This window comes from Oncorhynchus keta, chromosome 23, assembly GCF_023373465.1.
Source record: "Oncorhynchus keta strain PuntledgeMale-10-30-2019 chromosome 23, Oket_V2, whole genome shotgun sequence".
Classification (NCBI taxonomy): domain Eukaryota; kingdom Metazoa; phylum Chordata; class Actinopteri; order Salmoniformes; family Salmonidae; genus Oncorhynchus; species Oncorhynchus keta.
In genome coordinates, this window is record NC_068443.1 from 7,057,258 (window position 1) to 7,201,436 (window position 144,179).

The 144,179-nt window shown below is 43.9% G+C and overlaps 4 protein-coding genes and 2 long non-coding RNA genes across 8 annotated transcripts; 2 read left to right on the forward strand and 4 right to left on the reverse strand.

Moving 5' to 3' along the window:
• Positions 1–17,371: 17,371 nt before the first annotated feature.
• LOC118378370 (Krueppel-like factor 2) lies at positions 17,372–19,887 on the forward strand. Of its 2 annotated transcripts, none has more exons than XM_035765344.2 (3): positions 17,372–17,742; positions 17,873–18,866; positions 19,041–19,887. In XM_035765344.2, exons 1-3 carry the CDS (start codon positions 17,674–17,676, stop codon positions 19,214–19,216), a joined length of 1,239 nt encoding a protein of 412 aa, XP_035621237.1. In that variant the 5' UTR covers positions 17,372–17,673; the 3' UTR covers positions 19,217–19,887. The 2 variants fall into 2 exon arrangements, with proteins under 2 accessions (XP_035621237.1, XP_035621238.1); XM_035765345.2 differs by having other exon boundaries at positions 17,372–17,599.
• A 1,176-nt stretch (positions 19,888–21,063) lies between these two features.
• LOC118371510 (epidermal growth factor receptor substrate 15-like 1) lies at positions 21,064–94,743 on the reverse strand. Of its 2 annotated transcripts, XM_052476072.1 has the most exons (23): positions 94,570–94,743; positions 93,791–93,832; positions 89,450–89,539; positions 89,230–89,277; positions 89,044–89,139; positions 88,353–88,424; positions 85,962–86,087; positions 85,184–85,243; positions 84,664–85,017; positions 78,189–78,352; positions 76,483–76,642; positions 71,114–71,199; positions 70,168–70,240; positions 69,091–69,252; positions 68,361–68,558; positions 63,854–64,033; positions 63,152–63,275; positions 61,082–61,215; positions 60,522–60,594; positions 52,742–52,827; positions 52,425–52,485; positions 24,898–24,914; positions 21,064–23,941 (listed from the first exon to the last, which is right to left on the reverse strand). In XM_052476072.1, exons 1-23 carry the CDS (start codon positions 94,594–94,596, stop codon positions 23,777–23,779), a joined length of 2,598 nt encoding a protein of 865 aa, XP_052332032.1. In that variant the 5' UTR covers positions 94,597–94,743; the 3' UTR covers positions 21,064–23,776. The 2 variants fall into 2 exon arrangements, with proteins under 2 accessions (XP_052332032.1, XP_052332033.1); XM_052476073.1 differs by lacking the exon at positions 24,898–24,914 and having other exon boundaries at positions 23,792–23,941.
• On the forward strand, positions 50,701–52,416 carry LOC127910922 (uncharacterized). The gene is made up of 4 exons (XR_008076792.1): positions 50,701–50,918; positions 51,530–51,571; positions 51,824–51,886; positions 51,992–52,416. It is a non-coding gene; the product is annotated as an uncharacterized LOC127910922 (long non-coding RNA).
• Positions 66,334–66,869, reverse strand: LOC127910923 (uncharacterized). Its single transcript, XR_008076793.1, has 2 exons — positions 66,720–66,869; positions 66,334–66,680 (listed from the first exon to the last, which is right to left on the reverse strand). It is a non-coding gene; the product is annotated as an uncharacterized LOC127910923 (long non-coding RNA).
• Positions 94,744–112,749: 18,006 nt separating the features above from the next.
• LOC118371507 (calreticulin-like) lies at positions 112,750–119,943 on the reverse strand. The gene is made up of 9 exons (XM_035756978.2): positions 119,759–119,943; positions 119,079–119,180; positions 118,537–118,740; positions 117,849–117,943; positions 117,544–117,753; positions 116,765–116,878; positions 114,726–114,869; positions 114,062–114,154; positions 112,750–113,815 (listed from the first exon to the last, which is right to left on the reverse strand). Exons 1-9 carry the CDS (start codon positions 119,844–119,846, stop codon positions 113,648–113,650), a joined length of 1,218 nt encoding a protein of 405 aa, XP_035612871.1. The 5' UTR covers positions 119,847–119,943; the 3' UTR covers positions 112,750–113,647.
• Positions 119,944–127,689: 7,746 nt separating this feature from the next.
• On the reverse strand, positions 127,690–143,199 carry LOC118371503 (retinal homeobox protein Rx1-like). Its single transcript, XM_035756972.2, has 4 exons — positions 143,066–143,199; positions 141,433–141,867; positions 135,938–136,194; positions 127,690–134,431 (listed from the first exon to the last, which is right to left on the reverse strand). Exons 2-4 carry the CDS (start codon positions 141,704–141,706, stop codon positions 133,937–133,939), a joined length of 1,026 nt encoding a protein of 341 aa, XP_035612865.2. The 5' UTR covers positions 141,707–141,867; positions 143,066–143,199; the 3' UTR covers positions 127,690–133,936.
• Between the last annotated feature and the right edge of the window lie 980 nt (positions 143,200–144,179).

Genomic DNA, 144,179 nt, shown 5'->3' on the forward strand with positions numbered 1-144,179 from the left:
GATGTCTTTTGAGTAGTGTACCTTGGTGAAAAAACATACCGTCATAAAGAGCACATTTTACTTACTAGAAAACATGTTTTCCCATCTGAAGAGGTTAAAAAATTTTAAAAGGACTATAGCTAGTGCCTGTTAAGTGCCAAATAAAGCAACAGGGTTGACGACATCATGAATCAGCCACGAGTCCTCTTGTGACGGGGGGAATGGAAGCCTTGTTGTGTGCTAGGAAATGCAAGCGTAAAAAAAGACAAATAATTGTTTGAACATTTCTAGCCTGTCTATCTCAGCTTTCCACCACAAAACACTCGAACAGGGCCCAAAACACTAGAACAGGGCCCAAAACACTAGAACAGGGCCCAAAACACTAGAACAGGGCCCAAAACACTAGAACATGGCCCAAAATAGTAGAACCAGCTCACCTGCTTTACACTATAATTTAACTATGAGATGTTCAGTGTTTCTTTTGAAGAAAAAAAAGGTTTTAAAGGAATAGTTTCACCGTATAAAATGAGAGTTCAGCTCACGTAACAGGGTTCACCTTAAAATGAAGGACAGACGGAAATGAATCACTAATCACATGAAATAAATAATAATTTTCAGAAATGACTTTTGTCAAGTTAACAAAATGACTAGGGCTTTACAAAGATGGTCAAAATGTTGGGATTATAGCGCCTTCACAAAATATTCATACCCCTTGACTTAATTCCACATTTTATTGTGTTACAGTCAATGTGTTTTTTCTCATCCATCTACACACAATACCCCATAATGACATCACAATACCCCATAATGACATCACAATACCCCATAATGACATCACAATACCCCATAAGGACATCACAATACCCCATAATGACAAACTGAAAATACATTTTTTAGAAATGTTTGCTAATTTATTGCAAATGAAACACAGAAACATCTCATTTATATATATAAGTATTCACACCCCTCAGTGAATACTTTGTTGAAGGACCTTTAGCAACGATTACAGCTGTAAGTCTCTAAGAGCTTTCCATACCTGGATTGCACAATATTTGTCCATTACTCTTAAAAACATGATTCAAGCTCTGTCAAGTTGATTATTGATCATTGCTAGACAGCCATTTGAAGTCTTGCAAGTCTTACTTTAGTGCCTTTTACAGGATGCATATTTTGCAATATTTTTATTCTGTACAGGCTTCCTTCTTTTCACTCTGTCAATTAGGTTGGTATTGTGGAGTAACTACAATGTTGTTGATCCATCCTCAGGTTTCTCCGATCACAGCCACTCAACTCAGTTTTAAAGGCACCATTGGTCGCATGAAGAAATCCCTGAGCAGTTTCATTCCTGTCCGTCAACTGAGTTAGGAAGGACGCCTGTTATCTTTGTAGTGACTGGGTGTATTGATACACCATCCAAACTTCACCATGCTCAAAGGGATATGCATTCTGTACCATGAAAAAGTACAATGACAAAGTATTTGCTCCCTTTCTGATTTTCTTTATTTTTTCATATTTTTTTATAATGAATTTTATCAGATCTTCAACCAAAACCTAATATTAGATAATTAGGGAACCTGAGTTTACAAATAACATAAAAACGACATGACAGGGCCCCATTATGCCTGGAAAAACTAAACACTGCATTCCACAGTGAAAACCTCATACCAACCGTCAAGCATGGTGGTGGTAGTATGATGGTTTGTGGGATGCTTTGCTGCCTCAGGACCTGAACGACTTGCCTTAGTTGAAGGAACCATGAATTCTGCAGGAGAATGTCAGGCCATCCGTCTGTGAGCTGAAGTGTAGCTGAGTTATGCAGCAAGACAATGATCCAAAACACACAATCAAGTCTACATGAAAATGACTAAAAATAAACATATTTGAAGTTTTGGACTGGCCTAGTCAAAGTCCAGATCTAATCCCAATTGAGATGTTGTGGCAGGACTTGAAACGAGCAGTTCATGCTTGAGAACCCATAAATGTTGTTCAGTTAAAGCAGTTCTGCATGGAAGAGTGGGCTACAATTCCTCCACAGCGATGTGAGAGACTGATCAACAACTACAGGAAGTGGTTGGTTGTAGTCAGTGCAGCTACAGTAAATTCCTCCGCAGTGATGTGAGAGACTGATCAACAACTACAGGAAGTGGTTGGTTGTAGTCAGTGCAGCTACAGTAAATTCCTCCACAGTGATGTGAGAGACTGATCAACAACTACAGGAAGTGGTTGGTTGTAGTCAGTGCAGCTACAGTAAATTCCTTCACAGTGATGTGAGAGACTGATCAACAACTACAGGAAGTGGTTGGTTGTAGTCAGTGCAGCTACAGTAAATTCCTCCACAGCCATGTGAGAGACTGATCAACAACTACAGGAAGTGGTTGGTTGTAGTCAGTGCAGCTACAGTAAATTCCTTCACAGTGATGTGAGAGACTGATCAACAACTACAGGAAGTGGTTGGTTGTAGTCAGTGCAGCTACAGTAAATTCCTTCACAGTGATGTGAGAGACTGATCAACAACTACAGGAAGTGGTTGGTTGTAGTCAGTGCAGCTACAGTAAATTCCTCCACAGCCATGTGAGAGACTGATCAACAACTACAGGAAGTGGTTGGTTGTAGTCAGTGCAGCTACAGTAAATTCCTTCACAGTGATGTGAGAGACTGATCAACAACTACAGGAAGTGGTTGGTTGTAGTCAGTGCAGCTACAGTAAATTCCTCCACAGCGATGTGAGAGACTGATCAACAACTACAGGAAGTGGTTGGTTGTAGTCAGTGCAGCTACAGTAAATTCCTTCACAGTGATGTGAGAGACTGATCAACAACTACAGGAAGTGGTTGGTTGTAGTCAGTGCAGCTACAGTAAATTCCTTCACAGTGATGTGAGAGACTGATCAACAACTACAGGAAGTGGTTGGTTGTAGTCAGTGCAGCTACAGTAAATTCCTCCACAGCGATGTGAGAGACTGATCAACAACTACAGGAAGTGGTTGGTTGTAGTCAGTGCAGCTACAGTAAATTCCTTCACAGTGATGTGAGAGACTGATCAACAACTACAGGAAGTGGTTGGTTGTAGTCAGTGCAGCTACAGTAAATTCCTCCACAGCGATGTGAGAGACTGATCAACAACTACAGGAAGTGGTTGGTTGTAGTCAGTGCAGCTACAGTAAATTCCTTCACAGTGATGTGAGAGACTGATCAACAACTACAGGAAGTGGTTGGTTGTAGTCAGTGCAGCTACAGTAAATTCCTCCACAGCGATGTGAGAGACTGATCAACAACTACAGGAAGTGGTTGGTTGTAGTCAGTGCAGCTACAGTAAATTCCTTCACAGTGATGTGAGAGACTGATCAACAACTACAGGAAGTGGTTGGTTGTAGTCAGTGCAGCTACAGTAAATTCCTTCACAGTGATGTGAGAGACTGATCAACAACTACAGGAAGTGGTTTGTTGTAGTCAGTGCAGATAAAGTTATTGAGTATAAAGGGAGCAATTCCTTTTTCACACAAGGGCATTGGGTGTTCCATAACTTTGTTAATGGGAGTACATGAAATAGGTGTGTAATGGTTGTATTACTTGTTCACTCAGGTTCCCTTTATCTAATATTAAGTTTTGATTAAAGATCTGATAACATTCAGTATTGCATTCATATAAACAAAATAATGATTTATAAAATATTCCATGATGTCTATATTATAGGGCACTTTGTTCAAATATAAGTTTATGTGTGCAACAACATCTACTTAAAATATCAAATGGCGTTTTCCACACACCGTGTCAATCATCGGCCTGAAGATTTAACCCTCTTCAATACGATAAAAATGACAGACATGCTATCAATTTACTACACAGATAAGGAATGAGTTACAATGACTTTGACATTAAGGGTTGCCCTATTTCCCGGGGCAAGAGACCTGACAAGTCATGCTAGTTGAGCATGCTCTGTGGTTGCTCCAATGGGCAGGTGATTATTATTCTTTTTTACGAATAACAACCAAATGTAAAGAATTACAGTAGTCTGGTCTGTCAGGTTCCTCCCCTGTGTGTAGAGGTGAAAATAACTAATTTAAAAGTGTAGGGTGTGAACTAGTATGTCAGACCTATGTATTTCATCATTCTAGTACATAGTTGTGAAATTGTTTTTTTTTTCTTGCATTGCGCAATAGTCACACTATTGTGTAAATCTTTAATTCAAGAAAAACCAGCTTTTTGGGCGTTGCTCATTCTGTGGAATTCTTACTCATCAACAATGTCACTGTCATTCAAAACATCATGTCCAATTTGGTTCATTTTCTGCAGACGTGTGCTCAGAGTAGGTTTTAAAGCTCAATAACGTCTGCAGAGTCAAGCCAATCAAACTCGATTCACTCTAGTGGCCTTTTAATTGTCTATGTGAATCCCCACCTCATCCGCATCCGCATCCGCATCCGCATCCTCAACTCATTTGATCTAGTAGCATGCTTCATGTAGTCATCCTTTTATTAATGATTTATACCTCATCCCTTTATGAATGAATTATACCTCATCCCTTTATTGATGAATTATACCTCATCCCTTTATTAATGAATTATACCTCATCCCTTTATGAATGATTTATACCTCATCCCTTTATTGATGAATTATACCTCATCCCTTTATTAATGAATTATACCTCATCCCTTTATTAATGATTTATACCTCATCCCTTTATTGATGAATTATACCTCATCCCTTTATTAATGAATTATACCTCATCCCTTTATTAATGAATTATACCTCATCCCTTTATTAATGAATTATACCTCACCCCTTTACTATTGAATTATACCTCATCCCTTTATTAATGAATTATACCTCATCCCTTTACTAATGAATTATATCTCATCCCTTTATTTATTAATCATACCTCATCCCTTTATTAATTAATTATACCTCATCCCTTTTTTAATGAATAATATCTCATCCCTTTATTAATGAATTATACCTCATCCCTTTATTAATGAATTATACCTCATCCCTTTATTAATGAATTATACCTCATCCCTTTATTAATGAATTATACCTCATCCCTTTATTAATGAATTATACCTCATCCCTTTATTAATTAATTATACCTCATCCCTTTATTAATTAATTATACCTCATCCATGTATTAATGATGTATACCTCATCCCTTTATTAATGAATTATACCTCATCCCTTTATTAATGAATTATACCTCATCCCTTTACTATTGAATTATACCTCATCCCTTTATTTATTAATCATACCTCATCCCTTTATTAATGAATTATACCTCATCCCTTTATTAATTAATTATACCTCAAAGATGCAACAAAAAAAATGAAGAAAACTGTCTAAAACAAGCTTCAGTGGAGAGGCACTGTCGAGGAATCCTTTACCTCCTTTTAGCATTTAGCATTTAATTCAAGTATCACTCTGTATGAACAAAGTTGAGTTCCTCACACTCTTGTTAGCTACAAGTAAACCGTTCAGAGTGTCACTTAGCTCAGAGAGCCGTTTGTCTCCCGCTCAGAGAGCCGTTTGTCTCCTGTTCAGAGAGCCTTTTGTCTCCAGTTCAGAGAGTCGTTTGTCTCCAGTTCAGAGAGCCTTTTGTCTCCTGTTCAGAGAGCCTTTTGTCTCCCGTTCAGAGAGTCGTTTGTCTCCAGTTCAGAGAACCTTTTGTCTCCTGTTCAGAGAGCCTTTTGTCTCCAGTTCAGAGAGCCTTTTGTCTCCAGTTCAGAGAGTCGTTTGTCTCCAGTTCAGAGAGCCTTTTGTCTCCAGTTCAGAGAGTCGTTTGTCTCCAGTTCAGAGAGCCTTTTGTCTCCCGCACAGAGAGTCGTTTGTCTCCAGTTCCGAGAGCCATTTGTCTCCCGTTCAGAGAGCCGTTTGTCTCCCGCTCAGAGAGCCGTTTGTCTCCCGCTCAGAGAGGCCTTTGTCTCCCATCCCAAATGGTACCCTACTCCCTATTCCATTACTGTTGAAAAGAGCCCATACCGCTCTGGTCACAAGTAGTGCACTACGTAGGGAGTAGGGTGGAATTTCGAACTGAGAGATGTCTGATTTCTCACTCTGAGAGAAGGTGGTCCGACAGCAGAACACTCTCATTGGTGGTTGGTCGGGAAGAAGTGGTGGTGTGAGAGTTAGGGTCACGGGTCAGGTGGTCACATACATGCTCACACTTCCCCTTCCTTTCCAGGACTACAGGAAGTCTGGTGGATGACACACGTTCCACAGAACAGAACACAGACTCAAGCAAAAGAAAAGTTCACTTTGACCTCCTTGGCGAGCAGGGAGCTGTTCAGGGAGATTGTATAATACCTGAGCAGCTTTTTCTACATTATAATGCTTGAATTAATTTTATAATGTAAATGTTATCAATGGATTTTTTGGGGGGTAGAATGAGTTCAATCCCAGATGGCAAGCCTATCAGCTTAGGGAACTGGTTACATCAAAGCTTTATATTATGTTGCTCTTATGCCTGTGTAGTAACATTGTATTAACGATATTATTGCAAAGTGTATTATTATTAGTACAAATTAATTAGAGATTGCAATGACAGTTAGCCCAAACATGCACAATCAATGCTTAGTCTATGTTCCCGTTGGGCCTAACTGACTTTTTCTGAGATAATATTATGATTATGTAATCATGTCCTTCACGAGGCAATAACATGAGCTAGATACTCATTTAGATTCTGCATTTTATTTTCTACAATAACATGGAGTGTGTGTGTCACAATAGCAAGCCATCTGAGGTAAGAATGACTGATAAGTATGGCCGTTGCAATAGGACGACTCATTGGACGAGTCTATTGCTCTTAAAAGCAGAATAGGCAAATATTTGTTTATTATTGGTGTTGGACTTCTGGTTACAAAACACAGGGAAACAAAACAACTGACCTTGTAATGTAAGGTAAGGTAAGGTAAGGTAAGGTAAGGTAAGGTAAGGTAAGGTAAGGTAAGGTAAGGTAGGGTAAGGTAAGGTAAGGTAGGGTAGGGTAAGGTAAGGTAAGGTAAGGTAAGGTAAGGTAAGGTAAGGTAGGTCCCCCTTCTGATGACCAGGTGGCGAATCGCATCTCTGCATGTCTGGCAGACATATCAGTGTGGATGACGGATCACCACCTCAAGCTGAACCTCGGCAAGACGGAGCTGCTCTTCCTCCCGGGGAAGGACTGCCCGTTCCATGATCTCGCCATCACGGTTGACAACTCCATTGTGTCCTCCTCCCAGAGCGCTAAGAACCTTGGCGTGATCCTGGACAACACCCTGTCGTTCTCAACTAACATCAAGGCGGTGGCCCGTTCCTGTAGGTTCATGCTCTACAACATCCGCAGAGTACGACCCTGCCTCACACAGGAAGCGGCGCAGGTCCTAATCCAGGCACTTGTCATCTCCCGTCTGGATTACTGCAACTCGCTGTTGGCTGGGCTCCTGCCTGTGCCATTAAACCCCTACAACTCATCCAGAACGCTGCAGCCCGTCTGGTGTTCAACCTTCCCAAGTTCTCTCACGTCACCCTGCTCCTCCGCTCTCTCCACTGGCTTCCAGTTGAAGCTCGCATCCGCTACAAGACCATGGTGCTTGCCTACGGAGCTGTGAGGGGAACGGCACCTCAGTACCTCCAGGCTCTGATCAGGCCCTACACCCAAACAAGGGCACTGCGTTCATCCACCTCTGGCCTGCTCGCCTCCCTACCACTGAGGAAGTACAGTTCCCGCTCAGCCCAGTCAAAACTGTTCGCTGCTCTGGCTCCCCAATGGTGGAACAAACTCCCTCACGACGCCAGGACAGCGGAGTCAATCACCACCTTCCGGAGACACCTGAAACCCCACCTCTTTAAGGAATACCTAGGATAGGATAAAGTAATCCTTCTCACCCCCCTTAAAAGATTTAGATGCACTATTGTAAAGTGGCTGTTCCACTGGTCGCTCTGGATAAGAGCGTCTGCTAAATGACTTAAATGTAAATGTAAATGTAAGGTGAATGCACCAATTTGTAAGTCGCTCTGGATAAGAGCGTCTGCTAAATGACTTAAATGTAAATTTAAATGTAAATGTAGGGTAAGGTAAGGTAAGGTAAGGTAAGGTAAGGTAAGGTAAGGTAAGGTAAGGTAAGGTAAGGTAAGTTAAGGTAAGGTAAGGTAGGGTAAGGTAGGGTAAGGTAGGGTAAGGTAAGGTAGGGTAAGGTAAGGTAAGGTAAGGTAAGGTAAGGTAAGGTAAGGTAGGGTAAGGTAAGGTAAGGTAAGGTAGGGTAAGGTAGGGTAAGGTAGGGTAAGGTAAGGTAGGGTAAGGTAAGGTAAGGTAAGGTAGGGTAAGGTAAGGTAAGGTAAGGTAAGGTAAGGTAAGGTAGGGTAGGGTAGGGTAAGGTAGGGTAAGGTAAGGTAGGGTAAGGTAAGGTAAGGTAAGGTAAGGTAAGGTAAAAGGTAAGGTGAGGTGAGGTAGGAGTAAGGTAAGGTAGGGTAAGGTAAAGGTAAGGTAGGGTAAGGTAAGGTAAGGTAGGGTAGGGTAAGGTAAGGTAAGGTAAGGTAAGGTAAGGTAAGGTAAGGTAAGGTAGGGTAGGGTAGGGTAAGGTAAGGTAAAGGTAAGGTAAGGTAAAAGGTAAAGGTAGGTAAATAAGGGTAAGGTAAGGTAAGGTAAAAGGTAAGGTAAGGTAGGTAAGGTAGGGTAGGGTAAGGTAAGGTAAAAGGTAAGGTAAAGGTAGGGTAAGGTAAGGTAAGGTAGGGTAAGGTAATGTAAGGTAAAGGTAGGGTAAGGTAAAGGTAGGGTAGGGTAGGTAAGGTAAGGTAAGGTAAAGGTAAGGTAAGGTAAAGGTAAGGTAGGGTAAGGTAAGGTAAATTAAGGTAAGGTAAGGTAGGCAAAAAGGTAAGGTAAGGTAGGGTAGGGTAAGGTAAGGTAGGGTAAAGGTAAGGTAAGGTAAGGTAAGGTAGGGTAGGGTAAGGTAAGGTAAATTAAGGTAAGGTAAGGTAGGGCAAGGTAAGGTAAGGTAAGGTAGGGTAGGGTAAGGTAAGGTAAGGTAAGGTAAGGTAAGGTAAGGTAAGGTAGGGTAAGGTAAGGTAAGGTAAGGTAAGGTAAGGTAAGGTAAGGTAGGGTAGGGTAAGGTATGGTAGGGTAAGGTAAGGTAGGGTAAGGTAAGGTAGGGTAAGGTAGGGTAAGGTAAGGTAAGGTAAGTTAAGGTAAGGTAAGGTAAGGTAGGGTAGGGTAAGGTAAGGTAGGGTAAGGTAACGTAAGGTAAGGTAGGGTAAGGTAAGGTAAGGTAAGGTAAGGTAAGGTAAGGTAGGGTAGGGTAGGTCAGGGTAATGTAAGGTAAGGTAGGGTAAGTTAAGGTAAGGTAGGGTAGGTTAGGGTAAGGTAGGGTAAGGTAAGGTAGGGTAAGGTAAGGTAGGGTAGGGTAGGTAAGGTAAGGTAAGGTAAGGTAGGGTAAGGTAAGGTAAGGTAGGGTAAGGTAAGGTAGGGTAAGGTAAGGTAGGGTAGGGTAGGGTAGGGTAGGTAAGGTAAGGTAAGGTAAGGTAAGGTAAAAGGTAAGGTAAGGTAGGGTAGGGTAGGGTAGGGTAAGGTAAGGTAAGGTAAGGTAGGGTAGGGTAAGGTAAGGTAGGGTAGGGTAAGGTAAGGTAAGGTAAGGTAAGGTAAGGTAAGGTAAGGTAGGGTAAGGTAAGGTAAGGTAAGGTAAGGTAAGGTAGGGTAGGGTAGGGTAAGGTAAGGTAGGGTAAGGTAAGGTAGGGTAAGGTAAGGTAGGGTAAAGGTAGGGTAAGGTAAGGTAAGGTAAGGTAAGGTAAGGTAAGGTAAGGTAGGTTAAGGTAAGGTAAGGTAAGGTAGGGTAGGGTAAGGTAAGGTAGGGTAAGGTAACGTAAGGTAAGGTAGGGTAAGGTAAGGTAAGGTAAGGTAAGGTAAGGTAAGGTAAGGTAAGGTAAGGTAAGGTAAGGTAGGGTAAGGTAAGGTAAGGTAAGGTAGGGTAGGGTAGGTCAGGGTAATGTAAGGTAAGGTAGGGTAAGTTAAGGTAAGGTAGGGTAGGGTAGGGTAAGGTAGGGTAAGGTAAGGTAGGTAGGGTAAGGTAAGGTAAAAGGTAAGGTAAGGTAAGGTAAGGTAAGGTAAGGTAGGGTAAGGTAAGGTAGGGTAAGGTAAGGTAAGTAGGTAAGGTAGGGTAGGGTAGGGTAGGTAAGGTAAGGTAAAGTAAGGTAAGGTAAGGTAGGGTAGGAGGGTAGGGTAGGGTAGGGTAGGGTAGGGTAAGGTAAGGTAAGGTAAGGTAGGGTAGGGTAGGGTAAGGTAAAGGTAAGGTAAGGTAAGGTAAGGTAAGGTAGGGTAAGGTAAGGTAAGGTAAGGTAGGGTAGGGTAGGGTAAGGTAAGATAAGGTAAGGTAAGGTAGGGTAAGGTAAGGTAGGGTAAGGTAAGGTAAGGTAAGGTAAGGTAAGGTAAGGTAGGGTAGGGTAAGGTAAGGTAAGGTAAGGTAAGGTAAGGTAGGGTAAGATAAGGTAAGGTAAGGTAAGGTAAGGTAAGGTAAGGTAGGGTATGGTAGGGTAGGGTAGGGTAAGGTAGGGTAAGGTAAGGCAGGGTAGGGTAAGGTAAGGTATGGTAGGGTAGGGTAGGGTAAGGTAGGGTAGGGGTAGGGTAGGGTAAGGTAGGGTAGGGTAAGGTAAAGGTAGGGTAAGGTAGAGTAAGGTAGGGTAAGGTAGGGTAGGGTAGGGGAAGGTAGGGTAAGGTAGAGTAAGGTAGGGTGAGGTAGGGTAGGGTAGGGTAAGGTAGGGTAGGGTAGGGTAAGGTAGGGTGGGTAAGGTAAGGTAAGGTGGGGTAGGGTAAGGTAAAGGTAGGGTAAGGTAAGGTAAGGCAGGGTAAGGTAGGGTAGGGTAGGGTAAGGTAGGGTAGGGTAGGGTAGGGTAAGGTAGGGTAAGGTAGAGTAAGGTAGGGTAAGGTAGGGTAGGGTAGGGTAAGGTATGGTAGGGTAGGGTAGGGTAAGGTAGGTAGGGTGGGTAAGGTAAGGTAGGGTAAGGTAAGGTAAGGCAGGGTAAGGTAGGGTAGGGTAAGGTAGGGTAAGGTAGGGTAAGGTAAGGTAGGGTAGGGTAAGGTAAGGTAGGGTAGGGTAAGGTAAGGTAAGGTAAGGTAAGGTAAAGTAGGGTAGGGTAGGGAAAGTAAGGTAAGGTAAGGTAGGGTAAGGTAAGGTAAGGTAAGGTAAGGTAAGGTAGGGTAGGGTAAGGTAGGGTACGGTAAGGTAGGGTAAGGTAAGGCAGGGTAGGGTAAGGCATGGTAAGGTGGGGGTAGGGTAAGGTAGGGTAGGGTAGGGTAAGGTAAGGTAAAGGTAGGGTAGGGTAGGGTAGGGTAGGGTAAGGTAAGGTAGGGTAGGGTAGGGTAGAGTAAGGTAGGGTAAGGTAGGGTAGGGTATGGTAAGGTAGGGTAAGGTAGGGTAAGGTAGAGTAAGGTAGGGTAAGGTAGGGTAGGGTAGGGTAAGGTAGGGTAAGGTAAGGCAGGGTAGGGTAAGGTATGGTATGGTAGGGTAGGGTAGAGGGTAAGGTAGGGTAGGGTTAGGTAAGGTAGGGTGGGGGTAAGGTAAAGGTAAGGTAGGGTAGGTAGGTTAAGGTAGAGTAAGGTAGGGTAAGGTAGGGTAGGGTATGGTAAGGTAGGGTAAGGTAGGGTAAGGTAGAATAAGGTAGGGTAAGGTAGGGTAGGGTAGGGTAAGGTAGGGTAAGGTAAAGCAGGGTAAGGTAGAGTAAGGTAGGGTAAGGTAAGGTAGGGTAGGATAGGGTAGGGTAGGGTAGGGTAGGGTAAGGTAAGGTAGGGTAAGGTAGGGTAGGGTAGGGTAGGGTAGGGTAGGGTAGGGTAGGGTAAGGTAGGGTAGGGTAGGGTAAGGTAGGGTAGGGTAGGGTAGGGTAGGGTAGGGTAGGGTAGGGTAGGGTAGGGTAGGGTAGGGTAAGGCAGGGTAGGGTATGGTAGGGTAGGGTAAGATAGGGTCGGGTTGGGTAGGGTAGGGTAGGGTAAGGTAAGGTAAGGCAGGGTAAGGTAGGGTAGGGTAAGGTAGGGTAAGGTAGGGTAAGGTAAGGTAGGGTAGGGTAGGGTAAGGTGAGGTAGGGTAGGGTTAGGTAAGGTAAGGTAAGGTAAGGTAAGGTAAGGTAAGGTAAGGTAGGGTAAGGTAAAGTAAGGTAAGGTAAGGTAAGGTAAGGTAGGGTAGGGTAGGGTAAGGTAAAGTAAGGTAAGGTAAAGGTAAAGGTAAGGTAGGGTAAAGGTAAGGTAAGGTAAGGTAAGGTAGGGTAGGGTAGGGTAAGGTAGGGTAAGGTAAGGCAGGGTAGGGTAAGGCATGGTAAGGTAGGGTAGGGTAGGGTAAGGTAGGGTAGGGTAGGGTAAGGTAAGGTAAGGTAAGGTAAGGTAAGGTAAGGTAAGGTAGGGTAGGGTAAGGTAAGGTAGGGTAGGGTAGAGTAAGGTAGGGTAAGGTAGGGTAGGGTATGGTAAGGTAGGGTAAGGTAGGGTAAGGTAGAGTAAGGTAGGGTAAGGTAGGGTAGGGTAGGGTAAGGTAGGGTAAGGTAAGGCAGGGTAGGGTAGGGTAGGGTAGGTAAGGTAGGGTGGGGTAAGGTAAGGTGGGGTAGGGTAAGGTAAGGCAGGGTAAGGTAGGGCAAGGTTGGGTAAGGTAAGGTAGGGTAATGTCGGGTAGGGTATGGTAAGGTAGGGTAGGGTAAGATAAGGTAAGGTAAGGTAAGGTAAGGTAAGGTAAGGTAAGGTAGGGTATGGTAGGGTAGGGTAAGGTAGGGTAAGGTAAGGCAGGGTAGGGTAAGGTAAGGTATGGTAGGGTAGGGTAGGGTAAGGTAGGGTAGGGTAGGGTAGGGTAGGGTAGGGTAAGGTAGGGTAAGGTAGGGTAGGGTAGGGTAAGGTAAGGTAGGGTAAGGTAGAGTAAGGTAGGGTAAGGTAGGGTAGGGTAGGGTAAGGTAGGGTAAGGTAGAGTAAGGTAGGGTGAGGTAGGGTAGGGTAGGGTAAGGTATGGTAGGGTAGGGTAAGGTAGGGTGGGTAAGGTAAGGTAAGGTGGGGTAGGGGTAAGGTAAGGTAGGGTAAGGTAAGGTAAGGCAGGGTAAGGTAGGGTAGGGTAAGGTAAGGTAGGGTAGGGTAGGGTAGGGTAAGGTAGGGTAAGGTAGAGTAAGGTAGGGTAAGGTAGGGTAGGGTAGGGTAAGGTATGGTAGGGTAGGGTAGGGTAGGGTAAGGTAGGTAGGGTGGGTAAGGTAAGGTAGGGTAAGGTAAGGTAAGGCAGGGTAAGGTAGGGTAGGGTAAGGTAGGGTAAGGTAGGGTAGGGTAAGGTAAGGTAGGGTAGGGTAAGGTAAGGTAAGGTAAGGTAAGGTAAGGTAGGGTAGGGTAGGGAAAGTAAGGTAAGGTAAGGTAAGGTAAGGTAAGGTAAGGTAAGGTAAGGTAGGGTAGGGTAGGGTAGGGTAGGGTAGGGTAAGGTAGGGTAAGGTAAGGCAGGGTAGGGTAAGGCATGGTAAGGTGGGGTAGGGTAGGGTAGGGTAGGGTAAGGTAAGGTAAGGTAGGGTAGGGTAAGGTAAGGTAAGGTAGGGTAGGGTAGGGTAGAGTAAGGTAGGGTAAGGTAGGGTAGGGTATGGTAAGGTAGGGTAAGGTAGGGTAAGGTAGAGTAAGGTAGGGTAAGGTAGGGTAGGGTAGGGTAAGGTAGGGTAAGGTAAGGCAGGGTAGGGTAAGGTATGGTAGGGTAGGGTAGGGTAAGGTAGGGTAGGGTAAGGTAAGGTAGGGTGGGGTAAGGTAAGGTAAGGTAGGGTAGGGTAGAGTAAGGTAGGGTAAGGTAGGGTAGGGTATGGTAAGGTAGGGTAAGGTAGGGTAAGGTAGAATAAGGTAGGGTAAGGTAGGGTAGGGTAAGGTAGGGTAAGGTAAGGCAGGGTAAGGTAGAGTAAGGTAGGGTAAGGTAAGGTAGGGTAGGGTAGGGTAGGGTAGGGTAAGGTAGGGTAAAGTAGAGTAAGGTAGGGTAAGGTAAGGCAGGGTAGGGTAAGGTATGGTAGGGTAGGGTAAGGTAGGGTAGGGTAGGGTAGGGTAGGGTAAGGTAGGGTACGGTAAGGCAGGGTAGGGTATGGTAGGGTAGGGTAAGATAGGGTCGGGTTGGGTAGGGTAGGGTAAGGTAAGGTAAGGCAGGGTAAGGTAGGGTAGGGTAAGGTAGGGTAAGGTAGGGTAAGGTAAGGTAAGGTAGGGTAGGGTAGGGTAAGGTAAGGTAGGGTAGGGTAAGGTAAGGTAAGGTACGGTAAGGTAAGGTAGAGTAAGGTAGGGTAAGGTAAGGTAGGGTAGGGTAGGGTAGGGTAGGGTAGGGTAGGGTAGGTTAAGGTAAGGTAGGGTAAAGTAGAGTAAGGTAGGGTAAGGTAAGGCAGGGTAGGGTATGGTAGGGTAGGGTAAGATAGGGTCGGGTTGGGTAGGGTAGGGTAAGGTAAGGTAAGGCAGGGTAAGGTAGGGTAGGGTAAGGTAGGGTAAGGTAAGGTAGGGTAGGGTAGGGTAAGGTAGGGTAGGGTAGGGTAGGGTAAGGTAAGGTAAGGTAAGGTACGGTAAGGTAAGGTAAGGTAAGGTAGGGTAGGGTAGGGTAAGGTAAGGTAAGGTAAGGTAAGGTAAGGTAAGGTAAGGTAAGGTAGGGTAAGGTAAGGTAAGGTAGGGTAGGGTAGGGTAAGGTAGGGTAAGGTAAGGCAGGGTAGGGTAAGGCATGGTAAGGTAGGGTAGGGTAGGGTAGGGTAAGGTAGGGTAGGGTAGGGTAGGGTAGGGTAGGGTAAGGTAAGGTAGGGTAGGGTAAGGTAAGGTAGGGTAGGGTAGGGTAAGGTAGGGTAAGGTAGGGTAGGGTAGGGTAAGGTAGGGTAAGGTAGGGTAGGGTAGGGTAAGGTAGGGTAAGGTAAGGCAGGGTAGGGTAGGGTAGGGTAGGGTAGGGTAAGGTAAGGTAGGGTGGGGTAAGGTAAGGTGGGGTAGGGTAAGGTAAGGCAGGGTAAGGTAGGGTAAGGTTGGGTAAGGTAAGGTAGGGTAATGTCGGGTAGGGTATGGTAAGGCAGGGTAGGGTAGGGTAAGGTAGGGTAAGGTAGAGTAAGGTAGGGTAAGGTAGGGTAGGCTAGGGTAGGGTAGGGTGTGGTAGGGTAGGGTAAGGCAGGGTAAGGTAAGGTAAGGCAGGGTAAGGTAGGGTAGGGTAAGGTAGGGTAAGGTAGGGTAAGGTAGGGTAGGGTAAGGTTGGTTAAGGTAAGGTAGGGTAAAGTAAGGTAAGGTAGGGTAGGGAAGGGTAAGGTAGGGTAAGGTAGGGTAGGGTAAGGTAAGGTAGGGTAAAGTAGGGTAAGGTCGGGTAAGGTAAGGCAGGGTAGGGTAAGGTATGGTAGGGTAGGGTAAGGTAGGGTAGGGTAGGGTAGGGTAAGGTAGGGCACGGTAAGGCAGGGTAGGGTATGGTAGGGTAGGGTAAGATAGGGTCGGGTTGGGTAGGGTAGGGTAAGGTAAGGTAAGGCAGGGTAAGGTAGGGTAGGGTAAGGTAGGGTAAGGTAGGGTAAGGTAGGGTAGGGTAGGGTAGGGTAAGGTAAGGTAAGGTAAGGTACGGTAAGGTAAGGTAAGGTAAGGTAGGGTAGGGTAGGGTAAGGTAAAGTAAGGTAAGGTAAGGTAAGGTAAGGTAAGGTAAGGTAAGGTAAGGTAGGGTAGGGTAAGGTAGGGTAAGGTAAGGCAGGGTAAGGCATGGTAAGGTAGGGTAGGGTAGGGTAAGGTAGGGTAGGGTAGGGTAGGGTAGGGTAGGGTAGGGTAGGGTAAGGTAGGGTAGGGTAAGGTAAGGTAGGGTAGGGTAGAGTAAGGTAGGGTAAGGTAGGGTAGGGTATGGTAAGGTAGGGTAAGGTAGGGTAAGGTAGAGTAAGGTAGGGTAAGGTAGGGTAGGGTAGGGTAAGGTAGGGTAAGGTAAGGCAGGGTAGGGTAGGGTAGGGTAGGGTAGGTAAGGTAGGGTGGGGTAAGGTAAGGTGGGGTAGGGTAAGGTAAGGCAGGGTAAGGTAGGGTAAGGTTGGGTAAGGTAAGGTAGGGTAATGTCGGGTAGGGTATGGTAAGGTAGGGTAGGGTAGGGTAAGGTAGGGTAAGGTAGAGTAAGGTAGGGTAAGGTAGGGTAGGCTAGGGTAGGGTAGGGTGTGGTAGGGTAGGGTAAGGCAGGGTAAGGTAAGGTAAGGCAGGGTAAGGTAGGGTAGGTTAAGGTAGGGTAAGGTAGGGTAAGGTAGGGTAGGGTAAGGTTGGTTAAGGTAAGGTAGGGTAAAGTAAGGTAAGGTGGGGTAGGGAAGGGTAAGGTAGGGTAAGGTAAGGCAGGGTAGGGTAAGGTAAGGTAGTGTAGGGTAAAGTAGGGTTTGGTAGGGTTTGGTAAAGTAGGGTAGGGTAGGGTAGTGTAAAGTATGGTAAAGTAGGGTAGGGTAGTGTAAAGTATGGTAAAGTAGGGTTGGGTAGGGTAGGGAAAGCGTCATCAACCCCATCAACATTCCGACCACTGATTCAAACCGCTGTTCATTTAAACCTGAATAGGATCGCTCATAGTGAAGTCAGATCATGTTAACATCACGTGTCTAAAAGCAGTTCCAATCTGTGAAAAGATCTGTGAAAAGATCTGCGAAAAGATCTGTGAAAAGATCTGTGAAAACATCTCTGAAAACACCTGTGAAAACATCTGTGAAAACATCTGTGAAAACAACTGTGAAAACATCTGTGAAAACAACTGTGAAAACACCTGCGAAAACAACTGTGAAAACATCTGTGAAAACATCTGTGAAAAACATTGTGAAAACAACTGTGAAAACAGTTTCCAAGCGCCTGCTCTAGTTGCATTTAGACATGCATGCTGAGAGGGGACATTAGTCTTCTCGAACTAACCGTAAGGGTTTAAATTAAATTAGCTCACATTGACTGAGCATAGGCCTACAATAAATAAATAATGTAAACATTTTTAACATGTAATAAGATATCTCATTTAGCATCGTTACATTAATGTTCTGAATGTTTTTCTCTTGGCTATCCCAAACCCTATTTGACATATTTCTTTAATAGTAATTCAAAGTTCAGTGTAAATTGTGAGTTGAATTTATGGTCCTTCTGTAGCTCAGTTGGTAGAGCTTGGCGCTTCTAACGCCAGGGTAGTGGGTTCGATTCCCGGGACCACGTAGAATGTATGCACACATGACTGTAAGTCGCTTTGGATAAAAGCGTCCGCTAAATGGCATATATTATATATTATTACTGACAAAGTACAACTAAACTGTAAGAAATGAAATGGGCTAAGTCAATGAAACATTTGTCCTGTTTTATCTTTCTCAGATGTAACTTCATTCCTTTGGCCACATTATGTATGTGTAATGATGACATATTATATTGTATGTTTTTGACAAGTACGTGCCACGCTCGCACTCCCTCCGCCTCCAGGTGGGTTGGTCTATGAATCGTCCGCGTGGAGGGAGGTTCCCCAGTGCTTTATAGGCTCGGCTGAACAGCGGAGTGGAGAGAGACAGAGAGAGACAGAGCGGAGCTCACCGGAGGACAGCTTTATATAACGGAGCTAAATTTACCATCATCCTGAACGTATTTCCTCGCTGGCGCACAATTGGTCCAGCTACTCGGCTACCATATTTATAAGCTTGGACGACCTACTGCTTGGTGTCTTTCAAGCGCAACTTTGGAACAGTTAGATAGAACGCGCTTTTTCTGGTGGAAGGTGAGCTGAAAAAGGCACTCACTCAGTGAATCAACATTGACAAGAAACAAATAAGCATTTATTGTATCTTTTAAATGGCTTTATCCGGTGTGATTTTGCCACCCATCTCGACATTCGCAAACCAAACCAAAAGTTTAGAAAATGTAAGTAAAAAAATCCCTCAAACTTGTATGATCATGTGTGTGTGTTTCGGTGTCGCCTTCTGCTTGGAGATTCACCTCTGTGTGCATTGTGTCATATATCTAATGTATTTTTTCCTATTGGTTGTTGCAGAGGTGGAAAAGCGACATGGACAAACCGATGTCTTCCAACTGCTCCATGCTTGATATGGTACAGAACATGGACTGTCGGAGCATCGAAAGGAAAGACGACGAAGATCTGAGTAGCTACTTAGATTTGGATTTCATTCTGGCAAACACCACTGGATCAGACAGCATGCCTACCGCTGCGCTGGGAGCAGGTGTAGCGTTGTATAACATGCCCTCAGTGGATTATCCAGGCAACCTGTTCACCACCGGGAGCCCTATGCCATCCTACCCGTCCAGTGAGCACAGCTCCCCGCCTCCACCCTACAGCACCAGCCTGATGGCGGAGCTTCTCAGGTCCGAGGGAGAGAACGACTATGGGGGCGATATTACGCGTAATACCTATAGCGTCCAAGGACGGTTTTATGTCAACTCTGCACTTTTTCCCATTAGACAGGACATTATTGATAACATCAAAGTGGAGCCGTCCATGGACGGTTATGGACCCGTTATGAGCATGGGCCCCCAGAGTTGTCCAAAAATCAAGCAAGAGGGAAACGTATCGTGTATGATGTCCTTTGAGCAGCCGAGAGTAGCCGTCTCTCCGCGGGCAGCCAGCAACATGACGCCACCGCTCAGCCCCAACGCCCAGGGGAGCTCCGAGTGCCGCCAGCAGGTACCGATGGGCCACTCCATGAGCTTCCCACAGAACTACCACTCCTCGGCGACGTACACACACCAACGCCCCGGAGCGCCTCCAGCCGCACAGATGCAGCTCGGAACATACCAAGGCGCTCACCAGTTCGGCATGTACGAGGAGGGACTGAGCATGCATCCAAACACACAAAGGGTACTGCTGACGCCCCCGTCCTCTCCGCTGGAACTGCTGGAGACCAAGCCCAAGAGAGGTCGCCGCACCTGGCCGCGGAAGCGCACGGCTACGCACACCTGCACATTCGCTGGGTGCGGAAAGACTTACACCAAGAGTTCACATCTGAAGGCACATCACAGAACGCACACTGGTAAGGAATATATATCGTATAGTTTTTTTGACGAATTACGCAACATTACGTCTAACATTAGGCATATATGCTATTACACAGCCGTATTCTTGGTGAATACATATAGTTGCTTGACTGTTGACGTTATCCCAACGGGAGCTTATGCTGACGTTCCTCTCTTCTTTCTCTCTGCAGGTGAAAAGCCATACCATTGCAGTTGGGACGGTTGCGGCTGGAAATTCGCTCGCTCCGACGAACTGACACGGCATTTCCGCAAACACACCGGTCACCGGCCTTTCCAGTGCCACCTGTGCGAGCGCGCATTCTCCCGGTCCGACCACCTTGCGCTTCACATGAAGCGACACATGTGAATGTGACGTACAGGACTTGGACTGATGGTGGGTTATTATTAAGGTGTGACCTTCGGGCCTATTTGGTTTATCTGTCTTTTTCTATATTTAAGATGTTTTACATGCCAACGTTTTTTTGTTGTTGTTTAAAAAAAAATGTATATTGATAAATGTTTAGTGTGATTATTTTCTAGTAATGTAGCTGGTACTACCTTGGTTATTGTTATTTTAAAGCTTTAGAAACGCTTGGTAGGGTGTTTGGTTGTATGTGAGGCTGGCCCTGTACTTCTCCTTCTCTTTCCTTGGAAAAACTGGAGTGCTGTGTTCAACACAAAAGTGCCTTTCAATTATTCTACCTGTAAAAGTGTTCACTGCAGAACTAGAAGGGCACCAAAATAAGACATGTTTACAATAGTCTGCAATTAGTTAAAAATACGTTTTGTTATTGAAAACTGCCTCAATGATTTGAATGGCCCAAATACTGTAGCTTACCTTACCCTCAACTGTTTTGTGTTTTCATGGAAATCTTTTGGATGAAATTGTATGGTTTGGGTGCAAAAATCTGGGTCCAGACTCATTGTACACTACCAGGGCTAGATGTCTTGTGTATCCTTATTTTTGACTGAAGTCTGTATTCATTTTATACTGTAAATGGTGTATTTATTGTAAATATTAAAATACATTGAAATATATTATTGATTTGTATTTCATTCTTGATTGATATCACGATGTGTGCAATGATGCAACTAAGTCCAATAGTCAGCAGACATTTTCCTTGTTTTGAGAAAGTTGTCCAGACATTGTACTAGTTTAGTAAAACCACATCCAGCACTGAATACGAGTGGTATATTTACACTGTAGATGGATGTAGTAGGACAGACCTAAGATCACGCATACAATCTATCACACAGTTCATTAGCCTATAAGCGGATACACACTGCTACTCTATTACAGCTCTTCTCAATCTCAAAGACTTTTGCTTAAATTGAAACAATCTTTTCCAGCTGTTACTCTGACAAGGACACTATTTTTTTGTGTGTGGTTTCAGCCTATAAATACAAACATATGTCCATAATTAGAGGCTGACTGGGCTGGGGAGATGTCTGGAAGGGACAGGGGACACAGCACGACACAGCAGTCCCAAATAGCACCCATCTTCATTCTTTAATTTAGTGGACTACTTTTATTTTATTTTATGGAATAGGGTGCCCTTTGGAACACATATCCGATGGATAAATTACACATGGACGTCAGAGGTCCTTACATTCACCCGCAATGATACACACTCCTTCAAAAACACATTACCTGAGCTGCTAACTGGTCACGCCTCCCATTAGAAGTGACACTACGCTGTCGCTGAAGGAGACTGGCAGGACAGGTAGGAGCAGGCAGCTGCACTTGGTACCTCTCACTCAATACCTGCATTTAGCCACATTGCATTGACTATTGGTCCATTTGAGAGGATTTGACCATTTGCAGAGGAACAAGGTTAATCACAGATTTCAGTTCAATCTGCCAACAACAAGTAGAAGCCTGCCTAAAAATAACTAATTGAGTAGTGAAACGCAAATCTAACATTCTCCTTTCACTTTTCTGTTCTTGTGAAAGTAAGTTTTAGAGTGAGGAGAGGGGAAAGAGAGTGAGAAAGAGGAGAGGGAAAGAGAGTGAGAAAGAGGAGAGGGAAAGAGGGGAGAAGAGAGGGAGAGAGAAAGACAGAAAGGAGAGGGAAATAAAGGAGGGAGAGAAAGACAGGGAAAGAGGAGAGGAAGAGAGAGGAGAGGGAGAGAGAGGAGAAAGAGGAGAGGAGAAAGAGGAGAAAAGGAGGTAGAGAGAGTGTTTCTCTTTGAAACAAGACACCAACCACTTCCTGGAATGTTACATGAGGTTTTATTTATATTCAAAGATATACACAAGATTTCAATTATTTCAACCTTGATGGAATATTTATAATCATATATACTGTTACACATGAAATGAGCCATTGTGGTTGTGGATAAGTAAGACAGACATCATTGCGGACATGACTCATTAATGCATCCCAGTGTGACCAATACAATACTCCTTCAGGTCAACACTGGAGAATGAGCTGCAGCACAGAGTTCCCAGAATATACATACACACACACTGTGTCTGTAGCCCAAATGACACCCTATTCCCTATATAATGCACTACTTTTAACCAGGGGCCCCTTATAGGGAATAGGGGTGCAATTTGAGACAACCATAGGTCATAAACACACATTGTATGTGCCAAACAACCCCTATCATCAGTGAATTACAAGGCATTAGGATAGCGCGTCCTTGCGCCAGGTAGTGGCCAGGATCAAACTGAGTGATTATTGAGTGTGGTGCTTATTGAGTATAACAATACATTTTCTCCTGAAAATGAATTAAATATAAAATAAACGTCGTAATTCTAATGCCCTAGTTGAATAAATCAATAACAGATGAAACACGTCAAAATAAACCCACTGAATGCATTATAGAGTTTAGCATTAAGAGATTACAACAAAAATACAATCTAAATGTTGACAGTGAGAGGTGAAAGGTCAACCCCCCCATATCCTTTAAGGCAGGAGAGTTTTTGAATCTGTCATTCTTCTGTTGGGGTGGAAGGCAATAAAAGTTCAGAACCCCCGAGACAAGAAAATAACAAAGAATATCTGTATTTCCATAATCTAAACATTTCCTTACGAAAAAGGAGATTTTCAACAAGAAATCATGAACACAAGCACACTTACTGACAGCAAAAGAGTACGCTATAACAGACTTTTTGCATGAATGTTTTTAAGGGTATATTAAACAGTTATAATAGTACATATACAGATACTTCATAAACCACAAGTGCATGATTTTCCCCCTATATAAATAATAAAAATTAAATAAAAATGTTAAAATCTTGGCTATTTCCTCACAACAAATGATGAAGCAAAAACAAAGATAAGCACCCAGAGTCTCCCCATAGAAGATCTACGGGGTCTACTAGAGTCCTAACGACCCCTGACCTTAGCCAAGTCAGAGTTAAGTCACTCTTGATTTAGGCTGTCAGTCAGTCAAGTCGGACTAAAATCAGGGATAAAAAATAAAAGAAAAAGGAGCTGAGCTGTAGCTGATTTTAGTTGTGATGCAGCTGACTGGAATTAACCACTGAGGCTGACGATGACAAAGAGGTTAAAAGAGAGGCTTTGGTAGGTTAGTGTTGATAAAGTCTGGCTTCAGCGGAGCTGAAATCGGTAGAGGGGCTGCCATCCCATCCTCAAGTCCTAGGCCCAATCCAAAAATCGACCCCTGAACCCTACACCATATGCACTGGTAGAGATCGGAGAGGATTTGATCGGTATAAGCAATATAGTGGAACTTCCACCTAGCCTATCAGAGAGCACGCTGGAGCTATTGCCAGATTACTTACCCCTGTCAAATCCTCTGAGATTAGCATAGGGCGTAGGGTTTAGGGGCCGATTTGGGCGCAGGGTTTAGGGGCCGATTTGGGCGCAGGGTTCAGGGGCAAATTTGGGCGCAGGGTTCAGGGGATGATTGGGACACAGTCTAGAGGGGCTGTTGTCAGAACGTCACGGAGCTGCAGCGGGAGGCTGTTGTCAGGGTGAAGTTGTAGTTGTTGTCGGGGTGAAGTTGTAGTTGTTGTCGGGGTGAAGTTGTAGTTGTTGTCAGGGTGAAGTTGTAGTTGTTGTCAGGGTGAAGTTGTAGTTGTTGTCAGGGTGAAGTTGTAGTTGTTGTCAGGGTGAAGTTGTAGTTGTTGTCAGGGTGAAGTTGTAGTTGTTGTCAGGGTGAAGTTGTAGTTGTTGTCAGGGTGACGTTGTAGTTGTTGTCAAGGTGACGTTGTAGTTGTCGGGGTGACGTTATAGTTGTCGGGGTGACGTTATAGTTGTCGGGGTGAAGTTGTAGTTGTCGGGGTGAAGTTGTAGTTGTCGGGGTGAAGTTGTAGTTGTTGTTAGGGTGAAGTTGTAGTTGTTGTCAGGGTGAAGTTGTAGTTGTTGTCAGGGTGAAGTTGTAGTTGTTGTCAGGGTGAAGTTGTAGTTGTTGTCAGGGTGAAGTTGTAGTTGTTGTCAGGGTGAAGTTGTAGTTGTTGTCAGGGTGAAGTTGTAGTTGTTGTCAGGGTGAAGTTGTAGTTGTTGTCAGGGTGAAGTTGTAGTTGTTGTCAGGGTGAAGTTGTAGTTGTTGTCAGGGTGAAGTTGTAGTTGTTGTCAGGGTGAAGTTGTAGTTGTTGTTAGGGTGTACTCTGGTTTATATTGGGGGTGTACAAGTGTTGTAGTCTAGTCTGAAGACACACTGTCCTCAGGCTCTAATCAGACGGTAGTATTTGGGCTGTTGAGAAACTGTTGGTCGTGGTGAAGCTGTTTGTTGTGCTGTACTGTATGATATCAGTCAGTTGCATGGTTTTATTCAGCTTGTATCAGGACTGTGGTCAGGAGGTGTGTGTCGTTGTGAGTGTCTAACCAGACTGTGGTCAGGAGGTGTGTGTCGTTGTGAGTGTCTAACAGGACTGTGGTCAGGAGGTGTGTGTCGTTGTGAGTGTCTAACAGGACTGTGGTTATTGTTGTGAGTCTAATAGGGTTCTTAGATTTTATCCGTGCTGAGGGCGATGGCCAGGTCCGGGTCCTTCTGTTCCTGTGGGCGGAGTCTCCTCAGTCTCTCCTGTTCCTGTGGGCGGAGTCTCCTCAGTCTCTCCTGTTCCTGTGGGCGGAGTCTCCGTCTTCGCCCACGCCAGCTGCTCTGACTCACTTCCTGACTACAGGAAGGTAGGGGGACAAGTTACACACTGGATACAAGGGGAGAGATACCCACAAGACACCTGAAGCCCGTGTGTCAAAAGATCTCATACTCAACTTTTACATTTGGAGACAATAGTGAGCGATAAAAAACATTTGAGATCAAATGATGGTGAGTTCCAACTGTGGTAAAACCAGCTCATGGTGATTTATTTAATTAATGCTGATCGATAAAATATTGAATTCCTCAAATCAGAGAGGAAAAAATAAATGATACATTTAGAGGATTTCTGGTGCTACCAACTGTAACGTACCTCCATTTTCTATTCAGTGTGTAAAGCAACCTTTATTGAAGATGTCAATAGTGATCACCAATCAGAGTGCTCATCCATGCAGGATGTCAATAGTGATCACCAATCAGAGTGCTCATCCATGCAGGTGGCCAATAGTGATCACCAATCAGAGTGCTCATCCATTCAGGATGTCAATAGTGACCACCAATCAGAGTGCTCATCCATGCAGGATGTCAATAGTGATCACCAATCAGAGTGCTCATCCATGCAGGATGTCAATAGTGATCACCAATCAGAGTGCTCATCCATTCAGGATGTCAATAGTGATCACCAATCAGAGTGCTCATCCATTCAGGATGTCAATAGTGATCACCAATCAGAGTGCTCATCCATTCAGGATGTCAATAGTGACCACCAATCAGAGTGCTCATCCATGCAGGATGTCAATAGTGATCACCAATCAGAGTGCTCATCCATTCAGGATGTCAATAGTGACCACCAATCAGAGTGCTCATCCATGCAGGATGTCAATAGTGATCACCAATCAGAGTGCTCATCCATTCAGGATGTCAATAGTGACCACCAATCAGAGTGCTCATCCATGTAGAGAGTGGAATTTAGAAAGGTTCTTTGTATGCAAAATATTCCATTTGGTCATCACACCCTTCTCTTAGTAACCTTACCTTGACACTTTCCAGTCCTGGGAGAAAAACACATTACAATACAATACTAAACATACAAATTATTTAAAAAAAATAACAGGCACCTACACAAATAATGCAGGGCAGATCACACACACACACACACACACACACACACACACACACACACACACACACACACACACACACACACACACACACACACACACACACACACACACACACACAAGGACCTAGGTAAACAATATCAACAAGAAAAGGTGGTAGGATACAACAACAAGAAACGCAAGAGAAAATGCAAAGCATCTGATGTACCAGCCGGCGTGGAGACTAAAGACAGAGACTGACACTTACTGTACATCTGATGTACCAGCCGGCGTGGAGACTAAAGAGAGAGACTGACACTTACTGTACATCTGATGTACCAGCCGGCGTGGAGACTAAAGACAGAGAGAGACTGACACTTACTGTACATCTGATGTACCAGCCGGCGTGGAGACTAAAGACAGAGACTCTGACACGTACATCTTCTAAAACGACAGAGACTCTGACACTGCAGCCGGCGTACATCTTCTAAAACTAAAGACAGAGACATCTGTACCACGTAAAGACATCTTCTAAAACAGACAGAGACTCTGACACTGTACATCTTCTAAAACGACAGAGACTCTGACACGTACATCTGATGTTCTAAAACGACAGAGACTCTGACCACGTAAAGACATCTTCTAAAACGACAGAGACTCTGACACGTACATCTTCTAAAACGACAGAGACTCTGTACATCACGGCGTGGAGACATCTTCTAAAACGACAGAGACTCTGACATCTTCTAAAACGACAGAGAGTCACACGGTACGACGTATGAGCAGAACACCGACTGAGGGAGCGGAAGCCACCGCAGAACTATTACAGAATAGATAATTGTTCATTGTTCAACGCAACACAAATGAACAATCAACCGTGTTAAAGACAAGGTTTTTTACATTTTATTTTTAAGTTTGATTAGCCAGATGTCAGAGACGTCGCAGGAACAGCTATCAACCAGCCTCCTATTGCACGACGGCGCAATAGGGGAGAGACTAGCAGGGGTCGGGGGTCAATTCCAATTCAATTCCGGTCGATTCAGAAAGTAAAACAACTTCCAAATCCTAAACTTTCCTCATTGAAAAGTATTGGAATTTCAAGTGTCCTTGAGTGAATTATCAGGAATTTGATCCTAACCCTGGAGACTGGCAACTAGAGGACAAACAGGAACTGGTCATTCAAACAAGACGAAAGATGGTAATCTGAGGTTTGTTCGTCAACACCAGGGTGATCAGGTGATCCCATTGTTACATTCATATCATCATATCATATGACAGGTTGCAATGCAACAGCTACTCCAGCTCGAGGTGCTGAATGATTAGCAGAAAACAACTATTTATATGCTGCTCTAGATGCTCTGAGATGACCGCTACAAACAGGAAGCAGAAAGCAGCAGTGGCAGAGACTGGACAGTAGGAAGAACCAGCTCAAACTTACAGAACAAACCCCTCTAGAAGAGTAGCTTTGCCGGCGAGGAAGGAAAAGTAAAACAATCTTTTCTGCTGCCAAGTGAATCTCCAAAGGTGTTTTGAATTTGCAAAGGGTCCCTTGGTTTTACCAAAACAGTAGCACCGTCACCACCCAACCCAAGTCATGTGAGAGAACTCTTGACAGGTTTGGAGAAGGCAAAGCAATACAGGAATGTTGTTGTACGGAGTACAGATCCTACATAAAGGAATGTTGTTGTACAGATCCTACATACAGGAATGTTGTTGTACAGATCCTACATACAGGAATGTTGTTGTACAGATCCTACATACAGGAATGTTGTTGTACAGATCCTACATACAGGAATGTTGTTGTACAGATCCTACATACAGGAATGTTGTTGTACAGATCCTACATACAGGAATGTTGTTGTACAGATCCTACATACAGGAATGTTGTTGTACAGATCCTACATACAGGAATGTTGTTGTACAGATCCTACATACAGGAATGTTGCTGTACAGATCCTACATACAGGAATGTTGCTGTACAGATCCTACATACAGGAATGTTGTTGTACAGATCCTACATACAGGAATGTTGTTGTACAGATCCTACATACAGGAATGTTGTTGTACAGATCCTACATACAGGAATGTTGTTGTACAGATCCTACATACAGGAATGTTGTTGTACAGATCCTACATACAGGAATGTTGTTGTACAGATCCTACATACAGGAATGTTGTTGTACAGATCCTACATACAGGAATGTTGTGGACAGATCCTACATACAGGAATGTTGCTGTACAGATCCTACATACAGGAATGTTGCTGTACAGATCCTACATACAGGAATGTTGTTGTACAGATCCTACATACAGGAATGTTGTTGTACAGATCCTACATACAGGAATGTTGTTGTACAGATCCTACATACAGGAATGTTGTTGTACAGATCCTACATACAGGAATGTTGTTGTACAGATCCTACATACAGGAATGTTGCTGTACAGATCCTACATACAGGAATGTTGCTGTACAGATCCTACATACAGGAATGTTGCTGTACAGATCCTACATACAGGAATGTTGCTGTACCTAATATTAGATATCTAATATTAAACCTAATATTAGATAAAGGGAATTTGAGTATACAAAAAAAAAATATATATATATATAATTATTGTATTTATTTAAATTAACAAAAGTTATACAACACCCAGTTCTGCATTGAAGAATTGGCCAAAATTGGTGAGTGACTGATCAACAGGAAGAGTTTGGTTTGAATTTGTTGCAGCTGAAGGTGGCACAACGGAGTGTAAGGGGACAATTCCTTTTTCACACAGGGGCATTGGGTGTTGCATAACTCTGTTTATGAAATAAGTCTGTAATTGTTGTGTTATTTGTTCACTCAGGTTCCCTTTATCTAACATTAGGTTTTGCTTGAAGATCTGATTAACATTCAAGTATAAAACATTATTATTTTTTTTTTCACAGCACTTGTGCTTCTAGAATATGGTTTAAAGAGTACAGTATTTGAATGACATAAACATTTTCACATTAGTTTCAGGCTACCGTTAAACATTTTGTGCCAATAATGTATTCGTTACAAGCACTACACAAATCATATTTGGTGGAACTTAAATTGATTGATGATTGACTGACGTAAACAAAATGAAATTGTGTCTCGTTATATACAGAAACCCCGGGATCAAAAAGTGTGTCGATTAAAATGTCACAACTACATTGAGACACATTAGGAGAAGTATGTGTTGCAGTGTGTTATGAAAGTAGAAGGAAGCTGCCTGAGTGAGAGCCTGGCGCTGAGACACTGGTTCTGTGAGTGACTGAGACACTGGTTGTGTGTGTGTGTGTGTGTGTGTGTGTGTGTGTGTGTGTGTGTGTGTGTGTGTGTGTGTGTGTGTGTGTGTGTGTGTGTGTGTGTGTGTGTGTGTGTGTGACTGAGACACTGGTACTATGTGTGTGTGACAGAGACTGGTACTATGTGTGTGTGACACTGGTACTGTGTGTGTGTGTGACTGAGACTGGTACTATGTGTGTGTGATACTGGTACTGTGTGTGTGTGTGTGACTGAGACTGGTACTATGTGTGTGTGATACTGGTACTATGTGTGTGTGTGATACTGGTACTATGTGTGTGTGTGATACTGGTACTGGTACTATGTGTGTGTGTGACTGAGACACTGGTACTATGTGTGTGTGTGACTGAGACACTGGTACTATGTGTGTGTGTGTGACTGAGACACTGGTACTATGTGTGTGTGTGTGACTGAGACACTGGTACTATGTGTGTGTGTGTGACTGAGACACTGGTACTATGTGTGTGTGTGTGACTGAGACACTGGTACTATGTGTGTGTGTGTGACTGAGACACTGGTACTATGTGTGTGTGTGTGACTGAGACACTGGTACTATGTGTGTGTGACTGAGACACTGGTACTATGTGTGTGTGACTGAGACACTGGTACTATGTGTGTGTGACTGAGACACTGGTACTATGTGTGTGTGACTGAGACACTGGTACTGTGTGTGTGTGACTGAGACACTGGTACTATGTGTGTGTGTGACTGAGACACTGGTACTATGTGTGTGTGTGACTGAGACACTGGTACTATGTGTGTGTGTGACTGAGACACTGGTACTATGTGTGTGTGTGACTGAGACACTGGTACTATGTTATTTCTTACATTAGTACCCCAGGTCATCTTAGGTTTCATTACATACAGTCGGGAAGAACTACTGAATATAAGAGCAGCGTCAACTCACCATCAGTACGACCAAGAATATGACTTTCCCGGAGCGGATCCTGTGTTCTGCCTTTCACCCAGGACAACGGAATGGATCCCAGCCGGCGACCCAAAACAACGACTTCGTAAAAGAGGGAAACGAGGCGGTCTTCTGGTCAGACTCCAGAGACGGGCACATCACGCACCACTCCCTAGCATACTATTCGCCAATGTCCAGTCTCTTGACAACAAGGTTGATAAAATCCGAGCAAGGGTTGCCTTCCAGAGAGACATCAGTGACTGTAACGTTCTTTGCTTCACGGAAACATGGCTCACTCGAGAGACGCTATCGGAGTCGGTGCAGCCAGCTGGTTTCTCCACGCATCGCGCAGAAACAAACATCTTTCTAGTAAGAAGAGGGGCTGGGGCGTATGCTTTATGGTTAACGAGACGTGGTGTGGTCACAACAACATACAGGAATTCAAGTCCTTCTGTTCACCTGATTTAGAATTCCTCACAATCAAATGTCGACCGCAGAATCTACCAAGGGAATTCTCTTAATATATGCCATTTAGCGGACGCTTTTATCCAAAGCGACTTACAGTCATGTGTGCATACATTCTACGTATGGGTGGTCCCGGGAATCGAACCCACTACCCTGGCGTTACAAGCGCCATGCTCTACCAACTGAGCTACAGGACTACTACAGGACTACTATAATCACAGCCGTATATATTCCCCTCCAAACAGACACATCGATGGCTCTGAACAAACTTTATTTGACTCTTTGCAAACTGGAATCCACATATCCTGAGGCTGCATTCATTGTAGCTGGGGATTTTAACAAGGCTAATCTGAAAACAAGACTCCCTAAATTGTATCAGCATATCGATTGCGCAACCAGGGCTGGTAAAACCTTGGATCATTGTTATTCTAACTTCCGCAATGCATATAAGGCCCTGCTCCGCTCTCCTTTCGGAAAAGCTGACCACGACTCCATTTTGTTATTCCCTACCTACAGACAGAAACTAAAACAAGAAGCTCCCGCGCTGAGGTCTGTTCAACGCTGGTCCGACCAATCTGATTCCACGCTCCAAGACTGCTTCCATCACGTGGACTGGGATATGTTTTGTATTGCGTCAAACAACAACATTGACGAATACGCTGATTCGGTGAGCGAGTTCATTAGAACGTGTGTTGAAGATGTCGTTCCCATAGCAACGATTCAAACATTCCCAAACCAGAAACCGTGGATTGATGGCAGCATTCGCGTAAAACTGAAAGCGCGAACCACTGCTTTTAATCAGGGCAAGGTGACCGGAAACATGACCGAATACAAACAGTGTAACTATTCCCTCCGCAAGGCAATCAAACAAGCTAAGCGTCAGTATAGAGACAAAGTAGAATCGCAATTCAACGGCTCAGACACAAGAGGTATGTGGTAGGGTCTACAGTTAATCACATATTACAAAAAGAAAACCAGCCCCGTCACGGACCAGGATGTCTTGCTCCCAGGCACACTAAATAACTTTTTTGCCCGCTTTGAGGACAATACAGTGCCACTGACACGGCCCGCAACCAAAACATGCGGACTCTCCTTCACTGCAGCCGAGGTGAGTAAAACATTTATACGTGTTAACCCTCGCAAGGCTGCAGGCCCAGACGGCATCCCCAGCCGCGCCCTCAGAGCATGCGCAGACCAGCTGGCTGGTGTGTTTACGGACATATTCAATCCATCCTTATCCCAGTCTGCTGTTCCCACATGCTTCAAGAGGGCCACCATTGTTCCTGTTCCCAAGAAAGCTAAGGTAACTGAGCTAAACGACTACCGGGGCGGTAGCACTCACTTCCGTCATCATGAAGCTCTTTGAGAGACTAGTCAAGGATCATATCACCTCCACCCTACCTGACACCCTAGACCCACTCCAATTTGCTTACCGCCCAAATAGGTCCACAGACGATGCAATCTCAACCACACTGCACACTGCCCTAACCCATCTGGACAAGAGGAATACCTATGTGAAAATGCTGTTCATCGACTACAGCTCAGCATTTAACACCATAGTACCCTCCAAACTCATCATCAAGCTCGAGACCCTGGGTCTCGACCCCGCCCTGTGCAACTGGGTACTGGACTTCCTGACGGGCCGCCCCCAGGTGGTGAGGGTTGGTAACAACATCTCCACCTCGCTGATCCTCGACACTGGGGCCCCACAAGGGTGCGTTCTGAGCCCTCTCCTGTACTCCCTGTTCACCCACGACTGTGTGGCCACGCACGCCTCCAACTCAATCATCAAGTTTGATTTCAAGGTTTTACTGCTAACCTACAAAGCATTACATGGGCTTGCTCCTACCTATCTCTCTGATTTGGTCCTGCCGTACATACCTACACGTACGCTACGGTCACAAGACGCAGGCCTCCTAATTGTCCCTAGAATTTCTAAGTAAACAGCTGGAGGCAGGGCTTTCTCCTATAGAGCTCCATTTTTATGGAATGGTCTGCCTACCCATGTAAGAGACGCAAACTCGGTCTCAACCTTTAAGTCTTTACTGAAGACTCATCTCTTCAGTGGGTCATATGATTGAGTGTAGTCTGGCCCAGGAGTGGGAAGGTGAACGGAAAGGCTCTGGTGCAACGAACCGCCCTTGCCGTCTCTGCCTGGCCAGTTCCCATCTTTCCACTGGGATTCTCTGCCTCTAACCCTATTAGGGGCTGAGTCACTGGCTTACTGGGGCTCTTTCATACCGTCCCTGGGAGGGGTGCGTCACTTGAGTGGGTTGAGTCACTGATGTGATCTTCCTGTCTGAGTTGGCGCCCCCCACCCCCCCTTGGGTTGTGCCGTGGCGGAGATCTTTGTGGGCTATACTCAGCCTTGTCTCAGGATGGTAAGTTGGTGGTTGAAGAAATCCCTCTAGTGGTGTGGGGGCTGTGCTTTTGCAAAGTGGGTGGGGTTATATCCTCCCTGTTTGGCCCTGTCCGGGGGTGTCCTCGGATGGGGCCACAGTGTCTCCTGACCCTTCCTGTCTTCCTCAAGTATTTATGCTGCAGTAGTTTATGTGTCGGGGGGCTAGGGTCAGTTTGTTATATCTGGAGTACTTCTCCTGTCCTATTCGGTGTCCTGTGTGAATTTAAGTGTGCTCTCTCTAATTCTCTCTTTCTTTCTCTCTCTCGGAGGACCTGAGCCCTAGGACCATGCCTCAGGACTACCTGACATGACGACTCCTTGCTGTCCCCAGTCCACCTGGCCGTGCTGCTGCTCCAGTTTCAATTATTGGACCATGCTGGTCATTTATGAACATTTGAACATCTTGGCCATGTTCTGTTATAATCTCCACCCGGCACAGCCAGAAGAGGACTGGCCACCCCACATAGCCTGGTTCCTCACTAGGTTTCTTCCTAGGTTTTGGCCTTTCTAGGGAGTTTTTCCTAGCCACCGTGATTCTACACCTGCATTGCTTGCTGTTTGGGGTTTTAGGCTGGATTTCTGTACAGCACTGAGATATCAGCTGATGTATGAAGGGGTATATAAATCAATTTGATTTGATTTTGATTTGAAGTTTGCGGAGAACACAACAGTGGTAGGCTTGACTACCAACAACGAAGAGACGGCCTACAGGGAGGAGGTGAGGGCCCTCGGAGTGTGTTGTCAGGAAAATAACCTCACACTCAACGTCAACAAAACTAAGGAGATGATTGTGGACTTCAGGAAACAGAGAGGGTAGTAAGTTTTAAGTTCCTCGGCGTACACATCACAGACAAACTGAATTGGTCCACCCACACAGACAGCATCGTGAAGAAGGCACAGCAGCGCCTCTTCAACCTCAGGAGGCTGAAGAAATTCGGCTTGTCACCAAAAGCACTCACAAACTTCTACAGATGCACAATCAAGAGCATCCAGTCGGGCTGCCTGGTACAGCAACTGCTCCGCCCACAACCGTAAGGCTCTCCTTAGTTTTGGAATTGTTAGTTAGATTACTCGTTGGTTATTACTGCATTGTCGGAACTAGAAGCACAAGCATTTCGCTACACTCGCATTAACATCTGCTAACCATGTGTATGTGACAAATACATTTGATTTGATTTTTACTCCACCCCCCTCCACTCAGAGATAAGAGGCTGAATAGTTGACTCACAACCACCGGTCTGTCGTCCTCACTCGCTTCAAGATGGCCACCGTTGTTCCTGTACCCAGGACAAGCTAAGGTAACTGAACTGTCTATCTGACCAGTAGCACACGAATACTCACTTCTGTTATCATCAAGTGCTTTGAAAGGCTTGTCAAGGATCACATCAGCTCCACCATACCCGACACCCTAGACCCATAACAAATTTGTATACCGCCATAAAAGATCCACGGGCGATGCAATCGCCGTTGCACTGCACAACGACCTATCTCACCTGGACAACAGGACTACCTATGTGAGAATGCTGTTCATCGACTATAGCTCAGCTTTTAACTCCATAGTTCGTCACTGAACTCCAAGTTCGTCACTGAACTCCTCTCTTTGCAATAGGGTCATGGACTTCCTGACAGGCCGACCCCAAGCAGTGAAGGTAGGCAACACCTCCGCCACGCTGATCCTAAACACTGGGGCCCCACAGGGGTGCATGCTCAGCCCCCTCCTGTACTTCCTGTTCACCAATGATGGCGTGGTCACGCATGACTCCAACTCAATCATCAAGTTTGCAGACGATACAACAGCAGTAGGCCTGATTACCAACCATGACGAGACGGCCTACAGGGAGGAGGGGAGGGTCCTGGTGGAGTGTTGCCAGGAAAATAACCTCTCCCTCCACATCAACAATATTAAGGAACTGATCGTGGAATTCAGGAGACCGAAGAGGGGGGCACAACCCCATGCTCATCGAAGGGGCACCAGTGGATAGGGTCAAAAGCTTCAAGTTCCTCGGCGCACACATAAGCGAGGACCTGACATTAAACAGCGCCTCAGAAATATGGCCCCTAAGACCCTCACAAACTTCTACACATGCACCGCCGAGAGCATTCTGTCGGGTATGCATCACCGCCCGGTACGCCAACTGCACTGCCCTCAACCACAAGGCACACCAGAGGCTGATGCGGTCAGACCAACACATCATCAGGGGCACGCTGCCTGCCCTCCAGGACAAGAAGATCATTAAGGACCTCAGTCACCCGAGACAAGGAGTGTTTACTCGGCTACTTAATCTGTGTTATTTGGGGTTTTAATTGGACTCTGTACTTTTTTAAACATTTTAATTATTTGTGTACTTGTTTGACATTTTACTGAGCGAGAGGTGTGAGATAGCGAGAGGCATGAGAGACAGAGAGAGAGGTGAGATAGACAGAACAAGAGGCTAGAGGAGAGAGAGTTGAGAAAGAGAACGAGATGTGCGAGAGAGCGAGAGGCTAGAGGAGAGAGAGAGGCGAAATAGACAGAGACAGAGGGAGAGAGAGGCAAGAGAGACAGAGCAAGAGGCGAGAGAGACAGAGCAAGAGGCGAGAGAGAGAGAGAGAGAGGCGAGAGAGACAGAGAGAGAGGCGAAATAGACAGAGACAGAGGGAGAGACACAGAGCGAGAGGCGAGAGAGACAGAGCGAGAGGCGAGAGAGACAGAGCAAGAGGCGAGAGAGACAGAGCAAGAGGCGAGAGAGACAGAGCAAGAGGCGAGAGAGACAGAGCAAGAGGCGAGAGAGACAGAGCAAGAGGCGAGAGAGACAGAGCAAGAGGCGAGAGAGACAGAGCAAGAGGCGAGAGAGACAGAGCAAGAGGCGAGAGAGACAGAGCAAGAGGCGAGAGAGACAGAGCAAGAGGCGAGAGAGACAGAGAGAGAGGCGAGAGAGACAGAGAGAGAGGCGAGAGAGACCGAGAGAGAGAGAGAGAAGCGAGAAAGAGAGGGAGAGGCAAGAGAGAGAGGGAGAGGCAAGAGAGAGAGAGAAGCGAGAGAGAGAGGGAGAGGCAAGAGAGAGAGGGAGAGGCAAGAGAGAGAGGGAGAGGCAAGAGAGAGAGGGAGAGGCAAGAGACAGAGAGCAGCGAGAGAGACAGAGAGAGAGGCGAAAGAGAGGTGAGAGCGAGGTGAGACGAGAAGTGAGAGAGAGATAATGTAGCGAGGGTGAATAGTTGACACTACCACCACATCTGAACTGTGGCTGCTGCTATGAGAGTCACACAGGAAGAGAAACACAGGGCACACACACCGTGGGAGATGTGGGCAGAACACACACACACACACGGAGATGTGGGCAGTAGAGGTTGACACGGGTCTTGCAGGAATCTGGCAGAAATGGGAGTCAAGTTCTAGAGTCAAGTTATGGACAAGATCAACAGTCTACAGTACTGGGTCTACAGTACTGGATCAACAGTCTAAGGAACTGGCAGTACAGGCCAACAGTCTACAGGAACTGGCAGTACAGGCCAACAGTCTACAGGAACGGGCAGTACAGGCCAACAGTCTACAGGAACGGGCAGTACAGGCCAACAGTCTACAGGAACGGGCAGTACAGGCCAACAGTCTACAGGAACAGGCAGTACAGGCCAACAGTCTACAGGAACAGGCAGTACAGGCCAACAGTCTACAGGAACAGGCAGTACAGGCCAGCAGTCTACAGGAACGGGCAGTACAGGCCAACAGTCTACAGGAACGGGCAGTACAGGCCAGCAGTCTACAGGAACAGGCAGTACAGGCCAACAGTCTACAGGAACGGGCAGTACAGGCAAACAGTCTACAGGAACAGGCAGTAGAGGCCAACAGTCTACAGGAACAGGCCAACAGTCTACAGGAACGGGCAGTACAGGCCAACAGTCTACAGGAACAGGCAGTACAGGCCAACAGTCTACAGGAACAGGCAGTACAGGCCAACAGTCTACAGGAACAGGCAGTACAGGCCAACAGTCTACAGGAACGGGCAGTACAGGATCAACAGTCTACAGGACAGGATCAATAGTCTACAGGCCAGGCCAACAGTCTACAGGAACGGGCAGTACAGGACAGGATCAACAGTCTACAGGAACAGGCAGTACAGGACCAACAGTCTACAGGACAGGAATAATAGTCTACAGGCCAGGCCAACAGTCTACAGGAACAGGCAGTACAGGACAGGATCAACAGTCTACAGGAACAGGCAGTACAGTACAGGATCAACAGTCTACAGGAACAGGCAGTACAGGACAGGATCAACATTCTACAGGAACAGGCAGTACAGGACAGGATCAACAGTCTACAGGAACAGGCAGTACAGTATAGGATCAACAGTCTACAGGATCAACAGTCTACAGGACAGGATCAACAGTCTACAGGATCAACAGTCTACAGGACAGGATCAACAGTCTACAGGAACAGGCAGTACAGTACAGGATCAACAGTCTACAGGAACAGGCAGTACAGTACAGGATCAACAGTCTACAGGAACATGCAGTACAGTACAGGATCAACAGTCTACAGGACAGGATCAACAGTCGACAGGAACATGCAGTACAGTACAGGATAACAGTCTACAGGAACAGGCAGTACAGGATCAACAGTCTACAGGAACAGGCAGTACAGTACAGGATCAACAGTCTACAGGAACAGTCTACAGGACAGGATCAACAGTCTACAGGACAGGATCAACAGTCTACAGGAACAGGCAGTACAGTACAGGATCAACAGTCTACAGGACAGGATCAACAGTCTACAGGAACAGGCAGTACAGGATCAACAGTCTACAGGACAGGATCAACAGTCTACAGGACAGGATCAACAGGCAGTACAGGACAGGATCAACAGTCTACAGGACAGGATCAACAGTCTACAGGACAGGATCAACAGTCTACAGGACAGGATCAACAGGCAGTACAGGACAGGATCAACAGGCAGTACAGGACAGGATCAACAGTCTACAGTACAGGATCAACAGTCTACAGGACAGGATCAATAGTCTACAGGCCAGGCCAACAGTCTACAGGAACAGGCAGTACAGTACAGGATCAACAGTCTACAGGAACAGGCAGTACAGGACAGGATCAACATTCTACAGGAACAGGCCAACAGTCTACAGGAATGGGCAGTACAGGCCAACAGTCTACAGGAACAGGCAGTACAGGCCAACAGTCTACAGGAACAGGCAGTACAGGCCAACAGTCTACAGGAACAGGCAGTACAGGCCAACAGTCTACAGGAACGGGCAGTACAGGATCAACAGTCTACAGGACAGGATCAATAGTCTACAGGCCAGGCCAACAGTCTACAGGAACGGGCAGTACAGGACAGGATCAACAGTCTACAGGAACAGGCAGTACAGGACCAACAGTCTACAGGACAGGAATAATAGTCTACAGGCCAGGCCAACAGTCTACAGGAACAGGCAGTACAGGACAGGATCAACAGTCTACAGGAACAGGCAGTACAGTACAGGATCAACAGTCTACAGGAACAGGCAGTACAGGACAGGATCAACATTCTACAGGAACAGGCAGTACAGGACAGGATCAACAGTCTACAGGAACAGGCAGTACAGTATAGGATCAACAGTCTACAGGATCAACAGTCTACAGGACAGGATTAACAGTCTACAGGATCAACAGTCTACAGGACAGGATCAACAGTCTACAGGAACAGGCAGTACAGTACAGGATCAACAGTCTACAGGAACAGGCAGTACAGTACAGGATCAACAGTCTACAGGAACATGCAGTACAGTACAGGATCAACAGTCTACAGGACAGGATCAACAGTCGACAGGAACATGCAGTACAGTACAGGATAACAGTCTACAGGAACAGGCAGTACAGGATCAACAGTCTACAGGAACAGGCAGTACAGTACAGGATCAACAGTCTACAGGAACAGTCTACAGGACAGGATCAACAGTCTACAGGACAGGATCAACAGTCTACAGGAACAGGCAGTACAGTACAGGATCAACAGTCTACAGGACAGGATCAACAGTCTACAGGAACAGGCAGTACAGGACAGGATCAACAGTCTACAGGACAGGATCAACAGGCAGTACAGGACAGGATCAACAGTCTACAGGACAGGATCAACAGTCTACAGGACAGGATCAACAGGCAGTACAGGACAGGATCAACAGGCAGTACAGGACAGGATCAACAGTCTACAGTACAGGATCAACAGTCTACAGGACAGGATCAATAGTCTACAGGCCAGGCCAACAGTCTACAGGAACAGGCAGTACAGGACAGGATCAACAGTCTACAGGAACAGGCAGTACAGGACAGGATCAACAGTCTACAGGAACAGGCAGTACAGGACAGGATCAACATTCTACAGGAACAGGCAGTACAGGACAGGATCAACAGTCTACAGGAACAGGCAGTACAGTATAGGATCAACAGTCTACAGGATCAACAGTCTACAGGACAGGATCAACAGTCTACAGGATCAACAGTCTACAGGACAGGATCAACAGTCTACAGGAACAGGCAGTACAGTACAGGATCAACAGTCTACAGGAACAGGCAGTACAGTACAGGATCAACAGTCTACAGGAACATGCAGTACAGTACAGGATCAACAGTCTACAGGACAGGATCAACAGTCGACAGGAACATGCAGTACAGTACAGGATAACAGTCTACAGGAACAGGCAGTACAGGATCAACAGTCTACAGGAACAGGCAGTACAGTACAGGATCAACAGTCTACAGGAACAGTCTACAGGACAGGATCAACAGTCTACAGGACAGGATCAACAGTCTACAGCAGGGGTGTCAAAGTCAAATGGACGGAGGGCCAAATAAAAATTTAGCTACAAGCCGAGGGCCGGACTGTTCGAATGTTCATTGAAAAAAATTTAAATGACGCATATAGTCTAGTGAACCTAATTGAACCTACTGAAAACCTAACAAATATATTCCAATATGATCAGATAAATAAAGCAATATTTTCTTATGGCTCTGTCAGTAATCTTTAATTTTCAACAGACACAAAAGACAAATTTCCTTTATATAAAAATCCCCATAACATGAACATTAAATGAAAGAAACCGGTATTCAAGGCACCATCAGTAGCCTATATTTTCTATTTTAGCAAAAGTGGGCTAAATTTACTTCAAAGAAAAAAACAATAATAGCAATTTTCTATCATCCACTCAACTGAAATATTTTAAAAATATAATTGGATTGAAATACAATAAAATAAAGTGCAAAAATCTATTAATCAAAAACAACACTTTGTTTAAGGAGAAGTAACATGCAGTGAAAACAAATATTAAACTTTAACTTTTAAACTTGAACTGAGTAAAAACTCTAAATATGTGATTGCACAGTAATGTTCACTTGTTTGAGGTTGAGGGTGATACTTGGTGGTGTCCCATCTTTCCACAAGTTCATCAATGTTCGGGGTAAGGCTCTGAGCTGAGGAAATCCTCAGAATTGAGTGGAGGTGTTCAGCAGTAAGTCGACTTCTGTGTGATGTTTTGTTCAAGTTCATCAAAGAAAACAGTTGTTCACACAGGTATGTGCTGCCAAACATAGACAACGTTTGAGCAGCCTGGATGCGCAGCTGGGGCATTGTGTCGGGGGAGGAAACGGGCGAACTCCGCAGCACCCACTGCCGCATATTTTGCCCTCAGTGCATCATTGCATTGGAGGTCAATCAACTCCATTTGGAGGTTTGGTGGTGAGCTTTCCACGTCAACAGCAAATGGGTTACCGAGCAGTTCCAACCTGCTTTTTGTGCTTCAAAGTCAGCAAATCGGCGTCGAAAGTCAGCGGCAAGCATACCTATTTTATCAGCCAACTGTGCGCTCGGGAACGCACTGGTAGAGAGCTTCTCTTTCATGGTCTGGCAGCTGGGAAAGTGGCTCAAATTTTCTTTCCGCATCTGCGTCTCCCACAGAGTCAGTTTGGTTTTAAATGCCTTCACTGTACTGTACATATCAGAGATGACACGATCCCGACCCTGCAGCTGCAAGTTCATTGCATTCAGATGACTCGTAATGTCACACAGAAAAGCCATTTCACACAGAAACATTTCGTCTCGGAGTTGTGTTGTGTCTTTCCCTTTGCTGTCCAAGAACAGACAAATCTCCTCACGAAGCTCGAAACATCTTTGAAGCACCTTTCCCTGGCTTAGCCATCGCACCTCTGTGTGATAAGGCAAATCACCATGCTCCGTTTCTAACTCCGTCAGAAATGCCTTGAACTGGCGGTGATTCAAACCTTTGGCTCTGATAAAGTTAACTGTGCGCGTGATGATGCTCATTACATGCTCCATTTTCAAGGCTTTACCGCACAACGCTTCCTGGTGTATGATACAATGATAAGCTGTCAGCTCACCTGTCGCGTTTTCCTCTTGCATCTTTTCCCGTATCTTCGCCACCAGTCCGCTCCTGTGTCCACACATCGCAGGTGCTCCGTCGGTTGTCAAACCCACGAGTTTTTCCCAAGGCAGCTCCATCTCATTTACACATCTTGACACCTCTTCATACAAATCATGCCCCGTAGTTGTGCCATGCATAGGACGTAAAGCCAAAAACTCCTCTGTCACGCTTAGGCTGGAGTCCACTCCGCGGATGAAAATTGACAACTGGGCAATGTCAGAAATGTCGGTGCTCTCATCCACAGCCAAGGAATATGCAATGAAATCTTTTCCCTTTTCACAAGCTGCTCTTTTAGATTGATGGACAACTGGTCTACTCTCTCGGCAATGGTGTTTCTGCTCAGACTCACATTTAAAAAGAGTTGCCTTTTTTCTGGGCAAACTTCGTCACAAACTTTAATCATGCAGTTTTTGATGAAATCCCCTCCGTAAATGGCCGGGCTGATTTAGCGATCTCTTCTGCCAAAATAAAACTGGCCTTGACAGCAGCCTGGCCTTGTGATTTGGCTTTTTGAACAGAGCCTGTCGAGATTTGAGGCCTCGTTTTAATTCCTCTGCCTTTTGTAGCCTTTGTTCCATGTCCATATTCTTGTTTTTGTCCGCGTGTTTCGTTTCATAATGTCGTCTCAGATTATACTCTTTCAGTACCGCCACACTTTCTCCACACAGAAGACACACAGGTTTTCCAGCTACCTCCGTGAACAAATACTCCGACTCCCACCTTGTTTGAAACCCCGGTTCTCAGTGTCCACCTTCCGTTTTGCCATTTTTGATGGGTATCTGAAAGTTAATTTTACTGTGATGCTGACAACTGCTGTGCCAATAAATATTGAAATGAAGCAGCCTACTGCTCGGTGCGTCACCGTTGCATTGTGGGAAATGTAGTATTGGTGCGTGTAAAGATCTGCGGGCTGCCGGCTTGCTGCGGTCTGCGGGCCGGTTCTAATAATAAATCAAGATCATCCCAGGGGCCGTAAAAAACCTTCTCGCGGGCCGGATGTGGCCCGCGGGCCTTGACTCTGACATATGTGGTCTACAGGAACAGGCAGTACAGTACAGGATCAACAGTCTACAGGACAGGATCAACAGTCTACAGGAACAGGCAGTACAGGACAGGATCAACAGTCTACAGGACAGGATCAACAGTCTACAGGACAGGATCAACAGTCTACAGGACAGGATCAACAGTCTACAGGACAGGATCAACAGGCAGTACAGGACAGGATCAACAGGCAGTACAGGACAGGATCAACAGTCTACAGGACAGGATCAACAGGCAGTACAGGACAGGATCAACAGTCTACAGGAACAGGCAGTACAGGACCAACAGTCTACAGGACAGGAATAATAGTCTACAGGCCAGGCCAACAGTCTACAGGAACAGGCAGTACAGGACAGGATCAACAGTCTACAGGAACAGGCAGTACAGTACAGGATCAACAGTCTACAGGAACAGGCAGTACAGGACAGGATCAACATTCTACAGGAACAGGCAGTACAGGACAGGATCAACAGTCTACAGGAACAGGCAGTACAGTATAGGATCAACAGTCTACAGGATCAACAGTCTACAGGACAGGATCAACAGTCTACAGGATCAACAGTCTACAAGACAGGATCAACAGTCTACAGGAACAGGCAGTACAGTACAGGATCAACAGTCTACAGGAACAGGCAGTGCAGTACAGGATCAACAGTCTACAGGAACATCAGTACAGTACAGGATCAACAGTCTACAGGACAGGATCAACAGTCGACAGGAACATGCAGTACAGTACAGGATCAACAGTCTACAGGAACAGGCAGTACAGGACAGGATCAACAGTCTACAGGAACAGGCAGTACAGGATCAACAGTCTACAGGACAGGATCAACAGTCTACAGGACAGGATCAACAGGCAGTACAGGACAGGATCAACAGTCTACAGGACAGGATCAACAGTCTACAGGACAGGATCAACAGTCTACAGGAACAGGCAGTACAGGATCAACAGTCTACAGGACAGGATCAACAGTCTACAGGACAGGATCAACAGGCAGTACAGGACAGGATCAACAGTCTACAGGACAGGATCAACAGTCTACAGGACAGGATCAACAGTCTACAGGACAGGATCAACAGGCAGTACAGGACAGGATCAACAGGCAGTACAGGACAGGATCAACAGTCTACAGGACAGGATCAACAGGCAGTACAGGATCAACAGTCTACAGGACAGGATCAACAGGCAGTACAGGACAGGATCAACAGTCTACAGGAACATGCAGTACAGTACAGGACAGGATCAACAGTCTACAGTACAGGATCAACAGTCTACAGTACAGGATCAACAGTCTACAGGACAGGATCAACAGTCTACAGGACAGGATCAACAGTCTACAGGACAGGATCAACAGTCTACAGGACAGGATCAACAGTCTACAGGACAGGATCAACAGTCTACAGGACAGGATCAACAGTCTACAGGACAGGATCAACAGTCTACAGGACAGGATCAACAGTCTACAGGACAGGATCAACAGTACTACAGGAACAGGATCAACAGTCTACAGGACAGGATCAACAGTCTACAGGACAGGATCAACAGTCTACAGGACAGGATCAACAGTACTACAGGAACAGGATCAACAGTCTACAGGACAGGATCAACAGTCTACAGGACAGGATCAACAGTACTACAGGAACAGGATCAACAGTCTACAGGACAGGATCAACAGTCTACAGGACAGGATCAACAGTACTACAGGAACAGGATCAACAGTCTACAGGACAGGATCAACAGTCTACAGGACAGGATCAACAGTACTACAGGAACAGGATCAACAGTCTACAGGACAGGATCAACAGTCTACAGGACAGGATCAACAGTCTACAGGAACAGGATCAACAGTGTACAGGACAGGATCAACAGTCTACAGGACAGGATCAACAGTACTACAGGAACAGGATCAACAGTCTACAGGACAGGATCAACAGTCTACAGGACAGGATCAACAGTACTACAGGAACAGGATCAACAGTCTACAGGACAGGATCAACAGTCTACAGGAACAGGATCAACAGTCTACAGGACAGGATCAATAGTCTACAGGACAGGATCAACAGTCTACAGTACAGGATCAACAGTCTACAGGACAGGATCAACAGTCTACAGGACAGGATCAACAGTCTACAGTACAGGATCAACAGTCTACAGGACAGGATCAACAGTCTACAGTACAGGATCAACAGTCTACAGGACAGGATCAACAGTCTACAGGACAGGATCAACAGTCTACAGGACAGGATCAACAGTCTACAGTACAGGATCAACAGTCTACAGGACAGGATCAACAGTCTACAGTACAGGATCAACAGTACTACAGGAATAGTTGTAAAGTGAGTTTTTGGGGGTGGAAATACGTCATGTGTGGAGCATTTCATGAAAACAACTGTGGCCTCTAATACAGTTTAAATAAATTAGTAATAAAATGGTGACTTCCCCCTCCCTCTTCCGTCAGCTCACTGGCACCTCGCTTCAGTTGTTGCCAGTCATTAGGCTACCTCAGAGTCAGATGCCAACCTACGTCAGTGTACAAGGAAGGAACCGAGTACACAGCCTGTAAAGAAACATTATAGTCTAACCAATCAGAGAGCGGGACAAGTGGCCTGAAGCGGCACAGCTCCTCCACTCCTAGCAATCTGACCGCACAATTGTTTGTTTATTTAACTAAACATTTGCTAACTTTTTTCCTTTCATCTTTATTTAACCAGGTAGGCCAGAACAAATTCTCATTTATAACTGTGACCTTGCCAAGATAAAGCAAAGCAGTGCGACAATGAGGTAGGTAGATTGGATGGGCTATTTACAGATGGACTATGTACAGCTGCAGCAATTGGTAAGCTGCTCTGACAGCTGACGTTTAAAGTTAGTGAGGGAGATATAAGTCTCCAACTTCAGCAATTTTTGCAATTCGTTCCAGTCATTAGCAGCAGAGAACTGGAAGGAAAGGCGGCCAAATGAGGTGTTGTCTTTGGGGATGACCAGTGAGATATACCTGCTGGAGCGCGTGCTACGGGTGGGTGTTGCTATGGTGACCAGTGAGCTGAGATAAGGCGGAGCTTTACCTATCAAAGACTTATAGATGACCTGGAAGGTGAAATTAAAAAAGGTTGACAGACAATGCAGTAGTGCTGCTCAGTGTCTTTTAAATACGTAGTGAATGTTCCTAAGTGCTCAGCTGTAGACTACAGTTAAATGTGCTCAGTGCTTCAGCTGTAGACTACAGTTTAATGTGCTCAGTGCTTCAGCTGTAGACTACAGTTTAATGTGCTCAATGCTTCCGCTGTAGGCTACAGTTTAATGTGCTCAGTGCTTCAGCTGTAGACTACAGTTAAATGTGCTCAATGCTTCCGCTGTAGGCTACAGTTTAATGTGCTCAGTGCTTCAGCTGTAGACTACAGTTTAATGTGCTCAGTGCTTCAGCTGTAGGCTACAGATTCATTTGCTTCAGCCGTAGGCTACAGATTAATGTGCTTCAGCTGTAGGCTACAGTTTAATGTGCTCGGTGTTTCAGCTGTAGACTACAGTTTAATGTACTTCAGCTGTAGATTACAGTTTAATGTGCTGTGCTTCAGCTGTAGGCTACAGTTTAATGTGCTCAGTGCTTCAGCTGTAGGCTACAGTTTAATGTGCTCAGCCATAGGCTACAGTTTAATGTGCTCAGTGCTTCAGCTTCCCGGGACCACCCATACGTAGAATGTATGCACACATGACTGTAAGTCGCTTTGGATAAAAGCGTCAGCTAAATGGCATATATTTTTTTTTTTTTTTTTACTGTAGGCTACAGTTTAATGTGCTCAGTGCTCAGCCGTAGGCTACAGTTTAATGTGCTCAGTGCTCAGCTGTAGGCTACAGTTTAATGTGCTCAGTGCTCAGCTGTAGGCTACAGTTTAATGTGCTCAGTGCTCAGCCGTAGGCTACAGTTTAATGTGCTCAGTGCTCAGCTGTAGGCTACAGTTTAATGTGCTCAGTGCTCAGCCGTAGGCTACAGTTTAATGTGCTGTGCTTCAGCTGTAGGCTACAGTTTAATGTGCTCAGTGCTTCAGCTGTAGATTACAGTTTAATGTGCTCAGTGCTTCAGCTGTAGACTACAGTTGAATGTGCTCAGTGCTCAGCCGTAGGCTACAGTTGAATGTGCTCAGTGCTTCAGCTGTAGGCTACAGTTTAATGTGCTCAGCTGTAGACTACAGTTTAATGTGCTCAGTGCTCAGCCGTAGGCTACAGTTGAATGTGCTCAGTGCTTCAGCTGTAGGATACAGTTTAATGTGCTCAGCTGTAGACTACAGTTTAATGTGCTCAGTGCTCAGCCGTAGGCTACAGTTGAATGTGCTCAGTGCTTCAGCTGTAGGATACAGTTTAATGTGCTCAGCTGTAGACTACAGTTTAATGTGCTCAGTGCTTCAGCTGTAGGATACAGTTTAATGTGCTCAGCTGTAGACTACAGTTGAATGTGCTCAGTGCTTCAGCTGTAGGCTACAGTTTAATGTGCTCAGCTGTAGACTACAGTTTAATGTGCTCAGTGCTTCAGCTGTAGGCTACAGTTTAATGTGCTCAGCTGTAGACTACAGTTTAATGTGCTCAGTGCTTCAGCTGTAGACTACAGTTGAATGTGCTCAGTGCTCAGCCGTAGGCTACAGTTGAATGTGCTCAGTGCTTCAGCTGTAGGCTACAGTTTAATGTGCTCAGCTGTAGACTACAGTTTAATGTGCTCAGTGCTTCAGCTGTAGACTACAGTTTAATGTGCTCAGTGCTTCAGCTGTAGACTACAGTTTAATGTGCTCAGTGCTCAGCTGTAGGCTACAGTTTAATGCCAGTGCTGTGCTGAGCAGACCATCCTGCTGTGGTCTCTGTCCTCATCCTTAATGATCTACATCCAGGTTATTTAGAATACACTCATCCAGAGATACACGGCCCACATTCAGTACATTTGAACTAAAATAGGTAAGACAACCACATACCACAGTCGTATATTGCATTACTGAAATGATTTTCAATATGTCCAAAACAAAGACAATAGCCTACATATTTGCGTGTGCAAAAATGAGGACGGGATGGGAGTGATTTTTCTCAGGAAGGGACAGGAAAGTTCCGGGGTTATAGAAAGGACTTTTTTCACTCCCGCGTCAACCTCTAGTAGGCAGACCACACACTGAGGTAGATCTGGGCAGACCACACACTGAGGTAGATCTGGGCAGACCACACACTGAGGTAGATCTGGGCAGACCACACACTGAGGTAGATCTGGGCAGACCACACACTGAGGTAGATGTGGGCAGACCACACACTGAGGTAGATCTGGGCAGACCACACACTGAGGTAGATCTGGGCAGACCACACACTGAGGTAGATGTGGGCAGACCACACACTGAGGTAGATGTGGGCAGACCACACACTGAGGTAGACCTGGGCAGACCACACACTGAGGTAGATCTGGGCAGACCACACACTGAGGTAGACCTGGGCAGACCACACACTGAGGTAGATCTGGGCAGACCACACACTGAGGTAGATCTGGGCAGACCACACACTGAGGTAGATCTGGGCAGACCACACACTGAGGTAGACCTGGGCAGACCACACACTGAGGTAGACCTGGGCAGACCACACACTGAGGTAGATGTGGGCAGACCACACACTGAGGTAGATGTGGGCAGACCACACACTGAGGTAGACGTGGGCAGACCACACACTGAGGTAGATGTGGGCAGACCACACACTGAGGTAGATGTGGGCAGACCACACACTGAGGTAGACGTGGGCAGACCACACACTGAGGTAGACGTGGGCAGACCACACACTGAGGTAGACGTGGGCAGACCACACACTGAGGTAGACGTGGGCAGACCACACACTGAGGTAGACGTGGGCAGACCACACACTGAGGTAGACGTGGGCAGACCACACACTGAGGTAGACGTGGGCAGACCACACACTGAGGTAGACGTGGGCAGACCACACACTGAGTGAGGTAGATGTGGGCAGACCACACACTGAGTGAGGTAGATGTGGGCAGACCACACACTGAGTGAGGTAGATGTGGGCAGACCACACACTGAGTGAGGTAGATGTGGGCAGACCACACACTGAGTGAGGTAGATGTGGGCAGACCCACACTGAGTGAGGTAGATGTGGGCAGACCACACACTGAGTGAGGTAGATGTGGGCAGACCACACACTGAGGTAGATGTGGGCAGACCACACACTGAGGTAGACGTGGGCAGACCACACACTGAGGTAGATGTGGGCAGACCACACACTGAGGTAGATGTGGGCAGACCACACACTGAGGTAGATGTGGGCAGACCACACACTGAGGTAGATGTGGGCAGACCACACACTGAGGTAGATGTGGGCAGACCACACACTGAGGTAGATGTGGGCAGACCACACACTGAGGTAGATGTGGGCAGACCACACACTGAGGTAGATGTGGGCAGACCACACACTGAGGTAGATGTGGGCAGACCACACACTGAGGTAGATGTGGGCAGACCACACACTGAGGTAGATGTGGGCAGACCACACACTGAGGTAGATGTGGGCAGACCACACACTGAGGTAGACGTGGGCAGACCACACACTGAGGTAGACGTGGGCAGACCACACACTGAGGTAGATGTGGGCAGACCACACACTGAGGTAGATGTGGGCAGACCACACACTGAGGTAGATGTGGGCAGACCACACACTGAGGTAGATGTGGGCAGACCACACACTGAGATAGATGTGGGCAGACCACACACTGAGGTAGATGTGGGCAGACCACACACTGAGGTAGATGTGGGCAGACCACACACTGAGGTAGATGTGGGCAGACCACACACCTTCAGATTTTTCAACTTGCTGACTTGGACCTGCTGGTTATTTCCTATGTTAATCTGGACACTGGGTTTGGATGGTAAACTATACAATCAGTATTAGTAATCAGTCAGTGCTCAAGCCAAAACAGACCTTATCTGTTCCAACAGCTTTCCTGTTTACCAGCTCCTTCGAAAGGAGAAGAAACTGAGGGCTCCGCACCCTCACAAGACGACCACAAAAGGGAAGGACTAACATGACACACACACACGCTCACACACAAGTTTAATAAGACAGTGTTAGCGAACAAATGAGTCGTTCTGAATAAATATATGCTACATACTATTACTTACCTCAACTTCTAATCCTTCTAACTAACTACTCCTACTAACTAACCAACCAACCAACCAACCAACCAACCAACCAACCAACCAACCAACCAACCAACTAACTCCTCACTGACTAACTAACTCCTCCTCCTAACTAACTAACTCCCCCTAACTAACTCCTCCTCCTAACTAACTCCTCCTTCTTACTAACTCCTCCTTCTTACTAACTCCTCCTTCTTACTAACTCCTCCTCCTTCTAAACTAACTCCTAATTAACTAACTAATTAACTCCTACCTCCTCCCCCTCCTAACTAACCCCCCCCCCCTTCTAACTAACTCCTCCTCCTAACTAACTCCTCCTCCTAACTAACTCCTCCTCCTAACTAACTAACTCCTCCTCCTCACTAACTAACTCCTCCTCCTTCTAAACTAACTCCTAATTAACTAACTAATTAACTCCTACCTCATCCCCCTCCTAACTAACTCCCCCCCCCCCCTTCTAACTAACTCACTCCTCCTCCTCACTAACTCCTCCTCCTCACTAACTCCTCCTCCTCACTAACTCCTCCTCCTAACTAACTCCTCCTCCTCCTTCCAACTAACCCCCCCTCCTTCTAACTAACTCCTCCTAACTAACTAACTAACTCCTCCTAACTAACTAACTAACTCCTCCTAACTAACTAACTAACTCCTCCTAACTAACTAACTAATTCCTCCTTCCAACTAATTCCTCCTTCCAACTAACTCCTCATCCGTCTAACAAACTCATCCGGACAAACTCATCCGGACAAACTCATCCGGACAAACTCATCCGGACAAACTCATCCCTCCAAACTCATCCCTCCTAACTCATCCCTCCTAACTCATCCCTCCTAACAAACTAACTCCTCCTAACAAACTAACTCCTCCTAACAAACTAACTCCTCCTAACAAACTAACTCCTCCTAACAAACTAACTCCTCCTAACAAACTAACTCCTCCTAACAAACAAACTCCTCCTAACAAACAAACTCCTCCTAACAAACTAACTAACTAACTAACTAACTAACTAACTAACTAACTCCTCCTAACTAACTAACTAACTCCTCCTAACTAACTAACTAACTCCTCCTACTAACTAACTCCTCCTCCTCCTAACTAACTCCTCCTCCTAACTAACTAACTAACTCCTCCTCCTAACTAACTCCTCCTCCTAACTAACTCCTCCTCCTAACTAACTCCTCCTCCTAACTAACTCCTACTCCTAACTAACTCCTCCTCCTAAATAACTCCTCCTCCTAAATAACTCCTCCTCCTCCTCCTCCTCACTAACTCCTCCTAAGTAAATAACTCATCCTAACTAACTCCCCCTCCTAACTAACTCCCCCTCCTAACTAACCAACTAACTCCTCCTCCTTACTAACTCATCCTAAGTAACTCCTCCTCCTGCTAACTAACTAATTAATCCTAACTAACTAATTCATCCTAACTAACTCAATAACTCATCCTAACTAACTAACTAACTAATCCTAACTAACTAACTAACTAATCCTAACCAACTAACTAACTCCTCCTCCTTCTAACTAACTGTGTGCACTGTGTGAGGAAGAGGTGGCACTGTGTAGAGAATAGGTGACACTGTGTAGAGAATAGGTGGCACTGTGTAAGGAATAGGTGGCACTGTGTAGGGAATAGGTGGCACTGTGTAAGGAATAGGTGGCACTGTGTAGAGAATAGGTGACACTGTGTAGGGAATAGGTGACACTGTGTAGGGAATAGGTGACACTGTGTAAGGAATAGGTGACACTGTGTAGGGAATAGGTGGCACTGTGTAGAGAATAGGTGGCACTGTGTAGAGAATAGGTGGCACTGTGTAGGGAATAGGTGGCACTGTGTAAGGAATAGGTGATACTGTGTAGGGAATAGGTGACACTGTGTAAGGAATAGGTGGCACTGTGTAAGGAATAGGTGGCACTGTGTAGGGAATAGGTGGCACTGTGTAAGGAATAGGTGGCACTGTGTAGGGAATAGGTGGCACTGTGTAGGGAATAGGTGGCACTGTGTAGGGAATAGGTGGCACTGTGTAGGGAATAGGTGGCACTGTGTAGGGAATAGGTGGCACTGTGTAGGGAATAGGTGGCACTGTGTAGGGAATAGGTGGCACTGTGTAGGGAATAGGTGGCACTGTGTAGGGAATAGGTGGCACCGTGTAGGGAATAGGTGGCACTGTGTAGGGAATAGGTGGCACTGTGTAGGGAATAGGTGGCACTGTGTAGGGAATAGGTGGCACTGTGTAGGGAATAGGTGGCACTGTGTAGGGAATAGGTGGCACTGTGTAGGGAATAGGTGGCACTGTGTAGGGAATAGGTGGCACTGTGTAGGGAATAGGTGGCACTGTGTAGGGAATAGGTGGCACTGTGTAGGGAATAGGTGGCACTGTGTAAGGAATAGGTGGCACTGAATAGGGGAATAGGTGGCACTGTGTAGGGAATAGGTGGCACCTGTGTAGGGAATAGGTGGCACTGTGTAGGGTGTGGCAGGGAATAGGTGGCACTGTGTAGGGAATAGGTGGCACTGTGTGAGGAATAGGTGCACTGTGTAGGAATAGGTGGCACTGTGTAGGGAATAGGTGGCACTGTGTAGGGAATAGGTGGCACTGTGTAGGGAATAGGTGGCACTGTGTGGCACTGTGGGAATAGGTGGCACTGTGTATAGGTGACATAGGGGTGACACTGTGTAGGGAATAGGTGACACTGTGTAGGGAATAGGTGACACTGTGTAGGGAATAGGTGACACTGTGTAGGGAATAGGTGGCACTGTGTAAGGAATAGGTGACACTGTGTAGGGAATAGGTGACACTGTGTAGGGAATAGGTGGCACTGTGTAGGGAATAGGTGACACTGTGTAAGGAATAGGTGACACTGTGTAGGGAATAGGTGGCACTGTGTAGGGAATAGGTGGCACTGTGTAAGGAATAGGTGGCACTGTGTAGGGAATAGGTGGCACTGTGTAGGGAATAGGTGACACTGTGTAGGGAATAGGTGGCACTGTGTAAGGAATAGGTGACACTGTGTAGGGAATAGGTGGCACTGTGTAGGGAATAGGTGACACTGTGTAGGGAATAGGTGACACTGTGTAGGGAATAGGTGACACTGTGTAGGGAATAGGTGACACTGTGTAGGGAATAGGTGGCACTGTGTAGGGAATAGGTGGCACTGTGTAGGGAATAGGTGGCACTGTGTAGGGAATAGGTGGCACTGTGTAGGGAATAGGTGGCACTGTGTAAGGAATAGGTGGCACTGTGTAGGGAATAGGTGACACTGTGTAGGGAATAGGTGGCACTGTGTAGGGAATAGGTGGCACTGTGTAGGGAATAGGTGGCACTGTGTAGGGAATAGGGGGCACTGTGTAAGGAATAGGTGGCACTGTGTAGGGAATAGGGTGTCATTGAAGACAGCCACAATAAACAAGAGACTAACTACAGAACTTAGTTTTTTAAAGAAAATGAATTCGATGAACCGATTTGATAATAGAAGCGTCTTATTTAGTCTTGTGGTATTATCCTAGAAAGGTGTTTAAACCTTCGCTTTTAGAGTTTCTATTCTTTTGATTCCACTTAAGAGTATCACTTGTTGTTGTTTTTTGCTAACTAAAGGAAGAACTGTGTATTATAAGTACCATCACATTGACTCCCTTCTCACACACACACACACACACACACACACACACACACACACACACACACACACACACACACACACACACACACACACACACACACACACACACACACACACACACACACACACACACACACACACACACACCTACCATAAGGAGGCGCAGGCCTGTTAGGTGTGTTCTTAGGTGGTAGCACAGGGTTGATTGGTTTCTGCTCACAACGCCAGAAAAGAGACAACAAAAAAAACATCCAAAATTGACATTTTTTACAACAGAGGTACTATATTTTTCACAAGCTTTTAGTTAAGAGCCTACATCTCGTTGCCTTGACGGTCAAGACAGCCTCCCTGTATCCAGGTGGAGAATAATATCATATCGATGTCAGTCATTCTATTTATTTGTGAATATATTGCTATAAAGCAGTACTTATATATGATTTACATCCACAATGCTCCCCGGTAACCTACCTTTTTAGACATTTGACTGAAGTCTGCGAATCCACTCTTTCCTCCAAAAGCGTTGCCACCGAAAGGGTCCACTGTTCCGAAGCCATCTACAAACAGAACGACAGCACAACAACCATAAAAACACTTCACATGGAAACATCATAGGGAACAAACGAGCTACTGAAGCTGCCTGGGAAACCACACAGAGAGAATCCAGAGAAACGGGGCAGTCTTTACTAGGACTTTCCAAACCTAAATAGTAGAAGACTGACGTCCGCATCTGATTAACTGATTACAGAACTGAGCAGCGTTACTGTGAGCAGCACTCTGGTGGGTTACTGTGAGCAGCACTGAGCTGGGTTACTGTGAGCAGCACTGAGCTGGGTTACTGTGAGCAGCACTGTGGTGGGTTACTGTGAGCAGCACTGTGGTGGGTTACTGTGAGCAGCACTGTGGTGGGTTACTGTGAGCAGCACTGTGGTGGGTTACTGTGAGCAGCACTGTGGTGGGTTACTGTGAGCAGCACTGAGCTGGGTTACTGTGAGCAGCACTGAGCTGGGTTACTGTGAGCAGCACTGTGGTGGGTTACTGTGAGCAGCACTGTGGTGGGTTACTGTGAGCAGCACTGTGGTGGGTTACTGTGAGCAGCACTGTGGTGGGTTACTGTGAGCAGCACTGTGGTGGGTTACTGTGAGCAGCACTGTGGTGGGTTACTGTGAGCAGCACTGTGGTGGGTTACTGTGAGCAGCACTGTGGTGGGTTACTGTGAGCAGCACTGAGCTGGGTTACTGTGAGCAGCACTGTGGTGGGTTACTGTGAGCAGCACTGAGCTGGGTTACTGTGAGCAGCACTGAGCTGGGTTACTGTGAGTAGCACTGTGGTGGGTTACTGTGAGCAGCACTGTGGTGGGTTACTGTGAGCAGCACTGTGGTGGGTTGCTGTGAGCAGCACTGAGCTGGGTTACTGTGAGCAGCACTGTGATGGGTTACTGTGAGCAGCACTGTGATGGGTTACTGTGAGCAGCACTGTGGTGGGTTGCTGTGAGCAGCACTGAGCTGGGTTACTGTGAGCAGCACTGTGATGGGTTACTGTGAGCAGCACTGTGATGGGTTACTGTGAGCAGCACTGAGCTGGGTTACTGTGAGCAGCACTGTGATGGGTTACTGTGAGCAGCACTGAGCTGGGTTACTGTGAGCAGCACTGAGCTGGGTTACCGTGAGAAGCACTGTGATGGTTTTCAAACACTGTGGTATGCCTTTTTGACTTAACAAATACATTTCCAACTGTAGGTTTCAAAAAAAGAAATAAACCATTGTAACAAAATATTTGTTTGTTGGGTCGTTCCACCTCAAATTGCACAAGAAAAAGGACTGACCCCCACCATCTCAAATTGTTCTGAAATCGTTTCTGTAGTTAGTACAACACCAGTCTCAAAGTCAACAGTGAAGAGGCGACTCCGGGATGCTGGTCTTCACAGAAAAAGTCATATCTCAGACTGGCCAATAAAAATAAAAGATTAAGATGGGCAAAAGAACACAGACACTGTGCATATCTTATCTTCTGTGGATGAGTAGCAGGCAGTTGAATTTGGGAATGCAGTTCATCCAGATGTGAAAATACTGCCCCGTCACCAAGAAGTTAATGTTGTAAATGACTATTGTAGCTGGAAACAGCAGATTTTTAAAAATGAAATATCAACATAGGCATATTATTAGTAGATTTGGATAGAAAACACTCTGAAGTTTCTAAAACTATTTGAATCATGTCTGTGAGTATAACAGAACCCCGAGGACAAACCATTTAGATTTTTTGTTTTTGAGGTAACTCTCTTTTCAATGGGTTTTCATTGGGAATCCAGATGTCTAAGGGACCGTCTTGCAGTTCCTATCGCTTCCACTGGATGTCAACAGTCTTTAGAAATTGGTTGAGGTAATTTTTTATTTTACCTTTATTTTACTAGGCAAGTCAGTTAAGAACAAATTCTTATTTTCAATGACGGCCTAGGAACAGCCTATTCAGGGGCAGAACGACAGATTTGTACCTTGACAGCTCGGGGATTTGAACTTGCAACCTTTCGGTTATTAGTCCAACGCTCTAACCACGAGGCTACCTGGTTACCCTACCCTGCCCTTATTCCTTTGTGTAATGAAGAAGTACGGCCATCTTGAATGAGGGTCACTTGAAGTGTCCTGTTAGATAAGAGGCGCATGACCAGAAAGCTACAGTTTGTTTTCCTCCTGTATTGAACACAGATCATCCCGTCTTCAATTTTAGTGATTATTTACGTTAAAAAATACCTAAAGTTGTATTACAAAAGTAGTTTGAAATGTAACTTGAGAGATATTTTGTAGTCACGTTGCGCAAGTTGGAACCGGTGTTTTTCTGGATCAAATGCGACATTTTGGATATATATCGACGGAATTAATTGAACAAAAGGACCAGTTGTGAGGTTTATGGGACATATTGGAGTGCCAACAAAAGAAGCTTGTCAAAGGTAAGGCATGAATACTTCTGCGTTTTGTGTCGCGCCTGCAGGGTTGAAATATGGTTTCTCTCTTTTGTTTACGGAGGTGCTATCCTCAGATAATAGCATCGTTTGCTTTTGCCGAAAAGCCTTTTTGAAATCTGACATGTTGGCTGGATTCACAACACGTGTAGCTTTAATTTGGTATCTGGCATGTGTGATTTAATGAAAGGCAGATTTTTATAGTAATTCATTTGAATTTGGCGCTCTGCATTCTCTCTGGCTTTTGGCCAGGTGGGACGTTAGCGTCCCACATATCCCAGAGAGGTTAACAATGTCTACACTGTATTTCTGATCAAATTGATGTTATTTTAAAACAGACAAAAAAAATGCAAAAACAAGGACATTTCTAAGTGGCCCCAAACTTTTGAACAGTAGTGTTTATATATATATATATATATACACACACACACAAAATATATATATATATATATATATATATATAAACACACCAACAAATATATATATATATATATATATACACACACAAAAAAATATATATATGAAGATTGGAAGTGATGCAGACAATTTCATTGATGGAAGCTACAATCTATCTGCAATATTAAAGCTGATCTACCACCTACAATATGTTTAAATAATAAACTCCAAGCGAGCTGTCATGTGCCTTTTACTGAGGAGTGGTCATCTCCCTGACCAAGACTGAGGCCCTTCTCCTCTGATTGCTCAGTTTGGCCGGGCGGCAAGCTCTAAGATTGATGAAAGCCAATGTGTTCTTGGGGACCTTCAATGCAGCAGAAATTTGTTGGTACCCTTCCCCATATCTGTGCCTCGACAGAATCCTGTCTCGGAGCTCTACGGAAAATTCCTTCGACCTCATGGCTTGGTTTTTGTTCTGACATGCACTGTCAATTGTGGGACTTTATATAGACAGGTGTGTGCCTTTCCAAATCATGTCTAATTAATTGAATTTACCATAGGAGGACTCCAATCAAGTTGTAGGAACATCAAAGACGATCAATGGAAACAGGATGCACCTGAGATCAATTTCGGTTCTCATAGCAAAGGATCTGAACACTTATGTAAATAAGGTATTTCTGTTTAATTTTTTTTAATACATTTGCACACATTTATACAATTCTGTAATTTGATCTCTGAGAAATTAATTTAATTAACTGCACCCAAATTGGCAATTTTAAATTTACAGGATTCAGATAATATTCGAACAATATAGTACCCAACATCCGAGATGGACCAAACTTTGTCCTACCAATGAGGAAGACGTGAGGAATCCCATTTTTTTGGTCAAAAGGAACCCACGGACCAACCACATCCTATGCAAATCCCAACCCAACAACCAGTATACAGTATCAGTTCTCTATGAAGCTGTGGCTTGGAGTATTGCTTCTCTATACTATGTAATGTATTCCATGTGAACCTGGTGACAACCCTAATAAAATAATAAATTGCATGACAGTCTTGTGTTTTTCAATAAGATTCTCAGGAAAAGCCTCTATGTATTAAGATGAGTGACATTTATAATTAAACCCAACCCAACCCAATACCATAACAATTGAAAAACACTAAACAGCGTGTTTGAGACTTTTACCATTGAAGACCACAACAGTAGCAAATCCAGACCTTTCTGGAAGGGAATAAAACACACACAAAGGCGGTCGTTTCCACTGATTAAGCGTAAAATAAGGTCAAACTGAATTGCTTCATGAAGGAGTGGCTTGAATTGTGAGGATGACCACACAATCTATTTTCATCATGAGCCAAATCTATTCGTTTTCTACCCAAAATTGCTTAGGAAACGTTGTGATCTATTTAATAAACACAAGAGACCAGCAAAATTGATAAGAGTGTGGCGGTATATCAGGAACAGTGGCATTTAGCGGCCAAAACCTGGTACTTTCACACTACTTTATGGTAAATAACGCAAGCAACATAAATGACTAATTTCTCTGAACAGTGGGAAAAAAACACATATTATGAAGAAGCAATACTCCAAGCATCAGCTTCATACTACTTGTCAAACATAGAGAACTGATACTGTATACTGGTTGATGGGGTGGGATTGGCGAGGGGTGTGGGGGGTTCGGTGGGTGGTTTTTGACCATCTCTTGGAGATTTCTAATGTCTGATTCATTGGTGGGAAGAAGTTTGGTCCAAATCAGATTTTGGGTTCTATATTTATTGAATATTATCCGAATCCTATAAATGTTAATAGCCAATTTAGGTGCAATAAATTTGCTTAATGTCAGAAATCAAATTAAATTACAACAAAATAATGTTTTAGGAATGCCAATCGTACCTGATTCTGACTACAGAAACAATTTCTGAATATTCTGAGATGGTGGGTGTCATGGCGTCTGAAATGGCATGAAACGACTCTGTTGTGACTTGAGAATGTGTGTGACGATAAAGGGGCAGTATGACGTGTGTTACACAGTGTTTTCCTTCTCGTGGCATAGTTTCCCCCACAGTGTGTCCCTTATTCCTGTGGAGGGGTGTCGTTTCACTGGTGCGTAGGAGTGTCAGCCCAAACTTAAAACAACTTCCTCCTCTCTCAGTGACTGAGGCATAGAGGCTCGCAGTTCAATAGCGGAGGATGAATGGAATGAACAGGGGAGGAGGAGAGGGGGGGAGGAGAAGATGAGAGGAGGGGAGGAGGAGAGGAGGGGAGGAGGAGAGGATGAGAGGGGGGAGGAGGAGGAGGAGGAGGAGGAGAGGAGGGGAGGAGGAGAGGGGGAGGGGGAAGAGGAGGGGAGGAGGAGAGAGGGGGGGGGGAGGAGGAGAGGGGGAGGAGGAGAGGGGGGAGGAGGAGGGGCGAGGGAGTGGAGGAGGAGGAGGAGGGGAGGAGAGGGGAGAGGGGGATGAGGGGGGAGGGGGAGGAGGAGGAGGAGGGGAGGAGAAGAGGGGAGGAGGAGAGGGGGGAGGGGAGGAGGGGAGGAGGAGGAGGGGAGGAGGGAGGGGAGGAGGAGAGGAGGAGGAGGAGGGGGGAGGAGGAGAGGGGGGGGTGGGGTATTGAAGAGCTGAACTGGTTAAAGCAGGGGTGTGAGTGTTCTGGTGTTCGTTTTCAGACAAAAACACACACAGACACACATTTTCTGTTATGTTTGGCCTACACTGCAACTCCTGTTTTTCCAAGGTTATTTTTAGTTGGCCAGCAGTTAAATGCGTAGGTAGCCTACTAAATATAGACCTCCGCCACAGGAAAATATGAAGTTACAGTGAGTTTTAAGTTGTATTCCACAAACTAATGCCCAGAAATAAAGTCTAAATGTGCAGGAACACGTCACCTGGGCAGCAGTGAATGAGGGCTTTTATTCAGAAGTCTATCACAACTTTCCTTTTCTCTTAACGACATACAGATAGATGTATCTCGGCGATGTACATACAGATAGATGTATCTCGGCGATGTACATACAGATAGATGTATCTCGGCGATGTACATACAGATAGATGTATCTCGGCGATGTACATACAGATAGATGTATCTCGGCGATGTACATACAGATAGATGTATCTCGGCGATGTACATACAGATAGATGTATCTCGGCGATGTACATACAGATAGATGTATCTCGGCGATGTACATACAGATAGATGTATCTCGGCGATGTACATACAGATAGATGTATCTCGGCGATGTACATACAGATAGATGTATCTCGGCGATGTACATACAGATAGATGTATCTCGGCGATGTACATACAGATAGATGTATCTCGGCGATGTACATACAGATAGATGTATCTCGGCGATGTACATACAGATAGATGTATCTCGGCGATATACATACAGATAGATGTATCCCGGCGATATACATACAGATAGATGTATCTCGGTGATATACAGATAGATGTATCTCGGCGATGTACATACAGATAGATGTATCTCGGCGATGTACATACAGATAGATGTATCTCGGCGATGTACATACAGATAGATGTATCTCGGCGATATACATACAGATAGATGTATCCCGGCGATATACATACAGATAGATGTATCTCGGTGATATACAGATAGATGTATCTCAGTGATATACAGATAGATGTATCTCAGTGATATACAGATAGATGTATCTCAGTGATATACAGATAGATGTATCTCAGTGATATACAGATAGATGTATCTCAGTGATATACAGATAGATGTATCTCAGTGATATACAGATAGATGTATCTTAACGATATACAGATAGATGTATCTTAACGATATACAGATAGATGTATCTCAGCGATATACAGATAGATGTATCTCAGTGATATACAGATAGATGTATCTCAGTGATATACAAATAGATGTATCTCAGTGATATACAGATAGATGTATCTCAGCGATATACAGATAGATGTATCTCAGCGATATACAGATAGATGTATCTCAGTGATATACAGATAGATGTATCTCAGTGATATACAAATAGATGTATCCCGGTGATATACATACAGATAGATGTATCCCAGTGATATACATACAGATAGATGTATCCCAGTGATATACATACAGATAGATGTATCTCAGCGATATACATACAGATAGATGTATCTCAGCGATATACAGATAGATGTATCTCAGCGATATACAGATAGATGTATCTCAGTGATATACAGATAGATGTATCTCAGCGATATACAGATAGATGTATCTCAGCGATATACAGATAGATGTATCTCAGTGATATACAGATAGATGTATCTCAGTGATATACAGATAGATGTATCTCAGTGATATACAGATAGATGTATCTCAGTGATATACAGATAGATGTATCTCAGTGATATACAGATAGATGTATCTCAGTGATATACAGATAGATGTATCTTAACGATATACAGATAGATGTATCTTAACGATATACAGATAGATGTATCTTAACGATATACAGATAGATGTATCTCAGTGATATACAGATAGGAGATTGATTATCCTTTTCTGCTTCTAAATCTTGTGAAATTCAGGGTACTTAATGACCTGGTTGTAAATGTTCTCTGACATAGCAGAAAACAAATATTTTGATAGCCGCTGCTTTTTGAAAGACACAGAACATTATCTTCATAACTGATAGGATGCTGAGAAGTCAGAAAACGTTTTCTCTCGTCTTTGTTGTTGTTTTTTACTCTAAATGTCACTTGCAGCGGAAGTATCTGGAGTGTAACTACACTGACTAAAAACAGTCATTCAAATGTAGATACAAAAGTGAGTGAGTGAGTGAGTGAGTGAGTGAGTGAGTGAGAGTGAGAGTGAGAGTGTGAGTGAGAGTGAGAGTGTGTAAAAGAGGTTGTGTATTGCAGAGGTGAGGTACCTGTAGGCTTGGGGCTGGGCCGGGGGCTGTGGGAGGTTAAGAGATTCCTGCTACCCGACAGACTGCCACCAGGCTGAGACAGAGACAGGAAGAGAAACACCACTAAGATCAACTCCATCCAGATACTTTCATTCAACTAAATACAGGATGTAATTTCAATACCAATATATTCAATAAATATGAACAAAATTACACACAATATAATGTAAGCAATAAAGCCAATATACCACAGCTAAGGGCTGATCTTAGTCACGACGCAACGCGGAGTGCCTGGATACAGGCCTTAGCCGTGGTATAGTGTTCATATACCACAAACCCCCGAGGTGCCTTATTGCTATTATAAACTGTTTACCAACATAATTAGAACAGTAAAAATACCCGTGATATACGTTTTATCATACCCGTGGTATACGGTCTGATATACCACGTTTGTCAGCCAATCAGCATTCAGGGCTCGACCCACCCAGCTTATAATTCAATATAAATGTATTCAAATATGACATACTGTAAATAAATTACCATAGAAAATAATATATTAAATAATAACATGTATTAATTACCTTGATGGGGGGAGTAGGTTTTCTACTGAAGGGATCTGCTGAGGCAAACACATCGGTCGTTTTCTTGAAGAAGTCTGAGGAAGCACCCTTGAATGGATCACTCTCTTTGAAGGGATCCTCGGCTTCAAATGGATCTGAGCGGATTGAGACAAAATGTGACGAAGATCCTTGTGGATGGAAACATTTGTCATTAACGGTGTTAATATGGAGCATATACCACATGGAGGCCTTTCTGTTCTGTTCAGGTGTACTTCATTAGCCAAGCACGTGGAGGCCTTTCTGTTCTGTTCAGGTATACTTCATTAGCCAAGCACGTGGAGGCCTTTCTGTTCTGTTCAGGTGTACTTCATTAGCCAAGCACGTGGAGGCCTTTCTGTTCTGTTCAGGTATACTTCATTAGCCAAGCACGTGGAGGCCTTTCTGTTCTGTTCAGGTGTACTTCATTAGCCAAGCACGTGGAGGCCTTTCTGTTCTGTTCAGGTATACTTCATTAGCCAAGCACGTGGAGGCCTTTCTGTTCTGTTCAGGTGTACTTCATTAGCCAAGCACGTGGAGGCCTTTCTGTTCTGTTCAGGTATACTTCATTAGCCAAGCACGTGGAGGCCTTTCTGTTCTGTTCAGGTGTACTTCATTAGCCAAGCACGTGGAGGCCTTTCTGTTCTGTTCAGGTATACTTCATGATACCTACACGTACGCTACGGTCACAAAACGCAGGCCTCCTAATTGTCCCTTGAATTTCTAAGCAAACAGCTGGAGGCAGGGCTTTCTCCTATAGAGCTCAATTTTTATGGAACGGTCTGCCTACCCATGTCAGAGACGCAAACTCGGTCTCAACCTTTAAGTCTTTACTGAAGACTCATCTCTTCAGTGGGTCATATGATTGAGTGTAGTCTGGCCCAGGAGTGGGAAGGTGAACGGAAAGGCTCTGGAGCAACGAACCGCCCTTGCTGTCTCTGCCTGGCCGGTTCCCCTCTTTCCACTGGGATTCTCTGCCTCTAACCCTATTACAGGGGCTGAGTCACTGGCTTACTGGGTCTCTCTCATACCGTCCCTGGGAGGGGTGCGTCACCTGAGTGGGTTGAGTCACTGATGTGGTCATCCTGTCTGGGTTGGCGCCCCCCCCTTAGGTTGTGCCGTGGCAGAGATCTTTGTGGGCTATACACAGCCTTGTCTCAGGATGGTAAGTTGGTGGTTGAAGATATCCCTCTAGTGGTGTGGGGGCTGTGCTTTGTCAAAGTGGGTGGGCTTATATCCTTCCTGTTTGGCCCTGTCCGGGGCTGTCCTCGGATGGGGCCACAGTGTCTCCTGACCCCTCCTGTCTCAGCCTCCAGTATTTATGCTGCAGTAGTTTATGTGTCGGGGGGCTAGGGTCAGTTTGTTATATCTGGAGTACTTCTCCTGTCCTATTCGGTGTCCTGTGTGAATTTAAGTGTGCTCTCTCTAATTCTCTCTTTCTTTCTCTCTCTCGGAGGACCTGGGACCATGCCTCAGGACTACCTGACATGATGACTCCTTGCTGTCCCCAGTCCACCTGGCCGTGCTGCTGCTCCAGTTTCAACTGTTCTGCCTTGTTATTATTGGACCATGCTGGTCATTTATGAACATTTGAACATCTTGGCCATGTTCTGTTATAATCTCCACCCGGCACAGCCAGAAGAGGACTGGCCACCCCACATAGCCTGGTTCCTCTCTAGGTTTCTTCCTAGGTTTCGGCCTTTCTAGGGAGTTTTTCCTAGCCACCGTGCTTCTACACCTGCATTGCTTGCTGTTTGGGGTTTTAGGATGGGTTTCTGTACAGCACTTTGAGATATCAGCTGATGTACGAAGGGCTATATAAATAAATTTGATTTGATTTGATAAGCCAAGCACATGGAGGCCTTTCTGTTCTGTTCAGGTATACTTCATTAGCCAAGCACATGTGCTTATGACCACACACTTTTCTCTAAAGGAATAGAACCTCATAGCCTCTGGAACATACAGTCCTGGGCCATGGAATTACAATCATTCCAGAATTGTTCCAACAATATTTTGCATAAACATTCATTTGGTATAATATATTTATAAAGTTACCTTTGAAGGGGTCTGATTTGAAGGGGTCCTCTGTCTGGAAGGGGTCTGCTGCAGGAAGGGGTTCTGGTGTTGATTTGTTGCTGCTGAACATGGCTATCCTCGATTTGAAAGAGTCCTCCTGATTCTGGGGGACAAAATATTCAGATTGCTCAACCTCAAAATCTTTTCCACTTCCATTCAAATCAACTGGATTGCCCAACGTTGGGACAACAACACTTTACCAAGCGGAACTGAACGCAGACGCTTCTTCTTGTAATCTCTAACATAATGAACATTGAATAAAAAGTTATCAAGTCTGTCAGGTGTGAGCCACAGGAAGTGAGGTCACACCAAACACAGTGAGAGCTCCACATGAATAGCTGGGTATATAAAATACACTGAGCGTAGAAAACATTAAGAACACCTTCCCAATATTGAGTTGCTTAAAAATCCTTCTTTAACCCGTCTCCTCCCCTGATTGAAGTGTCATGGAAAAAGCCAGATAGATTATTAATGTTTTGTACTCTCAGTGTATATTAAAGTATAGGCAAGCTCTTTCCAGTCTTTGGTCGTCTTTATTAAGCCACTACTTAGCTAAATGTTTTGCAACGGAAAACAAAAATAAGCATTTCTTATTCAGGTAGTCACTCCCCATTTCAAATCAGTTTTATTCCATTTGATGCCTAATGAACCCGACCCTGGTATCATGACAACACTACTCACCCTGGCGCCAAATTCTCCGTTCTCCCTCTCTGAGAATCCTACTTCGCTCATGTCTGCCAGGTTGGTCATGCTGCCAGCATGAGTCTGGCTGTGGGTACCGTTCAGAGCGTTGTTGTATTGCTCTATAGTCTTAGTCACCTCCTGTTGACTGTCCTGGATCTGAGAAAGCTTACTACGAGCCTAAAGGGATAAAGGGATGTCAGTGAGTCTCCAGTAACACCGGTAGTTCTAGTAAAAGAGATTAAGTATGTAGGGCTGTTGCGGTGAACGTATTACCGCCACACCGCCAGTCACGAGTCATGACCGCAGTTCAACTCCATGTGACCGTTTAGTCACAGTAACAAGGCTTGATGCTGCTGATAGTTATTAGAAACCCACCAAAATTGCTAACTGCCTGGTACTCAGCACTCTATTGTCCCTGTCATCACTGACATCAATACAAATGTAACGGAACATCTAAATCAAGCACTTCATGAGAGCCCATGAGCTCATGTTGCACAACATTTATATTGGCTACGCAATTATGGGAGAAAACCGAGTGATGGCCTCTAATAAAAAGAGGAGGATCCCATCATTTTTCTATAGGCTAGGCCTACTATATTTATCTATCATCTCTGCTAATATTAATCACATTGCTTCACTTTACAACAGAAGTATAGCCTACCTAGCTGGCATGAATATAAACCACTGGAAAGGCGTCTTACATTCGCTATTTAAGTACATAGATGACATGTATAATCCCCCTGTTATGAGACAAGTGCATGATAATGGTCCATTCTAAATCAAAATGAATTTCACACATATATTATTTAAACAAGATTAAATTAAGAATAGTCTAATAGGCTAATACTGTCACCTATCACTTGTGAATGGTGTATTATCATTTGTGAATAGCGGATGCCTTTGTAATTTTTTTTGCAACTATTTAAAATCATAGTGGCATACCTCATGTAAGCTAGCCCATAGGCCTATATGTTTTGATAAGGTTTGTATCACAGCTAAATTGTCCAAATAACTTCTTAAAATGAAGCCCATTATTAATCCGCTTTACAACCGGTGTAGACTGGTATACATTACCAGCGTGTGAGTTTCAAGATTAGAGGAGTATCATTTACACCATAAAATAGCACCTTTATAATAAAGCATAAATTGCATTTTGCGGTCACTCGAGGAAGGTGTTTTCACACTAATTGATTGCAGTTTGGAACATTTTAGTCATTTAGCAGATGCTCGTTTCCAGAGCGAATTACAGGAGCAATTAGGGTCAAGTGCTTTGCTCAAGAGCACATCGGCACATTTCCACCTAAGTTGTCTCGGGGATTCGAACCAGCGACCTTTCAGTTACTGGCCCAAACGCTCTTAACCACTAGACCACCTGACGCCCCTTAAATAAACAACGTGAATAAATAGCCTGATAGCTGAACGTTCTGATCGGTTGAGTCAGCCTCATTGCGTAGAAATGTGTTTTGTTGACGCTAGTGGTTGTATTAATTTGAGATCTATCGCATCCCACAAATGTCCCAGACTATGTTTGAATTATTTATTTCTCACACAGAAGGACGAGTTGACCAATAGAAAATGTCAACTTTTGTACTATGGGGGATAGTAGATGAACATAGGCTGCTGCTTTTGCTGGTCGTTAGGCCTACTCATCTTGTTGGCTGACAAAAGGTAAATGTAGACAGTTCAACATGTGCCTCGGAATACGATAAGAAGAACGCGCGCAGTTGCGTCCCTGATGTGTGTCTTTCTTAACTTGTAGCCTACTTCAGAGCGGAGATGCCTGTGAGAAGGACCGGATCACGTGGCGGACATTGGCTAATAAGAATTGAGATGTCTGAGAGAGCCATGCGAGTGAGAGGTGGTTCGGAGCACCTGAGATCCTCAAAAAGTTTGACAGCTGCACCATTGAGAGCATCCTGACTGGTTGAATCACTGCCTGGTACGGCAACTGCTCGGCCTCCGACCACAAGGCATTACAGAGGGAAGTGCGTACGGCCCAGTGCATCACTGGGGCTAAGCTGCCTGCCATCCAGGACCTCTACACCAGGCGGTGTCAGAGGAAGGCCCAAATAATTGTCAAAGACCCCAGCCACCCCAGTCATAGACTGTTCTCTCTACTACCACATGTCAAGCGGTACCGGAGTGCCAAGTCTAGGACAAAAAGGCTTCTCAACAGTTTTTACTCCCAAGCCATAAGACTCCTAAACAGGTAATCAAATGGCTACCTGGACTATCTGCATTGTGTCCCACCACCCTCCACCCCCTCTTTTATGCTACTGCTACTCTCTGTTCATCATATATGCATAGTCACTTTAACCATATCTACATACTACCTCAATCAGCCTGACTAACCGGTGTATGCATGTAGCCTCGCTACTTATATAGCCTCGCCACTGTGTATAGCCTCACTACTCTTATAGCCTCACTACTTTTATAGCCTCGCTACTTTTATAGCCTCGTTACTTATATAGCCTCGCTACTTATATAGCCTCACTACTTTTATAGCCTCACTACTTTTATAGCCTCACTACTTTTATAGCCTCACTACTTTTATAGCCTCACTACTTTTATAGCCTCGCCACTGTATATAGCCTGTCTGTTTACTGTTGTTTTTATTTCTTTACTTACCTATTGTTCACCTAATACCTTTTTTGCACTATTGGTTAGAGCCTGTAAGTAAGCATTTCACTGTAAGGTCTACCTACACCTGTTGTATTCAGCATTTCACTGTAAGGTCTACCTACACCTGTTGTATTCAGCATTTCACTGTAAGGTCTACCTACACCTGTTGTATTCAGCATTTCACTGTAAGGTCTATCTATGCCTGTTGTATTCAGCATTTCACTGTAAGGTCTATCTACACCTGTTGCATTCAGCATTTCACTGTAAGGTCTATCTATGCCTGTTGCATTCAGCATTTCACTGTAAGGTCTATCTATGCCTGTTGTATTCAGCATTTCACTGTAAGGTCTACCTACACCTGTTGTATATTCAGCATTTCACTGTAAGGTCTACCTACACCTGTTGTATATTCAGCATTTCACTGTAAGGTCTACTACACCTGTTGTATTCAGCATTTCACTGTAAGGTCTACCTACACCTGTTGTATTCAGCATTTCACTGTAAGGTCTACCTACACCTGTTGTATTCAGCGCACGTGACAAATAAACTTTGATTGGATTTGAGAAGGGAATAATAATTATTCATATTCAGCCCAAGAGCACAACAACCACTGGCCACAAAAGGCATGGGTTTTTTCAGGGGGCCTTACGGCAACACAAGCGGGATGCCAACGGGAAATTGGAGCCATTATCAAGTGCTTGTCAAATTGTGAATGAGAGACTGATGAAGTGTGTACAGCCTGCGCAAAAACAAAACAAAGCAGAGATCATGCCTTTCGTGAAACTTTTTTCAAGTCATCATTTAAGTCGCATTACGCAGCATTAGAATGTAATAAACATCAAGACATATAGCCCAACGTTTGTATCACAACTAACATGGCATAAACAGCTCAACTAAGCATATAGGAGTTCCTGTTTCTTTGTTAACTGCTCAACACGTGTTCACTCCCTCGGAAATCATTTGAATTCTATTTTATTCAGCTTTGTTCAATTGTATTCTTCATTCTATAAAATAATGCCATGGAATTCTAAGCAACTATTGTCTGTTAAAAGCACCTGGTGTAGCCCACGGCCATATGGCACAGCCAGATAAGGGACAACTCAGAGCATGTTCTTCTGAAATAGACTACATTTTCTTCATATCATGTTTCTTTGGATATGTCTAAAATAAATCATGGATTTCTCAACTTTTTTATTTATTTATTTTTTAATATACATGTTTGAAAGGTCTGCATCAGTGGCTTGTAGGCTATGTGTGGAAGACAGGAGATACTTAACGTGTTAATGTTAATTAATGGTCAATTACCGTGAGACCGACAGTTATTTGCTTAACAATTACCGGCTGCCAAAATGTAATGGCCGACACAACCCTACATTTAAAACGTTATTAATAAAATCCTGCGGGGACAATGGGTTGTCAGTCTACAAAAATAACACTGTCTGTTTTTGTGAGAGTCCCATCCAGAAACAACCCCTAGCCCGTGCCCTCTAAGTCCAGGGTTTCTTAAACCACGGGCGGGGACCCAAAGTGGGCCCTGGGCATGTGAGAGGTGGGTAGTCAGTTATGAGAATACATCTAGAAATCACACACAATTTCTTCTAAATTGGGGTCGTTTGTAGGACGATTTGGGTCAAGGGAGGACGGTCAAGTTCTCATTTGGTTCTTGAGCTACAAAAGTTTAAGAACCACACGCTAGATCTGAAAGCATCGGAGAGGTAGAAGCAAAATGGGGAACATTTCCATTTAGTTATTAAACAGGGAACATTTCTATTTTCCGGATGGCCATTCAAAAGTTACATTCTACTCCAAACGTGACACCATGTTCATTTATATACGACATTTGTCTATGATAATGAGCTATAGCATCTCTCTATCCACGTACCTGGTTAATCTCATCCTGGGTGGCCTTGAGTGACTTGATGATGGAGTCTAACTGCATGCGTCCGGTCAGTAGGTTCTGCTCTAGCTGCTTCTCCTCCAACTGCAGTTTGTTCAGGTCAGACTTGGTACGACTCAGCTCAGTCTCCTGACTCTGCAGGTCAGACTCCTGACTGTGGATCTGGGTCTGTAAGGATGAGATCTGGACGGAGGGAGAAGAGGAATCCTATGTAAATAAGATGTGATAAGCGCTAGTGACGGCCTGTAAATGGGGACAATTGTTTCGGACATTCAGATAAGCCTCTATAAACTGGGGTTAGGGGTGGCACATATACCATATAACCGGGGTAACCAATGAAGATCCCCATTGAACAAACAGCTGACTGAAGATGGGACAGTTGAGTCTGTTTCTGCTGTAACATGGACGCTACAACGTCCTTAACTTTGTTACTCCTTGCTGAAACAAGCACGGTGTTGTAGCAAATGAGTCTTTGGATGCCTAGGCAACACCCCGCTCCCTGCAGAAGCAGCACATGCAGTCAGGAGTGGAGGAGAGGAGAATAAATAACTGGTACAACAAATGAATAATTGGCTAGTCGAAACGGTTATAACGGTGATCGCGATCATTTGGTTGACCAATAACCAGCATCCAAAATTCTATGGCCGTCACAGCCCTAACTGGGGACAGAGTTTTTCCTGTCTAGACCATAATCTTATGTGTGTTGCTGACTGACCAGGGTGGACTGATCCTGACACTTCAGGTGAACGTCTTTTAGCATGCCCTCCAGCTTGTTCCTCTGCTGGTCCATCTCCTCCAGCTGCTGCTGAGCATCCTGCTTCTGGGCCTCCAGGTCCTGCAGACCACCGCTCTCCTGGTCCAGGTCCTCCAGCATCTCCTGTTAAAATACATACAGTAATCAGACCAGACCACCGCTCCCCTGGTCCCCCTGCATCTCCTGTTAAAATACATGGAGTAATCAGACCAGACCACCGCTCCCCTGGTCCCCCTGCATCTCCTGTTAAAATACATGGAGTAATCAGACCAGACCACCGCTCCCCTGGTCCCCCTGCATCTCCTGTTAAAATACATACAGTAATCAGACCAGACCACCGCTCCCCTGGTCCCCCTGCATCTCCTGTTAAAATACATACAGTAATCAGACCAGACCACCGCTCCCCTGGCCCCCCTGCATCTCCTGTTAAAATACATACAGTAATCAGACCAGACCACCGCTCCCCAGGTCCCCCTGCATCTCCTGTTAAAATACATACAGTAATCAGACCAGACCACCGCTCCCCAGGCCCCCCTGCATCTCCTGTTAAAATACATACAGTAATCAGACCAGACCACCGCTCCCCTGGTCCCCCTGCATCTCCTGTTAAAATACATACAGTAATCAGACCAGACCACCGCTCCCCTGGTCCCCCTGCATCTCCTGTTAAAATACATACAGTAATCAGACCAGACCACCGCTCCCCAGGTCCCCCTGCATCTCCTGAGGAAATGGTGGAAGGGAAGGAGACCAGCGCAGACCTCAGCAATAGAGATATAGGCGCTTTCTCCATTTGTCTTTCCTTGATTCCTTGCATCCTCTCTCTCTCTCCTCACCTCCATCCCAAAAATAATTGGAAGTTTAGGTTTGAGGGGGGGTGGAGTCATATATTTTCATCCAATCTGTTTTGAGTAGTTGTGATTGAACAAGATGTGGAGTCCATGAGACACTTCAGGATGAGAGTTCCCTTCCCGTGGATTAGACCCATTAAGAACGATTCATCCATAAAATGGGTCCCTGACTCCCTGTGGGTCTCACCTGAATTTCCTTGTTCTTCTGTCTGATGGCTTCCTCTTTGTCCCTGATGTCCTGCTCCAGAGTATACTTCTCTCTGCAACACACACACACACACACACACACACACACACACACACACACACACACACACACACACAGGTAGGTGAGAAGGAGACCATGTCAAATTGTACGTTATTACCTCCCCCAAGTGCTAGTTGACTGTGCAGTGTCTGGGGGATCTGCGAGGTATGGATCGAGAAACACTGCCCTAGCCAATGCTAGACACAGAAACAAGGCCTTTGTGTCACCAGGTTACCTGAGTGTAAAAAGGTAAGAGTGCTGTAAAAGATAAGAGTGCTGAAGAGGCAGTATGAAGAGGACACGGTTTACAGAACACACATCAGGGAAACCCACAAGGCACGAGGATCAGTAGGGAAAACATAGCTTCCTATCCTCATCTCCTTGGCTGTGCTTCAGTCATTGGGCAAGGATTCTGTACACAACACATTTCTGTGAACAACAGACAATCAAAGTAGATTTAATCCAACGAAGAAGATCTCCCCCTGGCTGTTAAAAGAAATTTCAAACAAGATGTCCTCCAGTCGAGCAATAGAGGTTAGGGTTAGTGATCTAGGGTTAGAGTTCTAGGCTTAGAGTTCTAGGCTTAGAGTTCTAGGCTTAGAGTTCTAGGCTTAGAGTTCTAGGCTTAGAGTTCTAGGCTTAAAGTTCTAGGCTTAAAGTTCTAGGGTTAGAGTTCTAAGCGTAGAGTTCTAGGCTTAGAGTTCTAGGCTTAGAGTTCTAGGCTTAGAGTTCTAGGCTTAGAGTTCTAGGCTTAAAGTTCTAGGGTTAGTGTTCTGGGCTCAGTGTTCTAGGCTTAAAGTCCTAGGCTTAAAGTTCTAGGCTTAAAGTTCTAGGCTTAGTGTTCTGAGCTCAGTGTTCTGGGCTCAGTGTTCTAGGAGGGGCTCACCTCTGCAGCTGGGCGATTTCCTGACTGATGTCATCCAGCTCTTTGATGCCTGTCAGGTCAGCTGACTCTGTAGAACTGCTGCTGTCCTGGGGGGGGGCAGAGGATGAGGAAGAGAGGGGAGGGATGAACAGGGTGACAGAAGAGCGATAAGAGAAGGAAAGGTAAAAATGGGGTAGAGAGTGGGGTGTGGAGAAACAGAGGAGAGAAGAAGAAGAAGAGTAGGTCAGAGAGTTTCTGCTCTGAGGGAGAGAGAGGATCTCACTACTGCTGCATCACCACAACGTTAACACAGGAAGGAGCTCTGTCGCATGCTGGGTATGTAATACATAGGCAACGGTAGGCTTCGAGGGGACTCCTACGGTAGGTACACCTATAGCATCTCTTGGCAGTAGTACTGTAGACTACTTTATCCCTGACCTCAACCCAGGGTCTCTCGTTCACAGTCAGCCCACTGACAACCCTATCAGATCACAGCAAAATCACAATCTACTTGAACGGAGCAATAATCAACCACGAAGCATCGAAGCCGAACAAGCTGCATGCTATTAAGGAATGATAAGGATAGACGGAGGGTATTGTAGAAACCTACCAAACCTGGCCAACAACAAAATCTACTCCCTTCTAGACAACTTCCTGGACAAAATGTTTTCCTGCAATAGCGAAGGTGTAAACTTAGCAGTAGGAAGCCTGAACAATATATTTTACCTATCAGCTAACATATCATATTTAAATTCAGGCAGAAAACCTAAGACAACTAACATCAATGAGAAATGGTTTGATGTTGAATGTAAAAACCTAAGAAAAAGTGATCATTTAGTAAACTTAGAATCAGCTACTAAAGAACAGAACCCACTGGATTCTCTAATTACATTGGATGAAGTAAAGGATCAAACCCTACAACCTAAAACGGCCTGTGGTGTTGATGGTATCCTCAATGAAATTATCAAATATACAGACCACAAATTCAAATGGGCTATTCTTAAACTCCTCAACAACATTGACTGATTTGATCACCCCAATCCACAAAAGTGGAGACAATTTTGACCGCAATAATTACAGTGGAATAGGCGTCAGTCGTAACCTCAGAAAAATGCAACATTTACTCAGTAAAAACAACTTCCTGAGCAAATGACAAATTGGCTTCTAAAGCACGTATTCATCCTACACACCCCAACAAGTCTTATCGCGCTTTGTTGATTTCAAAATTTGGCATGAGGGTCTGCTATAAAAATTGATGGAAAGCGGTGTTGGGAGGGAAAGCATATAACATTATTAAATCAATGTACACAAATAACAAATGTGCAGTTAAAATGGGCAATTAAACATAGATCTATTTTCTCAGGGCCATGGGGTGAGACAGGGATGCAGCTTGAGCCCCACACTCTTCAACATATGATGAATGATGAATGAATTGGCGAGGGCACTACAACAGTCTGCAGCACCCGGCCTCACCCTACTAGAATCTAATGTCAAATATCTACTGTTTGCAGATGATCTGGTGCTTCTGTCCCCAACCAAGGAGGGCCTACAGCAGCACCTAGATCTTCTGCACATATTCTGTCAGACCTGGGCCCTGACAGTAAATCTCAGTAAGACCAACACAATGGTATTCCAAAATAGGTCCAGTAGCCAAGACAACAAATACAAATTATATCTAGACACTGTTGCCCTAGAGCACACAAAGAATTATTCCTACCTAGGCCTAAACATCAACACCAAAGGTAACTTCCACAAAGCTGTGAACGATCTAAGAGACAAGGCAAGAAGGGCCTTCTACGCCATCAAAATGAACATAAAACATCACAATTAGGATCTGGCTAAAATAATTCAATCAGTTATCGAACCTATGGTTGTGAGGTCTGGGGTCCACTCACCAACCAAGAAGTCACAAAATGGGGCAAACACCCAATTGAGGTTCTGCATGCAGAATTCCGCAAAAATATACTTTGTGTACAATGCAAAATCCTGAACAATCCAGGCATAGCAGAATGAGGACTATAGCCACTAGTTATCAACATCCAGAAAATAACTGCTAAATTCTACAACCACCTAAAAAGGAAGCGATGCCCACACATTCCACCACAAAGCCATCACCTACAGAGAGCTCAACCTATAGAAGAGTCCCCTCAGCCTGCTGGTTCTGGGGCTCTGTTCACAAACACAAACAGACCCCACAGAGCCCGAGGACAGAAACACAATTAGATCCAACCAAATTATGAGAAAGCGAAAAGATAATTGCTTGACACACTGGAAAGAAATCAACCAAAAAACAGAGCAAAACTAGAATGCTATTTGGCCCTAAACAGAGAGTATACAGTGGCAGAATACCTGACCACTGTGACTGACCCAAAATTAAGAAAAATCTTGACCATGCACAGACTCCGTGAGCATAGTATTGCTATTGAGAAAGGCCACCATAGGCAGACCTGGCTCTCAAGAGAAGACAGGCAATGTGCAGACTGCCCACAAAATGAGGTGGAAACTGAGCTACACTTCCTAACCACCTGCCAAATGTATGACCACATTAGAGAGACATATTTTTCACAGATCACACAGATCCACAAAGAATACGAAAACAAATCAAACATTGATAAATTCCCATATCTGTTAGGCTACATACCGCAGTGTGAAATCACAGTTGTGTGATTTGTGGGCCGTTGCCATGAGAAAAGGGTCAAAAAGTGGAGCACAAACATTGCAAATAAAACCTATATTTATCCGATTATTTATTTCCAACTACTTGCACATTGTTACAACACTGTACATAGCCAATAATATAACATTTGAAACATCTATAAACTTTTGTGAGTGTAATGTTCACTAATGTTTCCCTTGTTTGTCTATTCCATTTGCTTTGGCAATGTAAACATGTTTCCCATGCCAATAAAGCCCTTTGAACTGAGAGAGAGAAAGAGAAAGATTCCACAGTGAACTGGATCAGACAGTGGTGTTATCACTCTAGACCACCAGAAGGTGGCAGTGTTTGCCTTGAAAACAGTAACATTCTGAGGTGAGGCTGGAAATACTAGAATGCATTCATCCCTTCCTTGGCATTGGTAATACATAAACAATAGGTCATGACACACCACAGGAAATACATCTGTACAAATATTGTGCTTTACACTGTGACACAAAGGACAGTAAAACACCACGACAGTAACACAACACCAGACAGTAACACAACACCAGACAGTAACACAACACAACACCAGACAGTAACACAACACCAGACAGTAACACAACACAACACCAGACAGTAACACAACACAGTAACAAGACACAACACCAGACAGTAACACAACACAGTAACAAGACACAACACCAGACAGTAACGCAACACAACACCAGACAGTAACGCAACACAACACCAGACAGTAACACAACACCAGACAGTAACACAACACAGTAACAAGACACAACACCAGACAGTAACACAACACAGTAACACAACACCAGACAGTAACACAACACCAGACAGTAACACAACACAGTAACACAACACAGTAACACGACACCACACCAGACAGTAACACGACACCACACCAGACAGTAACACGACACAATACCAGACAGTAACACGACACCACACCAGACAGTAACACGACACAATACCAGACAGTAACACGACACCACACCAGACAGTAACACGACACCACACCAGACAGTAACACGACACCACACCAGACAGTAACACGACACAATACCAGACAGTAACACGACACCACACCAGACAGTAACACGACACAACACCAGACAGTAACATGACACCACACCAGACAGTAACACGACACCACACCACAGTAACACGACACAATACCACACAGTAACATGACACAACACCAGACAGTAACACGACACAACACCAGACAGTAACATGACACCACACCAGACAGTAACACGACACAACACCAGACAGTAACATGACACCACACCAGACAGTAACACGACACAACACCAGACAGTAACACGACACAACACCAGACAGTAACACACACCAGACAGTAACACAACACCAGACAGTAACACGACACAACACCAGACAGTACACACCGACACAACACCAGACAGTAACACGACACCACACCAGACAGTAACAGTACACAACACCAGACAGTTTGACAACACCAGACAGTAACACACACCAGACAGTAAAGACACCAGGCAGACAGTAACACGACACAATGGACAGTAACATGACACCACACCAGACAGTAAGACGACATGAAACCAGACAGTAACAGGACCAGACAGTAACAGACACCACACCAGACAGTGAGACACAATACCAGACAGTATCACACAACACCAGACAGTGGCAGACACCACACAGGGGGACACCACACCAGACAGAGGGACACAACACCAGACAGTAAGGTGAGGAACCAGACAGTGACACAACACAGTGACTTACAAGAACAGACAACACCAGACAGTATCACGACACGGGGGAGAGGGTCTGGGGAGGGGGAGACAGTAACACGACACAACACCAGACAGTGAGGAGTGACTTACAAGACAGAGAGTTTGAAATGCAGTACAGTAAAGCTAAAGATAGGAGGCGCTGGGGAGATGGGAGAGGGTGCAGAGAGAGGGATGAAGACATGAAAGTGGAGAGGAGAGGAACTAGGGGTTGGTGAGGAAGGGTAGAAGTATCAACAGGAGGGCAGTGGCAGTCCTCTCAGAGGGGGGGTATCATTTCGGGGAGAGGGTACAAGGAGGGGGAGAAGGTGAGGAACTAGGGGTGAGGGAGTGACTTACAAGAACAGAGGTGGTGGTCCTCTCAGAGGGGGGTATCATTTCGGGGGAGAGGGTCTGGGGAGGGGGAGAGGTGAGGAACTAGGGATGAGGGAGTGACTTACAAGAACAGAGGTGGTGGTCCTCTCAGAGGGGGGTATCATTTCGGGGGAGAGGGTCTGGGGAGGGGGAGAAGGTGAGGAACTAGGGGTGAGGGAGTGACTTACAAGAACAGAGGTGGTGGTCCTCTCAGAGGGGGGTATCATTTCGGGGGAGAGGGTCTGGGGAGGGGAGAATGGTGAGGAACTAGGGGTGAGGGAGTGACTTACAAGAACAGAGGTGGTGGTCCTCTCAGAGGGGGGTATCATTTCGGGGGAGAGGGTCTGGGGAGGGGGAGATGGTGAGGAACTAGGGGTGAGGGAGTGACTTACAAGAACAGAGGTGGTGGTCCTCTCAGAGGGGGGTATCATTTCGGGGGAGAGGGTCTGGGGAGGGGGAGAAGGTGAGGAACTAGGGGTGAGGGAGTGACTTACAAGAACAGAGGTGGTGGTCCTCTCAGAGGGGGGTATCATTTCGGGGGAGAGGGTCTGGGGAGGGGGAGAAGGTGAGGAACTAGGGGTGAGGGAGTGACTTACAAGAACAGAGGTGGTGGTCCTCTCAGAGGGGGGTATCATTTCGGGGGAGAGGGTCTGGGGAGGGTCCAATCCGGTGATGACTTTCTGGTGGATCAGCCACATGGCCAAAGAGAACTGCTCTCTGGACAGCTTTCCTGTCTGCTTGGTGTCAGCCAGACCCCTAGGAACAAAATACATTACATTTAGGGTTTGCTAAATTACTGTCACTTGTTTAAATTTTGCTGCTTTTCCCCTAAATTCTGGTTGCAGAAATGCAGGTTTTGTGCTTATTCCTTCTTGATTACAGCAATGTCCCAACCGGGATTTCCAAAAAAAACAGGGAATTTGGGGAAAGTTAAAAGATAATTTTGCTACTCTCATTACATTGTAGTCAAGTTAACAGGTACTGTGTATTCTAATCCAGAGTAATTTAACATAATTGCATTCACATTCAGCAGGAAAGAAAATGACATATCACGATCACTGCAAGTAACATGTTGTTACCGTGTACTGTACTGGTCCAACAAGACAATGCCCAATATGTCACTGTATGATCGGCCAATGAAAATAGTTTCTCGTTTTTGCCAAAACATTTTATGATGAGATACATCTGTTATTACACACCGAGTGTACAAAACATCTAGAACACCTTCTTAACATTGAGTTGCGCCCCCCTTGCCCTCAGAACAGGCTCATTTGTCTGGGCATGGACTCTACAAGGTGTCAAAAGCATTACACAGGGATGCTGACCCATGTTGACTCCAATGCTTCCCACAGTTGTGTCAAGTTGGCTGGATGTCCTTTAGGTGGTGGAACATTCTTGATACACACAGGAAACTGTTGACCATTAAAGAAAAACAGCAGCGTTGCAGTTCTTGACACAAACCAGTGCGCCTGGTACCTACTACCATACTACTACCATACTACTACCATACTACTACCATACTACTACCATACTACTACCATACCCCATTCAAAGGCACTTAAATATGTTGTCTTGTCCATTCACCCTCTAAAATGGCCCACCTACACAATCCATGTCTCAATTGTCTCAAGGCTTAATAAATCCTCCCCTTAATCTCCACTGATTGAAGTTGATTTAATAACATACAGTGGAGAGAACAAGTATTTGATACACTGCTGATTTTGCAGGTTTTCCTACTTACAAAGCATGTAGAGGTCTGTAATTTTTTATCATAGGTACTGTGGTGGTAGACAGATACGAACAATACAGATTAAAACTCTCTAGGTAGATAGAGTATCTCATGATAAGCTGTAGACCACACTACCTCAGGCAAGCAAAACCTCAAGACTTCCTTAGTTATTGTGCCCCAGCTGTTGTTTATACAGTGGGGAGAACAAGTATTTGTAAACCTGCAAAATCGGCAGTGTTTCCTGCAAATTAATTACTTAAAAATCATACAATGTCATTTTCTGGATTTTTGTTTTAGATTCTGTCTCTCACAGTTGAAGTGTACCTATGATAGAAATTACAGACCTCTACATGCTTTGTAAGTAGGAAAACCTGCAAAATCAGCAGTGTATCAAATACTTGTTCTCCCCACTGTTCATTAATAAGGGATCATAGCTTTCACCTGGATTCACCTGGTCAGTTTATGTCATGGAAAGAGCCAAACGTGCTCCTAATGTTTTGTGCACTCAGTGTGTTTGTAAGGTGTTAAATGAACAATATGTAAGTCTAAGGTGCAGGCCATTCTGTCTCTCACCAGATCTGTGCCAGCATGGTCTTAGAAAGGTTGGACAGCATAAAGATCTCCATGACTTCCCCTCCGGTGACAAGACCGTCCATGTCTGTGTCTGTGTTCAGGAAGATGTCATTATAACGTCCTCTGTCTGCCATCGGGACCACCCAGTTCACTACCGCAGGTGGCTAGCACACAGGAGAGAGGACAGGACTATCAACCCAGTGCAATACCGCAGGTGGCTAGCACACATGAGAGAGGACAGGAGAGAGGACAGGACTATCAACCCAGTTCACTACTGCAGGTGGCTAGCACACAGGAGAGAGGACAGGAGAGAGGACAGGACTATCAACCCAGTTCACTACTGCAGGTGACTAGCACACAGGAGAGAGGACAGGAGAGAGGACAGGACTATCAACCCAGTTCACTACTGCAGGTGGCTAGCACACAGGAGAGAGGACAGAACTATCAACCCAGTTCACTACTGCAGGTGACTAGCACACAGGAGAGAGGACAGGAGAGAGGACAGGACTATCAACCCAGTTCACTACTGCAGGTGGCTAGCACACAGGAGAGAGGACAGGAGAGAGGACAGGACTATCAACCCAGTTCACTACTGCAGGTGGCTAGCACACAGGAGAGAGGACAGGAGAGAGGACAGGAGAGAGGACAGGACTATCAACCCAGTTCACTACTGCAGGTGGCTAGCACACAGGGAGAGGACAGGAGAGAGGACAGAACTATCAGTTCACTACCAGGTTCACTACCCAGTTCACTACTGCAGGTGACTAGCACACAGGAGAGAGGACAGGAGAGAGGACAGAACTATCAACCCAGTTCACTACCAGGTTCACTACTCAACCCAGTTCACTACTGCAGGTGACTAGCACACACAGGAGAGAGGACAGGAGAGAGGACAGGACTATCAACCCAGTTCACTACTGCAGGTGGCTAGCACACAGGAGAGAGGACAGAGAGAGGACAGGACTATCAACCCAGTTCACTACTGCAGGTGACTAGCACACAGGACAGGAGAGAGGACAGGACTATCAACCCAGTTCACTACTGCAGCTAGCACACAGGACAGGAGAGAGGACAGGACTATCAACCCAGTTCACTACTGCAGGTGGCTAGCACACAGGAGAGAGGACAGGAGAGAGGACAGGACTATCAACCCAGTTCACTACTGCAGGTGACTAGCACACAGGAGAGAGGACAGGAGAGAGGACAGAACTATCAACCCAGTTCACTACTGCAGGTGGCTAGCACACAGGAGAGAGGACAGGAGAGAGGACAGGACTATCAACCCAGTTCACTACTGCAGGTGGCTAGCACACAGGAGAGAGGACAGGAGAGAGGACAGGACTATCAACCCAGTTCACTACTGCAGGTGGCTAGCACACAGGAGAGAGGACAGGAGAGAGGACAGAACTATCAACCCAGTTCACTACCTCAGCTGACTAGCACACAGGAGAGAGGACAGGAGAGAGGACAGAAAAACAGGACCGGAGAAAAGGAGATACAATCTTTGGACAGAATCCTAATCCTAACTACAGTATGTGTGCACATCTTGCCTTTTCAGAAATCATGCATTCATGTCAATCAATGGGCATTAAACACTCTTTGATGGTATGCTTATGTGCTCAAATTAAGGAGTGTAGCTTTAAAGCGGGGACACTATGTCCTATGGTTGTTCACATGCCTTCTTAAAAGTGTCATGTTTTTGTGTCTGAGGTTACACATTGTGGGTGTGGCATCGTTTCCCTTTCAATGAAACCTGTTCCTCTTAATCATCAGACAAATTCCTTACAAACAGATGACTAAGAAAATAACCACTCAGGGATCGAAGACAATTCAGAGAATGTTGCCAAACAAGTCTAGGTTTAGTTAGGGTTTATGACAGATGAACCAGTGGGTGAAGAGTTAGGGTTTATGACAGATGAACCAGTAGGTGAAGAGTTGGGGTTTATGACAGATGAACCAGTGGGTGAAGAGTTAGGGTTTATGACAGATGAACCAGTAGGTGAAGAGTTGGGGTTTATGACAGATGAACCAGTGGGTGAAGAGGGGTTTATGACAGATGAACCAGTGGGTGAAGAGTTAGGGTTTATGACAGATGAACCAGTAGGTGAAGAGTTAGGGTTTATGACAGATGAACCAGTGGGTGAAGAGTTGGGGTTTATGACAGATGAACCAGTGGGTGAAGAGTTTATGACAGATGAACCATCCCAGTGGGTGAAGAGTTGGGGTTTATGACAGATGAATCATCCCAGTGGGTGAAGAGTTGGGGTTTATGACAGATGAACCATTCCAGTGGGTGAAGAGTTGGGGTTTATGACAGATGAACCATCCCAGTGGGTGAAGAGTTAGGGTTTATGACAGATGAACCAGTGGGTGAAGAGTTAGGGTTTATGACAGATGAACCATCCCAGTGGGTGAAGAGTTGGGGTTTATGACAGATGAACCAGTGGGTGAAGAGAGCTGAACCATCCCAGTGGGTGAAGAGTTAGGGTTTATGACAGATGAACCAGTGGGTGAAGGTTGGGGAGATGAACCAGTTGGGGTTTATGACAGATGAACCAGTGAAGGTGAAGAACCAGTTGAAGGGTTTATGACAGATGAACCATCCCAGTAGGTGAAGAGTTGAAGAGGGGTTTATGACAGATGAACCAGTAGGTGAAGAGTTGGGGTTTATGACAGATGAACCAGTAGGTGAAGAGTTGGGGTTTATGACAGATGAACCAGTAGGTGAAGAGTTGGGGTTTATGACAGATGAACCAGTAGGTGAAGAGTTGGGGTTTATGACAGATGAACCAGTAGGTGAAGAGTTAGGGTTTATGACAGATGAACCAGTAGGTGAAGAGTTTATGACAGATGAACCAGTAGGTGAAGAGTTTATGACAGATGAACCAGTAGGTGAAGAGTTGGGGTTTATGACAGATGAACCAGTAGGTGAAGAGTTGGGGTTTATGACAGATGAACCAGTAGGTGAAGAGTTAGGGTTTATGACAGATGAACCAGTAGGTGAAGAGTTAGGGTTTATGACAGATGAACCAGTGGGTGAAGAGTTGGGGTTTATGACAGATGAACCAGTGGGTGAAGAGTTGGGGTTTATGACAGATGAACCAGTAGGTGAAGAGTTTATGACAGATGAACCAATAGGTGAAGAGTTGGGGTTTATGACAGATGAACCAGTAGGTGAAGAGTTGGGGTTTATGACAGATGAACCAGTGGGTGAAGAGTTTATGACAGATGAACCAGGTAGGTGAAGAACCAGTAGGTGAAGAGTTGAGGTTTATGACAGATGAACCAGTGGGTGAAGAGTTTATGACAGATGAACCATCCCAGTGGGTGAAGAGTTGGGGTTTATGACAGATGAACCAGTAGGTGAAGAGTTGAGGTTTATGACAGATGAACCAGTAGGTGAAGAGTTGGGGTTTATGACAGATGAACCAGTGGGTGAAGAGTTTATGACAGATGAACCAATAGGTGAAGAGTTGGGGTTTATGACAGATGAACCAGTAGGTGAAGAGTTGGGGTTTATGACAGATGAACCAGTAGGTGAAGAGTTAGGGTTTATGACAGATGAACCAGTAGGTGAAGAGTTAGGGTTTATGACAGATGAACCAGTAGGTGAAGAGTTAGGGTTTATGACAGATGAACCAGTAGGTGAAGAGTTGGGGTTTATGACAGATGAACCAGTAGGTGAAGAGTTAGGGTTTATGACAGATGAACCAGTAGGTGAAGAGTTGGGGTTTATGACAGATGAACCAGTAGGTGAAGAGTTGGGGTTTATGACAGATGAACCAGTGGGTGAAGAGTTGGGGTTTATGACAGATGAACCAGTGGGTGAAGGGTTGGGGTTTATGACAGATGAACCAGTAGGTGAAGAGTTGGGGTTTATGACAGATGAACCAGTAGGTGAAGAGTTGGGGTTTATGACAGATGAACCAGTAGGTGAAGAGTTTATGACAGATGAACCAATAGGTGAAGAGTTTATGACAGATGAACCAGTAGGTGAAGAGTTGGGGTTTATGACAGATGAACCAGTAGGTGAAGAGTTAGGGTTTATGACAGATGAACCAGTGGGTGAAGAGTTGGGGTTTATGACAGATGAACCAGTGGGTGAAGAGTTAGGGTTTATGACAGATGAACCAGTGGGTGAAGAGTTGGGGTTTATGACAGATGAACCAGTGGGTGAAGAGTTTATGACAGATGAACCATCCCAGTGGGTGAAGAGTTGGGGTTTATGACAGATGAACCAGTAGGTGAAGAGTTGGGGTTTATGACAGATGAACCAGTGGGTGAAGAGTTGGGGTTTATGACAGATGAACCAGTGGGTGAAGAGTTTATGACAGATGAACCATCCCAGTGGGTGAAGAGTTGGGGTTTATGACAGATGAACCAGTGGGTGAAGAGTTGGGGTTTATGACAGATGAACATCCCAGTGGGTGAAGAGTTGGGGTTTATGACAGATGAACCAGTGGGTGAAGAGTTGGGGTTTATGACAGATGAACCAGTAGGTGAAGAGTTGGGGTTTATGACAGATGAACCAGTGGGTGAAGAGTTTATGACAGATGAACCAGTAGGTGAAGAGTTGGGGTTTATGACAGATGAACCAGTAGGTGAAGAGTTAGGGTTTATGACAGATGAACCATCCCAGTGGGTGAAGAGTTGGGGTTTATGACAGATGAACCAGTGGGTGAAGAGTTGGGGTTTATGACAGATGAACCATTCCAGTGGGTGAAGAGTTGGGGTTTATGACAGATGAACCAGTAGGTGAAGAGTTGGGGTTTATGACAGATGAACCAGTGGGTGAAGAGTTTATGACAGATGAACCAGTAGGTGAAGAGTTGGGGTTTATGACAGATGAACCAGTAGGTGAAGAGTTGAGGTTTATGACAGATGAACCAGTGGGTGAAGAGTTTATGACAGATGAACCATTCCAGTGGGTGAAGAGTTAGGGTTTATGACAGATGAACCAGTGGGTGAAGAGTTGGGGTTTATGACAGATGAACCATCCCAGTGGGTGAAGAGTTGGGGTTTATGACAGATGAACCAGTGGGTGAAGAGTTAGGGTTTATGACAGATGAACCAGTAGGTGAAGAGTTAGGGTTTATGACAGATGAACCATCCCAGTGGGTGAAGAGTTGGGGTTTATGACAGATGAACCATCCCAGTGGGTGAAGAGTTAGGGTTTATGACAGATGAACCAGTGGGTGAAGAGTTGGGGTTTATGACAGATGAACCAGTGGGTGAAGAGTTAGGGTTTATGACAGATGAACCAGTGGGTGAAGAGTTAGGGTTTATGACAGATGAACCATCCCAGTGGGTGAAGAGTTGGGGTTTATGACAGATGAACCAGTAGGTGAAGAGTTTATGACAGATGAACCATTCCAGTGGGTGAAGAGTTAGGGTTTATGACAGATGAACCAGTAGGTGAAGAGTTAGGGTTTATGACAGATGAACCAGTAGGTGAAGAGTTGGGGTTTATGACAGATGAACCATCCCAGTGGGTGAAGAGTTAGGGTTTATGACAGATGAACCAGTGGGTGAAGAGTTTATGACAGATGAACCATTCCAGTGGGTGAAGAGTTAGGGTTTATGACAGATGAACCAGTGGGTGAAGAGTTGGGGTTTATGACAGATGAACCAGTGGGTGAAGAGTTGGGGTTTATGACAGATGAACCATCCCAGTGGGTGAAGAGTTAGGGTTTATGACAGATGAACCAGTAGGTGAAGAGTTAGGGTTTATGACAGATGAACCATCCCAGTGGGTGAAGAGTTGGGGTTTATGACAGATGAACCATCCCAGTGGGTGAAGAGTTGGGGTTTATGACAGATGAACCATCCCAGTGGGTGAAGAGTTAGGGTTTATGACAGATGAACCAGTGGGTGAAGAGTTAGGGTTTATGACAGATGAACCATTCCAGTGGGTGAAGAGTTAGGGTTTATGACAGATGAACCAGTGGGTGAAGAGTTAGGGTTTATGACAGATGAACCATCCCAGTGGGTGAAGAGTTGGGGTTTATGACAGATGAACCAGTGGGTGAAGAGTTTATGACAGATGAACCATCCCAGTGGGTATAGGAGGTAGAGGAAATGCAGGTTGGTATATAGCTGCTGTAACCCTTAACAGACTTCTCAGGAACAGGGAGGAAGACTGAACGACGTCCTGGCTTTACTAAGAAAAGCACAGCCGCCTCTTACACTTCCTGAGATTCGTTACCTACCCCGCTGACAGTCCAAGGATGAACCCTAATGCCTTCTCAATGTGCTAGTCAAATAATTAGAGGGAATCAAGGACCGTCTGCAATAACATTAAAGGAGAAAATCGTAAAATCTCACAACCGCATAGGGTTCTCGTCAAAAAGAGTGCACTACATAGGGATTAGGGAATAGTGTGTCATTTGTGACACAGATGGGACAGTGTAACAGCATTTCGACCCATTCACCAGGCAGGGTGTGGATTGATACTGTACTCTGTACTGTACCGTACCTGTGAGGGGGCTTTGAACGAAGGTTTAGGAGAGAGACTGCCAGCGCTGTTGATGGAGGTGATGCTTCTGTGAGCTGGGGTGGAGTGTAAGGTGTCTTTGAGAGGAGGAGAGTTTGCTGTCCGAGACAGACCAGACAAGCCAGGCAGAGCCGCTACAGCGCCGGGCAGGGGAGGAGAGCTGGCTGTCCGAGACAGACCAGACAGGCCTGCGAGGGCAGACAAGGGAGGCAGGACGGAGACGGCGCCAGGCAGAGCCCCCGCAGACTTCTTCCTCTTGGATGGAGGGATGAGGGAGGAGGGCAGGACGGAAGGGACAGGCTCCTTCTCCATAGCCCTGTACACCAGGTGCATGGCCTGGAGGGGAAAGGAGAAAACAGTTATACCCCATTTATACCTTGCGTAGGTGTGTCTTAGTGATTGGATTGTCATGAAAGGATGACGAAAACCACATGTTAATGCAAGGTGTAACCAGGCTAATTGGAGTCTTAACTCCATGAGCTCTCTCCTCCAATCAACTTACCACTGAAAACTCCTCTCTGTCCAAGTGTCCATCTTTATCCACGTCACCGAGGTCCCAAATCTACAGAACAGAATATAAAAAAAATATGACCAAACTGTCACAATATCTGTTATAGCTAACTTCTTAGTATACAGGAACAGTGGGGTAGGGGCTAGGGGATAGGAGCTAGGGTAGGGGCTAGGGGGTAGGGGATGTGGGGTAGGGGATGTGGGGTAGGGGCTAGGGGGTAGGGGATGTGGGGTAGGGGCTAGGGGATAGGAGCTAGGGTAGGGGCTAGGGGGTAGGGGATGTGGGGTAGGGGCTAGGGGGTAGGGGGATGGGGGTAGGGGCTAGGGGTGTGGTAGGGGGGGATAGGAGCAGGGTAGGGGCTAGGAGCTAGGGTAGGGGCTAGGGGTGGGGTAGGGGATAGGGGTAGGGGATAGGGGGTAGGGGTGGGGTAGGGGCTAGGGGGTAGGGGGTGGGGGCTAGGGATTAGGGGCTAGGGTAGGGGCTAGGGGGTAGGGCGTGGGGTAGGGGGTAGGGGTAGGGCCTAGGGGGTGGGGTAGGGGCCGGGGGTAGGGCGTGGGGTAGGGGGTAGGGCGTGGGGTAGGGGGTAGGGGTAGGGCCTAGGGGGTGGGGTAGGGGCGGGGGTAGGGCGTGGGGTAGGGGGTAGGGGCTAGGGGTTAGGGGCTAGGGTAGGGGCTAGGGGTAGGGCCTAGGGGGTGGGGTAGGGGCCGGGGGTAGGGCGTGGGGTAGGGGGTAGGGATTGTTTTTGGACAGAACCTTGTCATGTGCTTACCCTTCCTAACACATCCATGGGTAGTTTGGAGTTGATCAGGACAGGTTTGACTTGGTCTCCAGACAAAAGACCGTTGACTGGTAGAAGACTTTCAAAGATGCCATCAAACTTCCTTTTTTCATCAGACTGGAGGAAAGGCAAGACAGGGAGAGAGAGAGACAGGGAGAGAGAGAGACAGGGAGAGAGAGAGACAGGGAGAGAGACAGAGGGAAAGAGAGACAGGGAGAGAAAGAGGAAGAGAGAGAGAGACAGGGAGAGAGAGAGACATGGGAGAGAGAGAGACAAGGAAAGAGAGAAAGAGATGACTTCAAAAATGATTCATACCCCTGGACTTATACCACATTTTTATTGTGTTAGAGCCTGAATTTAAAATGGATTCAATTGAGAATTTGTGTTACTGGCCTACACATAATATCACATAATGCCAAAATTGAGTCATGTTTTTACCATTTCTTTGCAAATTAATTAAAACTGAAAAGCTGAAATGTCTCGAGTCCATAAGTATTCAACCCCCTTGTTATGGCAAGCCTAACTAAATACATTCAGGAGTAGAAATGTGCTTAACGAGTCACATAATAAGTTGCATGGACTCACTCTGTGTGCAATAATAGTGTTCGCAAGTGTTGTTGTAAAGTTTTTTTGGGACATGACGAAAAGATGAAAACATGCTAATAATAGTTAAACAGTCAACTAGAGGGTACACGATATGTTTTGAATTGGCTACCAAGCTATTAGTCTGTTCCCTATCATATTTTATAGGCTAGTTCCACCTGCTGCTGTAAATGGACTCTTCCTTGAACAACTGCTCACTTGTCTCACAAACACGCAGGTGATGAGCGCCAAATGACACTCCGATCCTAGCTGATACGTTTGATTTCTTTTTGATCAATAAAGTATTTTAAAACTGTGCCTAAATAAATTACATTAACAGAAATTAATTTCCATTACTTTTTTGATTTCATACATTTCCAGGTATGGAAAACACAATTTTTTTTAAATCCATGAATTATCCAGGATTTTCATGACTGTAAAACCTGCTTCAGTCTGCTTTCCACCAGATACTGGGAGTTGAATTCACCTTTCAGCAGGACAATAACCTAAAACACAAGGCCAAATCTACACTGGAGTTGCTTACCAAGAAGACAGTGGACAGTTTTGACTTAAATCTGCCTGAAAATCTATGGAAAGACTTGAAAATGGTTGTCTAGCAATGATAGACATCCAATTTGACAGAGCATGAAGAATTTAGAAAAGAATACTGGGCAAGATGTTTACAATGCAGGTGTGCAAACCTCTTACAGACTTACCCAGACTGACTCACAGCTGTAATCGCTGCCAAAAGTGATTGATTCTAAGACGTATTGACTCAGGTGTGTGAATACTTACAGTGTACGTAAATGAGATATTTCTATATTTAATTTTCAAAAAAAAAAAATGAAAAACATGTTTTCATTTTGTCATCATTACCCGGCTAGCTGGCTAATCCATTTTGTCATCATTACCCGGCTAGCTGGCTAATCCATTTTGTCATCATTACCCGGCTAGCTGGCTAATCCATTTTGTCATCATTACCCGGCTAGCTGGCTAATCCATTTTGTCATCATTACCCGGCTAGCTGGCTAATCCATTTTGTCATCATTACCCGGCTAGCTGGCTAATCCATTTTGTCATCATTACCTGGCTAGCTGGCTAATCCATTTTGTCATTTGTCATCATTTTGTCATCATTACCCGGCTAGCTGGCTAATCCATTTTGTCATCATTACCCCCTGGCTAATCCATTTTGCTAGCTGGCTAATCCATTTTGTCATCATTACCCTGCTAGCTGGCTAATCCATTTTGTCATCATTACCCTGCTAGCTGGCTTTTTGTCATCATTACCCGGCTAGCTGGCTAATCCATTTTGTCATCATTACCTGGCTAGCGGGCTAATCCATTTTGTCATCATTACCTGGCTAGCTGGCTAATCCATTTTGTCATCATTACCTGGCTAGCTGGCTAATCCATTTTGTCATCATTACCCGGCTAGCGGGCTAATCCATTTTGTCATCATTACCCGGCTAGCTGGCTAATCCATTTTGTCATCCTTACCCAGCTAGCTGGCTAATCCATTTTGTCATCATTACCTGGCTAGCGGGCTAATCCATTTTGAATTCAGGCTATAACACAACAAAATGTGGAATAAGGATACTTACCTATTGTTCACCTAATACCTTTTTTGCACTATAGGTTAGAGCCTGTAAGTAAGCATTTCACTGTAAGGTCTACCTACACTTGTTGTATTCGGCGCACGTGACAAATAGACTTTGATTTGATTTGAATGCTTTCTGAAGGCACAGCATATCTATCATTGATTCATTCATTTCTACGTACAACAGGTATGAATGCTCACCCTTACAGCCCAGTGGGAATCAGATGAAGGTGTACTCAGCGATGTGCTGAGCAACGGAGTATTTGTGTCTCTCTGCAACAATACAAAAACAACTTTAGATTGTTTCAATAAAGACCACGTCATGTCATGTTCATTTCAGGTCATCGCAAGCTGGACATGGAGTTTGAAGAGCCACATATTGGGGTGAAAAAAATATAAAAATATACTTGTATTGTATTCCTTAAATGGCTCTGGGAATTTTCAACAAGTGTTGTCATTTTATATATATATTTTTTAAATCATGGAATTTAATGAGCAGAGTCACACTGATATGACGCCTGAGATTACCCCAATGAAGATAAGATCAACAGAGGGGTATCAACACCAGCTAAATTTAATAAACAACCAGAAATAACTGTTGATTTTCTGATACATTAAGAAAGATAAACTTAGACATGTGTTTTTTGGTTGTTGAGTCAATTGGACCATTCCTATTTAAAACTTAACCTGCTAAAACAAAGTTATTTTCAGATTATTTAGGCAGGTTAGCTAGATAACTTATTCATCTTGTGTTCATTGCTGAAATGATTGAGAAGATCAAGTGCATGTTTCTACTTTTGTTTTAAAACATAATAATACACACGATACTACAAAACACACGTTCCCTACGAGGACCATATAGTTGGTGCTAAGTAAGTAAAGTATCACTCACAAACTTGGGTGCTGCTAGAGTCTGATTGAGGTTGTTGAGACTGATGTCGTTGCCACCCTGAGCTGAGGCCACCAACCTCAACGCTACAAAGAAACCCTGGGAAGGTCAGAGGATCTGGTCAGTGGTTCATGTGGGAAATCATTCATTATTTGGTAGTAAGAAGTAATAGAGGTTCGTTTTATTTACCCGTTTGTCCAAGAAACCCTTCCTTTCTGGATCGGCCAAATCCCAGATCTGAAAATTGTCAAATAATATGGTGTAACTATATGTAGTCTTGGATATGAAGTGTGCAGTTTACTGAGAGTGTGTGTGTGTGTGTGTGTGTGTGTGTGTGTGTGTGTGTGTGTGTGTGTGTGTGTGTGTGTGTGTGTGTGTGTGTGTGTGTGTGTGTGCGTCTGCTACTCACTTTTCCTAAGGTACTGTCTGAAAGGCCTGATTTCTTCAGGAACTGAGCAGCATCTGCAGCTCCTACTGTCCCAGTGTCTCCCAGATCCACCTTCAATGGGGGAACGGAAAGGAGGTAATGTAATCAGCTGGTTGTGCTTCTGTATACAGTCACTCTGCTCATTAGCCCTGTATACAGCCACTCTGCAACATTAGCCCTGTATACAGCCACTCTGCAACATTAGCCCTGTATACAGCCACTCTGCAACATTAGCCCTGTATACAGCCACTCTGCTCATTACCCCTGTATACAGCCACTCTGCTCATTAGCCCTGTATACAGCCACTCTGCTCATTAGCCCTGTATACAGCCACTCTGCTCATTAGCCCTGTATACAGCCACTCTGCTCATTAGCCCTGTATACAGCCACACTGCAACATTAGCCCTGTATTCAGCCACTCTGCTCATTAGCCCTGTATACAGCCACTCTGCTCATTAGCCTTGTATACAGCCACTCTGCTCATTAGCCCTGTATACAGCCACTCTGCTCATTAGCCCTGTATACAGCCACTCTGCTCATTAGCCCTGTATACAGCCACTCTGCTCATTATCCCTGTATACAGCCACTCTGCTCATTAGCCCTGTATACAGCCACTCTGCTCATTAGCCCTGTATACAGCCACTCTGCTCATTAGCCCTGTATACAGCCACTCTGCTCATTAGCCCTGTATACAGGCACTCTGCTCATTAGCCCTGTATACAGCCACTCTGCTCATTAGCCCTGTATACAGCCACTCTGCTCATTAGCCCTGTATACAGCCACACTGCAACATTAGCCCTGTCTACAGCCACTCTGCTCATTAGCCCTGTATACAGCCACTCTGCTCATTAGCCCTGTATACAGCCACTCTGCTCATTAGCCCTGTATACAGCCACCCTGCAACATTAGCCCTGTCTACAGCCACTCTGCTCATTAGCCCTGTATACAGACACTCTGCTCATTAGCCCTGTATACAGCCACTCTGCTCATTAGCCCTGTATACAGCCACTCTGCTCATTAGCCCTGTATACAGACACTCTGCTCATTAGCCCTGTATACAGCCACTCTGCAACATTACCCCTGTATACAGCCACTCTGCAACATTAGCCCTGTATACAGCCACTCTGCAACATTAGCCCTGTATACAGCCACTCTGCTCATTAGCCCTGTATACAGCCACTCTGCTCATTAGCCCTGTATACAGCCACTCTGCTCATTAGCCCTGTATACAGCCACTCTGCTCATTAGCCCTGTATACAGCCACTCTGCTCATTAGCCCTGTATACAGCCACACTGCAACATTAGCCCTGTCTACAGCCACTCTGCTCATTAGCCCTGTATACAGACACTCTGCTCATTAGCCCTGTATACAGACACTCTGCTCATTAGCCCTGTATACAGACACTCTGCTCATTAGCCCTGTATACAGCCACACTGCAACATTAGCCCTGTATTCAGCCACTCTGCTCATTAGCCCTGTATTCAGCCACTCTGCTCATTAGCCCTGTATACAGCCACTCTGCTCATTAGCCCTGTATACAGCCACTCTGCAACATTAGCCCTGTATACAGCCACTCTGCTCATTAGCCCTGTCTACAGCCACTCTGCTCATTAGCCCTGTATACAGCCACTCTGCTCATTAGCCCTGTATACAGCCACTCTGCTCATTAGCCCTGTATACAGCCACTCTGCTCATTAGCCCTGTATTCAGTCACTCTGCTCATTAGCCCTGTATACAGCCACTCTGCTCATTAGCCCTGTATACAGACACTCTGCTCATTAGCCCTGTATACAGCCACTCTGCAACATTAGCCCTGTATACAGCCACTCTGCTCATTAGCCCTGTCTACAGCCACTCTGCTCATTAGCCCTGTATACAGCCAGCAACATTAGCCCTGTATACAGCCACTCTGCTCATTAGCCCTGTATACAGCCACTCTGCTCATTAGCCCTGTATACAGCCACTCTGCTCATTAGCCCTGTATACAGCCACTCTGCTCATTAGCCCTGTATACAGCCACTCTGCTCATTAGCCCTGTATACAGCCACTCTGCTCATTAGCCCTGTATTCAGTCACTCTGCTCATTAGCCCTGTATACAGCCACTCTGCTCATTAGCCCTGTATACAGACACTCTGCTCATTAGCCCTGTATACAGCCACTCTGCAACATTAGCCCTGTATACAGCCACTCTGCTCATTAGCCCTGTCTACAGCCACTCTGCTCATTAGCCCTGTATACAGCCAGCAACATTAGCCCTGTATACAGCCACTCTGCTCATTAGCCCTGTATACAGCCACTCTGCTCATTAGCCCTGTATACAGCCACTCTGCTCATTAGCCCTGTATACAGCCACTCTGCTCATTAGCCCTGTATACAGCCACTCTGCTCATTAGCCCTGTATACAGCCACTCTGCTCATTAGCCCTGTATACAGCCACTCTGCTCATTAGCCCTGTATACAGCCACTCTGCTCATTAGCCCTGTATACAGCCACTCTGCTCATTAGCCCTGTATTCAGTCACTCTGCTCATTAGCCCTGTATTCAGTCACTCTGCTCATTACCCCTGTATACAGCCACTCTGCTCATTAGCCCTGTATACAGCCACTCTGCTCATTAGCCCTGTATACAGCCACTCTGCTCATTAGCCCTGTATACAGCCACTCTGCTCATTAGCCCTGTATACAGCCACTCTGCTCATTAGCCCTGTATACAGCCACTCTGCAACATTAGCCCTGTATACAGCCACTCTGCTCATTAGCCCTGTATACAGCCACTCTGCTCATTAGCCCTGTATACAGCCACTCTGCTCATTAGCCCTGTATACAGCCACTCTGCTCATTAGCCCTGTATACAGCCACTCTGCTCATTAGCCCTGTATACAGACACTCTGCTCATTAGCCCTGTATACAGCCACTCTGCTCATTAGCCCTGTATACAGCCACTCTGCTCATTAGCCCTGTATACAGCCACTCTGCTCATTAGCCCTGTATACAGCCACTCTGCTCATTAGCCCTGTATACAGCCACTCTGCTCATTAGCCCTGTATACAGCCACTCTGCTCATTAGCCCTGTATACAGCCACTCTGCTCATTAGCCCTGTATACAGCCACTCTGCTCATTAGCCCTGTATACAGCCACTCTGCTCATTAGCCCTGTATACAGCCACTCTGCTCATTAGCCCTGTATACAGCCACTCTGCAACATTGAAACTGCAACACTTATTGGGTATAAAAGTTTCAACATTGGGATCCCTAACGTTAACAAAAAAATCCCTAACCGAAAAACCATGTATTTTACCCCCACTTAATTATAAATCACAGTTCAGTTATAACAATACATTATTTTCTGTGTTATAGCCAATAGGCTGGAAAGGCCTGGGGAAGTTGTGCAATTCAAATACAACCAGAGAGAAAGAGTCAAAACGGAAACTACTTGGTGAATTTGCAACGCATGACAAAACACTGCAAGATGAAGATTACCAAAACATATGAGCACGCTTCTACCTCTCTCTCCCTGGCCTGCCTGCTCGCTAATGAAGCAAGTGTGTTCAGTCTTCGGTCTGTTGTGTGTATAGTATAAAAGCCTATTCACCGCACCGATGTCTTAGAGGGGTAACCTACTCTTAGTTTTGGTCTCATATGAAATTACAGTAGCCTGTATCGATTACGCTTTTCAGACGTATTGGGATGTGGCCCCTTGAAAGCGTCTCCGCTACTGCATGTTTGATTGTCTGTGAGGGTAGGCTACACTACGGGTTTTCAAACGCCGACACGAAACATTGTCTGGTGATATGAACGGACGTTTTACTTGTCTGTAAAGGAATGTCGCTTCTGAAGTGGGACTCAAATCCATCACTCGGCAATCAGAACCGTCAACCAAACAATATCGAGCTGCGGCGCTGCAAAGGTACAGACCTGATGCGGCACTGTTTTTTTAATTGTCTGAAAAGTTATCAATCGTCGATATCGACATGTTATACTGTAGCTGCGTTCTGTCTGTAAAGGGTTACGGTAGATATTACTTCATTAATCAGCCCTTGCGGTCATACATATGTAATAGCGACATTATTCTGCATTGTAAATTGATGTGGAATTGTATGATGTTTTCTTATCGTTTTAACGGAAAACCGATTTATTAAAAATGGCCGTTTAAACCTTAAGCGAGATTGTCCATTTGTCACATCCCTAATTGGAACTGCAATGTAATGCATTGTAGAAGGAAGGAGCAGAGTGGCTGTAGCTTATGTAGAGACATAGCAAATAAATTGACATTTTAGGTGTAACAAACAAAACATAAATGGCACAAATTATCATTCATTCACCTGTCTGTAGTAGACTTCGTAAACTGGGTTTCCGCTCGATAACTGCAGAGAAATCAAGAAACGTCAGGGGAGATGTAGTTTTTTTTTTAAATGTAATAGCACGTTTACTTACACATTTTGGTCTACTTTACATTCAACACATTTTGGGAAGACTTGAAAGATGTAACCTATGTTGTCACAGGTGAAGTTACAGCGAATCAACAGTATCTAAATCTGTGTCACTGTCAGTATGAAGTGGTTTCAAGGCTGCCATGACTCTTAAGTCGAGCAACCCACATTACTTGTAATAATGATGAGCAAGTCAACAGCCATAATAAACAGTGTGAACAGTGACGATTAGGAAGATAAAGAAGGAAATTACAGCTGAGCTAACAAACACTGGAGCTAACAGCTAACAGCTCAACTTTTGGTGACTTGGCTGCAAGCTAACTTCAAATAAGACTCGTAGCTAATTGTTTGACAGTGACAGTATTACTGACACAACTACGATAGTAAAACATTGATTGTCAATGTGATTCATGATATTAGGAAAACATAGCTACAGCTAGATAGCAATCATTTAGCTACACGAACTGAGCTACATTGTCGGCTCCCTTCCTGTTGCTGGCGAAAATGCTAACAGCTAGCTAGATAGCTAACAAGGGTACATGCATCAATCTTTGACTTCTCGGCTAGTGGTTACCATATAATTCAATCACTTTCGAGATGTGTGAATAACTAGCTCATGTACACCATTTAACCATAGCAAAAACAACTGGAAAGTACGTATTTGGAGTTACCTGGGTGAGAGTCATGAGCGCCGCCATATTTCCTGCTGTGTCGAGAGCGCGCACACCCTTGAAGCTACGACGCGCCTCACCACTGACAGCTCGGCATTGTTTACATCAGTGGTGTGGAGGAGCATGAATGCATGGGGAGGGAAAACTTGTTATTTTCAGTAACACCGAATAAAAGAAAACAATTGAATAGAACTAGCTACACCCTTTTCCATTGTTCACCCTTCTATTCAGTGCCAAGCCTAGGACAAAAAGGCTACTCAACAGTTTTTACGCCCAAGCGATAAGACTCCTGAACAGGTAACCAAATGGGTACCCAGACTATTTGCATTGTGTTCCCCCATCCCTATTTTACGCTGCTGCTACTCTCTGTTGATCTTATATGCATAGTCACTTTAACTATACATTAATGTACATACTACCTCAATTGGCCCGAACAACCAGTGGTCCCGCACATTGGCTAACTGGGCTATCTGCATTGTGTCCCAGTCAAGTTGGATCACTTATTGCCGAGCCATTTAGCTAATTTACTGTGCTTGTTATTCAACAGGCGCACTATTTTTCTAATTTATTGTCTGTCTTTATTACCGTTTTTTTTTCTTCATTTTATTGCTTTGGTACTATTTTCACAAGTATGTGGAGAATTTTAGTAGTAAAGAACTACAAAACTACAAACTGGTAACACTTGTAACGCAGCTAGTCATACATATTGTGCCTTTCATTGTGCATTAATTTTGTTTGTAGGCATCTTTCACCACACAACCATTCAAAATATACGTTAACTGTGAAATATAATGAGTACATTGGTTTAATCATAAAAACACAAAATAATTATATTGTTTCAATGTAGTTATTTTAACAACCAGTTCATCCAATAGCAAAACATTTACGATACATGTTTCAAAATTGCCCTTTGAATGTATTATGCGACAGTACATTACAGTGTTTTCACATGAGACAACACACTTGCAGTACCCATTAAAATTGACTGTACATCAAATGTCTATAATTTCCATCCCATGTGTGATCAAATGTGTGATGATTGAAGACATCTTTCACAATGTAATCACAATGTGAAATCGCAATAAATATCCTCATTGTTCATGCAACTGGGGGAAAACTTTTGGCATGGTGAATTCAAGCCTGACATACTGTAGGTCTGGATGTAAATCATTGCATGGCTCGTCTGTGGGGGATGATATGTGCCAGAATTAAGCCTAGACAACTGCACCACCGTGTGGCTGTCGCCTACCATTGAACGTCTGACTGACATGACATGATACAAACGCCATACTAACGTCTGCGTGACGTCTGAGTGTTAATGAAAGTCATAAGGTGAATAGTTTATATTTAAATGTATTAAACCATAAATGTTAGAAACTTAATGTTTTTCCTGTGCACGACCAACATGCCAAAGTAGCCACCTTGAGCCACCGCTTGTGTATTTCCTGTTATAGTTAATGACCTATAAAAGATGATGTCCAATCTATAGGTAATCTGTCTTTCCCTCAACAACTCATGGCATGGTATGTTGTCCTATCTCGCTGTATACAGATCTAAATATTGTTAGCCAATCACAGACTGTGTTGTTACCAGTTCCCAGTAGCCTACATCAGAGAACCAATAAGAGTTGTGTCCGTGGCTTTCAGTCGAATAGAGGAGTTCATAGGCTTTCCCAGGGGGTCCGTGCACTCGATTTTCGAGAGTGTCTGGCCAAGATAGTTTCCTTAGAGACGATGAAAAGAATTACCAAGATGTCCTTGATCCGACTGAGGAGTAAGCAGGTTATATTTAAGTTGTGATATCACTAGGAAATATTTAGCCCTACTGTGTTGCTAAGGCAAATTTGGTTGATTTGAAAATAATAACTTTTTGTCTACAACGAGCATAAGCAATAATTTTTACTATGTCGATAGGGGAGTAGACTAGTGTACAATAATTACGTAATTTGATGTGCTAGTATTATTTATTTAATGGATGAATGAAACTGTAAATGAACATTTACACACATAGGATATATACATATTTGACATTGTAATACACCACCCCTACATGGCACTGCGTGCTGGAGCTATGGATTTATTTTTCCACTGTCTCTAGACCTACGCATTCACACTAGACCTACGCATTCACACTAGACCTACGCATTCACACTAGACCTACGCATTCACACTAGACCTACGCATTCACACTAGACCTACGCATTCACACTAGACCTACGCATTCACACTAGACCTACACATTCACACTAGACCTACGCATTCACACTCAAACGGAATTGAATGGGGGATGCATAACTACTTTTCACTGAAGAAGCGAACGAGGTACAACTTATAATTTCGATCGAAGACCTTAAAATCATGCCTGACAAGAGCAATGAAATCATAACGATAACTATATATAGTGTGGATAACAGAGTAGCCTATTCTACAATAATGTAAGTCTATGTGCTAGTATTCATTTAAATTGTAAATGTGTATGAGTACGCTACTTCATTCAATGATTATGGAATTGTACAAGGTAGATAGAGGAGCAGCAATGTAGAGGAGCAATAATGTAATTGAATGTGCTATAGAAAAATGTGTTTAATTGATTTAATTAAATTGTAAATGGGGATGGAGAGGCTACTTCATTCAGTGAATACTAAATGTCTTGCTTTCTCTGGGAGTACGTTAGTGAAGGCTTTTCAGCTGTTGAACTATGGCAAGGTTGAAATCATTTCTAAATCTATCTTTCTTTTAGTCAATAAGTGATGAGCCAGAGCAACCAATCACCGTCCCTGCAGCTGTTCTACCCACCACCCACACTGCTCTCCCTCCACAAGCATCCTCATTCTCTTCTCCTGTTCAACTAATTTGACACCAGACTGAAAAAGACTGTACATACTGTGTCCATCTCATTGTCCATCTCATTGCAACATGATCCAACCAAGGCCAAAGATGGATGCCTAAAATGTGAGAAATGTAAACAAGATGCTACAGTTGTGTGTGTGTGTGTGTGTGTGTGTGTGTGTGTGTGTGTGTGTGTGTGTGTGTGTGTGTGTGTGTGTGTGTGTGTGTGTGTGTGTGTGTGTGTACGGACTTCCAAGAAAAGACATGAGTGGATGGCAAATGAGATAGCGATGAGAGTGAGAGCATAAGTATGAAAATAAAGACCCCTTGGGATCTAAAATGAATATGGGGTGCCCTCTTGTGTCTCATTTTTTGTCCATTTGAGGGCACTACAGCACCCCTGGTGGAGGTTCTTGGAACACTGCTATTTAAGTCTGAGCAGAGATTGATGAAAACCTTCAAAGTTGGTGGTGCTACCAGACAGATGTTTGAGAAAGGGGTTCCAAAAGGGTTCTTTGCCTGTCACGAAAGGCCAACCCTTTTTGGTTCCAAGTAGAAGTATTTTTGGTTCCATGAAAAACCCTCTCTGGAATGGAGCCCGAAAGAAGAGTTCTACCTGGGACCAGAACGGATTCTCCTATGGGGACAGTGGAACGAGTGTAGGCCTATATTGCAGTGGTGGTTCCGTGTTTTTCTGTGATAAAATAAATAACAAAAAAATCAGAAATACTATGAAACAGACCCACTTTTAGCACACATTTGCAAGCAGGCAAAGTAACCTTCTATGTGTGCTGAGGCATGTGTGATCCCTCAACATTGACAGGATTGACAACAAAAAACGACATGCTCACATGCAAACAAACGTTACCATGTCTAACTTGCACCGTTATGCAATTATTAGGAGACTAGATACAAATAGCTAACACTGGCTACCAATGTTCTAGCATTCATTTATTGAGGCAAGCAGATCAGAGATGTCAAGGTGGTACCCAAGTATATGCCATGTGTATATGTGACATATACATATGTATGTCATATTTTTTTATGTTTTATTTCATTTGTTATTTTATGAACCCATGTATTGTATCATAATGGAGGTTGGCTAGGTTGCTAATGGTTTTACATTTAAGAGAAGGGATTAAGATGGCGTCTGAACATTCTGTACTTTTTTTCAACAATGTTTTAGATCCAATTTGTTTTATTTTCTATGAACAAAAGCTCAGTTTACTTTATTTAATATATGTAAATATGTGATGTCACAAGAAAATGTGTTGGTGTTAATATTTGTACGAAGATAGCGTTTAACATTTCGCTATCTTGATGCTAACCAAATTTAGCTTGGCTAAGCACTTGTTAGCTCTAGGCTAGTTGGTTTCAGTCAATGTAGGCTTACATGTTAGTGGTTAATAATGTAATGGTTGTAGCATTGTTTCGCATAGGCCTCCAAATTGACACTGATAGTACAGTGAGTTATATATAATGTGATTGTGTAGATGTGTGGTGCCTACAGGTTTGGATGAACGTACCAACGGGACTGCCATGTACAAGTCCCTTAACGGGTACCAGGAATGGTGGGAGGACAACCTGAACGTAATTATATTTGCACACAACAGCAGCGTCCAGGCGTCCAGAGTACTCACCCTATCGCCTGCTGTACGGACGGGATCAGCAGCTGTTTATTGAGGTAAACAATGCAATTGTATTTAAAATTATTGCATATACTCTAGTATAAAAGAAAATGTGATTGACTTGTCTATTGCTATTTTTGTATAACGTACTTTGAGATCACTGGTTTTTGACCAGGTAAATCAGAACATCTTCGTGGACCACCTTCGGGCATGGAATGAGAACGATGAAGAGGTTTTTGACCAGGTAAATCAGAACGTCTTCGTGGACCACCTTCGGGCATGGAATGAGAACGATGAAGAGGTTTTTGACCAGGTAAATCAGAACGTCTTCGTGGACCACCTTCGGGCATGGAATGAGAACGATGAAGAGGTTTTTGACCAGGTAAATCAGAACGTCTTCGTGGACCACCTTCGGGCATGGAATGAGAACGATGAAGAGGTTTTTGACCAGGTAAATCAGAACGTCTTCGTGGACCACCTTCGGGCATGGAATGAGAACGATGAAGAGGTTTTTGACCAGGTAAATCAGAACGTCTTCGTGGACCACCTTCGGGCATGGAATGAGAACGATGAAGAGGTTTTTGACCAGGTAAATCAGAACGTCTTCGTGGACCACCTTCGGGCATGGAATGAGAACGATGAAGAGGTTTTTGACCAGGTAAATCAGAACGTCTTCGTGGACCACCTTCGGGCATGGAATGAGAACGATGAAGAGGTTTTGACCAGGTAAATCAGAACGTCTTCGTGGACCACCTTCGGGCATGGAATGAGAACGATGAAGAGGTTTTTGACCAGGTAAATCAGAACGTCTTCGTGGACCACCTTCGGGCATGGAAGGGCATGGAATGAGAACGATGAAGAGGTTTTTGACCAGGTAAATCAGAACGTCTTCGTGGACCACCTTCGGGCATGGAATGAGAACGATGAAGAGGTTTTTGACCAGGTAAATCAGAACGTCTTCGTGGACCACCTTCGGGCATGGAATGAGAACGATGAAGAGTTTTTTGACCAGGTAAATCAGAACGTCTTCGTGGACCACCTTCGGGCATGGAATGAGAACGATGAAGAGGTTTTTGACCAGGTAAATCAGAACGTCTTCGTGGACCACCTTCGGGCATGGAATGAGAACGATGAAGAGGTTTTTGACCAGGTAAATCAGAACGTCTTCGTGGACCACCTTCGGGCATGGAATGAGAACGATGAAGAGGTTTTTGACCAGGTAAATCAGAACATCTTCGTGGACCACCTTCGGGCATGGAATGAGAACGATGAAGAGGTTTTTGACCAGGTAAATCAGAACGTCTTCGTGGACCACCTTCGGGCATGGAATGAGAACGATGAAGAGGTTTTTGACCAGGTAAATCAGAACGTCTTCGTGGACCACCTTCGGGCATGGAATGAGAACGATGAAGAGGTTTTTGACCAGGTAAATCAGAACGTCTTCGTGGACCACCTTCGGGCATGGAATGAGAACGATGAAGAGGTTTTTGACCAGGTAAATCAGAACGTCTTCGTGGACCACCTTCGGGCATGGAATGAGAACGATGAAGAGGTTTTTGACCAGGTAAATCAGAACGTCTTCGTGGACCACCTTCGGGCATGGAATGAGAACGATGAAGAGGTTTTTGACCAGGTAAATCAGAACGTCTTCGTGGACCACCTTCGGGCATGGAATGAGAACGATGAAGAGGTTTTGACCAGGTAAATCAGAACGTCTTCGTGGACCACCTTCGGGCATGGAATGAGAACGATGAAGAGTTTTTGACCAGGTAAATCAGAACGTCTTCGTGGACCACCTTCGGGCATGGAATGAGAACGATGAAGAGGTTTTTGACCAGGTAAATCAGAACGTCTTCGTGGACCACCTTCGGGCATGGAATGAGAACGATGAAGAGGTTTTTGACCAGGTAAATCAGAACGTCTTCGTGGACCACCTTCGGGCATGGAATGAGAACGATGAAGAGTTTTTGACCAGGTAAATCAGAACGTCTTCGTGGACCACCTTCGGGCATGGAATGAGAACGATGAAGAGGTTTTTGACCAGGTAAATCAGAACGTCTTCGTGGACCACCTTCGGGCATGGAATGAGAACGATGAAGAGGTTTTGACCAGGTAAATCAGAACGTCTTCGTGGACCACCTTCGGGCATGGAATGAGAACGATGAAGAGGTTTTTGACCAGGTAAATCAGAACGTCTTCGTGGACCACCTTCGGGCATGGAATGAGAACGATGAAGAGGTTTTTGACCAGGTAAATCAGAACATCTTCGTGGACCACCTTCGGGCATGGAATGAGAACGATGAAGAGGTTTTTGACCAGGTAAATCAGAACGTCTTCGTGGACCACCTTCGGGCATGGAATGAGAACGATGAAGAGGTTTTTGACCAGGTAAATCAGAACGTCTTCGTGGACCACCTTCGGGCATGGAATGAGAACGATGAAGAGGTTTTTGACCAGGTAAATCAGAACGTCTTCGTGGACCACCTTCGGGCATGGAATGAGAACGATGAAGAGGTTTTTGACCAGGTAAATCAGAACGTCTTCGTGGACCACCTTCGGGCATGGAATGAGAACGATGAAGAGGTTTTTGACCAGGTAAATCAGAACGTCTTCGTGGACCACCTTCGGGCATGGAATGAGAACGATGAAGAGGTTTTTGACCAGGTAAATCAGAACGTCTTCGTGGACCACCTTCGGGCATGGAATGAGAACGATGAAGAGGTTTTTGACCAGGTAAATCAGAACGTCTTCGTGGACCACCTTCGGGCATGGAATGAGAACGATGAAGAGTTTTTTGACCAGGTAAATCAGAACGTCTTCGTGGACCACCTTCGGGCATGGAATGAGAACGATGAAGAGGTTTTTGACCAGGTAAATCAGAACGTCTTCGTGGACCACCTTCGGGCATGGAATGAGAACGATGAAGAGGTTTTTGACCAGGTAAATCAGAACGTCTTCGTGGACCACCTTCGGGCATGGAAGGGCATGGAATGAGAACGATGAAGAGGTTTTTGACCAGGTAAATCAGAACGTCTTCGTGGACCACCTTCGGGCATGGAATGAGAACGATGAAGAGGTTTTTGACCAGGTAAATCAGAACGTCTTCGTGGACCACCTTCGGGCATGGAATGAGAACGATGAAGAGTTTTTGACCAGGTAAATCAGAACGTCTTCGTGGACCACCTTCGGGCATGGAATGAGAACGATGAAGAGGTTTTTGACCAGGTAAATCAGAACGTCTTCGTGGACCACCTTCGGGCATGGAATGAGAACGATGAAGAGGTTTTTGACCAGGTAAATCAGAACGTCTTCGTGGACCACCTTCGGGCATGGAAGGGCATGGAATGAGAACGATGAAGAGGTTTTTGACCAGGTAAATCAGAACGTCTTCGTGGACCACCTTCGGGCATGGAATGAGAACGATGAAGAGGTTTTTGACCAGGTAAATCAGAACGTCTTCGTGGACCACCTTCGGGCATGGAATGAGAACGATGAAGAGGTTTTTGACCAGGTAAATCAGAACGTCTTCGTGGACCACCTTCGGGCATGGAATGAGAACGATGAAGAGGTTTTTGACCAGGTAAATCAGAACGTCTTCGTGGACCACCTTCGGGCATGGAAGGGCATGGAATGAGAACGATGAAGAGGTTTTTGACCAGGTAAATCAGAACGTCTTCGTGGACCACCTTCGGGCATGGAATGAGAACGATGAAGAGGTTTTTGACCAGGTAAATCAGAACGTCTTCGTGGACCACCTTCGGGCATGGAATGAGAACGATGAAGAGTTTTTGACCAGGTAAATCAGAACGTCTTCGTGGACCACCTTCGGGCATGGAATGAGAACGATGAAGAGGTTTTTGACCAGGTAAATCAGAACGTCTTTGTGGACCACCTTCGGGCATGGAATGAGAACGATGAAGAGGTTTTTGACCAGGTAAATCAGAACGTCTTCGTGGACCACCTTCGGGCATGGAAGGGCATGGAATGAGAACGATGAAGAGGTTTTTGACCAGGTAAATCAGAACGTCTTCGTGGACCACCTTCGGGCATGGAATGAGAACGATGAAGAGGTTTTTGACCAGGTAAATCAGAACGTCTTCGTGGACCACCTTCGGGCATGGAATGAGAACGATGAAGAGATTTTTGACCAGGTAAATCAGAACGTCTTCGTGGACCACCTTCGGGCATGGAATGAGAACGATGAAGAGGTTTTTGACCAGGTAAATCAGAACGTCTTCGTGGACCACCTTCGGGCATGGAATGAGAACGATGAAGAGATTTTTGACCAGGTAAATCAGAACGTCTTCGTGGACCACCTTCGGGCATGGAATGAGAACGATGAAGAGAATTTTGACCAGGTAAATCAGAACGTCTTCGTGGACCACCTTCGGGCATGGAATGAGAACGATGAAGAGGTTTTTGACCTGGTAATAAGTATTGTCCGCTGTTAATTTATTTTCTGGCACTCCTAAGTTATATATAAAATATGTATTTTAATATAATATGAAATATAATTGCAGTTATTTATATTATCAATAAAGGTAAGACTGAACATGGACAAGGTGTACGAGAAACAGAAGGAGAGCCACCGGAGGAAAATCAAGCAGACCACGGGCTTCGACATCCGGGCGAATGACTTCGCTTGGAAGAAGGACAAAAGGAAGGCGAGACCTGGGAAGCCTTGCTGCTCTTTCACTCCAACCTGGGGTCACTGTTAAAACCTGTTTGGGATAGGGGGCAGTATTGTCAACAGTCTTTAGAACCTTGTTGCAGGCTTCTACTATTAAGGGGGAGCGAATAAGAGCTGTTTGACTAAGGGGTCTGGCAGAATGCCATGAGCTAAGTCACGCGTGCGGCCGTGAGAGCGAGCTGCGTTCATTTTCATTTCTAAAGACTAAGGAATTGTCTGGTTGAAATATTATTGAAGATTTATGATAAAACATTCTAAAGATTGATTCTATACATCGTTTGACATGTTTCTACGAACTGTAATATAACTTTTTTGACTTTTCGTCTGGACTTTCGTATGGACTTGCACGTGCCTTGTGAATTTCGATTGGTGAACTAAACGCGCTAACAAACAGGAGGTATTTGGACATAAAGATTAACTTGTTCGAACAAAACAAACATTTATTGTGGAACTGCGATTCCTGGGAGTGCATTCTGATGAAGATCAGCAAAGGTAAGTGAATATTTATAACGCTATTTCTGACTTTTACTGATTCCACAACATGGTGGGTATCTGTATGGCTTGTTTTTGTGGCTTAGCGCTATACTCAGATTATTGTATGGTGTGCTTTTTCTGTAAAGATTTTTGAAATCTGACACAGCGGTTGCATTAAGGAGAAGTATATCTTTAATTCTATGCATAACACTTGTATCTTTTATTAAAGTTTATGATGAATATTTCTGTAAATTGATGTGGCTCTGCAAATTCGGCGGATGTTTTTGAGGCACACCATTACTGAACATAACGCACCAATGTAAACTGAGATCTTTGGATATAAATATGAACTTTATCGAACAAAACATACATGTATTGTGTAGCATGAAGTCCTATGAGTGTCATCTGATGAAGATCATCAAAGGTTAGTGATTAATTTGATCTATATTTCTGCTTTTTATGACTCCTCTCTTTGGCTGGAAAATGGCTGTATGTTTTTTGTGACTAGGCACTGACCTAACATAATCGTATGGTGTGCTTTCGCTGCAAAGCCTTTTTGAAATCGGACACAATGGCTAAATTAACAAGAAGTTAAGCTTTAATTTGGTGTATTGCACTTGTGAATGTATGAAAGTTAAATATTTATAAAAAATATTTTTTGAATTTCGCGCTCTGCCATTTCAGGGGATGTTGTCGAGGGGTTCCGCTAGCTTTAAGATTAAGATGAATATAAAAATCTCTGATTATAAATATTTGCATTTGCTTCCTCGTGATGGGCGGCATTGCCATGCTGTCAGCAGTACCAACACTGGCCTAGGGGTTTCTCCAAATAGTCAATCTCAAGGATAACCTGATGCAGCACTCCATCACTCGAGCTCCGAGTGGCGCAGCGGTCACTGCACTGCATCCCAGTGTAAGAAGCATCACTGCAGTCCCTGGTTCAAATCCCGGCTGCATTTACATCCGGCTGTGATTGGGAGTCCCATAGGGCGGCACACAATTGGCCCAGCGTCACCCGGGTAGGCTGTCATTGTAAATAAGAATTTGTTCTCACCTGACTTGCCTAGTTATAAAAATAAAAACCACTGGGTCAATTTCAGTAACCACCTCATCCAGGTAGGTACTGTTAAGGTGTATGACCCCACCCAGGAGTTTCTTTCACAACTCTATTCTCGATCTTTTCAAGGGACCACCCCTTACCTCCCTCATCAACCCCACGGACAAAAACAATATCAGACATATCCATTATTTTCTGTCTGCCATTAACATTATTGCATGTCTAATCAAACATTTAAATTAAATCATTCAATAACTGTGTTATTATATACCTGATAAACCTGTAACCTGTGTGTTTGCTTGTTTACGTCTGTCTCCTACGATCTAGGGGTTCTGCCCAACACCCAGACATGGAGCTACCTGATGTTCTCCATTACCCACCACCCTCCAACTTTTCCTTACATCAGCTACTGTTATTGTCATGTTGTTATTATCTGCTAAGAAAGAGCAAGAAAACGATCATACTGGGCACATCATGTGAGATACACAGATTAGATAAAACTCTGGCACTACAAACACCTCAGATGAAAAAGAGCAGCAGCGCCTGAACTTTGCAGTCTCACTCTTCGAGTCCCCCTTCAGAGACTGCCTGTTGAGAAGTGACAGGCAGAACCTCCCATCCACACAGCATCAACCTCCTCTCTATTCCACACACCAGAATTCAGTATTTCAGTCTATGAATGCAATGTGAGTGCACAAAAAATCTGTGAAAGTAAATTGACACACGTGTACCAAAAAAATATCAACGTTTATATACACCAACAGTCAAAAGTTTGGACACACCTACTCATTCAAGTGTTTTTCTTTATTTTTTTTATTTTTTCTACATTGTAGAATACTAGTGAAGACATCAAAACTATGAAATAACACAAATGGAATCACGTAGCAACCAAAAAAGTGTTGAACAAATCAAAATATTTTTTAGATTTTAGATTTTTCAAAAGTAGCCACCCTTTGCCTTGATGACAGTGTCATGATGTTGGCCTCTTTGAGTATAGCAAGCCCCATCCCTCTCTCCCTGCCTCCCCCTTGCTTCCTTCAACTAGGATTCTGTGGTCAGAGATTCCTGAGGATCTCCTCATGGACACACAGTACAGAGAGAGTAGATTTTCATGGAGAACAAAGGAATTCCTTCCACCTCACAGAACTTGAGGTATGAACAAATTTCATGTTCCGGAGAAAGTATAAAAGATCGGTGAAGAATCCAGCTACGAACTGGTCTGTTTGTTACAACTTGGGGAAGCTCATGGGAGACGGTGTGGCCACATTACCATAACGCTGTTTATATAATAGCCTCAGATATGAGGTTTACATCTAATTGTTGTATAAGATGAATGAGTGAGTATGATACTGTTTGTAAAATTGTGTATTGTACTTTTGGACTGTTTAATGAAGGAAAACTCAAAAAGGGAATTGGATTTGAACTAAATCAGAGGACCGCCCCTGAGCCCAGTTAGGGTCAGGCATCCTGGGACAGCCCCTTTCTGCCATTCCGAATAACTTTGATCCAACTTTGAGAAATTATCCGCAGACCATGTTTTTCTCCATTAGGAGAGTACAAAGGTTGTAGACTATTGCTGAACCTTTTAACCACGTGGTTAAACTCTTACACTATCGATACCGACAGAATAAGAACAAGTCTTTGATATTAATTACTAGTCTGCAGCCAGGAATTCGGTATCATTGAACGCGAGGAACGACAACTGCCGAAACATCCATTCTATAACGAAACGAATGAATGTCTCTCTGAACTATTCACTATAACCACGAGAGGGAGAGAGACAGACAATTCTACAAAAGAAACAAACTTTTCGCCAGCGATCAAGACAACGCACTGAGCGTAAATATATTGATTGATTGCAATTGTTCCCGAACGAGTGAGCGTTCATGTGTAAAGGATTAGCATTTCAATTGTTAAAATTATCACTCTGTAGTGACTTCTTAGTCGACCCCCACTCCCCCTTTTGTCTAACAAGCCGCCATGCCGGTTTAGCCCACTAGGGCACATTCTCCTATCATTACATTTACCATGTTTGTTTGTTTGTTTATGCATTTCTGTGAATTACTTAGTTAGTAATAAATAAATGATTTAAGACAATTGATGTATGGATGACTCATAGTGAAGACTGGGTTCGTGCAGATAACCAACAATTTAGGACGTTTGGAATGAGACTAAAGTGAGGTAAAGTAAATACTTCATTAATCAGAAGACTATGGATCAGATATGAAAATATCTGAAAGGTTATATTAGGAAATTATAACCTTGTAATCGGAATATTTTTCCTTGGTGCCCCGACTTCCTAGTTAATTAGTTACATGATTAATCAGTTGATCGCGTAATACTAATTACAGAGAATCTTTGAAAAAACCTATAAGTCTTCAGTTAATTACATTTACATAATGATAGTAAAGGCACGACAACTGCTTTGCACACTTGGTATTTTTTCAACCAGCTTCACCTGAAATGCTTTTCTAACAGTCTTGAAGGAGTTCCCACATATACTGAGCGCATGTTGGCTGCTTTTCCTTCACTCTACATCCAACTCAACCCAAACCAACTCAATTGGGTTGAGGTCGGGTGATTGTGGAGGCCAGGTCATCTGATGCAGCACTCCATCACTCTCTTTCTTGGTCAAATAGCCCTTACACAGCCTGGAGGTGTGTTGGGTCATTGTCCTGTTGAAAAACAAATGATAGTCCCACTAAGCTCAAACCAGATGAGATGGCGTATCACTGCATAATGCTGTGGTAGTCATGCCTGTTAAGTGTGCCTTGAATTCCAAATAAATCAGTGTCACCAGCAAAGCACACCCACACCATCACTCCTCCTTCTCCATGCTTCACAGTGGGAACCACACATGCGGAGATCATCCATTCACCTACTCTGTGTCTCACAAAGACATGGTAGTTGGATCCAAAAATCACACAATTTGGACTCATCAGACAAAAGGACAGATTTCCACCTGTCTATTGTCCATTGCTCGTGCTTCTGGGCCCAAGCAAGTCTCTTCTTATTATTGGTGTCCTTTAGTAGTGTTTTTTTCAACCATGAAGGCCTGATTCACACAGTCTCCTCTGAACAGTTGATGTGGAGATGTGTCTGTTCCATTTTTTGGGCAGGAATTTCTGAGGCTGGTAACTCTAAAGAACTTATCCTCTGCAGCAGAGGTAACTCTGGGTCTTCCTTTCCTGAGAGCCAGTTTCATAATAGCACTTGATGGTTTTTGCGACTGCACTTTAAGAAACTTTCTTGAAATTTCTTGAAATGTTCCAGATTGACTGACTTTCATGTCTTAAAGTAATGATGGACAATTTTTTGGTTACTACATAGTTTTTATGTCTTCACTATTATTCTACAATGTAAAACATTTTTAAAAATAAAGAAAAACCCTCCAAACGTTTGACTGGTACTGTATTTGAAACTTAAATATTGCCAGATTGGTTTTCAAAGCTGTTTCACAAGGTGTTCATTATTGTAAATTGTAACAGATCCTTTGATGGTATTTGTTACTTCAACATTATTCATTGTTGTATCCTACATACAATAGATATATATTCAACCACAAGGGGGTACTAATGAGCTATGATTTTTTTTGTATTATAATGCAGGACTACTGAAATAATATTATTTCAGTGTAGATAAGGGAAGGCCTGTTTAAAATGAAAACATGACAGCCAGACAAGCCAGTGTATGAATCAAAAGTATTTGCATATGAATAGAGTGGAAATTAGCTATCTTTGTGATCTGTAAGGAAAGTAACATTAATGTGTGGGGTGGGGGAGGACATCGAAATTATATATTATTTTTTACCCCGATTCATAAAAAGCAGAAGATGGTAAATAACATTGATTAGCCAATGCAAATTAATAGGAAAATAAAAGCTTATTAATAAGAATACATTTAGCCTAATTGGGAACACATATAACGTGGGGAGAAGTCAAAGGGTCCTTGTCAGGCAGACAGTTTGTCAAATCCAGATTAAATATAGGTTTTCATGTGTATCACATCTGTAGGTAAATCAATGACAAACAGCTGAAATGTTCCGGCTTCATCATGATCTGTGATCAAAACAGCCTGGGGTGTTTTCGGATCCGTTTAGGCTAAGGTTATGCACAAGAAAGCAACTGCACTGAAATGAAATAGCCCGCTATGCACTCCGACAAACCATCAAACAGACAAAGCGTCAATACAGTACTAAGATTGAAATATAATACACCGGCCCCGACGTTCATCGGATGTGGCAAGTCTTGCAAACTATTGGTCCTTCTGTAGCTCAGTTGGTAGAGCATGGCGCTTGTAACGCCAGGGTAGTGGGTTCGATCCCCGGGACCACCCATACGTAGAATGTATGCACACATGACTGTAAGTCGCTTTGGATAAAAGCGTCTGCTAAATGGCATATATTATTACAGACTACAAAGGGAAGCACAGCCACGAGTTACCCAGTGACACGAGCCTACCAGACAAGCTAAATTACTTCTATGCTCACTTAGAGGCAATCAACACTGAAGCATGCATGAGAGCATCAGCTGTTCCAGGCGACTTTGTGATCACGCTCTCCGTAGCCAATGTTAAACAGGTCAACATTCACAAGGCCGCAGGGCCAGACGGATTACCAGGACGTGTATTCCGAGCATGCGCTGACCAACTGGCAAGTGTCTTCACTAACATTTTCAACCTATCCCTGACCAAGTCTGTAATACCTACATGTTTCAAGCAGACCGCCGTAGTCCCTGAGGAGCCAAAGAACACCAAGGTACCCTGCCTAAAGGACTAATGACCTGTAACACTCACGTCTGTAGCCATGAAGTGCTTTGAAAGGTTGGTCATGGCTCACATCAACACCATTATCCCAGAAACCTTAGACCCACTCCAATTAACATACCGCCCCAACAGATTTATAGATGATGCAATCTCTATTGCACTCCACACTGCCCTTTCCCACCTGTACAAGAGGAACACCTATGTGAGAATGCTATTCATTGACTACAGCTCAGCATTCAACATCATAGTTCCCTCAAAGCTCATCACTAAGCTAAGGACCCTGGGACTAAACATCTCTATTTGCAACTGGATCCTGGACTTCCTGATGGGCCGCCCTCAGGGGGTAAGAGTAGGTAACAACATATCTGCCACACTGATCCTCAACACAGGGGGCCCTCTGGGGTGAGTGCTCAGTACCCTCCTGTAATCCCTGTTCACCCATGACTGCATGGCCAAGCACAACTCCAACACCATCATTAAGTTTGCCGACAACACCACAGTGCTAGGCCTGATCCCCGACAACGATGAGACAGCCTATAGGGAGGAGGTGTCAGAGGAAGGCCCCAAAAAATTGGTAAAGACTCCAGCCACCCTAGTCTCTCTGCTACCGCACAGCAAGCAGTACCAGAGCGCCAAGTCTATGTCCAAAAGGCTTCTTAATTAACAGCTTCTACCCCCAAGCCAAAAGACTCCTGAACAGCTAATCAAATGGCTACCCAGACTATTTGCATTGTCCCCACCCCACCCCCCATTTTTAACTGCTGCTACTCTCTGTTTATTATCTATGCATAGGCTGTCGCAGCCGGCCGCGACTGGGAGGTCTCTGGTGGCACAGCTGGCGCTGCGATGTAGTAACCTAGACCACTGCGCCACCTGGGAGGCCCATTCATGGTAAGATCTGTCATAATAAACTAACACATAAATCAGTAACACATAAGATGACTCGAACACCACATCTACATTACGTGTACGTGTCACGTGACATGAACATGACGTAAACGCGTCGACAGTGTGACGCCTTAGAAAACAACTTGCCTCCATTGACATTCCATGTTAATTCAAGGGCGGTATTTTATGGCGCTAGGAAGACATTAGGTGACTTTCTGAGAGGTATCAGTAACTTCACGAGGCTTAAAACTGGCACTTATCACCCACCATATCATCCATGGCCTGAAGGAGGGTGGTTCGCTTATGGGGGTGGCGATCATACATCTTCCACCTGTATTGTAGTCAAGTATTGTACGTATGTATTGTAGTGGTCCTGTACGTGGCTCAGTTCATACATATTATGAACATTTGAACATCTTGGCCATGTTATTATAATCTCCACCCGGCACAGCCAGAAGAAGACTGGCCACCCCTCATAGCCTGGTTTCTCTCTAGGTTTCTTCCTAGGTTTTGGCCTTTCTAGGGAGCCTTTCTGCTTGCTGTTTGGGGTTTTAGCCTGGGTTCTCTGTACAGCACTTTGATATATCAGCTGATGTAAGAAGGGCTATATAAATACATGTGATACTGTAAGAGCATGGCACTAGCAGCACCAGAGTTGTGGGTTCGATTAATACCAAAATGTGTGGACTATTTTCACTTTCAATAATAGCGTCAGCTACGTAAATATATCACATGTATTACAGTTCTGTATTAGCCAATGCAGTTTTAGCAACTTTGTTTTTTTGGATACATGTTTACTGTGTAGGGGATGCATTTCTTTGTTTTTGACTTTATTTGTGTACTGGTATTGTATTACTGCACTGTAAGAGCTACAAACACAAGAATGTCACTGCACCTGCTGTAACATCGGCATATCTGTGTACGCGACCAATAAACGTTGATTTGTTACATAAAGCACGTCTCTAATATTGTCAATATCAGATTTTCTTTAAACGTATTGTGAAGTAAAATCATAAGTCATCATCGTAGATTCAAGTATATATATATACACATACTTTTTGTTTCTACTTCACATGCATTTTCATTATGTAGTTCTCAAAATCTGTAGGAGACAAACCAGATATGTAAATGTATGGGTTTGTTTAAATGATCGATTCGGAGCAATCGGATTAATAGTCAAATCTATATTAACAAAAGAGAATCCTATCAAAAGTAATGTGAGCGTTGCGAAAGGCAATTACTTTATATGAACATGTATTGCGATGTGAAAAAGTGACTGTTCTACTTAATTGAAAACGTTAAGAGTTTTGAAACAACTGCCGTTTGATCAGTTTAGAGTTTTGTACTAAATTGTGAAAATATACCACATGTATAAACTGCACCTAAGCGATAAAACGCCAGTGCTATTCATTGTGTTGTCACCCACGTGGCAAAATTGTTTAATAATTTTTGTATTTTAAAATTAATCTAATTGGTTGATCATGAGTAAGACCCTTCCAGATTATTTTCCTACGGTGTCTAATATCAAACACTATTTTCAGTATAATATGTAGGGGTCAATAATACGACCTCAGTTAAATTATTTTAATAAAACTTTGGTATCAATAACATTGTTATAAGAAAAGTGTGCATTCCTAGGTGACATTGCTGTACAACATGGGGTTGACATGACAGCAATTATATGTTGTGTCCAACAGACCCTTGGCATTGTTGGGATGGAACGCCATTCAAACAAGAGGAATTTTCAAATTCAAAAGCAGAAACTTAACCTGTATTTGACGGTCACAGCATTGAACAGGAGGGACAATTTATAAATGACTAATCGTTCACAATATTCATCAAAACGCAGAGAACCCAACAACTGTTTTAATTGGCCAAGCATGTAATCTCATTTGAACACGTATGGAAACAAACAGTAAAGACAAAACAAACAGTGAGGAAAATTCAGTGCGAAACAAATGGATGTAATGAGAACACAGTAGAATAACAATGAGCTGATGTGTGAAAAGACAAAGTGCCAGGTGGATGACAAGGCATGTTGAGAAATATGTTGCACTTTACAAACATTCAGTGGTACAAGAACCAATTTATTTCCAAACGATGACAACCAGTGACTTTGTGAATCACGTCAGAGCCGATGGACAAGGGGAATATAGCATTGTTACACGGTACAAAAGTAAAATTAACTGCTGTTGGATATAAAGACACTGAACATGCTACACAATTAAGCATGACATACTGGACTGGGAGGACCTATGAATGTCATATTTGGATAAGGGAAAGAAATCACCTATAAACATACAAGCTGATGTGTGAATCACTAAGTCCAATACCACCCAATCTGTATACCAAATGGCACCCGATCACCTAATATATAGCAATACTTTTACCCAGGGGTCCTGGTCAAAACAGCACTATATCAGAGGTAGAGTGCCATTTGGGATACATTTCAGTAAAGCTTGTAACCCTCAATGGACCCATTGGCTTCTCAGGGGATGGATGCATAGCAGCCATGATAACTCCCTGGTTAGTAGAGCCAGACACACACCCTAAATCACAAATCAACCCCTAGCTCATAGGTACTTGTGTAGATCTCAGAGGATTGCATAATTGGCAGATCCATCTTGCCCTTGTTGGAATTGTAGTCAAATTGTGGACATCCTTCCTGAATCTCTCAGATCTACACCAGAGACTGTGGTGGCTAGGGGTTGAATTGGGATTCAGACAGACACTTGGTGTCCAAGCCAGCCTATAGCTCATCTTTCTCTGGAGCCTCTTCTTCCTCAGTTCCTTCCTCTGGAGCCTCCTCTTCGTCCTCACCTTCCTCTTCTGCCTCAGTGGCTTGTTCTTTGTTTTTCTCATCTTCCTCTTTACGTTTCTTGTCATCTTCCTCCTGTTTCATTTTCCTCTCTGGCTCCTGTGACATGTGTAAAGAGGTAACAGTAGATGGACATGTATTGACAGTGAACTGGAAGCCTTATTGTGGTAGGTGGCATGTTCAACATTTCTGCTCGAGCCCAGCACTAGGACACCCGATTCAAATAACCAAGGAGTTGATTGGTTGATGAATTGAAACATGGTGTGTTAATATTGGGAATGTACAACGAACACTCATAGGAGAATAGAGGACCAGCCAGTTCAACACAGTATAGTTATCACATACCTTAGTAACACCCCATGTCTCAGCTCCAAACTCCTCTGCTTCCTTCACATCATCTGAGACCAGGAAGTTGTCAAAGATTGTGCCAGATTTCACCTGAAAAGAAACTCATGTTGGTGTCTTAACTACATTGATAAAATGTTTTTTTAAAGCTATTTATTTCTCACATGACCAGGAAAAGGCCCTACTATCTACAATTAGCATTACTGTAGATAGTCATAAGGCCATAGAGGTAAAGTACATTTGAAGCGAGATCTACTCCGAGTCATCTAAAACTAACCAGCATCAGTTAGCTTAGCTTACAACAAAGCAGCGTCAATGAGGGTTCGCCAGCTAACATTGATAAACAACCAGAACCAATCTTCAAGGTCATTAATAAAAGCTAAACTTCAATGTGTGTGTTTGACTGTGGAGTCCGCTAGATCGTTCCCATTTCAAGCTCATATTTTTAAAAATATATTTAGGCACGTTAGCTGGCCAGCTCATTGACCCTGCTTTGTAGTAAACCCCTCAGGAGTTTCTTGGCAAGGTCACATGGTTAGGTAAAACTTGAGGGTAAAAATAGGAGTTTCTCACAGGTGTCCACCATTAAAATGCATATTTGAAATATGTAGCATCTATGTATAATGTATTATGTTATATTTAACATTGTGGTGTCCAGTCTCACCTGCCACAGATCCAGGCCCAGGACACTGATGTCATCAAACTTGTAGATGTTAGAGTCAGCGGCGTACTCTGGGTTATCGATCTCAGGATGGACCCAGGCTCCTTTGTAGTTAGGGTTGTCTATCTGCTTGGGCTTCCACTCTCCCTGCAGACAACGCATGGTTGTTGCTTTAGTCTTAGCCATCGTTTTTAAAAAGCAGTAGGCGCATTCTTCCTGCACCTTAGCCCAGGGCTAAGGAAGATTTTAGCCCGGGGCTAAGGAAGATTTTAGCCCGGGGCTAAGCGAATGTTCACTCTTGCACATTTTATAAGTGGGCTAGTTGGCCCTGCTCCGGAGCACGGTTAGCGAAGACATATGCATGTTAATTTGATCAGTAAAATCATACCATTTCATCCTTCAATCTGAGCAAAATACTGTAATACGTGCAAAAACAAAAATGTTTGCCATGCAGGTTGGCTAATGTCTGCGTACTTACTCAACTAAAGAAACTGCTAGAAGGGCAGCAAACACTTTTCATAGCTTTTATGTATTCGGCGCATGTGAAAAATAAAGTTTGATTTGATTCATCTCTGTACAGGGGCGAGATCGCATATCAAAAGTAAAACATGGTTTTTGCCGTCTGACCTCGGAAACTATCACTGTTGGAAATCAAATGCTGGTCCAGCTGCAAGAGGAAATGGCATTAATTACCAAGTGTCTTGTAAACAGTGGTCGCATGTCAGAGACAAAATGTAGTCTAGCGGTTAAGAGCTTTGGGCCAGTAACCGAAAAGGTTGCTGGCACAAATCCCGGATTTGCCCTTGAGCAAGGTACTTAACCCCAATTGCTCCTGTAAGTTGCTCTGGATAAGTGTATCTACCAAATGACTAAAATGCTAAATAAAAATGTTGGTCGCTTGTCCGTTATCCCAGGGCTTTGGAATACATGTGAATACTTACCCCAATGTAAAAAAATGCTTGTGTGAACACAGGCTAAGCTAGCCCTGGGGCCAAGAACAATGCATCTGGGGCCAAGAACAATGCATCTAGCCCTGGGGCCAAAAACAATGCATCTAGCCCTGGGGCCAAAAACAATGCATCTAGCCCTGGGGCCAAAAACAATGCATCTAGCCCTGGGGCCAAAAACAATGCATCTAGCCCTGGGGCCAAAAACAATGCATCTAGCCCTGGGGCCAAAAACAATGCATCTAGCCCTGGGGCCAAAAACAATGCATCTAGCCCTGGGGCCAAAAACAATGCATCTAGCCCTGGGGCCAAAAACAATGCATCTAGCCCTGGGGCCAAAAACAATGCATCTAGCCCTGGGGCCAAAAACAATGCATCTAGCCCTGGGGCCAAGAACAATGCATCTAGCCCTGGGGCCAAGAACAATGCATCTAGCCCTGGGGCCAAGAACAATGCATCTAGCCCTGGGGCCAAGAACAATGCATCTAGCCCTGGGGCCAAGAACAATGCATCTAGCCCTGGGGCCAAGAACAATGCATCTAGCCCTGGGGTTAAGAACAATGCATCTAGCCCTGGGGTTAAGAACAATGCAGTGTGATAATGTCTATAGAGTCTTCCTCAACTTGTGCCAGTTGCACAAAGGTTAAGTCCTAACCAGTTTCGCAACAAACGGTCCAAATTGTGTGGCATTATTTCAGGAAACAACTTCCTCCATTCCATTTCACAAAAACTGAATGGCAACAAAAGCTGTTGCAAAAATGTTGCTAGAACTTCCCTTTCAAGAATAACATGTTTCTACAACGTTGCGGTCTTGAATACCACTCTGTCTAAGCACATCTCATTGACAAATTAGCTGAAAACACTCCTCTTGGTTCAGTTTGATAAGCTGATAGTGTTTCTCAACTAATGTCCTCGAGTACCATCCTTTGCAAATTTTTGTCCTAGAACCACACTAACAAATCTGAGACAAACTACAGATATCAAGCCTTTGATTAGTTGAATTAGGTACACTTGTTCTGGGCTTGTAGACAGGAGTTGAGGAACACGGGTATAGTGTGATCACTGATCACCGCCCCAGCCTAGTTTAACACAAACCTTGTACTCTGGGTTGGTGATCACAGGCGGCTCCCACTCTCCATCCATGTCCACGTCCCAGTCGTCAGGCTTCTTGGCATCAGGGTCAGGGATGTTCTCAGCCACATCCCAGTCCTGGAACAACAGTCATTTACTACTACAGTATAGCTTACTGGACCAATCCTGGAAACATAACTCACAATATAAAAATCACTTCCTGCTCTGGCATGTCGAGGTCAGCCTCACCATATCATGGTAAAACCAATAATAATATATGACTTGGACGGAAATAGGTGTAGGTACTCTGGTCCTGTTTATATTTAAGAGCAGGAGCTCCACAGTACTTTCGAGTTTAATAGTCTATCAGAAGAACAGGAACTCAAACAGTGAAACCTCTGAGGTGGTGTTGCTACTAGCCCCTCCCGAGTGGCGCAGTGGTCTAAGGCACTGCATCTCAGTGCTAGAGGCATCATTCCAGGCTGTATCACAACCGGCCGTAGGGCGGTGCACAATTGGCCCAGCGTCATCCGGGTTTGGCCGGGGGGTTTGGCCGGGGGGTTTGGCCGGGGGGAATAGGCCGTCATTGTAAAATAAGAATTTGTTCTTAACCGACTTGCCTAGTTAAATAAAATACACTCAGCTCCTCCACTGACTATAGTAATAATGAGGCATCTGTCCTCTACTTTCTTTTCCTGGGTGTATTTTACAGTAAAGTGTCTTCATACGATCTAAATGCAGTTTAGATAAGTTTTATTTGAATAGGCTTGGTGCCACGTGGTGTTTAAAAACAGTGGTTGTACCTCTGGCTTGGTGTCTTCAGCATCGTCCATCTTGGGGCGGTCGTCCCAGTCCTCGGGCTTCTTGGCCTCGGGGTCCTTGATGGTCTTAGCCGGCAGGAAGTCCCAGTCCTCCTCCAGAGTGCCTGACTCAACCTTCTCATTATCGATCTTCACCTCGTAGGTCTGGTTTGGGTTCAGGATCAGCGTGTACAGGTGGGTCAGCTCGTCATCCTGAAGAGGGGGAAGAGAGATCGCTTAGGTTAAAGTTGGTGTGTGTGTGACAGTGAGACGGTAAGAGGACAGAACTCAAAACGAGAGCACCTTACCTTGCACTTGACTTCCTTCTTAATGAGGTGATTCTTGCCCTTGTAGTTGAAGATAACGTGGACCTTCTTGGTGCTGTAGCCACAGATGTCAGGGCCTGTACAGGTCGCAGGACAGAGTATGATCAAATTAGCACTAGAGGTGCTAATTGCATATTTAGTTGAATTTAATTAATGTTAGCAGGCAATATTAATTAGGGAAATTGTGTTACTTCTCTTGCGTTTATTGCACGCAGTCAGGGCACATACAGCACTTCTACTTTATCCAACACTTTGTTTTTGCATTATTTAAATCAAATTGAGCATGTTTCATTATTTGAGACTAAATAGATTTTATTGATGTATTATATTAAGTTAAAATAAAAAAGTGTTCATTCAGTATTGCTGTAATTGTCATTATTACAAATACACAAATAAATAATGAAATCGGCTTGGGCTTTTTTTGGTCCTCCAATAAATTGGTATTGGCGTTGAAAAATGATAATCGGTCGACCTCTAGTAGAGACCTTCCTATCACCACAAAGTTGTCCAATATAATTGAGTCATCGTCACACACCAGTCCTGATGTTCCTGCCCATGTTATTAGACTAGGAAATAAACCTACTCAAAATGTTTGGCTACAATTTTCTATGATGTGCCCTAATGAATACACGCCAGTGCACTGCCCATAAGACCAGACAGAGGTACCTACCGAACATGATGTAGTACTGGGAGTCTCCGTGCATCTCAGCCTGGTCAAGGGTGGAGGGGAACACCTTGACATAACCGCCACCACAGTCAATTTTCTGCTCGTGTTTCACAGTGAACTGGATCACCAGAGTCTTTCCCTCGTTGCTGAAGGGTTCGAAGCGGGCCGATGCAGCATAGAAACGGGCGTCCTGGCTCGTCTGTAGACCTGGGGACACAGCCAGAGTGTTGCATGGTCACACTGATGAATACTCGCTGTATAACAGTCATAATGGCTGACAACACAATAGTCACAAATCACAAACAGCCATTATCAGTATCTTAGTTAATAACATAACATGTTCAAGACCCCAGCCAAACAGCAGGCTGCACAATTGTGGTAAATTCCATCAATTCAGGAAGTAAACCGAAAAGCTCCAACCAAAGTAGGAATTTCAGTTCACTTCCTGAAATGACCCTAAACCTTAGTAGGCAGCACTGACCCAGGAGACAATAAATAAACTGACCCAGTAAGGTCATCGACCCAGGAGGCAATAATGAACTAACCTTTGTCCTTCTCAGCATCTCCATAGAAGTTACCAGCTGTCAGTTTCCACTCTCCGTAGTCTGCCTTGTGCTTAGAGTCCAGCCAGCGAGTCTTCCAGGCATCTGCAGAAAGATACACCAACCAATGAAGTCAGAATCATCAAAAAAATGAAGACCAGTCACTGACATCCGCAAAACAGTGGAAAATATGGCACAAGGCCTTCTCCATCTCAAACACAGTAATTTTACAGTCTGGACACCATCTGATAAGGGCAAAAACATTCATTTCAGTTTTAATTGTTTTTTTTAAAAGTGTCACCAGCTACTTCTCTGATGACATACACAAAAACAAATGGCTTGATGATTAGGTATGGTGAGTCAAATGTTACAAATAGAACTCATGATTCTGTCTGAATAGACCAGCGTAGCCTAACTAAACGTGACTGTAGTTACCTAACTACGTCTGCAAATGTTACATTGTCAAAGCTAATTTTCTTTCAATATGTAGCAATATAGCTAGCATTAACATGTAAATAATGCATGTGCAACAAAATATGCAGCATACAGTTCAATTGAAGAGAAGGCAGTGTGACAACTCATTTCCAGGTCCATCTTTGAAACTTGTGCATGGCCTGAGTAAGTGGGCTAGCTAGCTAACGTTTCTAGACGAGGGTGGACCGTCAGAAATAAAACGAACTTACCTCCATCAAGGAATTGTTCTTGGAAATAAACGGTAGAATGAACAGAAAATATGGACAGAATTATCGCGAATGCTCCCAAGACCTGCATTTTGACCGCCTAAAGCTTAAACGTTGTCCTCAAAAGAGACTCTTCCAGGTAATGTCTTGTGATTTCAATGAATGACAAGGAAGGGAAAGCAATTTCGGAGTTGCTCGAGTGAACAGATGTCTGCCTCTCATTGGTTCAAACGCTATCATCCTTAACCAATCAGATGAGACCACGAAACACACGCTCGGTCATTCCTCTTCCGGTGAACTAAATTCCGCTGATCCAGTGGTAAATTGTTTTGAATTGATAGTACAGAGTTTATGTCAAAATGTATTTAGCAGGTTAGGATAATTAACGTAGCAGCGTAGGAAAAGGGTTAGGGTTAGCTCAAATACAACATTGCCTAACTTTTAAAATCAGATTCATGGTCAGATTGAGCCTTATTCTACAATGTAGAAAATATTAAAAAATAAAGAAAATACTTGAATGAGTAGGTGTGTCCAAACTTTTGACTGGTACTGTATGTATGTATGTATGTATGTATGTATGTATGTATGTATGTATGTATGGATGGATGGATGGATGGATGGATGGATGTGAAACGGCTAGCTAGTCAGCGGTAGCGTTTCAACCGTGGACATCACTTGCTCTGAGACCTTGAAGTAGTGGTTCCCCTTGCTCTGCAAGATGCGCGGCTTTTGTGGAGCGATGGGTAGCGATGCTTCGCGGGTGACTGTTGTTGATGTGTGCAGAGGTCCCTGGTTTGCGCCCGGGTATGGGCGAGGGGACGATCTAAAGTTATACTGTTACATATGTATGTACATTACCAGTCAAAAGTTTGGACACACCTAATCATTCCAGGTGTTTTCTTTATTTGTACATTGTAGTTTTTAACAGTGAAGACATCAACACTGTGAAATAACACATATGGAATCATGTAGTAACCAAAAAAAAGTGTTAAACAAATCCAAATATATTTTATATTTGAGATTCTTCAAAGTAGCCCATGTTTGCCTTGACAGCTTTGCACACGCTTGGCATTCTCTCAACCAGCCTCATGGGGTAGTAACCTGGAATGCATTTCAATTAACAGGTGTGCCTTGCTAAAAGTTTATTTGTGGAATTTCCTTCCTTCTTAATGCATTTGAGACAATCGGTTGTGTTGTGAAAAGGTAGGGGAGGTATACAGAAGATAGCCCTATTTGGTAAAAAGCCAAGTCCATATTATGTCAAGAACAGCTCAAATAAGTAAACAGAAACGACAGTCCGTCATTACTTTAGGACATGAAGGGCAGTCAACCCGAAAAATTTCAAGAACTTTGAAAGTTTCTTCAAGTGCAATCGCAAAAACTATAAAGCACTGTGATGAAACTGCCTCTCATGAGGACCGCCACAAAAAAAGGAAGACTCTTGGCATTCTCTCAACTAGCTTCACTGTCCCACTAGTCCCACTAAGCGCAAACGGGATGGGATGGCATATTGCTGCAGAATGCTGTGGTAGCCATGCCTGTTAATCCTTCCACCTACTCTGCGTCTCACAAAGACACAGCGGTTGGCTCAAACACATTAATAAATCAACAAATTCCACAAATTAACAAGGCACACCAATTAGGTGAAATGCATTCCAGGTGACTACCTCATGAGGCTGGTTGAGAGAAAAAGAAGCGTGTGCAAAGCCGTCATCAAGGCAAAGGGTGGCTACTTTGAAGAATCTCAAATGTAAAATATATTTTGATTTGTTGATTAACACTTTTTTAGTTACTACATGATTTAATATGTGTTATTTCATAGTGTTAATGCCTTCACTATTATTCTACAATCTAGAAAATAGGAAAAATAAAGAAAAACCCTTGAATGAGTAGGTGTGTCCAAACCTTTGACTGGTACTGTATACTGAACAAAAATATAAAGGCAACATGTAAAGTGGTGGTCCTCACCAGAACTGTAGCCAGGGAATTGAATGTTAATTTCTCTACCATAAGCCACCTCCAATGTTGTTTTAGAAAATTTGTCAGTATGTCCAACTGGCCTCACAACCGCAGACCACATGTAACCATGCCATCCCAGGACCTCCACATCCAGCTTCTTCACCTGCGGGATCGTCTGAGACCAGCCACCTGGACAGCTGATGAAACTGAGGAGAATTTCTGTCTGTAATAAAGCTCTTTTGTAGGGAAAAACACATTTTGATTGGCTGGCTCTGGCTTCCCAGTGGCTACCCACGACTAAGCCCCCGCCCAGTCAGGTGAAATCCATAGAGCAGGTCTTAATTTATCCATTTAAATTGACTGATATCCTTATATGAACTGTAACTCAGTAATATCATTGAAATTGTTACATGTTGCATTTATATATTTGTTCAGTAATAAAATGTCAAATGTATATTGTGAGAGGAAAAATTGCAAGATTATGTTGTAATACTTTTATCAAATGGTTATTTTATTCGACAGAATAGAGTATTCTTAACTATTGTGTGTGTGTGTGTTCTACTGAGGATGGGAGATAACACTAACAGGAAAATGACAATGTATTTTGGGTGATAAAACCTAAAGAGCATTCAAGAGCATGGGTTAATGTTGCTTTTCTATACCATACCAGAGAGAGACGACTCCAGTTTGGAGTCGGAGGGCCAGAAACTGGTCTCTATACAATGAAAGTATCTGCCGTGTCAACAGTTGTCTGCTATATATTATAGGTATCTTTCATACAGATCTTAACCTTGTGACCCATTATATAGATCTGTTGTTTGTCATGTAGGTTGAAAGGGGTGTATCTTGGCCATAAAAGACCTTTGTACTTTTGTCCCGGTGCTCTCAACGAATCATTTGACCGTGAATCGTCGACCAGCCAACATTATGATAGAGCACTCAATCGATTCCCTTTATGTGTGTGCGTTGTATTGGCCTGCACTATTATTAAAAAGTGATTCAAGATTTAGTTTAAGTATAACTCTGACTTGTGTGATCAGTTTGTCTCTCCTCATTTGATAGTAAAGAAATGAACCACAACAATATGTAAAATGTAGTGCATTCGGAAAGTACTCAGACCCCTTGACTTTCTCCACATTTTGTTACGTTACAGCCATATTCTAAAAATGATTCAATTATTTTTCTTCTTCATCAATCTACACACAATACCTCATAATGACAAAGCAAAAACATATTTTTTGTTTTACATTTCAGCTAATTCAGAATTTGTTTTTAAACAGAAATACCTTATTTACATAAGTCTTCAGACCATGTGATATGAGACTCCAAATTGATCTCAGGTGCATCCTGTTTCCATTGATCAGAGTAGCAGCAGTGAAGAAGGGGGGCAATGCAAGTAGTCTGGGAAGCCATTATATTAGCTGTTCAGGAGTCTTATGGCTTGGGGGGGTAGAAGCTGTTTAGGATTCTCTTGGACCTAGACTTGGCGCTCCAGTACCGCTTGCCATGTGGTAGCAGAGAGAAAAGTCTATAACTAGGGTGGCTGGAGTCGTTGACAATTTTTAGGACCTTCCTCTAACACCGCCTGGTATAGAGGTCCTGGATGGTAGGAAACTTGACCCCGGTGATGTACTGGGCCGTACGCACGACCCTCTGTGCCTTGCGGTCAGAGGCCGAGCAGTTGCCATACCAGGCAGTGATGCAACCCGTTAGGATGCTCTTGATGGTGCAGCTGTAAAAACTTTTGAGGATCTGAGGACCCATGCCAAATCTTTTCAGTCTCCTGAGGGGGAATAGGTTTTGTTGTGCCCTCTTCACGCCTCATAGAGCTTTTTGGTCTAAACCCAGAATTGTGCAGGTCTAACATTTTAACCCTGATGTCCTTACACAGCTCTCTAGTCTTGACCATTGTGGAGAGGTTGGAGTCTGTTTGATTGAGTGTGTGGACAGGTGTCTTTTATACAGGTAACGAGTTCAAACAGGTGCAGTTAATACAGATAATGAGTGGAGAACAGGAGGGCTTCTTAAAGAAAAACTAACAGGTCTGTGAGAGCCAGAATTCTTACTGGTTGGTAGGTGATCAAATACTTATGTCATGCAATAAAATGCAAATTAATTACTTAAAAATCATACAATTTGATTTTCTGGATTTTTGTTTTAGATTCCGTCTCTCACAGTTGAAGTGTCCCTATGATAAAAATGATAGACCTCTACATGCTTTGTAAGTAGGAAAGACTGCCGATTTTGCAGGTTATCAACTACTTGTTCTCCCCACTGTATATATGCATAGGCCCCCTCCCCGTGTCTTACCAGAGGCTGCTGTTCTATCCTGCCGTAAGAATGTATAAGCCTCCAGCTGTATGTTCTTAATTTCGTCGTTCAGCCACGAGTCAGTGAAAGATAAGATATTACAGTTTTTAATGTCCCGTTGGTAGGATATACATGCTTTAAGTTCGTCCCACCTATTTTCCAGCAATTGAACGTCAGCTAGCAGGACAGGAGGCATAGGCATATTAGCCACTCATCACCTGATCCTCACAAGGCATGAGGTCAAAGGAATTGTCTGTTGAGCTCCGAGACAGGAAGGATTGTGCCGAGGCACAGATCTGGGGAAGAGTACAGCACCAAAAAAATGTCTGTGGCCTCCATCATTCTGAAATTGGAGCTGATCAAGAACCCGGTGGTTACTCTGACAGAGCTCCAGAGTTCCTCTGTGGAGATGGGAGAACCTTCCACAAGGACAACCATCTCTGCAGCACTCCACCAATCAGGCCTTTATGGACAGACGGAAGCCACTTTTCAGTAAAAGGCACATAACAGCCCACATGGAGTTTGCCAAAAGGCACCTGAAGACTCTCAGACCATGAGAAACAAGATTCTCTGGTCTGATGAAACCAAGATGGAACTTTTTGGCCTGAATGCCAAGCATCACGTCTGAAGGAAACCTGGCACCATCCCTACGGTGAAGCATGGTGGTGGTATGATGCTGTGGTGATCTTTTTTTAGCGGCAGGGACTGGGAGACTAGTCAGGTCAAGGCAAAGATGAACAGAGCAATGTACAGGGAGATCCTTGATGAAAACCTGCTCCAGAGCGCTCATGACCTCAGACTGGGGTTAAGGTTCACCTTCCAACAGGACGACCCTAAGCACACAGCCAAAACAACGCGGGAGTGGCTTCGGGACAAGTCTCTTTCCTTGAGTGGCCCAGCCAGAGCCTGGACTTGAACCCAATCGAACATCTCTGGAGAGACCTGAAAATAGCTGTGCAGCAACGCTCCCCATCCAACCTGACAAAGCTTGAGAGGATCAGCAGAGAAGAATGGGAGAAACTCCTCAAATACAGGTGTTCCAAGCTTGTAGTGTCATACCCAAGAACACTTGAGGTTGTAATCGCTGCCAAAGGTGCTTCAACAATGTTCTGAGTAAAGGGTCTGAATACTTATGTAAATGTGATATTTCCTTTTTTTATGCATCCCCCCCCCAAAAAAATTAAAACCTTATTTTGCTTAGTCATTATGGGGTATTGTGTGTAGATTAATGAGGAGGGAAAAAACAATTGAATCACTTTAAGAATAATTCTGTAACATAACAAAATGTGGGAAAGTCAAGGGGTCGGAATACTTTCAGAATGCGCTGTATATGTAGCAAAATGGGAGTAGGACCATTGCTTCACTATTCTCACTGGGTTATAATATCTTTGTTTTCAAATGAATGTAGCCAACTGTACAGGGTTTTGTAAACTGGGGGGGAAAAAAATGTACAAGCATCCTCGATGGTGTTAGATTTTTCCCTCAATCTGGTCTGTGTGTGTTCCTCTCTGATTGACACAGTGAACATCTCCACAGAAGACAAGTAAACTGGCGCCAGGCATCAAAATCACAAATTACGTCAACGCTAACGTTCAGAGCCCAGAACCAGTGAGTGTCTCTTTTCAAAAGCATTCTTAATCAGACCACATTAATAACGCTCCTCATGTAAGGGATTTCCTCCTCTTCTTCCGAAGAGGAGAGGCGAGAAGGATCGGAGGACCAATATGCAACGTGGTTAAAGTCCATGGTTCTTTAATCAGAGAAACTATACATGAACAGAATACAAAACAAGAACGGTGAAAACCCGAAAACAGTCCCGTGTGGCACAAACACTGACAGAGGAGACAACCACCCACAAAATACCCAAAGAATATGGCTGCCTAAATATGGTTCCCAATCAGAGACAACGATAAACACCTGCCTCTGATTGAGAACCACTCTAGGCAACCATAAACTTACCTAGACAACTACACTGAACACAACCCCATCAATCTAATAAACCCCTAGACCAAGACAAGACACAATAAATCACCCATGTTACACCCTGGCCTAACCAAAATAATAAAGAAAACACAGATAACTAAGGCCAGGGTGTGACACCTCTTCCTTATTATTATTCTTATTCTCTTCCTTATTATTATTATTCTTATTCTCTTCCTTAGTATTCTTATTCTTATTCTCTTCCTTAGTATTCTTATTCTTATTCTCTTCCTTAGTATTCTTATTCTTATTCTCTTCCTTATTATTCTTATTCTTATTCTCTTCCTTAGTATTCTTATTCTTATTCTCTTCCTTAGTATTCTTATTCTTAATCTCTTCCTTAGTATTCTTATTCTTATTCTCTTCCTTAGTATTCTTATTCTTATTCTCTTCCTTAGTATTCTTATTCTTATTCTCTTCCTTAGTATTCTTATTCTTATTCTCTTCCTTATTATTCTTATTCTTATTCTCTTCCTTAGTATTCTTATTCTTATTCTCTTCCTTAGTATTCTTATTCTTATTCTCTTCCTTAGTATTCTTATTCTTATTCTCTTCCTTAGTATTCTTATTCTTATTCTCTTCCTTAGTATTCTTATTCTTATTCTCTTCCTTAGTATTCTTATTCTTATTCTCTTCCTTAGTATTCTTATTCTTATTCTCTTCCTTAGTATTCTTATTCTTATTCTCTTCCTTAGTATTCTTATTCTTATTCTCTTCCTTAGTATTATTATTCTTATTCTCTTCCTTAGTATTCTTATTCTTATTCTCTTCCTTAGTATTCTTATTCTTATTATCTTCCTTAGTATTCTTATTCTTATTCTCTTCCTTAGTATTCTTATTCTTATTATCTTCCTTAGTATTCTTATTCTTATTCTCTTCCTTAGTATTCTTATTCTTATTCTCTTCCTTAGTATTCTTATTCTTATTCTCTTCCTTAGTATTCTTATTCTTATTATCTTCCTTAGTATTCTTATTCTTATTATCTTCCTTATTATGACATGTCCTCTGTCAGTCCTGTTCACTGCAGACTGGCCCCAGACCACTGAGGGCCTCGTACCACCAAGCACAACACAACATCATTAATGTGGCTGGTTAATTAATGAGTGGTATTGTAGTTACAGGTGTTCTGTTCTGGTATCTCTCCACATTGTGACTTAGGGGCTACATGGGGAATTGGGATGGCGGTGGCTAGTTTAAATAAATCACAAAGTATGGATTGCATTCAATACCTTGTCCATGGATTGCTTTCAAGGTGAGAAAAACAAATATCTAAATATGAAGACTGGCGGAGTTATCCCTTTAATGTTGGGCAAGTACCAAACCCTGTGGTGAAAGGAATGTATTACACTCCATTCGAACAGGTGGTTAAGGCATAGTTGGATCTCAGTTTGATATAATAAAATCAATAAATAACTCATCACCCATAACTCTACTTTGACAAGTTACTGACCTAGAAAGGACCTTCCATCTGTCCTGAACTATGGACACACACACACACACACACACACACACACACACACACACACACACACACACACACACACACCCGCTACAGTGACCCACACATGGTATAGCCCCCCCCACCCCTCCCCCCCATGCCTCCTGACACCCCTGGGGAGGCCTGATGGAGTGGAGCTTCATCTGCCTAACAGGCTGGCAGGTCTCCATGCACCAGGCTGCAGAGACACAAAAGCTCACTGCTCCCTCTCAGCCCTAATCCCCAACCAGTCCCTTCCTGCCAAGGCTGACATGGTGCCATTGTCCAGCAGACACACTCATTACCAGCATCAAGTCATGTTCAGAGTAGTCTAGAGAGTTGTACATTTTAAAGGAAAATATACAAGTTGCTGGGAGGAACTTCTGGAACACTGTTTCTAGTGTGTTTTTATTACAATCAAAGAACATTGAATCTAAATACAACACAAATAATGTCCAAATGTAAATAAATGAATGCAAGGTACAGCACAGAAATTACAAATGACTGAACAGAGAATCAAGTTGAACAGTACACAGAGTTTACAAAACATTAAGAACACCTGCTCTTTCCATGACATAGACTGACCAGGTGAACCCAGGTGAAAGCTATGCTCCCTTATCACCTTTTTAAACCACTTTAATCAGTGTAGATGAAGGGGAGGAGACAGGTTAAAGATTTTTAAGCCTTGAGAGATGGATTGTGTATGTGTGCCTTTCAAAGGATGAATGGGCAAGACAAAACATTTACAGTTGAAGTCAGAAGTTCACATACACTTAGGTTGGGGTCATTAAAACTCGTTTTTCAACCACTTCACAAATTGCTTGTTTACGAACTATAGTTTTGGCAAGTCGGTTAGGACATCTACTTTGTGCATGACACAAGTCCTTTTTCCAACAATTGTTTACAGACAAATTATTTAACTTAATCACAATTCCAGTGGGTCAGAAGTTTACATACACGAAGCTTCTGATTTGTGAATTGACATCATTTGAGTCAATTGGAGGTGTACCTGTGGATGTATTTCAATGCCTACCTTCAAACAGTGCCTCTTTGCTTCACATCATGGGAAAATCAAAAGAAATCAGCCAAGACCTCCAAAAAAAAATGTAGATCTCCACAAGTCTGGCTCATCCTTAGGAGCAATTTCCAAATGCCTGAAGGTACCACATTCATCTGTACAAACAATAGTATGCATGTATAAACACCATGGGACCGCATACAGCTCAAGAAGGAGATGCGTTCTGTCTCCTAGAGATAAACATACTTTGGTGCGAAAACTGCAAATCAAACCTAGAACAACGGCAAAGGACCTTGTGAAGATGCTGGAGGAAACAGGTACAAAAGTATCTATATCCACAGTAAAACGAATCCTATATTGACATAACCTGAAAGGCATCCTCAGCAAGGAAGCAGCCACTGCTCCAAAACCGCCATAAAAAAGCCAGACTACAATTGGCAACTGCACATGGGGGCAAAGATCATACTTTTTGGAGAAATGTCCTCTGGTCTGATGAAACAAAAATAGAACTGTTTGGCCGTAATGACCATCGTTATGTTTGGAGGAAAAAGGGGGAGGCTTGCAAGCCGAAGAGCACCATCCCAACCGTGAAGCATGGGGGTGGCAGCATCATGTTGTGGGGGTGCTTTGCTGCAGGAGGGACTGGTGCACTTCACACATTAGATGGCATCATGAGGAAGGTGGAGGATGTGGATATATTGAAGCAACATCTCAAGACATCAGTCAGGAAGTTAAAGCTTGGTCGCAAATGGGTCTTCCAAATGGACAATGACCCCAAGCATACTTCCAAAGTTGTGGCAAAATGGCTTAAGGACAACAAAGTTGTATTGGAGTGGCCATCACAAAGCCCTGACCTCAATCCTATAGAAAATGTGTGGGCAGAACTGAAAAAGCGTGTGCGAGCAAGGAAGCCTACAAACCTGACTCAGTTACACCAGCTCTGTCAGGAGGTATGGGCCATAATTCACCCAACTTATTGTGGGAAGCTTGTGGAAGGCTACCCAAAATGTTTGACCCAAGTTAAACAATTTAAAGGCAATGCTACCAAATACTATTTGAGTGTATGTAAACTTCTGACCCACTGGGAATGTGATGAAAGAAATCAAATCTGAAATAAATCATTCTCTCTATTATTATTCTGACATTTCACATTCTTAAAATAAAGTGGTGATCCTAACTAACCTAAGATAGGGCATTTTTACTCGGATTAAATGTCAGAAATTGTGAAAAACGGACTTTAAATGTATTTGGCTAAGGTGTATTTAAATTTCCGACTTCAACTGTAAGTGCCTATGAATGGGTTATGGTTGTAGGTGCCAGGCGCACCGGTTTGTGTCAAGAACTGCAATGCTGTTGGGTTTTTCACGCTCAAAAGTTTACCGTCTGTATCAAGAATAGTCCACCACCCAAAGGACATCCAGCCAACTTGAGGCAACTGTGGGAAGCATTGGAGTCAACGTGGGTCAGTATCCTGTGAAACACTCAACACCATGTAGGTGGGGGTGCATCTCAATATTAGGAAGGTGTTCTTAATGATTTGTACACGCAGTGTATATTAGACAATGTTTTACAAATACTTAGATTTAGGGGTTGGGGGTTCCAGTAAAAAATTAAAAATTAAAAAATCTTTGGCTTTTACTAACTATTATATCCCACAAAAATACAAAATGCACTTCTGTGTGTAGGAAGTATCCCATTAATGTTTTATTTAAAAATATAAAATCATAATGTTGATCTCCGTATTTTTTATATATTTCCAGATGTAACTCCACAAGAGGGCCCAGGGTTTGGTGGGTTTTACGAGAAAAATAAGGTAACTACACTCTATGGCTAAAATGTAAAACATTTCATACTAGTTAACCACTGTTTCAACAGCAAGGTGCTTTCCTCAGGATTTCAGGTGCAGGGTTGAAGGCAGTCAAACAAGAAGTAAACTGAACAAAGGGCATATATTTTCAGTGACTTCTCAATAGACTGAAAAGTAGAAGCTGTGTGTATGTGTATCAAAACTTTTAAAAGTGTTTTTATTATTATTTGAATTGACCCCAACCCTGTTCTGGTGGATTTAATGACCATTAGTTAGTCCAGCCTCAAAACCTCTCTAACCGTTTGGTTCCAGGAGCTTCAGACCAAGAGGAGAATCAATAGTCCTGAACAATGAATCAGTCAACCCACTGAAGTGTTACATCAGACAGGCAGGCAGCTCTCATTCTGGGGCTACACACACGCAAACACACACACACACACACACACACACACACACACACACACACACACACACACACACACACACACACACACACACACACACACACACACACACACACACACACACACACACACACACACACACACACACACACACACGCACACGCACACGCACACACGCACACACGCACTCAGTATGTGACCCCTCATTTCCGAATAACCATAATGCATAGAAAGAACACCCTCTTGTACTTCCTGTGCCCTACAGTAACTGCTGCCACTTAAAGGGGCAATCAGCAGTTGCTATATCAATTTTTGGACTTATACATTAATGATATGTACCCATTGATTCTTCAAAAAATATATCTCTTATGCCTAATGAGCTTAGTTCAACTGCCGTACCTCGTCAGAACCCAAAATATAAGACTGTTTTACTCCAACGTTTGTAAACAAAGTCAATGTAAACAAATACTATATAACCTCAAAACATGGTGAAAACTTGCATCCATAGCTCTGTCTATGAACTTGAGAGTGGTTACATTACTCCAGCCCCATTCCTCTGAAACAGGGGCGGGGAAAACGCTTAGTTATTGTACTGCTGACCGCTTTAAGCCATGTAAAAACAGAACAGCACTAAGATGAAGAGACTGCCTGCCTCCCCTGTTGTCAACAATAACATCAAGAAGCAGCATCAAGAAGCAGCACGAACTAATAGGATGTGTTAGAAGGATTTATGACAGACTATCACATGTGTGGTAGTGCACAGGGTTGGGTTGCATTTTGAGAATTTAGGAAGTAACCTCAAATTTAATTTCAAATTTTCCTGAATGCTTTGGAATTTTGGGAAATTAGGATTTGACTGAATTGAAATGGAATTAACTTCTTTGGGACTGGGGGGCAGTAATGAGTAGCTTGGATAAAAAGGTGCCCAGAGTAAACTGCCTGCTACTCAGATATAAAAGCTAGAATATGCATATAATTAGTAGATTTGGATAGAAACACTCTGAAGTTTCTAAAACTGTTTGAATGATGTCTGTGAGTATAACAGAACTCATATGGCAGGCAAAAACCTGAGAAAAAATTCAACCAGGAAGTGGGAAATCTGAGGTTTGTAGTTTTTCAACTCATTGCCTATCGAATATACAGTGTCTATGGGGTCATATTGCACTTTATAAGGCTTCCACTAGATGTCAACAGTCTTTAGAACCTCGTTTGAGGCTTCTACTGTGAAGGAGGGGGAATGAGAGCTGATTGAGTCAGGGGTCTGCCAGAGTGGCATGAGCTGATCACGCGAGCACACGTGAGAGCGACCTGCGTTCCATTGCATTTGTGAAGACAAAGGAATTCTCCGGTTGGAACATTATTGAAGATTTATGTTAAAAACATCCTAAATATTGATTCTATACATCCTTTGACATGTTTCTACGGACTGTAACATAACTTTTTGACTTTGCCTGGACCTAGTGATCGCGCCTCGTGAATTTGGATTACTGGGCTAAATGCGCGAACAAAAAGGAGGTTTTTGGACATAAATTATGGACTTTATCGAACAAAACAAACATTTATTGTGGAACTGGAATTCCTGGGAGTGCATTCTGATGAAGATCATCAAAGGTAAGTGAATATTTATAATGCTATTTCTGACTTCTGCTGACTCCACAACATGGCGGATATCTGTATGGCTTGTTTTTGTGTCTGAGCACTGATTATTGCATGGTGTGCTTTTTCCGTAAAGTTTCTTTTAAATCTGACACAGCGGTTGCATTAAGTAGAAGTGGATCTAAAATTCCATGCATAACACTTGTATCTTTTAGCAATGTTTATTATGAGTATTTCTGTAAATTGATGTGGCTCTCTGCAAAATCACCAGATGTTTTGGAACTACTGAACACACTGCGCCAATGTAAACTGAGATTTTTGGATATAAATATGAACTTTATTGAATAAAACATACATGTAACATGAAGTCCTATGAGTGTCATCTGATGAAGATCATCAAAGGTTAGTGATTAATTGTCTCTCTATTTCTGCTTTTTGTGACTCCTCTCTTTGGCTGGAAAAATGGCTGTGTTTTTCTGTGACTATGTGCTGATCTAACATAATCGTTTGGTGTGCTTTCGTCGTAAAGCCTTTTTGAACAAGTTCATCTTTAAAATGGTAGAAAATACTTGTATGTCTGAGGAATTTTAATTATGGGATTTCTGTTGTTTTGAATTTGGCGCGCTGCAATTTCACTGGCTGTTGTCGAGGTGGGACGCTACCGTCCCACTGCTGCCAGAGAGGTTAACCCCAACGCTGTACACCACCACACATGTAGTAGTCTGTCAGGCACTCTAATGTATAAATCCTAGTGTGGTGTGTGTATGAACAGAAACTAACAATCTAGCAGCATCTCTGTAAAACAGTGGGAGAGGAATAGAGGAGGAAAGGTGAGGAAAGGAAATTAGGAAAGGAAAGGAGGAAAGGATGTGACTGACTATCAGGCCTTGAATAGGATTGAAGGGGTTTCAGGGAGACTCTGAGGGCAGCTGTCCATCAATTGTTAACCCGAGGTGAATCGCTTTAAAAACTGTTAATTAGGTGTTAAGTGGTACGGTTGTCCGACCAAATTAGCAGGCGTGACAGATTACCCAAGATAGAGGATTTTCTCAACTCAACCTCGATCTGCCAGGACTGATTCTTCTGAGAACATTTTAGGAGTCACTGTCTCAGCTCATACTGCCTCATCTAGGCCAGGAGTTTTCCCTGGTCAGGTCATACGGCCTCATCTAGGCCAGGAGATTTCTCTGGTCAGGTCATAATATTGCCTCATCTAGGCCAGGAGAATTTCTCATTGTAGTCAGCTCACATGGTCAGGAAAACTCCTGGCCCTAATATGGAATTCCGCAGTATTAGATGTCTCTCCTGTCCCTTTCCACTGATAGGGGGACATATTGGTCAACAATCCAGCCGCCATCGCAAGACCACCACAGTGCGAGTTCAATTGAATCCGGAGTATAAATCGATCATCAAAGCTTGATGATAAATTGATTTATCAGTTCTGTTTTCACAAGTCACTCAACAAGTTGACAAGGTGCCACATATTCTCTCCATCTGGATGTGTGCCCCCCCCCCCCTATTCAATTGATATCCAGGAAAATAGAGACCATCTTTATACAGAACATCGTTGTTTTTGTGATTACAATCACGTGTTGACAGCCTTCATTCAGACCATCTCCTCTACAATGGATCACATGTGCTGCCAGGTTTTATCCAAGGAATGAAGGTGCTCCTTAGCCTTCATCCTCAGCGCTGTGATGCTGGAGCTACGTTCCACTTCCTCATGCATAGGGTAGTTATCATTGAAGCTAGGGTGACACTGGTAGGGAGGCAGAGCCATTGACTGCATGCTTTGCCTCCCTTGCATTCCTTGCACCATCCCCTGGTGCACCACACCATGTACTGGGGGGCTGTTGAGGAAGCTGTGGGAGTGGCTGGGGTAGGCAGGCTGAAGGTGAGGGCCCTGCCCTGGGGCCCTGTAGCCAGGGATAGTATGCATGGGGGTGGCACTGGACATGGGCGAGGCCAGCCAGGGATCCAGGGGTAATGGGTTGGACATGGGCCCCATGTTGGAGGGCATGGGCGGCCGGTTGAAGGACAGCATGGGGGAGTCGTGGAGCTTCAAGGAGCTGGAGTCCATCTTTTCCTGACGTCTCCACTTAGCCCGACGGTTCTGGAACCATACCTGGACACGGACAAGATATAGTAATATTAGTCTACGGTAGTCTCCAGGGTAACATAATTATGCTTTAACTTGAAAAGGCATGCCAAACAACGTTTAACAAACCATACAACTATACAGGGCCTTCAGAAAGTATTCATACATCTTAACTTATTCCACATTTTGTTGTGTGACAAGACTGTAACTACCAATTGGATACCACGAAATTAGGGAGAAAATACAAAATAAATAGATTTAAGTCAAAACTGTAACTCGGCCACTCAGAAGCATTCATTGACTTCATGGTTAGCAACTCCAGTGTAGATTGTAGGTCACTGTCCTGCCGAAAGGTGAATTCATATCCCAGTGTCTGGTGGAAAGCAGACTGAACCAGGTTTTTCTTTAGGATTTTGCCTGTGCTTAGCTCCATTTCAGTTATTTTTTATCCTGAAAAGAACTCCCTAGATCTTAACGATTACTAGTATACCCCAACTCCTTTCACCGTTGTTTAGGTTCGTATTGTGGAGTAACTACAATGTTGTTGATCCATCCTCAATTTTCTCCTATCACAGTCATTAAACTGAAATATCCATCAGGTTTTTATTGTTACGGTTTTCTTCCTGGGAAGGAGAGAAGGACCAAAATGCAGCGTGGTTATGGTTGAACATCTTTAATAAGAACATGACCAATATACATATACAAAATGTGGAAAAACCAAAACAGTCCTAACTGGTGCAAAACACAGAGACAGGAAACAATCACCCACGAAATACCCAAAGAATATGGCTGCCTAAATATGGTTCCCAATCAGAGACAACGATAAACACCTGCCTCTGATTGAGAACCACTCTAGGCAACCATAGACTTACCTAGAATACTACACTGAACACAACCCCATCAATCTACAAAACCTCTAGACAAGACAAACACATAATCACCCATGTCACACCCTGGCCTAACCACAATAATAAAGAAAACACAAAATACTAAGGCCAGGGCGTGACATTTATGTGACAACTGTGATGGAAAAATTGATGTAGGTGCTTTTCTATTTGATAAATTTCTGTGTTCTGTTTGTGCTTTTCTAATAACCAATTTCTGTGTTCATGCGTGATTGAACAAACCCTCAATATCAGTATCTGCAATTTGGCAGTACGCCCAGACCCTTGTTTTGAGAACGAAAGATATCTCAGTTTCTAGGTCTCAGCTTAGAAAGAAGAAGCCTGGTGAGTTATTGGTCTGTCACATGCATGACCCAGTATTGGTCGGTCAAATGAATGAAGCAGATGTTAATGATGAATTAATGATGAATAAGCTAAATCATTCAAATATGACTTGTCTGCAGTATACAAGAGAACTAACGGGACTGCCCCATTAGAGCTCATTTCAGACTGGTACATTATGTATCTAAGTTTGACTGCGACCTATCCAACTTGCTGACAATAAACAATTATTCATTTAGTATTTAATTGGTACTGGTAGTAGTAGTTAATTGGTACTGGTAGTAGTAGTTAGCCGGATGTGCCATACCTGTACGCGAACCTCTGGGAGGTTAACCTTCATGGCCAGCTCTTCTCTGCTGTAGACGTCAGGGTAGTGGGACTTCTCAAAGGCCCGCTCCAGCTCATGTAGTTGGTAGGTGGTGAAGGTGGTGCGGTTACGCCGGTGCTTCTTCCTGGGGTGGTCTTCCTCTGGTGGCTCAGGTGACTTCCCCCTGTCGCTGTCCAACCCCTTCTGGAGGTCCCCCAGGTCCCCATCACACTTATCACTGGAGAAAAGGCCTGACTCTGCAGATAAACAGTAGAAAAGCATGTTTGTCATGAGCCTTTCTGTTAATCCGGCAGTGCCAGTTCTACTTACTGTACCAAACGTGGTCTTCCACATGGCTAACATTCCGTGTTTAAAGAACGGCCTCTCTCTAACATGGTTAGAAAGGTGGACTATATGCTATTTTGTTTCCATTTAGTGTAAATGGTGTAAGGTATTGAATATACTGTGTATTTCAGCACTAGCATGCTACTTAAGATATACAGTTGAAGTCGGAAGTTTACATACACCTTAGCCAAATACATTTTAACTCAGTTTTTCACAATTCCTGGCATTTAATCCTAGTAAAAGTTAGGACCACCACTTTATTTTAAGAATGTGAAATGTCAGAATAATAGTAGAGAGAATGATTTATTTAATATTTTATTTCTTTCATCACATTCCCAGTGGGTCAGAAGTTTACATACACTCAAATAGTATTTGGTAGCATTGCCTTTAAATTGTTTAACTTGGGTCAAACATTTTGGGTAGCCTTCCACAAGCTTCCCACAATAAGTTGGGTGAATTATGGCCCATCCCTCCTGACAGAGCTGGTATAACTGAGTCAGGTTTGTAGGCCTCCTTGCTCACACACGTTTCACGGTTAGGATGGTGTTCTTCGGCTTGCAAGCCTCCCCCTTTTTACTCCAAACATAACGATGGTCATTATGGCCAAACAGTTCTATTTTTGTTTCATCAGACCAGAGGACATTTCTCCAAAATGTACAATCTTTGCCCCCATGTGCAGTTGCAAACCGTAGTCTGGCTTTTTTATGGCAGTTTTGGAGCAGTGGCTTCTTCCCTGCTGAGCGGCATTTTAGGTTATGTTGATTAAGGACTCGTTTTACTGTGGATATAGATCCAGCATCTTCATAAGGCCCTTCGCTGTTGTTCTGGGATTGATTTGCACTTTTCTCACCAAAGTACGTTCATCTTTAGGAAACAGAACGCGTCTCCTTCCTGAGCGGTGCGACAGCTGCATGGTCCTATGGTGTTTATACTTGCGTACTATTGTTTGTACAGATGAATGTGGTACCTTCAGGATTTTGGAAATTGTTCCCAAGGATGAACCAGACTTGTGGTGGTCTACAATTTTTTTATGAGGTCTTGGCTGATTTCTTTTGATTTTGCCATGATGTGAAGCAAAGAGGCGCTGTGTTTGAAGGTAGGTCTTGAAATACATCCACAGGTACACCTCCAATTGACTCAAATGATGTCAAATAGCCTATCAGAAGCTTCTAAAGCCATGACATCATTTTCTGGAATTTTCCAAGCTGTTTTCCCAAACCCGCATGCGGGAGCGTAATCATTGCCTCAAACTAATTAGCATAACGCAGCGGACATAAATATTCCTAGAAAATATTCCTATTCATGAAAATCACAAATGAAATATACTGAGACACAGCTTAGCCTTTTGTTAATCACCCTGTCATCTCAGATTTTCAAAATATGCTTTACAGCCGATGCTAGACAAGCATTTGTGTAAGTTTATCATAGCCTAGCATAGCATTATGCCTTGCTAGCAGCAGGCAACCTTGTCACGGAAATCAGAAAAGCAATCAAATTAAATCGTTTACCTTTGATGAACTTCGGATGTTTTCACTCACGAGACTCCCAGGTAGATAGCCAGAGTTCATTTTTTTCCCGAAAGATTATTTTTGTAGGCGAAACAGCTCCGTTTATTCTTCACGTTTGGCTGAGAAATCGCCCGGAAATTGTGGTCACCACAACGCTGAAAAATATTCCAAACTAGCTCCATAATATCGACAGAAACATGGCAAACGTTGTTTAGAATCCATCCTCAAGGTGTTTTTCTAATATCTATTCAATAATATATCCGTCGGGACAATTCCTTTTTCTCTAGTACCGATTGGAGTAATGGCTTCCTCTGTACTCTGACCACTTACGCAATGTTCCCGCATACGGCTATTCTTCAACAGAAATGCGTACAACTACGTCACAATGCTGTAGACACCTTGGGGAATACGTAGAAAGTGTAAGCTCGTTGATGGTACATTCACAGCCAAATAGGGAGTCATTGGAACGCAGCGCTTTCAAAACCTGGGGCACTTCCGGATTGGATTTTTCTCAGGCTTTCGCTTGCAACATCAGTTCTGTTATACTCACAGACAATATCTTTACAGTTTTGGAAACGTTAGAGTGTTTTCTATCGAAAGCCGTCAATTATATACATATTCTAGCATCTTTTCCTGACAAAATATCCCGTTTAAAATGGGAATGTTTTTTTCCCCAAAAATGAAAATACTGCCCCCTAGAGTTCCAAGATGTTAAAGGCACAGTCAACTTGGTGTATGTGTACTTCCGACCCACTGGAATTGTGATACAGTGAATTGTAAGTGAAATCATTTGTCTGTAAACAATTGTTGGAAAAATACTTGTGTCATGCACAAAGTAGATGTCCTAACCGACTTGCCATAACTATAGTTTGTTTACAATAGATGTGTGGAGGGGTTGAAAAACGAGTTTTAATGACTCCAACCTAAGTGTATGTAAACTTTCGACTTCAACTGTATATTGCAACAGAGCCTAAAGGCAATGCAAGCTGCAGGCCTCTTCTCTCTCAGTGGGTGATGTCATATTGTCTTCACTGCATTCCTCAGGCCCAGTAATCCCATGAGGACAGATGCCACCTGTTAAACCTGAGTGTCCACGTGTGCCCTAGGCTGGCCAGTTCTAATCTACACAGAGACTTTACTTGGCTTCTCCACTCACCCAAGTACCAGATCTAATTTTGTCAGAAAACAGGGTGAGGTTGAAACCCCACTTCACGTGTTTGAGGGATGGTAGATCCCATCAGAGTTTGTTAATTCATGAATCCAAATCAATTGAGGCTCAATTGAGATTATCATCAGATCATTGGCTTGGTAACAAGCATGCGAGGAAGGCAGCAAAAGTGGTCTCCTTAATTCACTATGCTGTAATGTTAATGTGATAGATAATTGTTATGTCATGCCAGTATTGTTCTGGGAGAAATAATCAGTACAACAAGTATAAAAGTAGCTAGAAATGTAAAGTCCAGCATTGTAGTTGTACTGTAGTGTTCTAGCCTCTGAATCTTTGCCAAAAATAAGAACCTGAGCAAAGTGTGCTTTCAACTGTCCCTGCCTTTCATCCTGGATGAGGTTACCACAGTGTGCTTTCAACTGTCCCTGCCTTTCCTCCTGGATGAGGTTACCACAGTGTGCTTTCAACTGTCCCTGGACTTTGCCTTTCCTCCTGGATGAGGTTACCACAGTGTGCTTTCAACTGTCCCTGCCTTTCCTCCTGGATGAGGTTACCACAGTGTGCTTTCAACTGTCCCTGTCTTTCATCCTGGATGAGGTTACCACAGTGTGCTTTCAACTGTCCCTGTCTTTCATCCTGGATGAGGTTACCACAGTGTGCTTTCAACTGTCCCTGGACTTTCATCCTGGATGAGGTTACCACAGTGTGCTTTCAACTGTCCCTGCCTTTCCTCCTGGATGAGGTTACCACAGTGTGCTTTCAACTGTCCCTGCCTTTCCTCCTGGATGAGGTTACCACAGTGTGCTTTCAACTGTCCCTGCCTTTCCTCCTGGATGAGGTTACCACAGTGTGCTTTCAACTGTCCCTGGACTTTGCCTTTCCTCCTGGATGAGGTTACCACAGTGTGCTTTCAACTGTCCCTGCCTTTCCTCCTGGATGAGGTTACCACAGTGTGCTTTCAACTGTCCCTGTCTTTCATCCTGGATGAGGTTACCACAGTGTGCTTTCAACTGTCCCTGTCTTTCATCCTGGATGAGGTTACCACAGTGTGCTTTCAACTGTCCCTGGACTTTCATCCTGGATGAGGTTACCACAGTGTGCTTTCAACTGTCCCTGCCTTTCCTCCTGGATGAGGTTACCACAGTGTGCTTTCAACTGTCCCTGAACTTTCATCCTGGATGAGGTTACCACAGTGTGCTTTCAACTGTCCCTGCCTTTCCTCCTGGATGAGGTTACCACAGTGTGCTTTCAACTGTCCCTGCCTTTCCTCCTGGATGAGGTTACCACAGTGTGCTTTCAACTGTCCCTGCCTTTCCTCCTGGATGAGGTTACCACAGTGTGCTTTCAACTGTCCCTGGACTTTGCCTTTCCTCCTGGATGAGGTTATCTAAGCAAACATTATGACTATTCCTTCGACTGGAGAAAAGGGAACATCTTTACTGGTCCAACTATTGTTGTCCAATCTGTGACCAACATATATTCCCCATTAACCCCCCCATGCCATTGTCCTTCTGCTGTTATAGTTTGTCTCTCGTGACACGTCAGATGTCACATCAATATCACATCATTTTCACGTCAATATCACATCATTATCGCATCAATATCACATCTATATCATATCAATATCACACCATTATCACATCATTATCACGTCAATATCACATCATTATCACGTCAATATCACATCTATATCATATCAATATCACACCATTATCACATCACTATCACATCAATATCACATCAATATCACATCAATATCACATCATTATCACATCACTATCACATCATTATCACATCAATATCACATCATTATCACATCTATATCACATCATTATCGCATCAATATCACATCATTATCACATCTATATCATATCAATATCACACCATTATCACATCATTATCACGTCAATATCACATCATTATCACGTCAATATCACGTCAATATCACATCAATATCACACCATTATCACATCATTATCACATCATTATCACATCAATATCACATCATTATCACATAAATATCACATCATTATCACATCATTATCACATCATTATCACATCTATATAATATCAATATCACACCATTATCACATCATTATCACGTCAATATCACATCATTATCACGTCAATATCACGTCAATATCACATCAATATCACACCATTATCACATCATTATCACATCATTATCACATCAATATCACATCATTATCACATAAATATCACATCATTTTCATGTCAATATCACATCATTATCACATCATTATCACATCAGTATCACACCATTATCACATCAATATCACATCATTATCACATCAATATCACACCATTATCACATCAATGTCACGTCAATATCACGTCAATATCACATCATTATCACATCAATATCACATCAACGAAAATTGACATAAGTCTCTGAATATGTGAATTCAATTATGTAATAAATGCAATCATTCAATTAAAACCAGTATACTGACCGTGGAAGTCAGAGTGCTGTGTGCTGTCCCCCAGGCTGGCGTAAGGGTCTGACTTGACCTGCTTCCCCTGGTGGTCCTCCAGGCCTTCAGTGGCCACATTATGGGCCCCCACGTCCCCCACAGGAAGCAGCAGAGGGTCCTGGTCCTTACTGAAGCCCAAGATCACATCGATGCTGTGGACCCGGCCTCCTCCGCTAGACCCCCCTCCCTTCAGCATGTCATGGTAGTTGTCTGGTGACAGGCAGCCGTCGCCCACCATTCCCAAGGTATCCATCGACAAATGTATCCAGAGGACCTCTTCCTACTGCTGAGGGGCCACCCTCAGATATAGTTGGACACGTGACAGACAGCACTACAGGTTGTCATTTGTCACATAGGGATTATATCAAGAGAGAGAAAGCCAGAGCAGATCATGTCCTTGGATTTCCTGTCAGTCTGCAAAACAGAGTTTGGAGAGTTAGACATGTTGGTATCATCAACACACTACTTGCTGAACTGTCAGTTTGGTTGTGAATGTGCATATATGCCACTTGTGCAAATGCAATGATTTAATTGGAAAACTGTGGATATATTTGTCGTTGATATGCTTAATTCACATCTGAAATTCCTTATTCTTTATGATACATGCATGACTGAAACAAACCAAACCTGAACTGTTTTTCTGTATTGTGTTCATGCAAAAGTTATTTTTCAGCAGAATAGTTTTACTTAAGGGTCAAAATCTGACTCATGCATCAGTAAAGAATTGTTGGGTTTTTTTAAATGAAAAAGCATATATTAAAATATATGTAATTTCTTTCACTAAATATGTTTAAAAACAATACACATTTTCTGGTTAGTTAAAAAAATAAGATCTGAAATGATGAACAGGTTTTTTTTAAATAAACTTATTTTTAACAAGGCAAGTCTGTTAAGAACAAATTCTTATTTTACAATGATGGCCTACCCCAGCCAAACCCTCCCCTAACCTGGACGTTGCTGGGCCAATTGTGCGCCGCCTTATGGGACTCCTGAACACGGTCGGTTGTGATATTGCCCGGAATCGATCCAGGGTCTGTGGCAATGCCTCTAGCACTGAGATGCAGCCTTAGACCTCTGTGCCACTCGGGCTAACTACATTTATCAGCAAAACGGATATAAAATGACAAGATTACATCATACATTTTATTTGATATTTGGGTCTATGAATAAATATGATAATTAATTCCACCCTAAAAATGTATTTGATCGTTTTTAAAGATTGTAGGACAAGCAATTTTTTATTTAACTAGGCAAGTCAGTTAAGAACAAATTCTTATTTACAATGACGGCCTAGGAACAGTGGGTTAACTGCCTTTGTTCAGGGGCAGAACGACAGATTTGTACCTTGTCAGCACGGGGATTCAATCTAGCGAACCTTTCAGTTACTGGCCCAACGCTCTAACTACGAGGCTACCTGCCACTCCACAATATATGGATTCAGATAAAGTACTCCTTATGAAATTGGAAAAACATGAGGCAATGAAATAAAATTAAGAAATATCTTAACAATAATGGTATCTTTAACAACAAGTAGTTGTAACTAAGTAGTAATAGTACTATCAACTCAAAATAAACAGCAATAATCACTAGTGACATTTATAAATGTACTTACCTCTATACAGGTAGCTTAGTTATACTACACACATCCTCTTTCAATGCTGAGCCGTAGAGTTGTGGCTCCTCTGTCCGACAAGTTGCAAATGACAGCGGATGGGAGTTCCGTTAGCTGTGCACCTGCTCCTCCCAACTTCCCCGGATAAAGTCCTTCAAAGTCTTCAACGATAACTACTAAGTAGGAACACTCAATGGAGTTCCTCCCCTCTGGCTATAGCCACTGTCTGTTTGACTGTTCACTAGATACTGAGGGAAACCAGAGTATTTAAGAGGTTTATTAATTGGAATCCTTCCCCTTTAAGAATGATTGGCAGTTGTTTTCTGGTCAAGTAATTGCTGTAAAATGTGGCCTGTATTCAGACCACAGAGGGAGGCCTCGGCTAATGAAGGCTTTGACAAAACTTTCTTTCAGAAAATCTATTGTTTAAAAGATAATGGTTCTTGTAATCCCTTCATTACACACAATATATGAGAGAATATACAGAGATATACAGCGATGTAGTATGCTTTGGCCTGCACAGGAAAGACATGAAGGAAATGTATTCTAATAAACCCTTGCTTTAGCGCTTGTGGATTATGAAAAGAAAGCTGTGTAATGAACAATGACTATGTATACATGTGCATTTATAATTGTATATTTCCTTGAAAATGATTATACTCTTGAGTACGGCCCGTGTCATGTAAACACGATATAAATATGAACTTTTTAATGGAACCTGGAATAAATTAAGTCTAAGGTTAGCCGTTTCAACTTAAAAATAGATACCCCATTGATGTAAAATGTTAAGCTTTAAAAGCTTAAAACAATGTATGGAATATTGTGTTACCTAGAGTTAATAGCTCACTTACCACGACACAAGTCAGTGTTAAGTTAACATCAGTAATGAACATAATTATCTTAAATTCATGGCACCAAAGTGACATTATACATGTTTTAGAAACATGACACCTCTCTATCACTTCTCACACTCTAATCCAAAGGACAGGCTCTTCATTTTGGCACAGCTTTTCTGAACCCTGATATGGCTTGCTTCCATTATGGTTTGTATAAATTGGCTTTGTTCTCCTCTAGCCAGGCTGGTTTGTTTGAACACAAACCTTGTTTGAGTACT

Bases quoted from the DNA above. Each gene is read 5' to 3' on its own strand.
- LOC118371507 (XM_035756978.2), bottom strand. From the start codon at position 119,846: ATGCAGGTCTTGGGAGCATTCGCGATAATTCTGTCCATATTTTCTGTT. The intron at 118,741-119,078 runs GTTAGTTCATTA...CTGTGTCCCCAG, and splicing joins AGATGCTGAGAAGGACAAAG to GTCTACAGACGAGCCAGGAC. The intron at 117,944-118,536 runs GTAGGTACCTCT...CGACCTGTACAG, and splicing joins CCAGTACTACATCATGTTCG to GCCCTGACATCTGTGGCTAC.
- LOC118371510 (XM_052476072.1), bottom strand. From the start codon at position 94,596: ATGGCGGCGCTCATGACTCTCACCCAG. The intron at 85,244-85,961 runs GTAAGCACATGA...TCTGTTCTGTAG, and splicing joins CCATGGATGTGTTAGGAAGG to ATTTGGGACCTCGGTGACGT. The intron at 52,828-60,521 runs GTACCTCACCTC...TTCTGTTTGTAG, and splicing joins GCCCAGCCCCAAGCCTACAG to ATGGCTTCGGAACAGTGGAC.
- LOC118378370 (XM_035765344.2), top strand. From the start codon at position 17,674: ATGGCTTTATCCGGTGTGATTTTGCCACCCATCTCGACATTCGCAAAC. The intron at 17,743-17,872 runs GTAAGTAAAAAA...TGGTTGTTGCAG, and splicing joins AAACCAAAAGTTTAGAAAAT to AGGTGGAAAAGCGACATGGA. The intron at 18,867-19,040 runs GTAAGGAATATA...TTCTCTCTGCAG, and splicing joins ACATCACAGAACGCACACTG to GTGAAAAGCCATACCATTGC.
- LOC118371503 (XM_035756972.2), bottom strand. From the start codon at position 141,706: ATGGATACCTTGGGAATGGTGGGCGACGGCTGCCTGTCACCAGACAAC. The intron at 136,195-141,432 runs GTCAGTATACTG...GTTTATCTGCAG, and splicing joins ACAGCACTCTGACTTCCACG to AGTCAGGCCTTTTCTCCAGT. The intron at 134,432-135,937 runs GTATGGCACATC...GTCCGTGTCCAG, and splicing joins TCCCAGAGGTTCGCGTACAG to GTATGGTTCCAGAACCGTCG.